Source organism: Phyllobates terribilis, unplaced genomic scaffold (assembly GCF_046119375.1).
Source record: "Phyllobates terribilis strain yellow unplaced genomic scaffold, ASM4611937v1 Scaffold_4__5_contigs__length_816908805, whole genome shotgun sequence".
Lineage (NCBI taxonomy): Eukaryota > Metazoa > Chordata > Amphibia > Anura > Dendrobatidae > Phyllobates > Phyllobates terribilis.
The window spans coordinates 180,344,604-180,488,782 of NW_027362764.1; positions in this window are offsets into that span (position 1 = coordinate 180,344,604).

Consider the following 144,179-nt stretch of genomic DNA (forward strand, 5'->3'; position numbering starts at 1 on the left):
TGTTGGCACTTTTCCAAAATTGTGGGTAAACAACTTTGTTTCAAGCATGAGATTCTCATTCAAACTAACCTGTGGCAAGTAATAGGTATGGGCAATCTCATCTGAAACCAGATAAAAAAGGGGAGAAAAACAGAATGAGGAGACGAGAACTGTCTGAGGAATTGAGAACTAAAATTGTTAAAAAATATCAACAATCTCAAGGTTTCAAGTCTATCTCCAGAGATCTTGATGTTCCTTTGTCCACTGTGTGCAACATAATCAAGAATTTTACAACCCATGGCACCGTAGCTAATCTTCCTGGACGTGGACAGCAGAGAAAAATTGATGAAGGTTGCAACGCAGGATAGTCCGGATGGTGGATAAGCAGCCCCAATCAAGTCCCAAAGAAATTCAAGCTGCCCTGCAGGCACAGGGTGCATCAGTGTTAGCATGAACTATCTGTCGACATTTAAATGAAATGAAATGCCATGGCAGGAGACCCAGAAGGACCCCACTGCTGACACAGAAACATAAAAAAGCTAGACTGCAGTATGCCAAAATATATGTGAGTAAGTCAAAATCTTTCTGGGAAAGCATCTTGTGGACAGATGAGACCAAGAGACAACTTTTTGGTAAAGCACATCATTCTACTGTTTTCTGAAAACAGATGATGGATAAATCTTAAAATTGCTGTTGGGAGAAGGCACCCTTCAAATATGAGAGACCTGGAGTAGTTTACAGAAGATGAGTGGTTCAAAATTCCAGTTGAGATGTGTAAGAAGCTTGTTGATGGTTCACTTCATCTTATGGATGCGTCTTTTTTGGGGCATCTTAGTGCTGAAGTTTTTGTAGTCTGGGAGGGTACCAATATCTATGGCCCCTTCCTAGGCTATTAATATCAGCCCCTAACTGTCTGCCTAGCCTTTGCTGGTTGTTCACATAGGGGGGACCCCACTTCATTTTTTTAGGTGGGTCCCCCATTTTAATAACCAGTAAAGGCTAAGAATACAGATGAGAGCTGTTATTAATAGCCTGGGAACCTCCATGGGTATTACCTCCTCCCCAGGCTAGAAAAATCTGCCCCCAGCTGTCTGCTTTACTTCTGCTGGTTAATAAAATTTAGGGGGATGGACTCCATTTTTTCAATAAAATAATTTATTTTGTACTAAAATACATGTACAGTAAGCTACACACACAAAGCACTGATTATATATCTCAATCACATATTGATATCTATCTATTTATATACATATGCACTCATTGACTTGCATTAGCGAGTCTCATCTGAGACACGGGGACAATTGCGGTATGCTGCGATTTTTTTCTCATTCCAATTTCAGCTGAGAAAAAAAACGCAGATGAGCAGAGAGAGACTCATAGATTAACATTGGTCAAAAATAAAAAATCCGATTTTTTTATTGGATTGCACTAGTCCGTTTTTCACGCAGATGAGTATGAGCCCTGAAAGGAAAAGTATAATAGAAACACGTCACCACTTCTGCATTTTTCACCCATTCCTGGTTTTGGTTTACAAATACTGATGTAAAATACTGACCAAATCCTGAACATGTGAACGTTCCCTAAGTCTCTCTCTCTGTGAGCTCTTCTGTAAGGCCACATTCACACATTCAGTATTCGATCAGTATTTTACATCAGTATTTGTAAACCAAAGCCATAAGTGTATGGTCAATACAGAAGTGTTTCTAATATACTTTTCCTCTGATTGTTCCACTCCTGATTTTTGCTTACAAATACTGATGCAAAATACTGACAAGATTCTGAACATGTGAACATGGCGTAAGAGTGTAAACTCTTATGATCAGCAGGCTCCTCTCTCTCTTTTATAGAGTGTAAGCTCTTAGGCAAGGGTCACACGAGCATATTAAAAATGGTCTGATTTTCAACCAGAAAAGTTGTACGATTTTTTTCTCACTTGTCATCCGTGTGCTGTCCGTATACTATCCGTTTTTTTAATCAGCAGCTATTAATCACTTACAGGACCATTTACAGTTTCCTACTCTACAGAATTGTAATGTGTCTGTAAAAATCGGATGCTAGACTGTGGCTCCATATGGTATCCGATTTTTTTCTCACACCCATCCGATTTTGAAGTCAGAAATCAGCTGCAGCCTTGATTTCCTCTTCATGTTCAATTTGTTTGAAGACAGGGACAGTGACGCCAGCGCTGATTTGGCGCCAGGCTCACATGTCACAACAACCGTACGAGAGCCCCGGGACCGCAAGTGCTGACACCTCTGGAATGGCGCCGGCACGTGAAGGGAGTATAAGCTTTTTTATTTTATCGGGCCAAACATTTATATCAAGAAGGGGTTGTCCTAGTAGTGGACAACCCCTTTAAATATTATCCAGGTATTGTCTCTGGCATATGGCACCACACCTAGTTTGGTTGCCCACAGCGTCCAGATAGCAGAATCCATAAACTGAAATCTATACGAGGCCTCAGTCTAAAATAGTGGTCATCAACCTCCGTCTCTACAGCTGCTGTGAAACTGCAACTCCCAGCATCACCTGACAGTATAGCATTGGTGTTATTGTACTATTTTCTTCTTTGCCTACAGAAAGTTACAAAAAATAGTTAAAAATAACTTTTCTATTGTCTTTGCCTACAAATAAATTAATATTCTATAATCATCTCCATCATTGAAGTCCCCAGGTGCTTCCTCATCATCATTCTACCAACTCTCTATTTCATTAGCTAATTATATTAACCTGTCATTAACCCGGTAAAGGTATTCTACACAACAACTACAGGGTATGAAGGCATTCAGATCATCGGTAGATAATGTATGCAATCATGTTCTGTTTATAGGGACAGAACATAACCATTATGTTTTAATGCTTTAAAGGGGATGTTTCCTTTCTATTAAGTTTCTACCCTGGCTGCAGCTTATAGAACAATAAACCATGCTCCTCTTTCCCAGGTCCACCAGCGAGTCTCTATCACTACTCCCGGTGCCCAGTTTTGGCTGCGGCACTAACATCAAGTCAACAGTGCTATTACAGCTCAATGGATGAAGTGGACTCTCCAAGCCCCAGGTCCAGGTAGGGCCCCAGGTCCAAGACACCCTCAGGATTGGATGGAGCGAGGTCAGAGGGCCGCAGGAATAGAAGCAAGTAACCCGGTATGTAAAGGAAGAGTCGAGTAATAACCTAAAGTCTTGAATGACAATCTGAAGACACAGGCGTGTGTTCTAATGGACCTTAAAAGGCCTAGAGAGGTGATGTCACATGCTGGGCAACCTGTGAAGCCCAATGTGGAGCACAGCAGAAGGCAGTGGATCAAGTTGAAGGGAGGAGAGTCCAGACCTGGGACATGTGTGTAAAAAGCATGGAAGCCATTCAACGAGCTCTTAAGGCAGAGTTTCATCTTCACTGGAAGACTCTGAGCTCACTGATTGGCTGCTATGCCATCAAGGTGATGTCAGCCCCGCAGCCATTGTCGGGCACCAGGAGTAACAGCAGAGACTTGCCAGTGGAGCAGGGGAAGGCGTGTACAATGCATTTTGTAGTTTTATAGCAAATTGCAGCCAGGGGAGAAACTTAATTGAAAATGAACAATTCTTTTAATCTACATTTGACTAGTACAATAATTTTAACTATTGTTCCACAAAGCTGCCATTCCAGTCTGAAGGAAAGGTGACTACTAGTTTTGAGAAGTCCATGAAACATATCTGCCCCCCCATATAATTACAATTTTACCTGACATATCTCAATTTCCAAGAATCTTCAGAATCTCTTTCTGAATTTGCCACAAAGAAGGGATTACTAAAGATCTAACCTCTGGGTTTCCCATCTATCCTGAGAAACTGTCTGCTAACTCCATCATGGTGTAGAAAGGGGAAATATAGTAACATCTGAGTGTTCAAGCTCATCTTTTTCTGTATCTCTAATAGGCATTAAAATTGTAGTCCAACCCTATGATCTTTTTTATAAACAGCTTATAATGGTCTAAAATAACACAATATTCCCCTTACCAATCCACTACCGACACCTCCCTGGTCCCATAAACTGATAAATCAGCAAAATGTCTTAATAGAACTTAAAACGAGAGCTCTATTTAAGAACCTATAATGGATTAAATGTTTTCATAGGGGTCAGGATATTTTGCTATGGGAAAAGATCAGGAAGGAAAATGCAGAATGTCACATTTTATACTGTAATGAGACTTTAGTCGGTCTGAGGTTTGGCTCAAGCATAAAGGGTATAATTATGTAAATGTTATCTTCATCATGAATTTTTTCTATGAGTAACAGCCATAAGTAAATCAATAAAGCATGTATGATCTGATTCACTTTAAATGTGTGAGACACTCGTGGCATTTTCTTTATAACCAGTGGCCATCTGAAAGCTGTAAATATGTGCATAATTATAGTAGTTTATGTAAATGTATAAGAGCTGTAACATATGAAAGATACAACATTATAGTCAACATTTATAGGTCCATCTGATACGGCCGGATGAATTCAGCTATATTATGTATCACAGGTTCAAAGAAAAGAATGAAAAAGTGATAGGTTTTTAGTTTTATATTTATTTTTCTGTGCCGCAAAATTTCCCTTACTCTACTTCATGACATATGTCAATATCGTGACTGATGACATGTATCATGATGGATCAGATTTAAAAGGCAAAAAAGTATTTTTTTCCTTTTTCTTTTAAATCCATTGGAACATTAAAATGGTGGCAAAGGTAGATATAGTACTATACTACAGTACTGCAGAGCTCTTCTTTTTTCATTCGTGGTTAGGCAAAGAGTGGAATATAAAGGTTAAAATATAAAGGGGTATTTCCATCTCCAAGATCCTATTCCAAAATGTAGTAGATGTAATAATAATAATAATAATATTAGGAAATACCTCCAATTAAAAATGAAGTATAGTTCTTCTGATTAGCTATGTTGCTTACCCCATATGCAGGGCATTGCAGTACCTTAGGTATCCATGGTGATGGCCACTAACAACTAACTGTCACTATATGAGTGGTTGTAACCATGGATAACTAAGCTACTGCAATGCCCTGCACATGGCTTATTAGAAGAACTATACTACATTTCTAATTGGAAATATTTGCCAATATTATTATTATTATTATTACATTGACTACATATTGAGATAGGATCTTGGAGATGGGAATACCCCTTTAAGTTCATAACCTACCATGTTGACAAAATCCCATGAGGCAGATGCGCCATATTAGAGGAACAATTCCTTCCCGACTCCACATACGGCAATCAGACTAGTTCCCTGGATCAACATCCCATCACAGAATTTAGTTCCCATATTCTGTAATCTTATATTATTCAAGCAAGGCATCCAGGGCTTCCTTGAAATTGTTTAGTGAATTAACTATTACCACATATTGTGGCAGAGAGATCCATAACCTCTCTGCTCTTACAGTAAAGAATCCTTATCTCTATAAACATAGAGGATCCTTCTTATCATTGTTACAGGCCTGTACTTTCCCTTCATAAATTTGTATATTGTAATAATATCACCCTTAAACCATTGTTTCTCCAAACTGAATAACCCCAAGTTTGGTAACCTGTGTTGATATTGCAGTCCACCTATTCCCTTAATAACCTTTGTCACCCTTATCTGCACCCGATCTAGTTCAGCTATGTCCTTCTTATATACTGGAGCCCAAAATTGCATACAGTATTCAAAGTGACTTGTATAGAGGGAAAACTATGTTCTTGTTATGAGCATCTATGTCTCTTTTAATGCATCCCATGACTTTATTTGCCTTAGCCGCAGCTGCCTGGCACTGGTCACTAAAATTCAGCTTATTATCTACCAATACACCCAAATCTCAATCCCTATTCTCTATTTCATATACCCTGACCAATTGTTGAAATGCTGTCATGAAGATCAATTTGGAATCTATATCATGTACAGTACATGACAAATATTCATGCTTTAGACTTTTTTCTTCACTAAATATGCGTTATATAACCACATTTATTTTTATTTTTAACTGATCAATTTAAAAAAAAAAATGTCTTATTGGATGTACACAGTGTGATGGAGCGGAATACCACTGTTTGCATTAAGTCACTGCCAAAGCTGCTAGCAGCTGATCATTATGGTATTGGTGTACTGGAAAACCCCTTTAAAAAAACATAAATGAAATCCATACCTCCTCACTGTGTCAAGTCATTGCTTAGTAGAGGTATCTTCCACAGCGCGGGGTTGTGTGTAAACATATATTTTCAAGTCCACAAGTATACATTCTGATTCCAATTGTCAGAGAAACTCTATTTCTGGAAATTAGAGACACATTCACACTGCAGTATTTTGCATTATATGTTGAATTGGTATTGATAAGTCATAAACAGGAGAGTGATCATATTATAAAAGAGGTACAAACACTTTTATTATACTTTTAGTCAGTGTACATTTAGCTTGTAGTATTGTTTGCACCAAATGTCTGCAAGAAATTCCCAAATCTGACCTATGGTTTTATACCATCTTGTTTACCTTCATTTTTTTTTTTATTTAAAAGTATTGACTTGGAAAATTAATCTTGTCCCAAATTCCAGTCTAAGCCAAAAATAGAAGCAAAATATAAACATTTTTGGATATACTTTTACATCTGTGTATATTCAGCTTGTAATATAAGCTTGCACCAAAAATCTGCAAGAAATTCTCAAACCTAACTTTGGTTTTATACCATCTTGTTTAGCATCTGTTTTATATTTAGATGTGTTGTCTTGGAAAATGAGTCTTCTCCCAAATCCCAGTTCTTTTGCAGACCGCAGTAGGTTTTTTCCTAGTTTTCTTATAGGACTAGAACTAGGATTTGTAATGGAAATGTCACATAAGATGCTTTTTGGTAGTTGAACTGTATATCTATACAGAATGTGAAGAATAGGGCTTAGCAACAGCACGTGTGAAAAAGACTTGGGTATACTAATAGATCACAGACTGCACATGAGTCAACAGTGTGATGCAGGAGTAAAAAAAGCAAACACAGTTCTGGGATATATTAAGAGAAGCATAGAGTCTAGATCAAGTGAAGTAATTATCCCCCTCTTTTCCTTGGTCAGACGTGTCTGGAATACTGTGTCCAGTTCTGGGCACCACATTTTAAAAAAGTCATTGAAAAATGAGCAAGTTCAGAGAAGAGCTACCTGGATGGTGAGCGCACTGCAAACTATGTACTACGAGGAACGGTTAAAGGATCTGGGAATGTTTAGCTTGCAAAAAAGAAGGCTAACAGGAGACTTAATAGCTGTCTACGAATATCTGAAGGGATGTCACACTATAGAGGAATAATTCTTATTCTCATTTGCATATGGAAACAGGAGAAGCAATGGAATGAAACTGAAAGGGAGAAGATACAGATTAGCAATTAAAAAAACTTTTTGACAGTGATGGTGATCAACGAGTGGAACGGGCAGCCACGAGAGGTGGTGAGTTCTCCTTCAATGGAAGTCTTCAAACAGAGGCTGGACAGACATTTGTCTGAGATGGTTTAGTGAATCCTACATTGAGCAGGGGGTTGGACACGATGACCTTGGAGGTCCCCTCCAACTCTAACATTCTATGATTCTATGAATCTATGATCTTGTAGTACTCTTGATCTTGACTTTTTTTAAATTAGATGTAAATCAATCACAATTTTCATTTGACTACCCATTGACTATGAAAAGAACTGGATTGGGAAGAAAGTAGCCAAAACAATTTCAACATACCCACTTAGCCGCAAAATTGTCTTTTTTTAATGCTTGATAGATTGTAAGTAACTCACAGCATAACAAGCCTGTAGCACAACCAATTAGTTTTTACTTTTCCCCCATGTTTGTAAAGTCTTTGCTGTGAACTGAGAATATCTGCACTGATTTACATAATCTGGAAACAGAATGTCATTGCAAATATTAAAGGCACAAGTAATAAAACTTGACTTAAATCCTGTAAGTAAAATTGGAGAATATCCCCAACATGTGCAATGGCTTGTAGCAATACTGAACTGGATGAATAAATGCATTTAAAGCATTATTAACTTTTCCAGACACTGAAACCAAAGTGAGACAACAGTGATAAAAGAGAAAGGATTGCATTATCACCTCCCTTGATATTTATGCTTTCAACTCCTGTTAGTTTATTTATGTAGCCATTCATCGTCTTCATAATGATGTTGGATTTTGTTATGTTTGCATGAAATTTTATTGTGTTTTGTATTTATGCATTGTGATAGCTTGTCATCCCTCATAATTCAAGATGTCTATGCCCAATGAATTTTTAATAAGATCATTAAAAAAATTATCAAAAACTATTTTCTTCTTCTACGCTGTTAATATTATGATTAAACAGTCATACCATGATGTAATGTGACAGTAATAATTTTACTCAGCTACTGTATAAATAGGTAGATGCAGTCACCCATCCAAAAATGTGTTTATTGCTTAATCACAAAACAGAAATCTAGTAGCTATAAGCTGCAGACGAAACCAAGGCCCTATGACTCCTTACATTGATTTTTTTTATAGTTATTTATTGGAATGCAATAATAAAATGACAATTATTTAGCCATGCAGGACATAAGTAAAGACTACAAATCATAAACCAATATGCGGGGCTTATTAGGTGCTAACCACAGCTCCATGTAACATCTCTGAGTTTACAATGAAATAGGCTAAACAGATATAGATTAAATGTGTAGCTTTTTCTACACATAGAATAATGGAAAAACCAATAAAGACAATTTTTAAAGAGAATTATGTGCTGAATAATTTCCTAATATGCTGAATTTTTATAGTGGTCAGTGAATTTTTCAGACACATATCTCTTTACCCCCTCCTTAGCCTTAAAGGGCAGACAGATGGCCATATGTCTCGTGTGAGGATCGCATCGCAGTGCACGGACTGGCCTGGCACCTCTCCTGACTTGAGCGTGACAGCACGATGTATTGCTATGCAGCTGTCACGCTCAGGTCAGGAGAGCCGAAGATCAGTCTGTGGATTGCAATGCGATCCTCGCACGAGAAATATGGCTGTTTGTCTGCCCCCTAAGAGTAAAAGTAAGTATATAATCAGAGAATTAGAAATTATTTAAATCAGGTTTTCATTATAAACATATTTTTATGTGAAAAACTGTTGTAGTTTTCACACTGTCCACTAGAGCAGACATAGTACACTGATGCCTAATAAGTTTTACAACTAGCTTTGGTATATAGACTGGTGCAGGACGACCAGAGTTATAACATATCATTAGTGGATGGACATATTAGTGGTGCCTGTATTGTACTGTTGTAAGTTTAAAAAATTGCTGAGTAGTGTTGAGCGAGTATGTTCTGTCCGAGTATGATCGGGACAAGCATCGAGTATTTATAGCTGCTCGGTGATATGGTTGAATCGCTCCCGTGTGCATGATTTGCGACTGTTTGACAGTTTTATTACATGTGAGGAATGTCTATTTCTTACACATTCCTCACATGTAATAAAGCTGTCAAACAGTTGCAAATCATGCACACGGGAGCGATTCAAACATATCACCGAGCAGCTATAAATACTCGGAGCTCGGCCCGAGCATACTCGGACAGAACATACTCGCTCAACCCTATTGCTGAGTTAACATTAGTAATCCAAATACTAGTTATCTCTCTACCAGAATCAACTGTAATATCGTTCACAGTTATATTTGTTGCATTCTGTTTATTGTGTTTCTAGTCAGGGTTGACAACTTGACTTTTAATTTTTTCTGGACAGCTTACCAAAAAAATCACAGACAGACAATATTTTTTACAAATAAGAAAGCTTTTGTGCTCTTTGATCAAAGCAAACTAAATATCTTACATTTTTAGCATTTAAAACAATATTGGAGTTCATGTATTCATTAATCGCAGTGTATTATGCATTGTGTATGTAAATATTGATGATAATAAATCATTATGATTATAAGTGATACATACCTACATATCAGCTGCATTGACTGTAAACTGTAAATTGATGATTATTACAGTCAAAATAATCTGTAGAAGTTTCTTCAGCTTCAAATAATCATGGACGCCTTAAATATTTTTTACAGACAGGGCAAAAAAGTGCCCTATTTTTAAGGATTGTCCTGGAATTTCTGGACGTTTGGCAACCTTGCTTTTAGTGGTGATTGTTATATTTAGTTATGTCATCTGCAGCTGTAATTAAAGTAATGTCTTTCTTCCTGTTACTGCTCCTATTTTATGAGCTCATTTCCTGTTTCCTACAGTACCATCTTGTTTTTTGTAAGATATGCATCTCAGAGATAGAGAGAGGATTTTCAATTGACCTTTATCCTGTCATTTATCAATGTACATTCAATAAATTGCCAAAAAGTTTATCTATACCCATAAAATTTTCCTCACTGAGCTGTCTATATGCAACTGATTTAGCTCGAGAAGTGAATATAGCAAGTTCTTTATCTTTCATTGATTGTACAATAAATTGTTACTCACATCTCTCAGAGATCTCTGTCATTCATATTGGTAGCATAATAGTAGGGGAGCTATAGTATACATACAGACGTAGCTTTGTATGAACCTACCATTGACTCACCTTCAATTCAATTCACTGCAGCTGCCTTAAAGTGCACAAATTGCTGCACCATTTATACAGACTGTAGCGCCCTCGTCTCTGCATGTTCCCTCCCTCCCCCGGCAGAGACGCCCGCTTACTCACCGCCGTGACCTCCATCCTGCTCCTCCTCCTCTTGCTGCTGCTGCCTGGGGTCTGCGATCAGCTTGCAGATCCCCGGGAACTGTGCTTAGGGTGCATGCATGCTCTTTCTCTCTTAAAAGGGACAGCGCGCACCGTCCTAATGTGTCCCCAGCCAATGGCTGGTAGACACTTACTATTTAAGGCACCTCCACCTATTGGGTGGTGCCTGAGCAATGTTGTTAGTCGGCTTGCTAGTTGTCAGGTCCCCAGTTCGTTAGTACCTGCCACTACCTGCTTGTTCTTGTCTCGTTCCTATCTGTCCTTGCTTGTGCCTTCCAGTCATATCCACCTGTACCTGCCTGTGCCCACCTGTATACCAACCACACCTGCCTGTGCCCGCCTGTATAGCAGCCGTACCCACCTGTACCTGCCTGTGCCCACCTGTATGCCAGCCAAACCAGTCTGCATCAGTCAGTACCTGCTTTTCTACCAGCCATGTCCCCCAGCACCTGACACTCCTGGGTTCCTGCCATGCCTGCCTGTACCATCTCAACTTAACCTTCTTGGCCGTTTCAGCTGTCTGTCCTTTGGAGATCAGCTGCCATGCATTCAAGGTCAGTCTTGGTGTAGAACTTAGTCACTCCCCTCCAGGCTCTCCTCGGATCATGGCACAGTGGTTCCACGACACCCATTACATAGACTATACCGGAAGGAAGTGTGTGGCCATTTCCAGAAAACTTTTGTAAATAATAAATACACAATTGTACTAAATAGGTAAGGATGATATTTGAATGAATGACACTGAAATTCCTTAGTTCTGATGTGTGCTTCCATGCCTTTCCTCTTGGTTTGACATATCTTGGCATGTGTGTCGCTGGAATCTTGCAGTACTCTGTTGAAGATGTTTATTCTATGTGTGTCTGTACATGGTCACCCAGTGGCCATGGTGTAAATTGCAGCCTGTCAATGCTTTTTCTAGCCTGTACCAACAATGTATTGAATTTGTAAACTGTGAAATTAGAGCCCTTATCACAAATTTGTTGCTTGATGTATGGGACAATAAAAATGGAGAACAAAAAATGTGACTATTTTTTCAGAAGGCCAGCCTGCAGCGTGCCATGGCCATGACATGACTATTTCTTTTTCCTACCTTTCTTATCTCCACCTTCACTCTTTTCCAAATTTTACATGTTGTTTAAATATCATTGACCCCTTAATGAACTAGGTTTTTCCCTTCCAATTAAAGCCAGCTCATATATTATGTGTTTTCTAACTCTTGAACGTAATAAACCACTTAATACAAACATACATATAGTAGTTCTTAATGCAGAAACACGTAACTTATTGAATAAAATTGAGCACTCCACCCTTGATGACGCTATTACAGTTTTTGTAAGAAACACCTTAGGATGCATCTCAACAATGTTGATGAAAATGATACAATCGATTTATAAAAATAAATATGACCAATTTTGATCTTTATTTAAAACTGTAAATATTTATTTCCTTTTAGTATAAAAATCTGGCACGTCACAGAGCTGGTGTGTCACTTCCATAAGGAGAAACGCTACCCCTTAGACCTCAGTCCAGAGCCTCTCACCTAGCCAAATCAGCTCCCATACTTTGCACTGACGAGGGCCAACAGCCCGAAACACCGTGTCTGCAAATTGAGATTCTGATTTGGCTTTAATCCTAAGTCATATTGCACAACTCGTTAAAGTGTTGATTGTGACTTGTAGGATTGCTACTTCCAATAGGTGGCACTATAGAGTACAAGTCCTCTTTTTCTCTGAAGAGGCAATTTGCATATGAAAATGAGAAAATCTGTTGATCTGTTCATAAACTGGCAGGCGTACTACAGTATTAGAAAAGCACAAGTGACGCACCCCCTGGGCCATATTCTTTAGGGGGAATATCCGGAGCCGGATCAGATGGGAGTTGTAGTCTTCCGAGTGGCTGTGACCCGGTCCGTGCCCAGGGTGTCAAGCTCAGTGTATGTGGCAGTCCTACAGATGTTATAAAGTTCTTAATGTCGACTACGCCACCCGTTGTATTGCGGTCACTATGGCCGCCGCTGCAGCAGGGTCCGCTGAGGCTGATGGTGTTGGTGCAGCTTTTGATAGTATAACCCCCAACGGGTGGGGTATAGCCTCAGGGGGTCAGGTGCAGAGGATGGGGGTTGTGGTGGTGCAGCATAGATGTTAAGTGAAGACAGAGTCGGGTTGTGCAGTTTAGGGTATTTACTCACTGCTGATGTTCCGGTCACTCCAGCTTCAAGTGACCACCCGAGCCGTGCTGCGTCCACCAGGTCCTGGATTCAGCAAACCCCCAAACAAGTCCGGAGCGTGACCCTGAGCTCTCCTTCTGTCCTTTCCTCTGGCCGTCCCCACTAGTGATCCACCTAGGTCCAGCTCCCTCGGGCCTTCTGTTGGGAGACCCTTGGCCTTGGGTTCCCTGACCCTCCACGTGGGTTTGCCTTCGGGGTGGATGTGGTGGGTGGCCGTGGCAGACGCTGCCCACGGCCTCCGGTCTCTGGCTAGGGTGTGCTTTTGCCCCCACCAGTTTGGGATCCGGTACCCTATTGCCGACTCTTCACCCGGGGATTGAATTTGGGTTCTCAGAGTCCTTGCTTTTTTCCTCTCTGGGTCTTTCCTTCTCTGCTCCACTCTCTCTCTGCAGGCTCATCTGGACCTCTGCTTCTTACTGACTCTGACAGACTGACCCTGATCTTTGATGGTGCCCACCTTATATACTCCCTCTATGTGTGAGCTCAGGTGACCAGCACCCAATGAGCTCCTAACTTTACCCAGGCTGCTCCCCCTATCTGCCCCTACACTACTTGGGATGTACCACCCCCCTCCCACTCCAGCCAGGAACAGACTCGGTCGTACCTGCACATTTCTAAGTGGGAGTACCGTCGGCCTGCCCCTCGGAAATGGGATGTGTGTAGTGCATGCAGCCTACCGAGCTCAGGTCCACACTCCATCCTTACCCGGGAGTGGAATATCACACCTCTGGGTTGAGGTGCAATACCCCTGTAGCAGCCGAATCCTCAGGGTGCTACATTCCCCCCTGGTAAATCACAGCACGTCCTCGGGCTGTAAGAACAAAACACCACAAAACATACAAATTTTTTTTTCATATAAACAACATAGTAAAAACATATAAAATATCATATATATATCAGAAAACTTTTCATATAAATAACATTCTCGTCGCCTCTGGCTCCTCCTCCGGTCACTGTGCAACGTGTGACCGGGTAAAGTGCGACAGTTTTTTCTTGAAAAACTCGTGGCTTTCCTGTAAAACCAGTAGGGAGCGCTTTAGGACGCGCAACTATATACAGGGATATGGCCGCTCTCAGTCCTCGGCCAGGTATAAGGGAGGAATGACCGCTCTCAGTCCTCGGTCAGTGGGATTTAAGGGATAAACGGGTAAACAGTTCACACATGCTGGTCCCAACGGGGACTATATTATCAGCAACAGTTTCTTTGGTACCCCGACAGGTAACTATGTACAGCCTCTACTCTGCCGTACTTAACGACGACGTCCTCCTGCTCTTTCTTTGTGGTTACCTTTAGCTTCAGACCCGTCCGGGTCCTCTTGTTCTTCCTCCTCACACCGCAGCTCTTCCTCCGTCAGGCGATGCACATGGAGGGCGTAGGGTCCTTTGGCACACTTGTGCCGGGTAAAGGTGACCTCGTCCCCGATGTAAAGGTCACGACCTCTGTGTCCCTCCGGTAGGTGGGATTCAACGTCTCTCCTGGTTACGAAGACGTCGCCTGGGGTGCGGTGGTCTCGGATGAAGCCCCACCCATGCTGCATGTTAAACTTGATCACAGTCCCGGTGGTGCGGGGACTATGCGCTGCATGGGGGTCTCTCCTGGCCCGGCTCTTCTGCTCCGCGCTCCTTATCTGGGCTTGCTGTTCCCGGACCCGCCTCTCTCTCCGCTCCCTCTCAAAGACCTTGAGTTGTTGGCGGCAGCACTCAGCACGCTCCGCTGCAGCTGCCCGAGTCTCCTGAGTGAACCCCATGAGGTCTTCTCCGGTGGGGTCCCACTCAAACTGCGCTTCTGCTAGCGGGGGCGAGATCCTCTTTACGGGCTTTGGAGCCGGGATCAGGGGTGCACACATGGCCCCAGCCTTCCTCTGCCGTTCCAGTTCATGATATTCCTGGGGCCAGATGAAAGGCTGCCCATCCGGGCACGTGTGTTGGGTAAACAGGTCCTCTCCCAGATGCGGCACTCTTGGTCTTATGGGCGCAGTGGTGTTAGCGCCCGGGTTGCCCGGGCCTTGCGGCCAGGCCTGGGGTATCTGGAAGGTGAAGGGCACCGTAAGGACGGCGGCACCCTGGGCTACTTGGCCCTGCGACCAGGCCGGGGGCTCCGCGGAGGTAGGGGGCGCTGTTGGTATTGCGGCGCCCGGGGGTACTAGGCCTTGCGACCAGGCTGGTGGTACTTCCTGCTTGGTCACGCTCAGGGTCGAGGCGTGTGACGTCACAGGGGTCGCGGCTCCCGTTTGAGGCCTAGTCTGCGGCGGTGACGTTGCAGCGACGGGCACGGCAGGGGATACTTCGGGCTCTGCGACGGGGAGCTGGGGCAGGTACGCGGTTTCCCGGCTTGGGGTAGAGACGTCCCCTTTACCTGCCTCCTTTCGTTCGGCTCCCTTCTCGGCGCCGTCTCCGGCCTTCAGTCCTCCCGCGCCATCCTCAGAGGCGGTCTGTCTCCTCGTCTTGGGTGGCGTGCTCCGCTGACAGGTCTCGGTCTGCTGGGCCATCTCACGGCTCCACTCCGCCAACGTCTCTCGCTGCACCCGGGCCATCCTCCTTGCGAGGCCCTCCAGAGCGGTCTGTGCACACTCCCGGTCTCGGGGGAGCTGTGCTAGGACCTCCACTAGGCCTAGTGGGGTCGTTGCTTCCAGCAGGCTCCTGACCAACGGGTCGGTGCTGCTCTGCTCTCCTTCTGTTGTCTCCAGCAGGCTCCTGGCCAGCGGGCCGGTGCTGCTCTGCTCTCCCTCCTCTGTTTCTAGCAGGCTCCTGGCCAACGGGCCGGTGCTGCTCTGCTTTCTCGCCATCTCCGGGTAAGCTCCTCCGATACTCTTCTCCAGGCTTCTTGCCTCCGGGTGCGCTCGCTCCAGACCGCTCCAAGCGACACCCATCTTTGTTCTCTCCTTTCGTCTCCTCCAACCTCGAGGGCGGTCCCGGGGCCACTTGGTGATTGTCAGCTCCAGGGGCTGTTCTTTCACGCTGACAGACACCTCTAGCATCACAGTCTCTGTTGGTGGGGGCGGTTTCCACTTTTGGCGCCATTTTCGGTCCTGGCCCACGATGGGAGGTGGCCTCTTACCACCCTCTGGCACGCCCATAATGGCGTCCGCTCTTCCAAGGCGGGAAACCTTCGGAAATGGCGGGAATCGTCTCCCAGTGGCGGGAAACTCTGCAGATGGCGGGAAAACGCTGTTAATGGCGGACAACCGGCTGGAATCGACCTGTGATGGGGTCCGATGGCGGGGACCCTCCGGAACCGGCAGGAGACTTCTTTTTGAGGTAAACTTGTTCTTTTCTTCAGTCACGCAGTACCCGGGTGTTGCGGGCACGTAATCCTGCCGACTACGCCAAAGTTGACGCGCCCCCTGGGCCATATTCTTTAGGGGGAATATCCGGAGCCGGATCAGATGGGAGTTGTAGTCTTCCGAGTGGCTGTGACCCGGTCCGTGCCCAGGGTGTCAAGCTCAGTGTATGTGGCAGTCCTACAGATGTTATAAAGTTCTTAATGTCGACTACGCCACCCGTTGTATTGCGGTCACTATGGCCGCCGCTGCAGCAGGGTCCGCTGAGGCTGATGGTGTTGGTGCAGCTTTTGGTAGTATAACCCCCAACGGGTGGGGTATAGCCTCAGGGGGTCAGGTGCAGAGGATGGGGGTTGTGGTGGTGCAGCATAGATGTTAAGTGAAGACAGAGTCGGGTTGTGCAGTTTAGGGTATTTACTCACTGCTGATGTTCCGGTCACTCCAGCTTCAAGTGACCACCCGAGCCGTGCTGCGTCCACCAGGTCCTGGATTCAGCAAACCCCCAAACAAGTCCGGAGCGTGACCCTGAGCTCTCCTTCTGTCCTTTCCTCTGGCCGTCCCCACTAGTGATCCACCTAGGTCCAGCTCCCTCGGGCCTTCTGTTGGGAGACCCTTGGCCTTGGGTTCCCTGACCCTCCACGTGGGTTTGCCTTCGGGGTGGATGTGGTGGGTGGCCGTGGCAGACGCTGCCCACGGCCTCCGGTCTCTGGCTAGGGTGTGCTTTTGCCCCCACCAGTTTGGGATCCGGTACCCTATTGCCGACTCTTCACCCGGGGATTGAATTTGGGTTCTCAGAGTCCTTGCTTTTTCCCTCTCTGGGTCTTTCCTTCTCTGCTCCACTCTCTCTCTGCAGGCTCATCTGGACCTCTGCTTCTTACTGACTCTGACAGACTGACCCTGATCTTTGATGGTGCCCACCTTATATACTCCCTCTATGTGTGAGCTCAGGTGACCAGCACCCAATGAGCTCCTAACTTTACCCAGGCTGCTCCCCCTATCTGCCCCTACACTACTTGGGATGTACCACCCCCCTCCCACTCCAGCCAGGAACAGACTCGGTCGTACCTGCACATTTCTAAGTGGGAGTACCGTCGGCCTGCCCCTCGGAAATGGGATGTGTGTAGTGCATGCAGCCTACCGAGCTCAGGTCCACACTCCATCCTTACCCGGGAGTGGAATATCACACCTCTGGGTTGAGGTGCAATACCCCTGTAGCAGCCGAATCCTCAGGGTGCTACACAAGTAAACCACTTTATCATCAATTATCAATATCATCAATAAAATATAAATCATTGGAGGATTCTTAGATCAGACTTCTCTCTCCTCTCTATTTGAATTCTCTTTTGAAGTACTGTCCTTTCAGATGACAAACGCTGCGTTATGCTGCTTGTTATTAGAAAGTATTACACAGATATTGTCAGTTGAAGGTACGGCACTTCAAAGCATCAGCAGATTCAGTCGGCAACATGCATGACTGAGCTCACATCAAGCTTCACTCTCCTCTGCCTGAATGCTGCTTTGAAGTGCCATGCCTTCTGCTGACAAGCTCTTTGATATACTTTCTAATGATCAGCACATGGCAGGGCTTGTCAGCTGAACAGACGGCACTTCAAAGCAGCATCCAAGCAGAGCGGAGAATGAAGTCTGATCTGAGCATGCGTGCTTAGACTGCTGTCACTCACCGAGACGTAGCCCCACCCCCACCAGTGACATACCCTGCTCTGTTCATCCGTTTCCGGTCCCCAGATTGGAAGTAACAGAGCCAGAATAAAAACTGAAGTATTTATGACCCACAGAAAGAGATGACCTTACAGGAGCAGGGCAAGTAATAAAAGTATATTAGAAAAGTGTTAGGAAGAGTTAGGACAAAAGAAAGAGGGAAACTTCTTTAACATATACCAGACAAGAGTTAGAGCAAACTAGTTTCTTTACAACGTTTAATAAAGTATTAAAAAAAAAAATATGATGTAAACTTTTATTCAATAAGTATATTGTGGCCAAGACCAAGATTTCAACATAATCATTTCCAGATTCAAGTTTCTGCAACTACAATGAGTGCATTTTAAGAGCTATTATAGAATTCCTGAAAAGTAAACAATGCAAAAAAAAACTGACCTGTCAAGTCATGGACTCTACAAGACCTCTGAATTTCTTCTATAGTATCTTGCAATAAGAATATTGTAGCAGATTCTTTAAGTCTTTTAAGTTGTAAGATGGAGTCTCTTTAAACCATTCCAGAACAATTTTTGCAGAGTGATAAGGCGAATTATCCTCCTATAAGAGGCCACTAAAAGGAAATACTGTTGTCATGGCCATAATTGGTGCTTTCAGCAAAGGAAAGGGGTCTGACTGGGTACACTATGTAACATACCTGGCGGCGTCCTTGCGTGGTCGTCCGTCTCCCACTGTGCGGGAGCGCGCGCTTGGTCTCCGGTCCGGACTGCCACTCTGGCTTCTTTCCATGTTGTCTGCTTTGCTTTGCTCTTGCTGTTTAGGGCGACACCCGCTGAACTTCCTGTTTCTTGTAGCTGCTGCTGACACTCCCCTGATGCGTCCTCAGCCTATTGCTGTCTGTCACCTGGTATTTAACCCAGCTCCCCCTTGGAATCCTTGCCTGAGCATCTTGTTCTGTCAGTTGGCTTCTTGTCACTGATGTGCCAGGTCCTGTCTATGTTTCCTGCATTGCGGTATCAGTTCCTGTGTCTGAACTGTGTTCTGTCTGTGTACTCTAGCCAGCTGTCTGTCTGCCTTCCTGAGGCTGTATTTCCAGGCCTGTCTGAACACGCTCCTAGCCTGTTCGTCTCGCCCTCTGGGGGCCGCATACCCAGACTCCCTCCTGTATTTGTTGCAGTACAGTTCCTGTCTGAACTGTCTCCTAGCTTCATACCTGTTTTGTCTTTATGTCCGTTTGTTCCCTTTTTCTGCAGTGTCTGAACCAGCACTTGGCTTTACCTAGGCTCGTTCCTGCATTTTGTTGCAGTAACTGTTCTTGTCTGAACTGTCTCCTAGCTTCTTACCTGTTTTGTCTTTATGTCCGTTTGTTCCCTTTTTCTGCAGTGTCTGAACCAGCACTTGGCTTTACCTAGGCTCGTTCCTGCATTTTGTTGCAGTAACTGTTCTTGTCTGAACTGTCTCCTAGCTTCTTACCTGTTTTGTCTTTATGTCCGTTTGCTCCCTTTTTCTGTAGAGTCTGAACCTGCACCTAACTTCTACTCGTTGTCATTGTACTTCCGTTTGTGAGTTGGAGTCCTTTCACTACTTCTTTGCAAGTACCTTGTGTGTATCTGGTTCTGCCTTTCTTTTCCAGTCTGTTCCGTGTGAACAGAGCTCTGTCCCCTTTGCTTTGTCTTTGTTTACCTCTTCGGCGATTTATCTCAGCCCTGTCCACCGCGTCTGCGGTTTCGCTCTGCTCAGCTTTGTCTACCGCGTCTGCGGTTTCGCTCTGCTCAGCCTTGTCTACCGCATCTGCGGCTCTGAACTCGTCTCCCAGTCTGTACTGGACCCTACTCAGCCTGCGCTCTAGCCTGCCTATTCCTGTATTCCCCGGTGTGGGTCAACAGCCGTGTCCGGGGTCTGACCTGGAGTAGACCCTGGTCCCTCTGCTCGGTTCCTCCCTGGTGCACTGGCGTCGTATGCCGTTGTGCGACCTTGGTCGAATCGAGCAGATACTTAGTTACGCCCCTCCAGGCACTCTCCGGTTCATGGCACAGTGGAACCACTTAACACGCACATGCCAGTCAGTCCGGGCGTGTGCATTACACACTAACTGGTCTGGGGGTAAAGAAGTCTTATTTGCAGCTTTGCTGCAATGCATTGTATTTTCCAACGCATTTCTACCATATTAGCACTAACTTTTTCAACAAATTTTTACTATAGTAGCACTTCTGTGGGGTATACAGAATATACAGCTCTGGCAAAAATTAAGAGACCACTGCACAGTTTTTTTAAAAATCCCCATCTCTACATGTCTGACAGCCATTTCATTCCAGTGTCAGTTGCATTCCAACCAAAGTACACCTCATTCTACTTAATGTGCTTCTGATTAGGTGATCACATGAACCAAATCTTATGTAATGAGGGAAAGTTTAAAAAACACTGCTGTGGTCTTCACAATCCTCTTGCAATAGGACAAGCTGGATGGCAAAACAAGTGCTAGGAATAGCCCAAAAGTAATTTGAATGAAAAACTAACTTTTAACCATGCCAAAGGAGTTGAAAAGAAAAGTCTTGAGTGAGGAAAAGAAGGGTTCAATTCTGGCTTTACTAGCAGAGGGATACAGTGAGCAGCATGTTGCCTCCATCCTTAAAATTTTGAAGACGGCAGTCCATTACAACAAGGTCAAGCAGCAGACATTGGGGACAGCTAAGCTACAGACTGGCAGAGGGCGAAAGTGACTCTCCACTGACCGGGATGACTGTCATCTTATTCGGATTTCACTCAGCAACCGCAAGATGACATCAAGTGACCTACAAAAGGAATGGCAAATGGCAGCTGTGGTGAAGTGCACGGCAAGAACAGTTCGTAACAGGCTCCTAGAGGCAAGCCTCAATTCATGTAAAGCTAGAAAAAAATCTTTCATCAATGAGAAGCAAAGGATAGCCTGGCTGAAGTTTGCCAAAGACCATAAGGATTGGACCATAAAGGACTAGAGTAAGGTAATCTTCTCTGATGAGTCTAATTTTCAGCTTTGCCCAACACCTGGTCGCCTAATGGTTAGACGGAGACCTGGAGAGGCATACAAGCCACAGTGCCTTGCACCCACTGTGAAATTTGGTGGAGGATTGGTGATGATCTGGGGATGCTTCAGCAAGGCTGGAATTGAGCAGGTTAATCTTTGCGAAGGACGTATGAATCAAGCCGCATACAAGGTTATCCTTGAAAAACACTTGCTTCCTTCTGCTCAGGCAATGTTCCTCAACTCTGAGCACTGTTTTTTTCCAGCAGGACAATGCCCAATGCTACACAGCTAGGTCAATCAATGTGTGGATGAAGGAGCACCACATCAAGAACCTGTCATGGCCAACCCAATCTCCAGACCTGAACCCCATTGAAAACCTCTGGAATGTAATCAAGAGGAAGATGGATAGTCACAAGCCATCAAACAAAGAAGAACTGCTTACATTTGTGTTCCAGGAGTTACATAAGGTCACCCAAAAGCAGTGTGAAAGACTGGTGGAAAGCATGCCAAGACGCATGAAAGCTGTGATTAAAAATCATGGTTATTCCACCAAATATTGATTTCCGATCTCTTCCTGACTTAAAACATGAGTATTGTTGTTTCGAAATGAATAAGAACTGTTTTTTTTGCATTATTTGAGGTCTGAAATCACTGTTTCTTTTTTATTATTTTGACGATTTTTCATTTGCTGCAAATAAATACAAAATTTTTAGCTTTGAATTTCGGAGACATGTTGTCAGTAGTTTATAGAATAAAACAACAATGTACATTTTACTCAAAAATATACCTATAAAGAGAAAAAACAGAGAAAATGAAAATTTTGCAGTGGTCTCTTAATTTTTGCCAGAGCTGTATATATACAGTTAGGTCCAGAAATATTTGGACAGCGACCGAATCTTCATGATTTGGGGTCTGCATCACACTATTTTTGATTTCTCTACAAGGCCTTCTCATTCCAGTGGCTCAAAAGTAATTGGACAAATTAACTTTACCATAAATAAAATGTTCATTTTTAATAATTTGTAGAGAAACCTTTGCCGGCAATGACTGCCTGAAGTTTGGAAGCCATTGACGACACCAAACACTGAATTTCCTCCTTTGTAATGCTTTGCCAGGCCTTTACTGCAGTTAAATTCAGTTGTTGCTTGTCTGTGAGTCTTTCTGCCTCAAGTTTTGTCTTAAACATGTGCAATTTATGCTCGATGGGGTTGAGATCTGGTGACTGACTTGACCATTGCAGAATATTCCACTTCTTTACCATAAAAACCTCCTGGGTTTCTTCGCAGTATGTTTTGGGTCATTGTTCATCTGTACTGTAAAGCGCCATCCAATCAACCTTGCTGCATTTGGTTCAATCTGAGCTGAGAGCATAGCCCTGTACACTTCAGAATTCATCTGGCAGCTTCTGTCTTCAGTAACGTCATCAATAAACACTAGTGACCTAGTACCATTGGAAGCCATGCATGCCCATACTAACATACTTCTTCCATCATATTTTACAGAGGATGTGGTTTTCTTTGGATTTTGAGCCACTCCAAGCCTTCTACATACGCTCTTCTCCCATCATCCTGATACAGGTTGATCTTAGCGTCATCTGTCCAAAGAATGGTTTTCCAGAACTGGGCTGGCCTTTTTAATTTTTAAGACTGATTAATGGTTTTCACCTTGCGAAATCTTCTCTTTATGGTAGATTTAGTACTGAAATACCTACTTCCTGGAGAGTGTTCTTCACTGGGGTGCATGTTGTGAAGGGGTTTTAGTTCAACCTGGAAAGGATTTTGTGATCATCCACCACTGTTGTTGTCTTCCGTGGATGTCCAGGCCTTTTTGAGTTCCCAACCTCACTAGTGCATTCTTTATTTTTGCAAAATGTATCAAACTGTTTATTTAGCCACTTTCTACTATTTCTGATGGATTTCTTCTTTTTTTCAGCCTAATGATGGTCTGTTTCTCTTCCATTGAGAGCTCCTTTGACCGCATGTTGTGGCTTCACAGCAACAGCTTCCAAATGCAAATGCCACACCTGGAATCAGCTCCAGATCTGTTTCCTGCTTAATTAATGATGGATTAACAAGGGAATAGCCCATGCAGCCCATTAAAAAGCTTTTGAGATAATTGTCCAACCTTTGGTCCGTTTAAAAAGAGGCAGCTACATATTGAAGAGCTGTAATTCCTAAACCCTTTCTCCAATTAGGATGTGAATATCGTCAAATAAAAGAGTCTGCACTTTAAGCCCATATTGACTATATAACTGTATCTTGAATATGTTTTGATAAACAGCTAAAATGCCAAAACTTGTGTCACTTGCCAAAACTTTCTGGACCTAACTGTATATCATAAACACATTATCAGCATTTACTGTGAACTGTTATAGGGGTTGTCTGGTTAAAGAAAATAATTTGATATGTGCCTTTGGTGTCACTGCATGGTAATTGGATTCATTCCTGTGTTAGTTTAACAACCTTGTTATATATATGCCTACTCCATATGTATTCTTACAGTGCTTTGCTATGTACAGACATGCTGGCCTTCACACCATTCTAATAGGGTGGTTTACTTTGCATTTTTCACTTTCTCTCCCTTGTGAGATATTATTATTCATATCCTTATTGAATGGGTGTGCAGGCCTCTTGCATATTATTTTCAGAACTTTTGGCTATTTACCATATTTTTCGGACTATAAGACTTACCGGACCATAAGACGCACCTAGGTTTTAGAGGAGGAAAATAAAAAAATAAAAACTTAAGCAAAAAATGTGGTCATGATGCACTTTTAAGAGGGAGGGGGTCTTTTTCTGACACTGGTATTGGGGTAATGTCCCCCAATTCTGACAATATCCCCCATCCTGGTATATATGCCGCCCCCTTCCTTTTATACGTGGTCCCCATCTCCATCCTGGTATGTCTGGCATCCCTCCATCCTGGTATGCATAGCACCCCTCATCCTTATCCTGGTATGCATGGCACCCCTCATACCTATCCTGATATGCATGGCACCCCTCATCCCTGTCCTGGTATGCATGGTACCCCTCATCCCTGTCCTGGTATGCATGGCACCCCTAATCCCTAACCTGGTATGCATGGCACCCCTCTTCCCTGTCCTGGTATGCATGGCACCCCTCATCCCTGTCCTGGTATGCATGGCACCCCTCATCCCTGTCCTGGTATGCATGGCACCCCTAATCCCTATCCTGGTATGCATGGCACCCCTAATCCCTGTCCTGGTATGCATGGCACCACTCATCCCTGTCCTGGTATGCATGGCACCCCTAATCCCTATCCTGGTATGCATGGCACCCATCATCCATATCCTGATATGCGTAGCACCTCTCATCCCTGTCCTGGTATGCATGGCACCCCTAATCCCTATCCTGGTATGCATGGCACCCCTAATCCCTGTCCTAGAATGCATGGTCTCCCTAATCCCCATCTTGCTGCTCATAAAAAAAAAATAAACACTCCTACTCACCTTTCTTCTCTCCTCTAGCGCTGCGTCCTATCTGCCTGCACTGATCTCTCCATGTGAGCCGCGCATGACATCACTGCCATGCACGGCTCACAAGGAGAGATCAGCAGCCGGAAGTCATTGCTCCCCACGCCGGGTCTGTGTGCGCGGGGAGCAGTGACTTCACTCTCCTTCATAGCCGGCACACAGCGGAGCCGCGCTGTGGCTGCTGCTGCCTGCTATCTGCTGTGCCCGCCCATTAAAGAGCATGAATATTCACCCCCTCCCCACGCTCATGGGCGTGGAGAGAGGTTGAATATTCATGCCCTTTAACAGAGGGCACAGTAGATAGCCGGCAGCAGCAGCAGCCGCAGCGCGGCTACACTGTATACCGCTATTAAGGAGCATGAATATTCAGTGCTCCCCACGCCCCATGCAATGTAGGCTGCAGTAGGCGGCTGCTGCCTCCTGTGCCCCGCTCCTCCACCGCTACCGCTCCCCCCACACCCTACATATATATACACCCCACCCCCAACATTCGGACTATAAGACACACCCCCCATTTTCCTCCAAAATTTTGGAGGAAAAAAGTGCGTCTTATAGTCCGAAAAATACTTTACACTGCACTAACATAGTGTTTGACCTACATTGCATATGTGTATATTATGATATTATGCTGGTCTGCACACCACTCTGATTAAGAAATGTACTTTGCATTTGTACTTTCTCCATCATGTGAGATAATATCATTTATAATCATATTTTATCGGTGTGTGAATTCAATTGCACATTATCAAAAAAGCTTTTTACAATTTACATTGCACAGATATATCATTTGAATTACCTGGCATATATTAAGATTATGCCATTGCAGCACACCTTTTTATCTTGTCTCCATATTATGTAAATTACTCACCCCTTTTTTACATGTCTTCATAGATTGATATATTGTTCATGAGATGAATTAATAAATATTTTATTATTTAAGCAAGTATTTTAGTCTGGGAGCACAAATATTCATTTTTCCTATAATTTCCTAATCTAACCTTAACTACAGCAAAATCCTGATATTAAAAATGCCAAGGTAATGCTAAAATTTCTAGAAGACTAAATTCCATATTGGGATTGTACTATATAATTGCTCCTAGGTTCATAGAGTAACTAAGATAGCAGTGATTAGCAGAGATAAGTGAAAATACTAAAACATTGATTTTATTTCTCTACTTAACACTGCATATCAAATCAATTACAATGCAACCGTTCAAAACACATCAGTCACAGAAATGTTACATTTTAACATTGTCAAGGAGTTCCAGGTTGAATCGCAGCTTAGAAAAAAACATTGTTATCATTCCTAATATTGATTTTCCCCCCCTAAAGGTCAGAAGCACAAATGAGTTGATCTATGATCTTACGCTGCTACATGACAAACCATAGATCATTCTGTTCTTGTAATGTTGCTCAGGATTCCGTATGTGCATAAAATAGTCTTCTTTTTCCCGTAAGACCAAAAAATCTTATCTATGCATTATTCAGATTCCTACCAAAGAACCGAATACTATTCATTACTTTATGGAGCCAATACTGTGAGGAAAACAATTGTATTATCATATTTTATCATGCCCAAGTAACAGTTAGCTAGTATGAAGACTGAAGATTAGTATAACACCTTAAAATTCCGTTTTCCAAAATCTTTGGTGTAACTTTGAAGCAATACCACTGAGTAAACACAAAAAAAATATTGCTGATTGGACATGTACATGTTGATATATAAATATGGACATACTACAGGTATTTAAAATTTCCATTCAACTTTTATTCCACATGTACAAGTACGCTAATTAGTAGTGGCATCGCTCCCAAACGTGTTATAAATTCTGTTTTCTTATGAGAAAACGAGCTGAATAGAGTTACAATTAGTTGCATAGTATGATGCTCCCACAGCTTCCCACACACAATATGATGGTTCCGATAGCTACCCATAAAGGGCATAATACTCTCACAGCTCCCTACACACAATATGATGGCCCCCACTGCCAGCCATCCTCACACAGTACAAGTTTCCAACAAATCCACCATCAGGTATGATGGATGGCCCCAACAACTACCCACATAAAATATGATAGACTCATAGCTTGCTATGAGTAAGGATCTACTTATCCAAAATGTGTAAGCCTCTGTATGCTTTTATTTGCACTATGGTCTCATATTTTTAATTTTTTCAAAATAAAGGCTACTTTTTAAGTCAATTTCACGAGTTGCCAGATAACCACCCTTTCAACACTGTAAGAATTTAGAAGTCTGTAGTAACTGCATACTTTCATTCCAAGCCTGACAACCCCTTTAAAGCGCATCAGCCAGCAGGAATGTGCTCAGTAAACTACATGCACTGTCAGGTGGGTGCCGTTACCAGGGCCGGCTCCAGGTTTTCGTGGGCCCCGGGCGAAAGAGTCTCAGTGGACCCCCTTAACACATACATTCATGATGCACAGATAATGCGGAGAAATATAGGTATATAACACAGGGCCCAGACTGTCCCCTCATCCTTCACACAGGCAGACATGCATGCACACACACAGTAGTCATACATGCACACAGTACACAGACATGCATGCACAAACAGTACGCAGACATGCACACACACACAGTATGCAGACATGCACACACACAGTACGCAGACATGCACATGCACACATAGTATGCAGACATACACACAGTACGCAGACATGCACGCATGCACAGTAGGCAGACATGCACACAATATGCAGACATGCATGCTCACACATTACACAGACATGCACATACACACAGTACGCAGACATGCACGAAGACACGCACACACAGTAAGCATACATACACACAATACGCAGACATCACACAGTACGCAGACATCACACAGTACGCAGACATGCACGCACACACAGTACGCAGACATGCACGCACACACAGTACGCAGACATGCACGCACACACAGTACGCAGACATGCACACACACATGCACACACAGTACGCAGACATGCACACACACGCGGTGCGCAGAAATGCACACACATGCACATATGCACATGGTACATAGATATGCACACATACAATATGCAGACACGCACATACACAGATACGTACACATGCAGACATACATACATATTTGAACACAAATTCTTACAAAAATATATAAAACAGACATAAATATATATATACATATATACACAGTCATACACAGACATTTACATCATACATGCACACACACACACACAGACATATTAGAAATATTTTTAATGTAGGGATTGGGGAAGCAGGCAACAAACCTCGCTCACCTGCCCCCGGTCATGTCTCCAATTCAGCTCTTCTGCCATGTGGCTGTGCAGGGCCTCCAGTGTGTCACAGACATGGGGCTCTGGAACATCAGAGGGGCCCACTTGCCGTTGGGGCCCTGGCCGCTCCCCCCGCATCTGTGCAGGGCCTCTGTTGGTGTTTGATTGCCGGAACTTCACAAGACATAGCTGTGCACAGTGCGCTGTGCGGCTGTGTCTACTAGCAATGACACATCAGGGGCAACATACAAGCAAAATCAAAGGTGCAGTGTCGCCCCTGCTGTGTCATTACTACCAGACACAGCCACACAGCGCACTGCATGCAGCTATATCTGGTGAAGTGCTGGCAGTCAAACACCGCCAGAGGTCCTGGCTGCACAGATGCCGGGGAAGCGGCCCGGGCCCCAACAGTGAGTGGGCCCTCTGCTGGTCCAGGGCTCCAGCACTTGCCTGAGTGTGCCGGGTGCTGACGCTGGCTCTGGCCATTACACTGATTAATATAATACCTTGGTGGATGAAATTCATGCTGTGGTTCTTGTGTAATCTTTACTTTCAGTTTGGAGATAATGATATGCTCGTGTTTCAAGGCGGCCTGTGGGGTGGGCTCTATCTGGTGCTCTGCTTACATATTCATCTGTATTGTCTTATGACAGGTCACTGTGCCTTCACTGACCTGCCTCCTATTTTACATAATGCATCTAGTAGTGCGGGGCTAGGTAAAATAGGAGGCAGGTCAGTGAAGGCACAGTGAGCTGTCATAAGAGCATACAGATGAATATGTAAGCAGAGCACCAGATAGAGCCCACTCCACAGTCTCGCCCTGGAGCACGATATCATTATCTCCAAACTGAAAGTAAAGATTACACAAGAACCACAGGACAGATTTAATCAACCAAGGTATCATTTTAATCAGTGTAATGTCGCCCACCTGACCGTCTATGTAGTTTACTGAGCACAATCCTGCTGACAGGTGCTCTTTAAGGGCCACATATACATTAGATAGCTGTCAGCTAAACGATTGTTCACCGATACACAGGAATTCTCAGCCGAGCGATCCTACTTTTCTGTATTTGAGAGCTGCTATTATAGATTATTATGATCTTCACCAAAATGTATAACTGGCAATTTATATTTTCATTTACGGACAACATGAAGTGATCATAAAAATTAACCTAAAGTGTATCCGAAAGTTCTACAATTTTTTATTAAACTTTGAACAAGTTTTATTCACCTAAAGCAAAACCCTTTTAATATTTAACCCATGAACACATAGTTGTAAAATCAATACACCGGCCTTAATAGAAAAATCTGTACAACATAGTCTTGAGAAATAACAGGAATTCACTCGACATACAGACTTTAAAGGTAAACTAAATTATTGTAACCCTGAGGTGAAAGAGATTTTGCATCTAACAAAGTAATTGCACATCCACTCAATGGGCTTGGGAGTTTTTGCAAAAAACAACTGTAATTTAATATCACATTAATTCTTTAAAGTTTTGAAAAAGCCAATAAATTCTGTTTGCACTCAGCTGTACATTAGATGTAGTAAGCAGTTAGTGTAAACAGTTAGAAGCAGTTGCATGGGCATCAAATACCTTAGAATTATACCAGAGGCTCGAAACCTGTTGTGACCAGTAATTAGATAATGGGCTGTCTGCCTGGTGTCACAAGCACACTGCCATCTAAGGTGGGTATTCCGGAAATAATAGTTAGAAATTCCAAATCTGCAAAGTGGTAGAGACAGAAAATTCTGTTGTATTACTACATACAAATTTTTGCAGCTTGCTGACACCAGGTTTTCTATGCAGGACCCTCCCCGATTCCACAGTAGTGGTGACAGTACAGTCATGGCCAAAAGTATTGAGAATGAGACAAATAGTAATTTTTCCAAAATTTACTGCTTGATTTTTTGTAATCGCAATTTGCATATACTCCTGAATGTCAAAGAGTGATCAGCTTAACAGCAATTACTGTACTTGCAAAGTCAATATTTGCCAGAAATTGAACTTTAACCCCCAAAACACATTTCAACATCATTGCAGTCCTGCCTTAAAAGGAGCAGCTAACATCGTTTTAGTGATTGATCCATTAACACAGGTCATGATTAAGTAAAAATGACATCACTGGACACTTTAAAAGGAGGCTGGTTCTTGGTATCATTGTTTCTCTTCAGTTAACCATGGTTATCTCTAAAGAAACACGTGCAGCCATCATTGCACTGCACAAAAATGGCCTAACAGGGAAGAGTATCGCAGCTACAAAGATTGCACCTCAGTCAACAATCTATCGCATCATCAAGAACTTCAAGGAGAGAGCTTCCATTGTTGTCAAAAAGGCTCCAGGGCACACAAGAAAGACCAGCAAGCGCCAGGACCGTATCTTAAAACTGTTTCAGCTGCGGGATCGGACTACCAGCAGTGCTGAGCTTGCTCAGGAATGGCAGCAGGCTGGTGTGAGTGCTTCTGCACGCACTGTGAGGCGGTGACTCTTTGAGCAAGGGCTGGTCCTCCAAGAGCAACTTCTCCCAACCGTCCAAGAGCAGTTTGGCGCCCAAAAATGCCTTTTCCAGCATGATGGAGCACCTTGCCATAAAGCAAAGGTGATAGCAAAATGGCTCATGGAACAAAACATAGAGATTTTGGGTCCATGACCTGGAAACTCCCCAGATCTTAATCCCATTGAGAACTTGTGGTCAATCATCAAGAGATGGGTGGACAAACTAAAACCAGCAAATTCTGGCAAAATGCAAGCATTGATTATGCAAGAATGGACTGCTATCAGTCAGGATTTGGTCCAAAAGTTGATTGAGAGCATGCCAGGGAGAATTACAGAGGTCTTGAAGAAGAAGGGGCAACACTGCAAATATTGACTTGCTGCATTAACTCATTCTAACTGTCAATATAACCTATTGGTACTCATAATATGATTGCAATTATATTTCTGTATGTGATATAAACATCAGACAAACACTAATAAAAACCAGAGGCCAGCAGATCATATGAAAATATAATTTTGGTGTCATTCTCAAAACTTTTGGCCATGACTGTAGGACTTTTTCAGAAGATTTTATTTACTGTAACTTGACCCGCAGGTGTGCTCTCGCCGTAACTCTCATATGAATTTACTAATATATGGAGTTCCGTTAGGGAAAAAAGGAGAGAAAGTAGTGCTTTATGAGTGTAGTAAATTAAAACTATTAAACCAAAATGAAGAGATCATTCTTAACTGGCAAAGTTGTGCTAGAGGCACAACTCCAAAATACCCTTTAGTGAAATTCAGTGGGTGCAGCACAACTGATATACTGTAGGAATTTCCTCCATAGGGAGTTCCAGAAGATCTTGATGGGGTAGAAAAACCAGATGAAATGCTCCCATGTTGGTAAAGGAGGGTAAATTGAACCAGTTGAAAATGAAAAATATAAAATATATGTAAAAATACTTTTTATTAAAAACACAACGCGTTTTGGCTGCATCCAGCCTTCTTCAGGTAGCTATCGTATATTTGATCAACACCTGAGGAAGGCTAGATGCAGCTGAATCACATTGTGTGTTTTAATTAAAAGTATTTTTATATATATTTTTCATTTTTAATTTCCAACTGGTTCACTTTACCCTCCTTTACCAACACAGTAGCAACTTTCATCTGGTTTTTCTACCCCATCCACCTCTCAAATGAATATGGATATGAATACTGAGGAGTATTGAAAAGTTATCTATCAAAAGCTTTCCTAAATTGGCCTTAGACCCATCAATTTATCTAACTTGATGCAAGTCTTTTTTTTTATAATCATGTTATTTTAGATTAAAAAAATGTGAGCTGATCATTTTTTTAATATAACCTCTGTGTGTATGTAGCTCTGTTTGTCTAATACCGAGCTCCACATTATTTGCATATACATAGATTCACAATAATGTCTACTTTAAAGGAGGGGACCACATAGTAGATGAATACTACTTGAAAGATTGCAAGCATCTACAGGATCAACGCAAATCCTTAAAAAATATAGGCCTACATAGATTCAAAAGGTGCTATTTTAAAACCTACTGTAGGCAGCAAAACACCAATAGGCTGATTTTAATGGATGCTGAATCCTATTCTGGTAACAAATGGTATTGTGGGTATAGGAAAGCCAGGTAGGGTAGGATAAATTAAAAAAATCCTTTATTGCTTCCTAGATATGCCATAATAACGTGGTTGTGATTTTATATACAAATGATTTTACATACAATTTTTTTTTGCTTGTTTATTTTTTCTTCTTGATCACGTGATAGGTTTTCTTGATTTGTTCACCAAATTATTTAAGGCTGATGGGTAATTTCTAAGATAAGCTTTGACAAAGATCGTTGCAATACATTTGAAACATGTCGCTCTCTGTCCCATTACTTTGGATGTCATTTTTATTATTAATATGGAAAAAAAGTGATTTTGTTTGACCAGAGGCTTGGTTAAATTCTATCACTATAGTTCCTGATTAAGTACACCTGGATAGCTCTAACTAAAACCAGGCATGTGTTCACCGTTCAGTCAGCTGGGGAAGCTGAGCAGATTGGGTTGTGTTGGACCTTGAGAGAGACAAGCCAGAATAACTGAGAAGAGACTGCTCAAGCCATGTGCACCAAACTGCAAGTATCATTGGTTGCTATGGACAATAGTTGTTTTGCATGACCAAGCTGGGTCTAGCTCAGGCATGTCTAGTACTATACAACCAGTGGAAATAAACACTATTATGTGGGAGATATAAAAACCCTGTGGCTTTGTGTTCCAAGCAGCTACCTGAGAGAGGGAACCCCTACAATTAGTGTTTGAATGTAGGCAGTAAGTCCCAAAGAGCACAGGTGATTACAGCATAAAGACTGAATGTAGTGGGTAAAGGCAGCTACAGTGTTATGCACACGCCCGGGCTGAGCGGCGTGTGCGTGTGATTGTAGTGATTCCACTGGACCGTGCCGGAGAGTGAATGCCTGGAGGGGCGTAACTAGGTATTCACCCGATCCGACCAGGGTCGCACGACGGCATACGACGCCAGTGCACCAAGGAGGAACCGAGCAGAGGGACCAGGTGCTACTCCAGGACAGACCCCGGACACGGCTGTTGACCCACACAGGGGAATACAGGAACAGACTGGTAGGCTGGCACACAGACTGGTGGGTATAGGCAGGCACGACTGGTATGCAGGCAGGTGGGTATGCAGGCCGGGGGGTACAGGCAAGCACAGCTAGAGTGCAGACAGGGAGGCACTAGCAGGTAGGAACACAGGCGGGATAGGACCCAGTACACACTGGGACTCAGGAACAGGCAGGTTAGGCTGGCACAGACTGGTGGATATAAGCAAACACGGCAGGTATGCAGATGGGTGGATACAGGCGAGTATGCAGGCAGGGAGGTACTGGCCGAAAGGACGGGCTGGAGCACAGAAAGGTTAAGACCCAGTACAGACTGGGTCACAGAACCGCAGATGCGGTAGACAACCACAGCAGAGAGGGAACGCCCGAAGCGGTGGGCAAGAACAGAGCAGGACGGGGCTGCAGGAGCAGCGAGCACAAGCAGGGCAGGACAGGACTGCCGGAGCAGCGGGCAGAAGCAGGGCAGGACAGGACTGCCGGAGCAGCGGGCAGAAGCAGGGCAGGACAGGACTGCCGGAGCAGCGGGCAGAAGCAGGGCAGGACAGGACTGCCGGAGCAGCGGGCAGAAGCAGGGTAGGACAGGACTGCCGGAGCAGCGGGCAGAAGCAGGGCAGGACAGGACTGCCGGAGCAGCGGGCAGAAGCAGGGCAGGACAGGACTGCCGGAGCAGCGGGCAGAAGCAGGGCAGGACAGGACTGCCGGAGCAGCGGGCAGAAGCAGGGCAGGACAGGACTGCCGGAGCAGCGGGCAGAAGCAGGGCAGGACAGGACTGCCGGAGCAGTGAGCAAGGAGTCAGAGCAGGCTAGAACCGCCGGAGCGGTAAGCAAAGGAGTCAGAGCAGACTAGAACCGCCGGAGCGGTGAGCAAAGGAGTCAGAGCAGGCTAGAACCGCCGGAGCGGTGAGCAAAGGAGTCAGAGCAGGCTAGAACCGCCGGAGCGGTGAGCAAAGGAGTCAGAGCAGGCTAGGCTGAGTAGGGGGGACAGGGCTCTGTTCACACGGAACAGACAGGAAGGGAAAGGCAGAGCCAGACACCCACAGGGTACTTGCAGTGAAGTAGCGAGTGGACCACAAACTCACAAACGGGAGTACAGAGACAACAAGCAGGAGTTAGGTACGAGTTCAGACTCTGCAGAAAAAGGAAGGGAACAGACATAGAGGCAAAACAGGTAAAGGATAGGAGAGAGTTCAGACTGGAACTGAGTGTACGGAGGAGACCGACACTGCAGCGGAATACAGGAGCGGGTCTGGGAATACGGCCCCCAGAGAGGCAGGACGAACAGGCAAGGAGCGTGTTCAGACAGGACAGACAAGATACAGGAGCGGGTCTAGGTAATCAGCCCCTAGAAGGCGAGAGGAACAGGCTAGGAGCGTGTTCAGACAGGTCAGACAAGATACAGGAACAGGTCTAGGTAATCGGCCCCTAGAAGACAGGAGGAACAGGCTAGGAGCGTGTTCAGACAGGCCTGGAAATACAGCCTCCAGGATAGGCAGACAAGAGAACACAGAACGGGACCTGGCACCTTCAGAGTGCAAGCACACACTGAAAGAAACACTATGCTCAGGCAGGGATAGATGGGCGCAGCTGAGCTATATACCAGGTGACAGACAGCAATAGGCTGAGGACGCACAAGGGGTGTGACCCACAGCAGGTACAAAAAGCAGGAAGTGATCGGGCGCCGCCCTTAAGCAGCAGAAACAGACACAAACAGACAGCATGGAGGGAAGCCAGAGAGACATTCTGGACAGGAGATCAAGTGCGCGCTCTTGCACAGTGGGAGATGGACCACTATGCAAGGACGCCGCCAGGTATGTTACAGTACCCCCCCCCTTACGCCCCCTCTTCTTCAGGCCTGCCAGAATCTTCCGCAGGGAATTCGAGGGCCAATTCTTCACTTCGAAGAGATCACTTCCACTGTCCACCGGAAAAACTGGTCTCCTCTGGGTAGCTAGGATGCTACCTCCCATCCAGCCACCCTTAGCAACAGACGAAACGGGTGGAGTACCAGGAACAGCACACAAGGAAGTCTCTCTCCACATATTTTCAGGTGGCACCCCAGAGGGTACAGGAGACAACTGGAAGTCCTCCACCGGGTTGGAGGGGGACAGAGACTTGGGGGTAATCTCTGCTTCGAGGTACATCTTGTCAAGCTCACAGGAAGAAATAGACGGGTTATCAGGTACATAATGAGGAAAAGTCACTGTCTCTTTGTTTTCTGGTGGTACCCCGGAGGATTCAGGAAACAACTGGAGGTCCTCCGCCGGGTCAGAAGAGTGCAGAGGCTCAGAGAAAACATCTGCTTCAGAGTACACTAGGTCGGACTCACTGGACGAAGCAGGCGAGGTATCGGGTACCGAGTATAGGAAAGTCTCTGTCCATTCTCCACCAGGTGGCACCCCGAAGGGTTCTGGAGACAACTGGCGGTCCTCCGCCTGGTCAGAGGGGTGTAGAGACTCACGGGTAACCTCTGCTTCAGAGTACACTAGGTCGGACTCACTGGACGAAGCAAGCGAGGTATCAGATCCAGGATATAGGAAAGTCTCTGTCCATTTACCACCAGGTGGCACCCCGAAGGGTTCTGGAGACAACTGGAGGTCCTCCGCCTGGTCAGAGGAGAGTAGAGACTCGGGAGTAACCACTGCTTCAGAGTACACTAGGTTGGACTCACTGGACGAAGCGAGCGAGGTATCAGGTACAGAGTATAGGAGAGTCTCTGTCATTTCGCTACCAGGTAGCACCCCGAAGGGTTCAGGAGACAACTGGAGGTCCTCCGCCTGGTCGGAGGGGTGTAGAGACTCGGGAGTAACCTCTGCTTCGGAGTACACTAGGTTGGACTCACTGGACGAAGCGAGCGAGGTATCAGGTACAGAGTATAGGAGAGTCTCTGTCCTTTCGCTACCAGGTAGCACCCCGAAGGGTTCAGGAGACAACTGGAGGTCCTCCGCCTGGTCGGAGGGGTGTAGAGACTCGGGGGTAACTACCACTTTGGGGTACCCATTGTCAGGCTCACAGGACGAAGCGGACAAAGTATCGAGTACCGGGTGTAGAGAATTCTCTCTCCATTTGTCATCGAGTGGTATCCCGGAGGATTCAGGAGGCAACAGGGGGTCCTCCGCCAGGTAGTAGAGGTGCACAGACTCTGAGGTAACCACAGCTTTGGAGCATCCTTGGACATGCACACCGGTTAAAGTGGGTGAAGCATCTGATGCCGGGTGCAGGAAGTTCTCCTGTGTGGAGTCTGGATGGGCAGAAGTCTCTTCGGGCAGGAGAACTGGTGCACTACCCACGCACATTACCCGTTGGGGCTTCTCCGGGATACAGGGAGATGAAGCTTCAGTAGGGACTTCAAGGTTGGGGTCAGGAGGTCTCAGGGAGGACAGACCCTGGCGTGACGGCTTGCCTCTACGTCTAGCACGTCTGGACTGCCTCTTGAGGTTGGGAGAAGTATTCCGGAAAGCGTAGTCACCCTGTGAGGATTCTGGGTGGGCAGTAGTCTCATTGGGCTGGAGGACTATTGCGCTACCCACACACATTACCCATTGGGGCTGCTCCGGGATATTGGGAAGTGAAGCTTCAGCAGGAGCCTTCGGGTTAGGATCATCGAAGACCATTAGAAAGGCCACCAGGAAGGCCATTAGGTCCAGGAGGATCGGATCCTGTGTTTCATATAGGGGGTTGATCCATTCCAAGGCATCACCCGCCAGGTAAGACATAATGAATGCCACCTTAACCCGATCGGTGGGAAAACATAGAGGGTAGAACTTGAAGTGTAGCATGCATTGCTCCACAAATGCACGACTTTGTCTAGGATCCCCATAATAACGTAGCGGATCCGCGGGAACGAGAGCAGATAGATCCATCTGGACGGGTGCGTAATTCGCCTGGAACTCAGCTAAAGGAAAAAAAAAATATTTATTTATTTATTTTAATGCATGTATTCGCTGGAAAACTTCTCAGAGAGCGAAGGCCGTGGGGCTCAACGGGAACCATGGCCTGAGCATGCTGTTATGAACACGCCCGGGCTGAGCGGCGTGTGCGTGTGATTGTAGTGATTCCACTGGACCGTGCCGGAGAGTGAATGCCTGGAGGGGCGTAACTAGGTATTCACCCGATCCGACCAGGGTCGCACGACGGCATACGACGCCAGTGCACCAAGGAGGAACCGAGCAGAGGGACCAGGTGCTACTCCAGGACAGACCCCGGACACGGCTGTTGACCCACACAGGGGAATACAGGAACAGACTGGTAGGCTGGCACACAGACTGGTGGGTATAGGCAGGCACGACTGGTATGCAGGCAGGTGGGTATGCAGGCCGGGGGGTACAGGCAAGCACAGCTAGAGTGCAGACAGGGAGGCACTAGCAGGTAGGAACACAGGCGGGATAGGACCCAGTACACACTGGGACTCAGGAACAGGCAGGTTAGGCTGGCACAGACTGGTGGATATAAGAAAACACGGCAGGTATGCAGATGGGTGGATACAGGCGAGTATGCAGGCAGGGAGGTACTGGCCGAAAGGACGGGCTGGAGCACAGAAAGGTTAAGACCCAGTACAGACTGGGTCACAGAACCGCAGATGCGGTAGACAACCACAGCAGAGAGGGAACGCCCGAAGCGGTGGGCAAGAACAGAGCAGGACGGGGCTGCAGGAGCAGCGAGCACAAGCAGGGCAGGACAGGACTGCCGGAGCAGCGGGCAGAAGCAGGGCAGGACAGGACTGCCGGAGCAGCGGGCAGAAGCAGGGCAGGACAGGACTGCCGGAGCAGCGGGCAGAAGCAGGGCAGGACAGGACTGCCGGAGCAGCGGGCAGAAGCAGGGTAGGACAGGACTGCCGGAGCAGCGGGCAGAAGCAGGGCAGGACAGGACTGCCGGAGCAGCGGGCAGAAGCAGGGCAGGACAGGACTGCCGGAGCAGCGGGCAGAAGCAGGGCAGGACAGGACTGCCGGAGCAGCGGGCAGAAGCAGGGCAGGACAGGACTGCCGGAGCAGCGGGCAGGAGCAGGGCAGGACAGGACTGCCGGAGCAGTGAGCAAGGAGTCAGAGCAGGCTAGAACCACCGGAGCGGTAAGCAAAGGAGTCAGAGCAGACTAGAACCGCCGGAGCGGTGAGCAAAGGAGTCAGAGCAGGCTAGAACCGCCGGAGCGGTGAGCAAAGGAGTCAGAGCAGGCTAGAACCGCCGGAGCGGTGAGCAAAGGAGTCAGAGCAGGCTAGGCTGAGTAGGGGGGACAGGGCTCTGTTCACACGGAACAGACAGGAAGGGAAAGGCAGAGCCAGACACCCACAGGGTACTTGCAGTGAAGTAGCGAGTGGACCACAAACTCACAAACGGGAGTACAGAGACAACAAGCAGGAGTTAGGTACGAGTTCAGACTCTGCAGAAAAAGGAAGGGAACAGACATAGAGGCAAAACAGGTAAAGGATAGGAGAGAGTTCAGACTGGAACTGAGTGTACGGAGGAGACCGACACTGCAGCGGAATACAGGAGCGGGTCTGGGAATACGGCCCCCAGAGAGGCAGGACGAACAGGCAAGGAGCGTGTTCAGACAGGACAGACAAGATACAGGAGCGGGTCTAGGTAATCAGCCCCTAGAAGGCGAGAGGAACAGGCTAGGAGCGTGTTCAGACAGGTCAGACAAGATACAGGAACAGGTCTAGGTAATCGGCCCCTAGAAGACAGGAGGAACAGGCTAGGAGCGTGTTCAGACAGGCCTGGAAATACAGCCTCCAGGATAGGCAGACAAGAGAACACAGAACGGGACCTGGCACCTTCAGAGTGCAAGCACACACTGAAAGAAACACTATGCTCAGGCAGGGATAGATGGGCGCAGCTGAGCTATATACCAGGTGACAGACAGCAATAGGCTGAGGACGCACAAGGGGTGTGACCCACAGCAGGTACAAAAAGCAGGAAGTGATCGGGCGCCGCCCTTAAGCAGCAGAAACAGACACAAACAGACAGCATGGAGGGAAGCCAGAGAGACATTCTGGACAGGAGATCAAGTGCGCGCTCTTGCACAGTGGGAGATGGACCACTATGCAAGGACGCCGCCAGGTATGTTACATTCAGCATTGCAAACATGGTCTGAAAGAATGGAGGAGCTTGTTAAGTAACTGTTCTAGGCCACTCTGAAGTTGCAGCAGCAGTAGACTCAACAGGAAATTTCAGATTCAGAAGTTTCAGTCACAACAACAGCAGCATCAGCAGCAGATGGCTCTCTTGGCAGAAACTATCCGTGTCAGGGAGACGGCACCTTCCGCTAGCCATAGTAACGGTATCCGTGTAAGGCAAACTGTTCAGGAGGCTTTGCAGAAAATTACTCTGGAGGATGACTTCAAGGCTTTCCTGACTTTATGCAGAGAGAGAGAAATTCAGAGATAGAGAAATTGCCCCCAGAAAAATGGTCAGAGGTCCCAGCTCCGCACTTTACTGGGGAACCACAGAAATTGTTCTACGACCTTGCCCTAGAAGATGCCAAGGAGTACGACAAGCTAAAGGTGGAGATTCTGCCACATTTAGGCGTAACCCTGGCAGTCAGGGTGCAATGGGTGCACATCTAGCACTACCACAGGGAAAATCCTCCTCGGTCCCAGATCATTGACATGTTACACCTGGTGCTAAAATGGCTGCCGTCTGAGACATGCTCTCCGGCAAAGAAGGTGGAAAGAATGGTAGTGGATCATTTTATCCACTTACTACCTAAATACATGCAATGCTGGGTTGCCCAAGGAAATCGCCAGAATGCAGATGACCTTGTGAGCATCGTGGAAAGATACTTGGCTGTGGAAAACTCCCTGAGCAATCAAGGAAGCCTGAGGTCACCTTTCTGTGATATGTAAAAAAAGGGGTCCGAGAACACTTCTGAGGGGCGTCAAAAAATCCAGGAGAGATCAGAGCCCGGTTCAAGGGGTACATTTCGAACCATTGTCTTTTGGAGGTGACTTGCCCAATGTCTGTTGGTCTCAGAACCAATGGACTGCTCCGTAGGCCAACACTTATAATTTTTTGCACATCTTGAATGCAGTGTCATACCTCACCCTAGTGAGAGATCTCAGCTGTGCCAAGTAATGGTGAACGGTGTGACCGTGACTGGACTGCTGAACTCAGGAAGTTTGGTGACCCTAGTAAGGATCACACTTCTGAATGTGCTATTCCCTGGGAAGGGGATGGGGATGAGGTGCATCCATGGAGACACCAAAAACTATCCCATGGCCTGGGTCAACATACCAACAGACTGTGGTTCCACGTCACACAAAGTAGGAGTGGTCAAAGACTTATTGCATGCTATAATTGCCTGATATGATTTTCCGTTGTTCTGCGATTTGCAGGCTAATTCGGTAGCACATAGTAGTCCAGTAAGCTACCAGGAGTTGGTTATGGTAACAAAGTCACATGATGTAAACAGTGAATTGCCTTTCTCTGTATTGGTTAGAAAGGAGGATGAGGAAGCATCCCCTGAAGCCAATATACCTGGAATGGAGTAAAAGGACAACTTTGGGACTGCCCAGCTCAGGGACTTAACATTAAAAGATACTTTGGAAAATGGAAGTGTGTTAAATGGGAGCCGGGATTCGCTAATTGTTTTCCACTATTGACCTGGCATAATGATCTGTTGTGTTGAGGGACCAAAGTGATTGGTCAAGTAAAAGTGCACCTCCTTAAGGCCAAAAGGCAAAATCCAGGGGGTATAATCAGTCAGCCTGAGTGAGACAATTTACTCCTGGGGATCAGGTACTTATTTTAGTGTACACAGTGGAAAGTCAATTCCTTACCAAGTATGAGGTGGTGGAAAAGGTGGGAGAGGTCAATTATAAAGTACACCAATCAGGGAAAAAGAAGCCTTTTCTTATATATTATGGAAACCTGCTAAAACCAACGAAGGATGGGACCTACTTGAAACCCCTTCTTTATTGGCCCAGTCAGAAGCCACATTGCAGATACCACAGGGGCAGAAAATTGTTATGTTTCCAAAAGCAGCACGCCCATAAAATGGTATCCAAAAATAGCAGCAGGTTCTTGGACTGACTAGCTTACCATTGTGTTATTAAGCATGGGCTTCGCTTGACTTAATTTAAAGCTCTGTAAAATTCCTGAGGCCAACCGGGGATAGTCTCAGAAGAGGCAACACAAAACTGGCTCCCTTAGACACTGTGGGTTGGCAGACGGTGCTGAGCCTCCCGGCTTTGGGTGGAGGGGTACGTTGGAAATCCAGGTAACCTAGGGTTAAATACTAGGTCCTGATTAGGTTTACCAGGATAGCTATGACTAAAACCAGGCTATGTGTTCACTGGCCAGTCAGTTGGGGAAGCTGAACAGAGTGGTTTGTGTTGGAGCTGGAGAAAGACAAGCCAGAATCTCTCTGAGAAGATACTGCAAAGCCAAGTGCACCAAACTGGAAGTGTGAAGAATATTCAAGACCAACACATGTCAATCACTGTGACCTGTTTGTCAGGTTCTAGAGAGATCTTCAATGCAGAGTGTAATCTGACTCTTTTGAATACACTGCAGCTTGCAAAGGAGGGGGCTGAGAAACAAAGAGTGAGATCCCTCACAGCAGCTGCACAGGATTTGTCCCTCCCTCCCCCGACGCCATGTGCTTGTTTGTTCAAGAAACATAATTCAACTGTGAGTTATGGGAAAACGATTAATCTCAGTGATGCACAAAATAGATTGTGGGAAACCAGAGGGGATGGAGAATGTTACCCTAGTTTTAAACATAGTCCAGCACGTAAGGAAAAGGAGATACCCAGCACAACCTTGAAGGAGCCCATAGGGTCCCGGTGTTTGGTATCCACGCATAGCAGGGGCCCGGCTGGATTCAATGACACCAGAACTGGCTCCCTAGGATGGTTCAGTAAGGACGTATGGCCCATTTTAGTTTTGGGAGCTCTTAGCTGGGAAAGAACAGGGTTGGAGACTTGGACTCGACCAGGGGGCAGTAGAGGGAGTGACCCAGAGAGTTTGAAGGTCTCTGTAGCTAGAGCCTATTGTCTTTCCTTGGGGAGGTCGGAACGTCAAGTCATATGAGGAAAGTCCTGCAACAACAAAGAAGGCCCACAAACCTCCCATGTGGCAGCCCTTTCCCCGAAAGCCAGATCATCCATCTAAACTGGTAACTGACTTGTAATAACTGCTTTATATCTTTTGTACCCATGCTTTTGTGTGTACAACTCTGACCACTGTGTATGGATAACCCTTATATATATAGTGTACTGTTTAGTGTGCCCTTATGGCGATTAAATATACTGTATAAGTTAACCTTGGGCTGTTCTTTTATCTTAATCCACGAACCTTACGCCTGTTGCTCGGTACCACGAACAAGCTACTGGGCTGGATTCTCGCCCAATATAGTCCGTTATATCAAATAGAAACTGGTGGCAGCTTTCCCAGGCCGACTAGGCTCTGCTTCACTGAAGCTAGTGAACGGAGCCTCTCAGCCTGTCAGTGTTGTGGGTGAGTGTGGTGCCACATCAGTGACTGAGTGGACCTCCTCTCCTCACTCCCTGCTGCCTTCCTGTACCTGTGTGGACAGGGGCAGTCAGTGCATAACATACCAACCTGACCTTACGCGTCCCTCAGGGAGGTGCGGAACATCACGTAGGTGCAGAGGGCAGGTCCGTACCACGTGCTCCGTCTGATGTAACTGTGATGTCAGGTGGTAAGAGGGGTGTGGATCCATCACAAGAGGTGGCAACAGTGAGATTCTGCGGGGTCTCCCCATTGCCATTTCTTTACAGCAAGTATCACTAGTAGTGTTGAGCCACCCCCGTAGTGTTCGGGTTCGGTTCAGTTCGTCGAACACCGGGATGTTCGAGGAAATGTTCGTCGAACTGTTCGTCGAACACCTTAGAACACCGTCGAACACCGTTAAAACCAATGGCAGGCAAACAAAAACACATAGAAACACATAGAAAACACCTTCAAAGGTGTCCAAAAGCTGACAAACTGCTCAGAAGACGCTTTCTTTAAAAAAGCCGGCCGGCAATTCAGCAGCGGCATACACCGGTACCCGACAATTTAGACAAGAAGGAAGAGAGTCTCACACATAGATTAGATAGATAGAAACATGTCAGTCACATATATATGAAGTACAGTGACAGTGTTGCTTACTGTACTTGTCATTTAGTGTAAAGGATTTATTAAAAAATATAATAGTGTTTTCATGCACTGTCTCTTTAAAAAAGCCGGCCGGCAATTCAGCATCTGTACCCGACAATTTATAACAGACAGAATAGAGCTTCACACATAGATTAGATAGATAGAAACATGTCAGTCACATATATATGAAGTACAGTGACAGTGTTGCTTACTGTACTTGTCATTTAGTGTAAAGGATTTATTAAAAAAAATAATAGTGTTTTCATGCACCGTCTCTTTAAAAAAGCCGGCCGGCAATTCAGCATCTGTACCCGACAATTTATAACAGACAGAATAGAGCTTCACACATAGATTAGATAGATAGAAACATGTCAGTCACATATATATGAAGTACAGTGATAGTGTTGGTTACTGTACTTGTCATTTAGTATTAAAATAAAGGATTTATTATTAAAAAAAATTGGCGTGGGGTTCCCCTTAATTTTAGTCTCTAGCGGAGGTTAAGCAGACAGCTGGGGCAGATGTTTGAAGCCTGGGAAGGGGGTAATACCCACGGAGCTTCCCAGGCTACTAATATCAGCCCCCAGCTGAATACATAGCCTTTACTAGCTATTAAAATGGGGGACCCCCCAAAAAAAATGACGTGGGGTCCCCCCTAATTTAATAGCTAGCAAAGGCTAGGCAGACAGCTGGGGGCTGATATTAATAGCCCAGGAAGGGAGCCATGAATATTGGCCCCCTCCCAGGCTAGAAACACCAGCCGTCAGCCGCCCCAGAAATGGCGCATTCATAGGATGCGCCAATTCTGGCACTTAGCCTCGCTCTTCCACGCTGCCCTGTAGCGGTGGCAGGGGGTAATAGGGCTGGGGTTGATGTCAGCTTATAATGCCAGCTGACATCAAGCCCAGGTTAGTAATGGAGAGGCGTCTATAAGACACCCCCATTACTAACCCCATAGTCAAAGTTAAAAGAAAACACAAACACCCAGAATAAAGTCCTTTAATTGAAATAAAGACACAATCCTTTATTGTTCTAAATTAAACCATACTTACCATCACGCCCATTCCAGCTGAAGCCAACGATCTCCTGCAATAAAAGAAAAATAATAAAGCAACCTCATCCTTACCTTTCCATGGTTCCCACGACAGCTTCAGCTCTGCTACATCGAGATGACAGGCTGGACCGCAGCAGAACGCTGCCATCCAGCCTGTCATCCCGCAGACACTGAGAAGCGCAGGCATGCTTGCGCTCTGCAGTGTCTGGCTGTGACGGCATAAAGATGAGACGAGTTCATGTCCAATGAACTCGGCGCACCTCATGCACGTCACTGACAGCGTGGGAAAATTCTCACGCTGAAGCGCTGAGTGCAGGAGAATTCTCCCACGCTGTCAGTGACGTGCATAAGGTGAGCTCATGTCCAATGAACTCAGCTAACCTCCTGCACGTCACTGACAGCGTGGGAGAATTCTCCTGCACTCAGCGCTTCAGCGTGAGAATTCTCTCACGCTGAAGTGCTGAGTGCAGGAGAATTTTCCCACGCTGTCAGTGACGTGCATAAGGTGAGCTCATGTCCAATGAACTCAGCTCACCTCCTGCACGTCACTGACAGCGTGGGAGAATTCTCCTGCACTCAGCGCTTCAGTGTGAGAATTCTCCCACGCTGAAGCGCTGAGTGCAGGAGAATTTTCCCACGCTGTCAGTGACGTGCATGAGGTGAGCCGAGTTCATTGGACATTAACTCGGCTCATCTGGATGCCCTCACAGAGAGACACTGTGGAGCGCAAGCAAGCCTGCGCTTCTCAGTGTCTGCGGGATGACAGGCTGGATGGCAGCGTTCTGCTGCGGTCCAGCCTGTCATCTCGATGTAGCAGAGCTGAAGCTGTCATGGGAACCATGGAAAGGTAAGGATGATGTTGCTTTATTATTTTTCTTTTATTTCAGGAGATCGTTGGCTTCAGCTGGAATGGGCGTGACGGTAAGTATGGTTTAATTTAGAACAATAAAGAATTGTGTGTTTATTTCAATTAAAGGACTTTTTTCTGGGTGTTGTGTTTTTTTTAAATACTTTACTAGAAATTCATGGTGGTCATGTCTAATATTGGCGTGACCCCATGAATTTTGGGCTTAGGGTCAGCTGATAATGTCAAGCTGGCCCTAACCCCTTTATTACCCAGTGAGCCACCGCATCAGGGCCCTGGATGAGTTGGGTACAGCGTCAGAAGATGGCGCTTCTATGAACGTGCCATTTTCCGGGGTGGCTGCGGACTGCAATTTGCAGCGGGGGTGGCCCAGAAAGCTTGGGCCTCCCTGCGCTGCGGATTCCAGCCCCCAGCTGCCTAGTTGTACCTGGCTGGACACAAAAACAGGGCGAAGCCCCACGTCAATTTTCTTTAAATTATTTCATGAAATAATTAAGAAAAAAAGGGCTTCCCTATATTGTTGTGTCCGGCCAGGTACAAATAGGCAGCTGGTGGTTGGGGGCAGCCCGTTCCTGCCTGCTGTACCTGGCTGGACACAAATATAGTGCGAAGCCCCACGTCAATTTTTTTTTAATTATTTCATGAATTTCCTGAAATAATTTAAAAAAATTGAAGTGGGGCTTCGCACTATATTTGTGTCCAGCCAGGTACAGCAGGCAGGAACGGGCTGCCCCCAACCACCAGCTGCCTATTTGTACCTGGCCGGACACAACAATATAGGGAAGGCCTTTTTTTCATAATTATTTCATGAATTTCATGAAATAATTAAAAAAAATTGAAGTGGGGCTTCGCACTATATTTGTGTCCAGCCAGGTACAGCAGGCAGGAACGGGCTGCCCCCAACCACCAGCTGACTATTTGTATCTGGCCGGACACAACAATATAGGGAAGGCCTTTTTTTCTTAATTATTTCATGAATTTCATGAAATAATTAAAAAAAAAATACGTGGGGCTTCGCCCTATTTTTGTGTCCAGCCAGGTACAACTAGGCAGCTGGGGGCTGGAATCTGCAGCGCAGGGAGGCCCAAGCTTTCTGGGCCCCCCCCGCTGCAAATTGCAGTCCGCAGCCACCCCGGAAAATGGCGCGTTCATAGAAGCGCCATCTTCTGGCGCTGTACCCAACTCATCCAGGGCCCTGGTGCGGTGGCTCACTGGGTAATAAAGGGGTTAGGGCCAGCTTGGTATTATCAGCTGGCCCCAAGCCCAAAATTCATGGGGTCACGCCAGTATTAGACATGACCGCTATGAATTTCTAGTAAAGTATTTAAAAAAAACACAACACCCAGAATAAAGTCCTTTAATTGAAATAAAGACACAATTCTTTATTGTTCTAAATTAAACTATACTTACCATCACGCCCATTCCAGCTGAAGCCAACGATCTCCTGCAATAAAAGAAAAATATTAAACCAACCTCATCCTTACCTTTCCATGGTTCCCACGACAGCTTCAGCTCTGCTACATCGAGATGACAGGCTGGACCGCAGCAGAACGCTGCCATCCAGCCTGTCATCCCGCAGACACTGAGAAGAGCAGGCATGCTTGCGCTCCTCAGTGTCTCGCTGTGACGGCATCCAGATGAGCCGAGGTCATGTCCAATGAACTCGGCTCACCTCATGCACGTCACTGACAGCGTGGGAAAATTCTCACGCTGAAGTGCTGAGTGCAGGAGAATTTTCCCACGCTGTCAGTGACGTGCATGAGGTGAGCCGAGTTCATTATACATGAACTCGTCTCATCTTTATGCCGTCACAGTCAGACACTGAGGAGCGCAAGCATGCCTGCGCTTCTCAGTGTCTGCGGGATGACAGGCTGGATGGCAGCTTTCTGCTGCGGTCCAGCCTGTCATCTCGATGTAGCAGAGCTGAAGCTGTCGTGGGAACCATGGAAAGGTAAGGATGAGGTTGCTTTATTATTTTATTTTTATTACAGGAGATCGTTGGCTTCAGCTGGAATGGGCGTGATGGTAAGTATGGTTTAATTTAGAACAATAAAGGATTGTGTCTTTATTTCAATTAAAGGACTTTATTCTGGGTGTTTGTGTTTTTTTTAACTTTGATTATGGGGTTAGTAATGGGGGTGTCTTATAGACGCCTCTCCATTACTAACCTGGGCTTGATGTCAGCTGGCATTATAAGCTGACATCAACCCCAGCCCTATTACCCCCTGCCACCGCACCAGGGCAGCGTGGAAGAGCGAGGCTAAGTGCCAGAATTGGCGCATCCTATGAATGCGCCATTTCTGGGGCGGCTGACGGCTGGTGTTTCTAGCCTGGGAGGGGGCCAATATTCATGGCTCCCTTCCTGGGCTATTAATATCAGCCCCCAGCTGTCTGCCTAGCCTTTGCTAGCTATTAAATTAGGGGGGACCCCACGTCATTTTTTTGGGGGGGTCCCCCATTTTAATAGCTAGTAAAGGCTATGTATTCAGCTGGGGGCTGATATTAGTAGCCTGGGAAGCTCCGTGGGTATTACCCCCTTCCCAGGCTTCAAACATCTGCCCCAGCTGTCTGCTTAACCTCCGCTAGAGCCTAAAATTAAGGGGAACCCCACGCCAATTTTTTTAATAATAAATCCTTTATTTTAATACTAAATGACAAGTACAGTAACCAACACTATCACTGTACTTCATATATATGTGACTGACATGTTTCTATCTATCTAATCTATGTGTGAAGCTCTATTCTGTCTGTTATAAATTGTCGGGTACCGCTGCTGAATTGCCGGCCGGCTTTCTTAAAGAGACGGTGCATGAAAACACTATTATTTTTTTTAATAAATCCTTTACACTAAATGACAAGTACAGTAAGCAACACTGTCACTGTACTTCATATATATGTGACTGACATGTTTCTATCTATCTAATCTATGTGTGATTCTCTATTCCTTCTATTCTAAATTGTCGGGTACCGCTGCTGAATTGCCGGCCGGCTTTCTTAAAGAGACGGTGCATGAAAACACTATTATTTTTTTTAATAAATCCTTTACACTAAATGGCAAGTACAGTAATCAACACCGTCACTGTACTTCTTATATATGTGACTGACATGTTTCTATCTATCTAATCTATATGTGATTCTCTATTCCTTCTATTCTAAATTGTCGGGTACCGCTGCTGAATTGCTGGCCGGCTTTTTTAAAGAGACGGTGCATGAAAACACTAATATTTTTTTTTTATAAATCCTTCACACTAAATGACAAGTACAGTAATCAACACTGTCACTGTACTTCTTATATATGTGACTGACATGTTTCTATCTATCTAATCTATGTGTGAAGCTCTATTCTTTCGGTTCTAAATTGTCGGGTACCGGTGTATGCCGCTGCTGAATTGCCAGCTTTTCATGTTTCACTGTTGGCACTGTTCCCATCGATTTGGGCAATCACTGTAATGCCACAACCACCATGGCTGTGGCATTACAGTGAGTGGCAGACAATCCCTGCATGATTGGTGCTCTAAATAGCGCCAGACATGCAGGACACGCTTTTGGTGCACGAACAGTTATCGAACATAACCTCGAACAGCCGAATTTTTTGCAAATCGTTCGGGTTCGTCGAACAACTCGAACACCGCCCAAAACAGCTCGAATTTGAGATTGGCGAACAGTTCTAGTCGAACACCGCTCATCTCTAATCACTAGTTGCTGTGGACTATAGTTGTTTTGTTTGATCAAGAGCTGAGCTAGCTCAGCAGTGTCTGAATAGCCAGGGTCTACATTGTTTAGTTAGTGCCTGGACAAGGCTAGGGTTTTATGTTTATGGTTTTGTTTTCAGTACTGTACAACCAGTGGAAATAAGCACTATTCCGTGCGTGATATAAAAAACCCTGTGGCTTTGTGTTCCAAGTGGCTACCTGAGAGAGTGAAACCCTACATGGGTTAACATAAGTTTGTGATAGGTAATTGATTGATAAAAGGTAGAAATTGAGACATCGAGTTCTTATTCAACATACATGTAACATGCTGGCTGTGTACTATCACCAATAGAAGGAGCATTCACTTGAATGGAGATGCCCTTAATTTTTTCTGGGGTGCCAATGTGCAGTGAGAGACTGTCTAGAACTGTAGCACTGAATCAGCTGTGTGGCCTCTATATTATCTGGATTGTTGGGATCCCATAAGTTGGACTCCCACCAATCATAAAGAGATGTCATATACTAATAATACATCATCGCTATATGCAATGGAAATATTCCCTTTTAAAGTGTTTTTTTCTTTTTTGAAATGTAGAAAACTTTTTAATCAGTTTGTGATCTGTCGGGAAGACAAACATGGGTTAAATAAATATATTCAGTCACAGACATCTTAATGATATGGTTTTTCTCTGAAACTCTAAACCAAATGTAAGCTAGCACTAGAAAGAGCAGGGCTTAAAAACAAAATCTACCAGAAGTATAACAAAGCTCTTTTCAATATATACTCCAGGGTGATCTGCAGAGAACTCTTTTGTCAGGTCTCCGATCCTGTCTTATTTCAAGAATGACTGACACCTTAAAAATGGTTCTTTGTTTCCCAGCTTATTCCCAAGGCACCTTTCAACAGAAAATCACAAGCAGACAGACAGATAAAGTGTTAAATAAATAAACAACAGTATTCCAGCTGCAGACATGGGAGAAAGTTTTATTTTTAGAAATGTTCACTTTTTCATGTTAACAATGTGAAAAAATGTCAATTTGTCACACTGTGCACTGGTTTCTAGTATTAAAATACTGTCACTATAAACCCGAAAACTTTCCAGCTGTTGGTCATGCCAAGACATCACAATGACCTTATCAACGTTGCTAAATAAATAAATGTGCTCCAATTAAGACAATATTTTTACCTTAATAAAATAAAAACAACTATGACTGAATGTAAGCTATCACTTTTGCCATTTGTTTTTTTCATTTTATTACAAATTAATTAACTTATTTATTTCCTGTTGTTTATATAGTGGCCAACACTTTTCATCCAAAACAATCAGTCCCATTGAGTTTCACATTAGATCATACTTGCCTACTCTCCCTGATTGTCAGGAGAGTAAGGCTATGTGCCCACATAGCAGATTTGATGCAGAGCATTTTTGCCTCTCTCTTGCAGAAAAAAACGCATGCAGATTTACATGCGTTTTTTCTGCCAGAGAGAAGCGTTTTTTTCAGCGTTTTTACATGCGTTTTTTCAAGCAGTTTTCCAAGCGATTTTGAGCATCACTTGGAAAAGTGCTTGACAAGTTGGTCACACTATATAAATCCATGCAACCGGCATGGATTTATAATGTGTGAACAACTGATGCTTTAAATGCTGCATCTATAGTAAAAAAAAGAATTAAAACGTTAAAAATAAAAAAAAAACCTGTATACTCACCTCTCCGGTCTCCTCCAGTCTGCTCCCGGCCGCGTCCTCTCTCCTTGGCGTCCCGTGATGTACTGTCAGGACCTGCGGTGACGTCATTTAGTCAGCTGATGGTCACGCGACCATCACCTGACCGCCGACGTCAGCGGTCGCGTGACCATCAGGTGACTAAATGACGTCACCACAGGTCCTGACAGTACATCGCGGGACGCCAAGGAGAGAGGACGTGGCCAGGAGGAGACCAGGGGCCCCCGGAGAGGTGAATATACAGATTTTGTTTATTTTTAACTTTTTTATTTCTTTATTTTCACCGCGTGGTAGTCTCCTCTTCATTCCGGGTACCACACGAACCGCGATTACGCTGCAAATTCGCGGCCATTGAATTAAATTGAAACGCAGCAAATCCACATATACTTGCGGGTTTGCTGCGTTTCAATGTTCCTCAATGGCCGCGAATTTGCAGTGTAATTGCGGTAGAAATGGTCATGCTGCATTTTGCAATGCAATGCGAATTCAGCACGCAAATTAGCGCATCATGTACACAGCACATCCGAATTCACATTGCTTTGCATGGCAGACTGTTTTACAAGCATTTTCGCAGCCGTAAAAATGCCGCAAAAATGCTACAAAAACGCTACGTGGGCACTTAACCTAAGAAGGCTCAATGCAGCAGCCACAAACAGAAGCCATCCAAATAAACGTATTAAATTACTGTCCTAATCACCGCTGTCTCAGAAGTCTGTATTGTTGACCTATAAGCATTGTAACACCCTGTATTACAGCCAGAGATGTACATAGAAATCATGTGGCCCAATGGAAAAATTTCTAATTGGGCTCCAACTCTCTCCGAAAAAAAATATTTAGCTCAGTAGGTTGGGTTAGATCTTCAAACTTTTATAAACATAGAGAGGGACATGCCATTGTGGCACATATTTAACATCTTTAGTGTTCTCACTTATGAACCCCTTCCCTTTCATGGCCATTATAGAGTATGATGCTAGCAAAAATGTCCCCCTGTGCACCATACACACAGAGTATGATATTCCCCCTTCATAATTTCACCCTAATGCCCTCCTCACAATTACAGTATGATAGCTCCCCAGTGCCTCTAGCAAAGTATAACACTCCCACTGTGCCTGCAACACAGTTTAATACCCCCAAAGCATGATGCCCTTAAAGTGGCCCCCAACATTATGATGTCCCCATAGTTCCCCCACTCACAGTATCATGGCCTCCACATAGTATGCTGGCCTGTCAGTGTGATGGCCCCCACTTAGTATGTTGCCCCACAGGCCTCACTCAGTATGATGGCCCCCATTCAGTATGCTACCCTCACAGCCCCCCACTTAGTATTATGGCCTCCACAGCACCCACATAGTATGATGTTTCCTCAGTATGAGGTTCCCACAGCCCCTACTCAGTAGACCACTAAGTACGATGGCCCCCACAGTCCCGCTATCAATATAGTGGCCACCAAAGTTCCCAGTATGATATCCCTCCAGTCCTCCACTCAGCATACTGTCCCACCCAGTCACACACTCAGTATGATAGCCTCCAAAGTCCCTCACTTAGTATGATGGCCCCCACAGTCCTCCACTCAGTACTATACCCCCCACAGCCCCTCAATCTGTATGATGGCCCCCACAGTCCTTCAGTATGATGGCTTCCACAGTCCCTACTTAATACAATAAACCCATAGTCCCTCACTTAGTATAATGGAACCCCAGAGTCCCCCTCTTAGTATTATGCCCAAAATAAGCACTCACATTTTAAAATAAACACTATTTACTTACCCTTGTTCCCCAGTCATGCTACTGGGGTCTGTGTAGTGAAAGGACTGAATGCCCCGTCACACATAACGAGATCGCTAGCGAAATCGTTGATACGTCACGGGTTTTGTGACGCAATAGCAATTTCGCTAGTGATCTCGTTACGTCTGACAGGTAGCAATGATCAGGCCTCTGCTGTGAGATCGTTGATCGTTACAAAGCTTCCTGGACCATTCCTGGGTCGTTGCGCTCCCGCTGGGTAGTGGCATCGCTGTATTTGACACCTAACCAACGACCTCGTTAGCGATTCAGAACTGAGGCATGTAGGCGTGCATAAATTGGACTTTTCCGTGCCCCTCGTCCCCGATTGGTGGTCGCTACAGCGGTCTCATTTCCCGCCGTGGAGAACGCTACTAGAATCCGAAAATCAGGACGCTGACAGGGCCTTAACAAAGCCGAGATGAACGAATACAGCCCGGTGAACGCTGCTACGATCTGAAACCAGAGCGCAGATAGGAACAAAGGTACGAAATTGTTACAACGTGGCTTTATTTTAAACCTGCCGCCCAATCATAACACATAATCATAACGCAGTAGCGTCCACCGATCAGAGATGAGGGGGCGCGGAAAAGTAATTTTATGCACGCCTTTGTGACACAGTACAGTCCCTATCAAGGTGTGGATCGTTGAAATAGCTGCTGTGTGAAAGCGCCCCAATGACCAACGAGATCGTTAGTTAGATCGCTGGGGTGGCCGAAATCGTTGGAAAGTTCTGCATGTTTGACAGCTACCCAACGATCACGATACAACTCTCCAGCGATCTCAAAACCGTGACGTAATAACGATCTCGCTAGCGATCTCGTTATGTGTGACAGGGCCTTAAGGCTCCATACAGCAGGTGTGAAGCAGTGATGTCATCGCGCCTGCAGTGTGCTGAGTCTCAGATTCATAGGCGCAGACTCAGTGTGAGAAATTAGCTCCCTGATCCACCATTCTATTCCACGGTATAAATACATGTGCAGCTAGTCTTATGAAAGTGACAAACCTGATCCATTCTATGCAAGATGCAATGGTGGCAAGAGAGAGACTTCTGAGAATAAGACATGTATAGAAAGAGCATCTGTTTGATTTGTTGCGGAAGGAATCTTGGACTTCTGTCCCTGTCAGGGGTGGATTAAGAGTAGCCAGGGCCAGTTTAGAAGGTGTGGGCCCCCCAGGTACCTGATGTATCACATGACATGTCACATGATCCCCTTTGATAGATCATGTGAAAGGTCATGTAACACACAGGTGCTCTGGTGCACATATGTAGATAGAAAATTACAGAGATAGTGGCGTGCATAGCGCACCGTGCAAATTTTTCCTTTGTGTACAGCACTATACATAACACAGCACTATATATAATAGAGCTGGGGTGGGAGATTAATTTTCTCAAACGGCCACATGAGAAACTGTGACTGTTGTGGAGGCCGAGCCAATAGGTTGAAATTAATTTTGCTCAATTTTAAATTATAATGATTTTTTATATTAATTGTATGACTTAATATTGAGCACAATTAAGTATGCTGACATCCCCGTATATACAGTATGAGCCCCCACATAGCCACCTCAATCAACAACCAAAGCAATCAACCTATGGGGCCCTTATTCTTGTTAACCATAACAAAAAATACCCTTAAAAAATTATTTAATTAATTAGTTAATTTAAAACCCCAATACATAAAGACAGAAATGCATACACATTTGCACAGAAAAACAGTGATTTAAAAAAAGAGCAGAAATGAGGGGAGATAGAGACGAGTTTTGCCCTTGACAATTCCCTTCCTGACAGTGGAGGCTGGCACCCTAGGTTCGGCATGGTGCCCCCGCTCCTCGTCGACCGCCCCTATGTAGACTGACCACTACTCTAACTGAACAGGCATCCTCTATAGGTGATTAGATAATATGTAATGAACTATATATATATATATATATATATATATATATATATATATATGTACATATAAAATCAATATTTTTCAACAGTCTGACCAGAAAAAAATGGCCAGTCATGTGGCAGTGCAAATAACTCCACAAAGAAGCAAGTGGTGTCCTGTCACTTGCTGCAGTACTTCTGCTGATTGGTCACATGGATTACAGCGGGGGAAACTTAGAACAGGTTAGTATAAGGATTTTTTATTTTATTCTTATTTTTACAGGTGGACACTGCGGAAGCAGACACTACTACTTTCATCATTGTCCCTGCTGGTGCTGATCACAGGCATGATGAGGGCAGCGTTCAACACTGGCGCTTGGGAACAGCGCTAACTGTATCGCTGATTCCCAAGCGTCAGTACGTGTCACACGGATGTCATCTGTGTGCAATACGTGTCTACACGGACCCATTGACTTGAAAGGGCCCATGTGATCTGCGCTGCCAGCCAAAAACGGACATGTCAGCGTGTGGAGCACATGGTCCGTGGAAACACACTGACATGTACACAGACCCATTCATGTGAATGGGTCTGTGTGCGTCAGTATCTATGGTACGTGTGGAAATTGTCACCACACGTACCGGACACACTGATGTCTTTAAGAGGCCTAAAATGGGGTTGTTTGAGTAGTGGAAAACCCCTTTAAGGAGTTAACAGCAACTGGTGGAGCTCAGTTCCACCCACGACTGCGAGAGACAGATTCTGGCTGTAACTCAGCCTCGGCACTGACAGCCGCTCAGCATTAGGGCTCTTTCACACGTCAGAATATTACCAGTATTGTAAAAAACAGTACTGGAGATATCCGAGTCAGTGTGTACCTGTGTGGAATATGTGTGGCAACTGTTTGCTGCCTGTGTGCCACATCAGGATCACACGTATCGGCGCCTGGGAATCAGTGTACAGTTCGCGCTGTTCCCAAGCACGAGGTCCTGAAGGCATCACTCATCATTGTCCCCTACTTGCGCTTCAATCAGCACCAGCAGAGGACAATGATGAGAGTTGTATTGTGCCACCACTGTGTCCAGCAAGTGTTAAAATAATAAAATAAAAAAATCCTTATACTCACCTGTTCCGCGCTGTAATCCATCTGACCGACAGGCGACCGTATACGCCGAGGAGCAGAGCAGAATGACTCACTGCAGCGAGCGGTCCTGTCACTCAGTGAGCTCAAGGCAGGTCAGAGTCCCGCTCACTGCAGCGAGTCATTCTGCTCTGCTCCTTGGTGTGTGCGGTCGCCTGCCAGTCAGATGGATTACAGCGTTGGACACTGGATTTTTCCAACTTCGGATAAGTGAGTATAAGGATTTTTTTTTAATTTTATTCTTACTTTTACACTTGGGGCTAAATACAACTGTCGTTATCCCCTGCTCATGCTGATCGCAGCGCCAGCAGGAAGCCATGATGATGGCAGTGTTCAGCACCCAGCGCTTGGGAACAGCGCTAACTGTACACTGATTCTCAGGTGCCGGTGCGTGTCACACGGATGACACTCAGATGTTATCAGTGTAGGATGTTTTGTGGCCCGTGCGGAGTGCAAAGAATGAACATGTCAGCATGTTTTACACACGGACACACGGTCCGTGGGAACACACTGAGATGTGCACAGACCCATACATATGAATGTGTCTGCGTGTGTCAGTGTCTCTGGTACCTGTGGAAACTGTCACCACTCGCACCGGAGATACTGACGTGTGAAAGAGCCCTTAAAGCCGGTTTTCCGTCAGTGCAGGGGCGCAGTTACAGTGTACATGTACAGTAATACTGTCACCTGATTCCCCAATGTACAGTAATAATGGCCCATGAGTCCCCAGCATCACTTATGTGATCGGCCAGTCATGTGACCATGTTTGCTATTTGCATGTGCTGACTACACTCTTTCTGCTTGTCTCAATTCTCTTCTATTGAGAGAAGCCAAACATATCTAGTCGACACATGCAAATAGCAAACATGTGGTCGCATGACTGGCTGATCACATAAGTGATGCTGGGGACTCATGACAGCAGTTGCACCCCATCCTGTCATGATTTACCAGTTTACCATCTACAGTCACATAGAGTGACTGCAGACTTTTATCCCAAGCCAACACAACCCCTTTAATAACTTTATACAAATATTAAGCTACTCATTATGAAACAATTAAAGGGTTTGTCTGGTCTTAAGCTACAAGTCTGCAGTGACTATGTGACCGCAAACTTGTGAATTCTCACATTGTGCGCACAGCACACTGTCAGGAATCTCCAGTGTGGGGAGCTGGTTGTCATGTGACCTCTTGTATGCGATTTGCAACTAGATAATTCCCAGTGTCTCTCAATACACTTGTACTGAATGTGGCCAAGCGCATGTAAATTGCATACTCACCGATACGAGCAATGGTGAATCCTCACAGTGTGTACAATGTGAAGATTCACAAGTCTGCAGCCACAAAGAGTCATGGCAGACTTGAAGACAACCCCTTTAGACACAGTGCAGTTCATGCCATGATTACTGTATGAGGGCTTATTATACTATCAGGCAGGGGTTTATTATAAGACTTAAACTGTAAATATAATAAGCCCCTACTCTTCATCTCCACCATCCCCAGACAGCAGCTGTGACATGATATTGCACATAATCTCAGTACACAAGGCCCCCAGCGCCACTCCCACAACCCCAATTCAGCTCCCTCTCTTCCCCTCACATTCACCCACTCCCACAGTAACATTATATGCTGCAATTCATTAAAAAAACACTAAATTGGCTCTAGCAGTACTTACATATGAGCCTGATGATGATTGGTCCGGGCCAGGCACAATCTCTGCTGCAGCAGCTCAATATGACTCAGGGTCCAGTGTGAACCAATCAGGGCACTCATGGGGTGGAGCTAATTGCAGCACTGCCAGCCTGTAGAAGATCAGGACAGGTCAGCTTTCTCAGCCTACTCAGCTCAGGCAAGGGAGCGAGGGAGGTGGAGAGGCTCCTCTTCGGCAGACTACAGGCGCGTGAGGCACAGTTTTGAACAGACGTGTCTGCGTTGTGTACGCTGGGTCCTGCTCTGCGTGACGTCATGTGACAGGGTGGGACCAGAATTATTTAAACAGCCTGTGGCACGGGCCCGCGGTGGTGACAAAACACAAGCGATTCTGAATTATAATGGGGGAAATTCATGGGACCCCCCTGGAGCCCTGGGCCCCAGGTGGTAGCCCAGATTGCCCTCATTATCTCATTATAATCTGCCTATGGTCCCGTTAGATGAGTGAAACATCACAGAAAAAACAGCCTTATTTACCAATGTGTTGTAAAATTACTAGTGCACTATAGAATGCAGCAGACCCTCTTCATAAAAGACAGAGGTACCACAGGTGAAAACTACTGGTGAACAACTACTTACATGCCTAAAATCCACGTGGGGTGGTTGTTTAGTATTACAAATGCATATGATTAAGCCTTGTATAGGGTGCAAGTCACACAAATGCATGTAGTGCACCATGCCAGCTTAGAGCATATTGATAACAACCAGTTTTTGTTTTTACTTTTATTTCAAACCAATGTAATTTCATACAAACCAAGTTCTATAGTATATATGAAAATAGTCATTTTTTGAACAACCAAATTTGTACACCAGTAGCAGGCCAATTTTTGTTTTTATTTCGACTCTATGGATGACTAATTGAATCCAGAGAAAATTTTGAATGCTTTTTTGGAGTGTTATATGCCTCCGAAATTTATCAGAAAGCACGTAATACTCTATGCATGACTAATTGAATCCAGAAAAATTTGTTTATTGGCTGTGTAACAGGCGCCAAACATGCGGGGTGGGGATTCGAACACATCCGAGCACCCAGATACTCAAGTGATATCGGAGTATCACTGAGCACGTTCGCTCATCCCTATTTATTATCTTTGCATAATTAAAAAAACCTTGTTTGTAAAAAAATATATATACCGTATTTTTCGAACTATAAGACGCACCGGACCATAAGATTTTATCCTATCTTCCTCCCCAAATTTAGGGGAGAAAGATAGGATAAAAAAAAGAATTTTTAATGTGAAAATGGTGGTCCATCTTATAGTCCCAATTTAGCTTACCATGGGGGTGGTGGCGGTGGAGCAGGATCACAGGAGGCAGGAGCAGGGTTGCTGCTGCAGGAAGCCATGGCGGCATAAGTGGGGCAATGCTGCGGGCTCGGGGATGGGTGGAGGGGGTGTCTCGGCGGTGCATGGCAGGAGCTATGATTTTGGCTTTTCATTGAGTCGAGATCTAAATGTGCACATGCGCGGACACCTGTGCCATTTTGCTGTAGCCCACCACCGGGAGATCAATGGTTCCTGCCTTGCACCTTCGGGACACCCCCCTTCTCCCAGCCCAGAGCCCACAGCATCGCCCCACTCCAGCCGGCTTCCTGCAGCGACGACTCTGACTCCTGTGACCCCACCCCATCGCCGCCACCCCCCCCCCCCCGGTAAGCTACATTGGAACTGTAAGACAGACAACACTATTTTCCTCACAAATCCAAATTTTGAGTAAAAAATGTGCGTCTTATAGTCTGAAAAACACGGTATATTTCTTTTTGTGACATCATATTTTTAGAGTCATAATTTTTTATTTTTTTCAACACAGCAGTGTGAGGGCTTGTTTTTGCAGGATGAATTCATGTTTTAGTTGGTACCATTTGAAGTTAATGATAATGAAGCATTTAATTAGCTTTTATTTCATTTTTGGGGTGTTGTCATGAGCAATGTAGTTTATTACAAATTAGGAAATTGCAAATTGATATATTTTTTAAGTTTTTCTATTTTTGATCAATTAACATTTTCATCTTGTTTGTTTACTCTTAATAATTTAGACACTGCAGTCACTTTTGATCATGGCATCTAAGGGTTATTCCTTGAATAGAGCTTGTGAAAACAGTCAACTTTCCAAATTACTATTTGTTAAAATTTTAAGCCCCTTGCCTGACAATTAGGCCACGTTCACATGTTCAGTATTTCATCAGTATTTTATAGTGGCGACCAAAATTTTTGCATTTTTTTTAAAAGTGTAATTACTTCTGTCTGGTTGTTGTGATGCCATTTTCCTGCTAATTTTAGTAAACCGGAAGCAAATGATTATCAGCTATAAGGATGAAAATTGTGTTTGACATTGTTTTATCCTTTTATGTGTTAGTTCTCAGCATTTTCTGGGCCAAATGTTTTGCATATTTTGTCATGCCACAGAGCAGGAGGGTGCAGTAGTCGAGGTGGGAGATGCTCCCTCATGTTCCCTCTTCGACCACTTACAATCTGGCTTCCGACCGCATCACTCCACTAAAACTGCCTTGACTAAAGTCACCAACGACCTACTATTTGCCAAATCCAAGCGACACTACTCCGTTCTCCTCCTCCTGGACCTGTCATCTGCTTTCGACACAGTCGACCATTCCCTCTTACTACAGACTCTCTCATCTCTGACATCACAGACTTGGCCCTATCTTGGATCTCCTCATACCTAACAGACTGGACATTCAGCGTCTCCCACTCACATACCACCTCCTCCCCTCACCCCCTTTCTGTCAGCGTCCCCCAAGGCTCAGTCCTAGGACCCCTGCTCTTTTCCATCTACACCTTTGGCCTTGGACAGCTCATAGAGTCTCATGGCTTTCAATACCATCTCTATGCTGATGACACACAGATCTACCTCTCTGGACCCGATATCAACTCTTTACTAACCAGAATCCCACAATGTCTGTCCACTATTTAATCCTTCTTCTCTGATAGATTTCTAAAACTTAACATGGAAAAAACTGAATGCATCATCTTTCCCCCACCTCACTCAACCCCCCCATCTGACCTATCCATTAAAGTTAATGGCTGCCCGCTCTCCCCAGTCCCACAAGCTCGCTGCCTCGGGGTAACCCTGGACTCTGATCTCTCCTTCAAACCACATATGCAAGCCCTTTCCACTTCCTGCCGACTCCAACTCAAAAATATCTCCGCACATTCCTAAGCAAAGACTCTGCAAGAACACTAGTGCATGCCCTCATCATTTCCCACCTCGACTACTGCAACTTCCTGCTCTGTGGCCTCCCTTCTAACACTCTCGCCCCCCTCCAGTCTATCCTAAACTCTGCTGCTCGACTAATCCACCTGTCTCCCTGCTATTCCCAGGCCTCTCCCCTCTGTCAATCCTTTCACTGGCTCCCCATTTCCCAGAGACTCCAGTTCAAAACTCTAACCCTGGCATACAAAGCCATTCACAACCTTTTTCCCGCATACATCTGTGACCTAGTCTCCCGGTACTTACCTGCACGCAACCTCACAAGATCTCCTTCTCTACTCCCCACGTATCTCATCTTCCCACAATCGCATACAAGATTTCTCCCGTGCACCCCCGTACTCTGTAACTCTCTACCTCAACATATCAGACTCTCACCTACTGTGGAAACCTTCAAAAGAAACCTGTAGACCCACCTGTTCCGACAAGACTACAACCTGCAGTAACCACGGCTCCACCACATCGCTGCACGACCAGCTCTACCCTCAGCTACTGTATCCTCACCCATCCCTTGTAGACTGTGAGCCCTCATGGGCAGGGTCCTCTCTCCTCCAGTAAAAGTCGCTGACTCGTTCTGTTAAGATTATTGGAAGTGTTTTATGCTATGTATACCCCTTTTTTCACATGTAAAGTGCCATGGCATAAATGGTGCTATAATAATTATAATAAATAATAATAATAATAATAATGGGTAGTCGAATTTTGCCTGAATTTTTTTTTCTTATGTGTGTGTTTTAGGTTAAAACATGGCAAAGACAAAGCCAAATTTATAACCAGATTTCAGGAAGCTTATTATTCTGAGAGTGAAGTCAGGCAAAAGCCAAAAAGAGGTAACTATGGAATTCAACTGTTCTCAGAGTCAAGTGTCACGCATATTAAAAAAAGAAAAAGAAGGTTATGGAACAGCTGACAAACCTAGAAGTGGATGACCACGGAAAACTTCCTCCAGAGTTGATCACATTATTAAGAAAAAGTCAGTATCTGTGTTGTGGTCGGATGAATCCAAGTTCAATCTGTTTGGTACTGATGGCAAGCACTATATATACTGCACAATTTGAAAACGTAATGAGGGTGGTGGCAATGTCATGGTTTAGGGCTGCTTTTCTGCATCTGCCGTTGGCCCTCTGCATAGAATTGCATGTAAATATGAATGCTACCATGTACAAAGATATACTGGAGAATGTAATGCTGCCACATGGTAAAACCAAAGTAGGCAGGGGATGGAAATTCCAGCAAGACAATGATCCTAAGCACACATCCAATTTAGTCAAAAATTGGTTAGCAAAGATAAATGTTCACCTGTTGCAATGGCCAAGTCAATCACCTGATTTAAACTCCATAGATCACCTTTGGAATGAGTTAGGGCGACGAGTTGGGGCCCGTACCCATAGCAATAAAGATGAATTTCTTGCAGATTTCCAAATGGAATGGAGCCCTCAAGATGTCTTGAATACCCTGGTGGTTTCAATGTGAGCGGGCCCCTGAACTGTGCTGACCTCACTGAGTGACAGGACACCGCTCACTGAGCTCAGCGCAGTTCATGGGCCCGCTCACTGCAGCGAGTCATTCTCCTCTGCTCCTCAGAGTGTGCGGTCGCCTCAAGCCAAATAAGTATAATGATTTTTGTATTTTATTCTTATTTTTACAGTTTTGGAGGCAGCATCAGCAGAATACTACTCTCAACATTGTCCCTTGTTCGCGCTGATCACAGTGCCAGCAGGGGATAATGATGAGAGATTCCTTTGGGACCCGGCGCTTGGGAACAGCGCTAACTGTACCACTGATTTCCAGGCACTGATACATCTCACTGATGACACACGAATGTCATTCGTGTGTCATCAGTGTGCACGTGTGTTGGACGTTTTGTGGTCCGTGTGGCGTGCAAAAAACGAACACGTGAGCGTGTTTTGCCTATGGACACACAGTCCATGGTAACACACTGACATGGGAGCAGACCCATAATTTGAATGAGTCTACGTGTGTACAGTTGTGCTCAAAAGTTTACATACCCCGGCAGAATTTTTCCTTTCTTGGCCTTCTTTCAGAGAATATGAATGATAACAAAAAAACTTTTTCTCCACTCATGGTTATTGGTTGGTTGAAGCCATTTATTGTCAAACTACTGTGTTTTCTCTTTTTAAATCTTAATGACAACCAAAAACATCCAAATGACCCTAATCAAAAGTTCACATACCCCAGCTCTTAATACCGTGTATTGCCCCCTGTAACATCAATGATGGCTTGAAGTCTTTTGTGGTAGTTAACTAAGTTAACTAAGTACCTCACATTTTTTAAGTGTACAACAATAGTGGTATTCAAGTATGCATTAATAGCAGTGTGCTGATGCACAACGTATGTGTTTATGCCAGCAAATTCTGTGTTTAAATTGAACCAATTTAGTTATACAATACCTGGTGAATTGTATGGTGAACACTGTAAAACACAGTAAAAAAACAAATCCCGAATATATCAATACAGGAGGGTGCATAGCATCCTGTGTCCAGCAGGGGAGGCAAAACAGCAGGATGTAGTGTCATTCTAAATGCTGGTTCCAGAACTGGATATTGGAGCCTCAAAGAAAGAGCAGGTCGTTTTGACAACAAGTGCATAAATATGACCAGCGAGCAGCACAAAATGCAGCCATTACTCTTGTATTATAATCATTTCACGTAAAAAGAAATATTTTCAGCTCACCCACCAGTATGAAAAAACAGAGGACTCCATATATCATCGATGGTGCACAGATGAGAATTCTATGTCAGAAAAGTATTCAGCAGTGCAATAGAAAGATGATATCCAGCATCCTGTCAGAAACAGAAAAAGCTAAAACCATTTTATTTAATGTGATTTAAACCACATAAGTCATTCTCCTACTATATTTTTAATCATATGAGATAAAATAATTTTTCTCTTTTTTCTATTCCTGACGACATGCTGGATATCATCTTTTTATTGCATTCTAATCATTTAACTGTACAGATGGGCTACACTTCACAAAGTTATTCCCATATTAAAAGTTATCGCCTGTTGAAAAAATAGTTGATAACTTAAGGTTAATGGGGTCTAGAGATGAGTAAACCCGAAACTAAAAGTTTGGGATTCATACCGGACAGTTAGTGTATGGCGCTAAACGCCGAAAATGGACTTCTCCCAAAGCCTGTAGTTCCGGGGAAGTCCCTGAGAGAGCTATTTTTTTTTCCAGATCCAAAGTTCGAGTTGCCACTGTTTTCAGTGGGGTTCGGGTTCTGGTTCAAGTTCGAGTACAGTTACGGACTTTGGACTACAGTTTGGGTTGGGTACCAGAACCTGAACTTCCACAGGTCTGTTCATCCCTAGTGGGGTCCAATCCCTGAGAAATCAGGGCTCTGAAATGTCCCATTGGATTCGAGCGGTGACCATGCATGTCCAGCACCTCTCCTTCCTGTACTTGGAAGGAGGGGTGCTGTACTTGGGTATCTTAGGCAGTCCCATTGAGATTTTCTTTCTTGGGATCAGTAGGGATCCTAGTCTTATCACATATTCTTTGTAAAAGTGATAGCTTTTAGGCCTTGATTCATCATTGCCTTTGCTATGTTTTTTTCGTCTAGCTTTGCGCTTTTTTTTGGTTTGCATTCAATTCATTTTTCTATTTGTGCCTTTTTTGAAGTCTATTTTATAGGAGCTTGCCTGTTTTTTTCTGCTTTGTTTGTGGAGTCTAACAATTCCAGATGTTTTTGCAGGATTCATCAATTGCGACCTTTTAAAAAGTCACAAAAGTTTGGTGCATTTTTCAGTTAGCACATTTTTGGCCGTTTTTGGCACCAGCGTGCCACTTTTGACATGAAAAAAGTTCAAGATCGGAAGAAAGCCCATTTTTCTTTATTATTCGCCAAATTCATAAATCACGTCGCCATTTTGATGAATTTGGAGCCAAATCAGCAACTAATACCAAAGACAATAAAGGAAAGTTACTAGAGATGAGTGAACCCGAACTTTAAAGTTCAGAGTTCGTACTGAACAGCTAGTGTCCGGTATTGAACGCCAAACACAGACTTCTCCAGGAAGTCCGTTTTAATGTTCAGAGTTACGGGAAAGTCCGGGATGAGAGAAATATATTTAGGTCCCCATACATTTCAATGGGGTTCGGGTTCAGGTTCTAGTTTGGGAAAAGTTTGGGTACCAGAACTCGAACTTCCACTGCTCCTCTAATCCCTAAAAGTGTCTTGAAAAAATGTTGAAAGAATGAATTGGGGTCTTCAAGTTTGAAAAAAACCTTTATGGACCAAACTATGCTGCGTAAAGTTGCTTGCTAGTTAGGCAGAAATTTTAGAAGACATTTTTTAACAGAAATATTATTGTCATATTCTGAAACCCTTGATTTCAGACTTAACCAAGGAATGATTAGAGGTAGGAAGCACAAAAATAAAGCTGTGGTGATATTGCCTTGGTGCATTTCTGTTTCCTGATTGCTTATACAGAAGAGGCACACTGGAAAAAATGGGATGCCATTATACTTGCAAAATAATTTGTTCCTCGCTTTGCTGTACAACATTGGATATGACATTCTCAGGGACAAGTGACAGCATATTTGGATCTGGAGATGGGGCAATTTTACAGTTTAAAATGACTACAGCTTGCCCTTTATAGAAGCTTTATTGTATCGTTCTGACTTCAAGCACTTTGGCTATTGGCAGCTAATTCTGGAGACGAGACGCAGTTTATGATTAACTTTGAAAAGTGTCACTATAATGAACTGAGTATCTGAAGGGCAGCAGCCCTTAAACACGTGAACGTGATACAGATTAATGCAGCTTTTCATCCTAAAAGTGATGTCTCCATGTGCATAAGATAAAAAGCACAATCTCTTACTCAGATGATTAAGCCATGCTAATGTGTGAGATATAAAACTATCAGTTTGCTCCAGATACTGCTGGAATATGTATTGTCGTGAGACGGTAAAGCAGATTTTAATAGCCTTGTCTATACAGTTTGTATTAGCATGACCTTTGCTGTAGATGTGCAATGATTTTTCTTGTTTGTGTTTGCTTTGGGCTGTTTTTGAGCTAATTTTAATAGACATATTTTGGCATTGCTGATTAGTTGTTCAGAATGTAATTTATGGCTTATTAACACAGGCATAGAATGGAATTTATGATAAAAATAATAACATAAAAATGGCCATTAGCAATGTCTAGTGACCTACGCATAATGCACGAAGGAGACGCTAACCTCTGGTAGCTAACTGCCTATAATTCATCTTCATCACTGTTAATATTACTGAACATATTGATGCAGTTTTAATTAAGAGCTATTAAAGGAAACCTGTAATGTAAAATAATGTTATTAACCTGTGGTTAATATGCAGGTTAATAGCGTTCTAAAGCCGTGCGGGGCTACCGCACTGAGAGCCTCGCTGCCAGGAGAAAATGAACTATATTCCCCCGACAGGCTCGGAATTTCAGTCATAGGGGTGTCAAAGGCGTGGCTGCAGTCACCCCTCAGTGCACAGTGAGCAGCGGCTGTAACCAACTGTCAGTCAGTGTCAGGGACGCGGTTACAGCCATCGCTCACTGTGTACTGAGCGGGGACAGAAGCCACGTCGGCCCACCATTATGACTGAAAGACCAAACCTGTCGGGGGAATAATGTTCATTTCATCCTGGCAGCAGGGCTTTCAGTGCATGCGCCAATAGCTTCAGAGTGCTATTAACGTGCAGATTAACCCCATGTCTGCAGGTTAATAGTGTTTTTTTTACATGACAGGTTCTCTTTAAGGCTAAAGAGGAGAAGATTTTTCACTTTCACGCAATAGAAGTGGATTATGCTGTATTCCTCGGTGTTTAAAGGGAATAGGGTAAATTCCGAGTCTTAGTGTTTCCCACCTGTCTCTACTTCCAGATCAAGTCTTGTCATACAGAAATTGCCCACTCACCAAATCATTGGCCCCAGCAGTGACTCACTTCAGACAGTGATTGGATGAGAGAGATTTCTTAGCATTTCATGTGTTTCAGCCAGGAACAAGAATTAGAGACCGACGATGGACCCTGGCAGTATTGGAATGGGAGCGGCGGGGGAACAGTTCTAAACAACTCTATGACATTAGCCAAAAAATTGTTGGCTGGATAGCTCCATTAATAATTAAAAGTAAATTCACTTGGAATATAACAGTGATAAAACATTAGCAAATCTTAGAGTCTATCAACAACAGGAACAAAGGGGCATGCATATTCCATAAAAGCAAGCCATATAACTGCTATAAAACCCTTAATGAAAGACCCCTTCTCTGCTTGGTCCATCCTCCTTCGCTATTCAGTGATCAAAACAAATATAGAGATATCGTCTCCAGAAGAACTGCATTATTAGCAAATATAATAATTGGATAATTGAACCAATAGTCATGAAAATACTGGAGTGGGGAAATAAACACCAGGCCCATCTATCCTAAATGGCAAAATCTAACAACATATTGGGGTATTGGGGACCTAATCTGTTTTTTTTTTGTTTTCTGTATTACTGTCTCTTTTCTATGAGCTGCACTGTACTTAAAAGTTGAAGAGAACAGAAGAAGTGGAGCAGTATGTTATATGGCTACAATATTATCAAAATGTATATTGTCAAATTGTGGTGCAGAACTCAGCTCAGAAGTATCAAACTCACAATTTTCACATTTTCCTTCAACAATTTTGATTGATAGGATTAATGGCAATAGAATGACAGTTCTGTACATATAATTAGTATTACAATTACAATGCAGGTGCGCCTTTGGTAATAGCTCCATTTCTAACTGCTGATTGACAAAAAAGTGATAAATATTGTAGCATGTATTAGTTGTGAATCATGTCATGCACCTCTATAAGATGAAAATAGAGGAAAAGAAGTCCTCTGTGGTATTGAATTAAATGTTGCAATATTTTCTGTTATAACAGTTTATATATACAACTCTATGGAGTGGTTCCCCATTTAAGGGCAGTTCAAGGAATACAGGCATAGATTATGGTGGAGGAACAAACTCGGCTGTATGCAGAGGTAAACACAGGATACAGTCTCTTTAAACTTTGGGGTTAGTTTATTCAGCAGGCATAAACTACCCTGGAGTCCATAAAGAAAACACAGCCCATTTGGCTAGAGACAAAACTAAATACAAAACTTGCAGCATAGTCTGTATCTCAGGCCATGGTCTGGCCACTCATAACTAAGTACACAAGGGTGTCAACCGCCCACTTCACGGCCAGGCACTCCTTTTCTACAATTGCATAATTCTTTTTGCAGGCTGAGAGTTTTCTGCTCAGGTACAGAATGGGGTGTTCCTCCCCATTTACATCCTGCGATAAGACGGCTCCTATGCCGATATCTGAGGCGTCCTTCTGGAGCACAAACTCTTTACGGAAGTCAGGTGCTATCAAGACCGGCTGGTTACATAGGGCGCGTTTAAACTCTTACAAGCCTATCTCTGCCTCAGAAGACCATTTAGCCATTGCTGTCTTCGTACCTTTAAGTAGGTCGGTCAGGGGTGCCGCTATTGTGGCGAAATTCAGGATAAACCACAGATAATACCCCACGAGTCCCAGAAAGGCCTGTACCTGTTTCTTGGAGGCCGGTTGCGGGCAATTCTGGATTGCCTCGATCTTGTTCATTTGCTATTTCGCCCCTTCCAACCATGTAGACAAAGTATTTCACCTCTTCCTTTCCTATGGTGCATTTTCTTGGGTTTATGGTAAACCCGGCATTTCTCAATGCATCCAGTACTGCCTGGACCTTCTGCAGGTGGGTTCTCCAATCTGGGCTGAAAATCACGATGTCATCCAGGTAAGCAGCAGCAAATTTTTTATGTGAGCCCACAATCCGGTCCATGGCCCTCTGGAAGGTAGCTGGTTCTCCCTGTAGTCCAAACGACATCCTGGTGTACTGAAAACCCCCATCGGGGGTTTTTCTCCTTGGCATCTGGGACTAGGCGAATTTGCTAGTACCCTTTCGTTATGTCAAGGTAAGTGATGTTCCTGGCTGGCCCCAGCCTCTCAATAAGCTCATCAACCCGGGGTATCGGGTAGGCGTCAAACTTGGACATGTCTTTTAGCTTCCTGTAATCTTTACAGCAATGCCATTCTCCATCTGGCTAGGGCACAAGAACAATCAGGCTGGACCAGCCACTCTTAGACTCCTCGATAACCCCCGGGTTCAACATTCTCCTCACCCCCTTGGAGATCACCTTGCGGAGGGCTTCAGGAATTCAATACGGCCTTTGGTTCACCCGTATGTGTGGCTCCGTCAGAATCTCATGATCCACAACTTCCGTACATTTGGGGAATTCTCAGTTTCTCTGCAAGAGTTCTCAGCACTGTTGTTTTTGGGCCGGTGACAGTGTCTCTGCTACTGTGACGTCCTCGACAGTGGTTTCAGGATTGGCCCCTAGCGACGGAGCTCCCTGTCTCGCCACAGCTTCAGTAAGTTGATGTGGTAGATCTGGTACGGCTTCCTTCTACCCAGTTGGTGGATTTTGTAGTTGACTTCACTCAATTTCTCAACCACTTCGTATGGACCTTGCCACTTAGCCAGGAACTTACTCTCGACAGTGGGCACCAAAATCAATACCTGATCTCCCGGGCTGGATTGTCTCAGCCTTGCGGCCTGATTGTAGATCCTCGCCTGGGTTTCTTGTGCTGTAGAAGGCTCTCCTTCATGATTGGCATTACCATTTCAATCTGGTCCTGCATTTGGGCCACATGATCGATGACACACTGGTGGGGTGTAACCTCTGCTTCCCAGGTCTCATTTGCTATGTACAGAAGTCCCCGAGGGTGTCGTCCGTATAGCAGTTCAAATGGTGAGAACCCTGTAGAGCTCTGGGGAACTTCCCTAATGGAGAACAGCAGGTACGGCAACAGGCAATCCCAGTTTCGCCCATCCTTCTCCACAACTTTCTTCAACACCAACTTCAAAGTCTTGTTGAAACGTTCTACCAGACCATCCGTCTGCTGGTTGTATACAGACGTTCGGAGTTGTGTAATTTGGAGGGCCTTACACAACTCCCTCATCATCTTCAACATTCCCTGGTCCGTCCGGATCTCCTTTGGCAGGCCCGTCTGGGAGAAAATATGTACCAGTTCTCTGGTGATACTTCTGGCAGAGGAATTCCTTAATGGTACCTCTTCCTGATACCGAGTTGCATAGTCCAATACCACCAGAATGTGTTGGTGCCCCCGTGCGGATTTCACCAGGGGCCCGACAAGGTCCATGGCAATCTGGTCAAATGGGACCTCTATGATAGGTAATGGCACTAGTGGGCTGCGGAAATGGGACACGGGAGCCATCAGTTGACAGGTGGGACAGGATCGGCAGTAGTTCACAATCTCCCGGTGACACCCAGGCCAGTAGAACCTGTGTAGGACCCGCTCCTGAGTCTTGTCTACCCCTAGATGCCCACCCAAGATGTGAGAATGGGCTAGGCCTAACACTCTACGCCTATAGAGTCCGGGCACTATCAACTACTCTATTACTTCCCCTTTTGGGTTAGTGACCCTATAAATAAGCTCCCCATTAAGTGAAAAATGTGACCCTGGTGTCAGCCCCGGCTCTTGAGCAACCCCATTGATCACAGATACATTATCAAAGGCAAACTTTAAAGTAAGATCCTGCATCTTCACAGTACCAAAGTTCCCCCCAGACGCCCCCAAGTCTGGAACCTCGTCCTCCGGGGTCACCACCTTGTCTTCGTCCCCCACAAGGACACACAGGAGGAAGTCCTCTGCCTCAGACTGCAACGGTGATGCATCATGGTGTAACCGGCTCCTGGTTGAGACACTTGGCACCTCTGCTTTCCACCACAAGTCCCAGAGCAGACTGAAGTCCCGCCCAATTATCACCAGGTGGAGCAGATCCCTAACCATCCCCAACTCTTGGGACTCAGCTCGACAGTCAGTGTGTATTGTCACTCTGGCAATAGGGTAAACCTTTGCATCCCCGTGTATGCACCGCACACCCACGTTTTTCCCGGGGATCAACTGGTGTGGGAGCGTGGCCCTTATGAGAGTCACCAAACTCCCTGAGTCCAGGAGTCCTGCCACCAGTACCCCATTAACAATCACCGGACACAACTGTGCCCCTCACTGGTCTGATAGTCCACACTGCAGGCGGGGTAGGCATAGTAGGAATAGCGATGTCCCAGGCTACAGTCCATTTGTTCAGAGGTCAGATGGTACATAGCTTGGGCCGTGACACCGCCAACAAATAATTTCTCCCAAGGGGAACTTGGGCGCCACCTCCCCTGCCCCTTTGGACCTTGGACGTGCCCCATCCTTTTTGGCCTCTGCCCCCGACTGGGACCCCCAATATGGAGTGGGCTGTTTTCCCATGGAACCCTCGACCCCCTGGTATCTCTCAAACAGTCCGACCAGTTCATTAGCAATCCGGGAATCACCCTGGGTAACCCAAGTCTGTATTGGCCTTGGTAAAGAGTGCATGAACCAATCCATCACTACTCGCTGTATGATCTGCGCCGGGGTAGAAGATTCTGGTTGCAGCCAGGTGCAACAGGTCAAACATTTGGGAGCACGGTCATTTCTAGCGGTGATATGCCCAGCTGTGGACATGCATGCTGTGCCCTGACAGTCATTGTTACCCCCAAGCGTGCCAAAATTTCAGTCTTTAATTTGGCATACTCCTTGGCATCCTGTAAGGCTAAGTCATAATACGCCCTCTGGGGTTCCCCCGCTAGGTATGGCGCCAACACCTCTGCCCATTACTCTGGCAGAAGCCTCTCCCTCTCGGCAACCCTCTCAAATAATATCAAAAAAGCTTCTACATCATCGCCCGGAGTCATTTTCTGCAGTGCTCCCCTTACCGCCTTTCGGACTGCAAAGTCGTCCACTGACCTTATCGTCAGAGCTGTGGCCGAGCCAAGGATCGCCTCTGCGAGCAAATCGATCTGCTGCTGCTGTTGTCGGCACTGGTCCTGTTGGGCCTGCTGCTGGAGCTGGAGCTGCTTTATATGCAACTTGGTGGTCTCTTGTTGCGCCATCTACTGTTGCTGTAGCATCTGCTGGTGCTGCGCTTGCTGCTGTTCATGCTGCGCTTGATGAGCCTGCATCATATGCTTAAGAAGGTCCTCCATTTTGTCCAGCGTCACTTGCTGGCTTATGGCTGACTTCACCCAGGACATGCAGCCCTTCCTGTAACAGTCACACATGTTCGCTGGGAGTTTTGCCCGCAATTCTAACACCACCTGTGGTACAGCGACAAGCTCGGCTGTATGCAGAGGTAAACATAGGATACTGTCTCTTTAAATTTTGGGGTTAGTTTATTCAGCAGGCATAAACTACTCTGGAGTCCATAAAGAAAACACAGCCCATTCGGCTAAAGAAACAAAACAAAATACAAAACTTGCAGCACAGTCCGTATCTCGGGCCAAGTTCTTGTCACTCATAATTAAGCACACACTGTTCAGCACATCACGTGTGTGCTCCTCTAAGCAGCAAGATTTCCCCAGGTACTGAATACACCTGAGTGTCAGGGCTGGCTATTTAAAGCCGAGACTCTCCCTGGATTAGAGATAGGGTGGATAACGTCCCGCCCTGCACTTCGTTATCCACTAAAAACATTCCCTTGTAAACGTGGTCCTGTTAAATCTCCCTGCACCTAATGTGCAGTAGAAACTTCCATGTTTTCACATCACTGAGGCTAAGAGTCTCAGTGACACATATCTCCTTTCCGACACGCTATCAGTGACTTTGTTACAGTGGTTACAGGTTCTCACATGGAGCAACAGCTTCACATGAACAGCATAAACAAAAGTAAACTGACATTTGTGACACAGCCTTGCACAGTTTCAGTGTCAACACACAATTGTGTGCAGTTTCTCTCTTGGTCACCTCACTCTTGAAAGCAATGCTCTGCTATACCTTTTTCTTGAAACTCATGCATCCCTGTGTACAACTCTCACAATTATCATTTAATGGCAAATCACACTCAGGCATCAGGTCCCTCACCAGTTTCGTGATGGCAAACCTCTTAACTTACAAACAGATGTACTTTTAACACACAAGAATAATCCTTTTCTGTTCCCCACTGCACTCCCTGGTTTTACTCTATAGTGGATAGCAGATCGGCTGGTTTCTTACACTAAAAACAAACGACATCCTCATCATTAACCCCTTTACCCCCCAGGGTGGTTTGCAAGTTAATGACCAGGCCAATTTTTTCAATTCTGACCACTGTCACTTTATGAGGTAATTACTCTGAAACACTTCAACGGATCCCACTGATTCTGAGAATATTTTTTCGTGACATATTGTACTTCATGATAGTGGTAAAATTTCTTTGATATCACTTGCGTTTATTTGTGAAAAAATTGGAAATTTGGCGAAAATTTTGAAAATTTCACAATTTTCAAAATTTGAATTTTTATTCCGTTAAATCAGAGAGATATGTTACACAAAATAGTTGATAAATAACATTTCCCACATGTCTACTTTACATCAGCACAATTTTGGAACCCAAATTTTTTTTTATTAGTGCGCTATAAGGGTTAAAAGTTGATCAGCGATTTCTCATTTTTCCAACAAAATTTACAAAACCATTTTTTTAGGGACCACATCACATTTGAAGTGACTTTGAGGGGCCTTTATGACAGAAAATACCCCAAAATGACACCATTCTAAAAACTGCACCTCAAGGTGCTCAAAACCACATTCAAGAAGTTTATTAACCCTTCACATGCTTCACAGGAATTTTTGGAATGGGGAAGAAAAAAATGAACATTTAACTTTTTTCACAAAAATGTTACTTTAGACCCCAATTTTTTTATTTTTGCAGGGGTAACAGGAAAAAATGGACCCCAAAATTTGTTGTGCAATTTGCCCTGAGTACGCAGATACCTAATACGTGGGGAAAAAACACTGTTTGGGCACACAGCCTGGCTCAGAAGGGAAGGAGCGCCATTTGACTTTTTGAATGTAAAATTTGCTTGAATAATTAGCGGATGTGCCCATGATGTGTCTAAACAGTAGAAAACCCCCACAAGTGACACCATTTTGGAAACTAGACCCCTGAGGGAACTTATCTAGATGTATGATGAGCACCCTTAACCCCCAGGTGCTTCACAGAAATTTAGAACATGAAACCGTTAAAATAAAAAAATCTAACTTTTTCCACAAAAATTATCTTTTTGCCCCATTTTTTTAGATTCACAAGGGTAAGAGGTGAAAATGGAACCTAAAAACTGTTGTGCAATTTCTTCTGAGTACGCCAATACCCCATATGTGGGGAAAATACACTGTTTGGGCGCACGTCAGGGTTCAGAAGGGAAGGAGCACTGTGTGACTTTTTGAACGCAAAATTGCCTGGAATCAAGAGCGGATGCCATGTCGAATATCGGGAGCCCCTGATGTGTCAAAATAGTGAAAACCCCCCACAAGTGACCCCATTTTGGAAACTAGACCCCTCAAGAATTTTATCAAGGGGTATAGTGTACATTTTGAACCCAAAGGTACAGCAGAATTTGATAACATTAGGTCAACATATTGAATAAGTTGTCATTAGTCTTGAGCGCAAGTGCTCGCTACTTGAGTTTGCATAGAGTACTCGGGTATGCACCAAGTATCGCGGGTGCTCGAATGACATGCTCGAGTCCCCGCCCCACATGTTTCACGGTTGTTAGACACCCAAAAAAAAACATGCGGGGATCGCTCGTGCATGGCAAGCGATCCCAGCAAGGTTTTTTTTGCCCGCGAAGCATATAGGGCAGAGACTCGAGCATGTCACTCGAGCACCCGCGATACTCAGTGCATACCCGAGTACTTGATGCAAACTCAAGTAGCGAGCACTTGTGCTCAACACTGGTCGCCATATTGTCATCATTTTTTTCTTTACTTTTGAAAAACTCCATCCCTAGCCCCAACCCTAATACAACCCCAACCCTAACCCTAGCCCAACCCTAACCCTAGCACAACCGTAACCCTATAGTTTTTTTTTTTACACCATTCCTCACGTGGTATAAGTGATTAGACTACTTTATTCTTCGGGTCAGTGTGATTACAGCAATACCAGATTCATATCGGGTTTTTATGACTGACAGACTAAAAGACGCTTTTTTTGCAAAGACTAGTGTTTGCATCACCATATTTTGAAAGCTATAATTTTTTCATATTTTGTCTGACAGAGTCATGTGATGGCTTGTTTTTTGCGGGACAAGTTGATGTTTTTATTGGTACCATTTTCGGGCACGTGACATTTTTTTATCGCTTTCTATTCTGATTTTTGGGAGGCAGAATAAACAAAAACCAACAATTCAGGAATTGTTTTTTGCGTTTTTCTTTCATGCCGTTCCGCGTGTGGTAAAATTGATAATGCAGCGTTATTCTTCGGGTCAGTGCATTTACAGCGGTACTGCATTTATATAGTATTTTTATGTTTTGCTGCTTTTACACAATAAAAACGATTTTCTAGAAAAAATAATTTTTTTGTATCGCTTTATTCTGAGAGCTATAACTTTTTTTTTTCGGACAATGAAGCTATGTGGTTTGTTTTTTGCGGGACAAGATGATGTTTTTAGCGGTACCATTTTTATTTACATTCGTCTTTTTGATTGCGTGTTATTCCATTTTTTGTTTGGCGGTATGATGATAAAGCATTGTTTTTTGCTTCTTTTTTTTTTTTTACCGTGTTCACTAAAGGGGTTAACTAGTGGGACAGTTTTATAGGTCTGGTCGTTCCGGACGCGGCGATACCAAATATGTGTACTTTTACTGCGCATGACCAAAGGAACGTCCTGCCTCCTGGTGACCCGGATGTTGTCATGACGACATCGGGTCGTCATGGCAACATCCGGAAGCCGCCGCAGACATCGCTGGACGCCGGAAGGAGAGGTGAGTATACCGATCACCTCCCCCCTTGACACCGCAATGCTGCGATTGACTTCGATCGCAGCATCAGCGAGATGTACCGTCCCTGCCCACTAGCACTTATCCACGTGTCCGTGGTTAGGTGGACTTTCCCATTAACTGCATTGTTGATGGCATGGCAAATGTTTTGGGACACATGCTTGTGTAATGCGGGGACGGCACACCAGGAGAAACAGTGGCGGCTGGGGACCGAGTACCGACTGACGGCCGCCTCCTTCATGTTGCGAAAAACATCTGTCTCCACGAGCCTAAAAGGCAATATTTCGAGCAGAAGCATTCGCGAAATGTGTGAATTTAGTAGTGTGGCCTGTGGGGTGTTAGCTGCGTATTTATGCTTGTGTTCCAAGGACTGGGGTATGGACAACTGAACGCTGCGCTGGGACAAGGACATGGACGTGCTTGCTGATGGTGCTAGTTGAGAGTGTTCAACGAGAGGTGCAGGGCGGGAGACATTTTTTCATGCACCATGGACAGGGGATTGGCGTGCACGCAGAACAGCGGAACAAGCAGTGGTGTCACCCGCAGACACTGTTGTTAGACCCCATGCTTCGACCCACTTAGTCGGGTGCTTTGATCCCATGTGCCTGATCATGCTGGTGGTGGTCAGGCTGGTAGTTTTGCTACCCCTGCTGATGCTGGCCTGGCAGGTTGTGCAAATGGCCTTTTGTATTGGCAGAATATTTAAAAAACAACCAGACTCGGGAAGACCTAACAGTTGTACTGGCAACTTCCGTCGTGTTGATGTTACAGGGAACGTTTGCCCGTCTTCTGTCTGTAGCCACCACACTTCTTGTTCTTGCCTGTTGTGGTGATATGCCTCCCTCCCCCTGTGTGCTGCTGTCATCGCTCTGCATGTCACCTTGCCAGGTTGGGTCAGTGACTTCATCATCCACCACCTCATCTTCCACTTCCGCACTCTGGTCCTCCTTCTGACTTTCTGGCAATTGTGCCTCATCATCATCCATCTCTTGTGAAGTTTCCCACCATTGCCTTCGTGTGATCGTGGCTACTCACATATTTGGACATCACTACATGCGAATTCCTCTTGCCCCGCTTCAAGTGGAGTGGGCGAGAGGCCCGAATCTATAAATGAAAAAGTGAACAGCTCTTCGGAGTGTCCAAGTGTGGGATCAGTTGTCTCCAGGCACTCGGCATGGTGGGAGGAAGGATGATCAGGGTGAGGAATATGCAGTCCAGACTTACGGCTACTGAGACTTGACCGTGTGGAAGACAGGGTGGTGGTGGTGGTGGCTAAGTGACTGGAAGCATTATCTACTATCCAACCAATAACCTTTTGACACTGCTCTGTGTTCAATAGTGGTGTTCTGCGGCCCCCTATTAATTGGGACGGGAAGGTCGAGCGACAAAATGTGGGTGTTTGTTGTGGCACAATTTCAGCTTACCCACGGCCTCAGTCTCGTCCTCTGCATGCACCATCACCATCACGTCCAAATCCCCGTCCCTTGCCACATGCCTTGCCCATTTTAAATGGAGGACAATATTTTCCACGTTCACTACAAATGGCTGGATTTAAACCGCAGTGATGTGTGATACGTGTAACGGAAAACCACAGTTTTAAATAGCTGGCCAGTAGTTTACTATTTTTCACAGCGACCTCGTGTCAATAACTTCACTGACACACTACAACAAAATTTAAATGGAGACCAGAAATGGCTGATTTTGGAGCACACTTATATGTGATACGTGTGACGGAAAACCATAGTTTAAAAAAACTGGCCTGTAGGTTACTGTTTTTCACAGCGACCTCGTGTCAATAATTTCACTGACACACTGCAACAAAATTTAAATGGAGGCCAATATTTTCCATGTTCACTACAAATTTCTGGATTTTTATCGCTGTAATATGGAAAGGGTCTGGCTGTATTCTGCAGTGCCAGCAAGCAAATGGAGCAGAAAAATGGTGTACTCTGAATTGCTTTTTAAGCAAATAACCAGGATTAAGATCAAAATTTTTTTTCCCTGGCCCCTGATTTCTGGGGCTATTGTTACAAATATCTGTAAGAACAGCAGCAGCAGGAACGTTCAATGGACCCTCTTGCACTATATGCACTGCAGTCCGCCACATACGCTGCCTGCTTAATTCCTGCTATCACCACTAAATATATGCAGCTGGATTAGTCCTTAGTAGAGATGAGCGGTGTTCGACTAGAACTGTTCGCCAATCTCAAATTCGAGCTGTTTTGGGCGGTGTTCGAGTTGTTCGACGAACCCGAACGATTTGCAAAAAATTCGGCTGTTTGAGGTTATGTTCGATAACTGTTCGTGCACCAAAAGCGTGTCCTGCATGTCTGGTGCTATTTAGAGCACCAATCATGCAGGGATTGTCTGCCACTCACTGTAATGCCACAGCCATGGTGGTTGTGGCATTACAGTGATTGCCCAAATCGATGGGAACAGTGCTCACAGTGAAACATGAAAAGCCGGCAATTCAGCAGCGGCATACACCGGTACCCAACAATTTAGAACAGAAAGAATAGAGAATCACACATAGATTAGATAGATAGAAACATGTCAGTCACACATATAAGAAGCACAGTGACAGTGTTGCTTACTGTACTTGTCATTTAGTGTAAAGGATTTATCAAAAAAAATAATAGTGTTTTCATGCACCGTCTCTTTAAAAAAGCCGGCTGGCAATTCAGCATCTGTACCCGACAATTTAGAATAGAAGGAATAGAGAATCACACATAGATTAGATAGATAGAAACATGTCAGCCACATATATACGAAGTACAGTGACAGTGTTGCTTACTGTACTTGTCATTTAGTGTAAAGGATTTATTAAAAAATATAATAGTGTTTTCGTGCACCGTCTCTTTAAAAAAGCCGGCCGGCAATTCAGCAGCGGTACCCGACAATTTATAACAGACAGAATAGAGCTTCACACATAGATTAGATAGATAGAAACATGTCAGTCACATATATATGAAGTACTGTGACAGTGTTGCTTGCTGTACTTGTCATTTACTGCAAAGGATTTATTAAAAAAAATAATAGTGTTTTCATGCACCGTCTCTTTAAAACAGCCGGCCGGCAATTCAGCATCTGTACCCGACAATTTATAACAGACAGAATAGAGCTTCACACATAGATTAGATAGATAGAAACATGTCAGTCACATATATAATAAGTACAGTGACAGTGTTGGTTACTGTACTTGTCATTTAGTATTAAAATAAAGGATTTATTATTAAAAAAAATTGGCGTGGGGTTCCCCGTAATTTTAGTCTCTAGCGGAGGTTAAGCAGACAGCTGGGGCAGATGTTTGAAGCCTGGGAAGGGGGTAATACCCACGGAGCTTCCCAGACTACTAATATCAGCCCCCAGCTGAATACCTAGCCTTTACTAGCTATTAAAATGGGGGACCCCCCAAAAAAATGACGTGGGGTCCCCCCTAATTTAATAGCTAGCAAAGGCTAGGCAGCCAGCTGGGGGCTGATATTAATAGCCCAGGAAGGGAACCATGAATATTGGCCCCCTCCCAGGCTAGAAACACCAGCCGTCAGCCGCCCCAGAAATGGCGCATCCATAGGATGCGCCAATTCTGGCACTTAGCCTCGCTCTTCCACGCTGCCCTGGTGCGGTGGCAGGGGGTAATAGGGTTGGGGTTGATGTCAGCTTATAATGCCAGCTGACATCAAGCCCAGGTTAGTAATGGAGAGGCGTCTATAAGACACCCCCATTACTAACCCCATAGTCAAAGTTAAAAGAAAACACAAACACCCAGAATAAAGTCCTTTAATTGAAATAAAGACACATTCCTTTATTGTTCTAAATTAAACCATACTTACCGTCACGCCCATTCCAGCTGAAGCCAACGATCTCCTGCAATAAAAGAAAAATAATAAAGCAACCTCATCCTTACCTTTCCATGGTTCCCACGACAGCTTCAGCTCTGCTGCATCGAGATAACAGGCTGGACCGCAGCAGAACGCTGCCATCCAGCCTGTCATCCCGCAGACACTGAGAAGCGCAGGCATGCTTGCGCTCTGCAGTGTCTGGCTGTGACGGCATAAAGATGAGACGAGTTCATGTCCAATGAACTCGGCGCACCTCATGCACGTCACTGACAGCGTGGGAGAATTCTCCTGCACTCAGCACTTCAGCGTGAGAATTCTCCCACGCTGTCAGTGACGTGCATGAGGTCAGCTGAGTTCATTGGACATGAATGAGCTCACCTCATGCACGTCACTGACAGCGTGGGAGAATTCTCACGCTGTAGTGCTGAGTGCAGGAGAATTTTCCCACGCTGTCAGTGACGTGCATGAGGTGAGCTGAGATCATTGGACATGAATGAGCTCACCTCATGCACGTCACTGACAGCGTGGGAAAATTCTCCTGCACTCAGCGCTTCAGCGTGAGAATTTTCCCACGCTGTCAGTGACGTGCATGAGGTGAGCTCATTCATGTCCAATGAACTCAGCTGACCTCATGTACGTCACTGACAGCGTGGGAGAATTTTCACGCTGAAGTGCTGAGTGCAGGAGAATTCTCCCACGCTGTCAGTGACGTGCATGAGGTGCGCCGAGTTCATTGGACATGAGCTTGTCTCATCTTTATGCCGTCACAGCGAGACACTGAGGAGCGCAAGCATGCCTGCGCTTCTGAGTGTCCGCGGGATGACAGGCTGGATGGCAGCGTTCTGCTGCGGTCCAGCCTGTCATCTCGATGTAGCAGAGCTGAAGCTGTCGTGGGAACCATGGAAAGGTAAGGATGAGGTTGCTTTATTATTTTACTTTTATTGCAGAAGACATTGGCTTCAGCTGGAATGGGCGTGACGGTAAGTATGGTTTAATTTAGAACAATAAAGAATTGTGTGTTTATTTCAATTAAAGGACTTTATTCTGGGTGTTGTGTTTTTTTAAATACTTTACCAGAAATTCATGGTGGTCATGTCTAATATTGGCGTGACCCCATGAATTTCGGGCTTAGGGCCAGCTGATAATGCCAAGCTGGCCTTAACCCCTTTATTACCCAGTGAGCCACCGCACCAGGGCCCTGGATGAGTTGGGTACAGCGCCAGAAGATGGCGCTTCTATGAACGCCCCATTTTCCGGGGCGGCTGCGGACTGCAATATGCAGCGGGTGGGGTCCAGAAAGCTTGGGCCTCCCTGCGCTGCAGATTCCAGCCCCCAGCTGCATAGTTGTACCTGGCTGGGCACAAAAATAGGGCGAAGCCCCACGCATTTTTTTTTTAAATTATTTCATGAAATTCATGGAATAATTAAGAAAAAAAGGGCTTCCCTATATTGTTGTGTCCAACCAGGTACAAATAGGCAGCTGGTGGTTGGGGGCAGCCCGTCCCTGCCTGCTGTACCTGGCTGGACACAAATATAGTGCGAAGCCCCACGTCAATTTTTTTTAAATTATTTCATGAAATAATTTTTTTAAAAAAGGGCTTCCCTATATTGTTGTGTCTGGCCAGGTACAAATAGGCAGCTGGTGGTTGGGGGCAGCCCGTTCCTGCCTGCTGTACCTGACTGGACACAAATATAGGGCGAAGCCCCACGTCAATTTTTTTTAAATTATTTCAGGAAATTCATGAAATAATGAAAAAAAAATTGATGTGGGGCTTCGCCCTATATTTGTGTCCAGTCAGGTACAGCAGGCAGGAAAGGGCTGCTCCCAACCACCAGCTGCCTATTTGTACCTAGCCGGACACAACAATATAGGGAAGCCCTTTTTTTCTTAATTATTCCATGAATTTCATGAATTTAAAAAAAAAATACGTGGAGCTTCGCCCTATTTTTGTGTCCAGCCAGGTACAACTAGGCAGCTGGGGGCTGGAATCTGCAGCGCAGGGAGGCCCAAGCTTTCTGGGCCTCACCCACTGCAAATTGCAGTCCGCAGCCGCCCCGGAAAATGGCGCGTTCATAGAAGCGCCTTCTTCTGGCGCTGTACCCAACTCATCCAGGGCCCTGGTGCGGTGGCTCACTGGGTAATAAAGGGGTTAAGGCCAGCTTGGCATTATCAGCTGGCCCTAAGCCCGAAATTCATGGGGTCACACCAATATTAGACATGACCACCATGAATTTCTAGTAAAGTATTTAAAAAAAACACAAACACCCAGAAAAAAAGTCCTTTAATTGAAATAAACACACAATTCTTTATTGTTCTAAATTAAACCATACTTACCGCCACGCCCATTCCAGCTGAAGCCAATGATCTCCTGGAATAAAAGTAAAATAATAAAGCAACATCATCCTTACCTTTCCATGGCTCCCACGACAGCTTCAGCTCTGCTACATCGAGATGACAGGCTGGACCGCAGCAGAACGCTGCCATTCAGCCTGTCATCCCGCAGACACTGAGAAGCGCAGGCATGCTTGCGCTACTCAGTGTCTGGCTGTGACGGCATCCAGATGAGCCGAGGTCATGTCCAATGAACTCGGCTCACCTCATGCACGTCACTGACAGCGTGGGAAAATTCTCACGCTGAAGCGCTGAGTGCAGGAGAATTTTCCCACGCTGTCAGTGACGTACATGAGGTGAGCCGAGTTCATTGTCGGCTCATCTGGATGCCGTCACAGTCAGACACTGAGGAGCGCAAGCATGCCTGCGCTTCTCAGTGTGTGCGGCATGGCAAGCTGGATGGCAGCGTTCTGCTGCGGTCCAGCCTGTCATCTCGATGTAGCAGAGCTGGAGCTGTCCTGGGAACCATGGAAAGGTAAGGATGAGGTTGCTTTATTATTTTTCTTTTATTGCAGGAGATCGTTGGCTTCAGCTGGAATGGGCGTGATGGTAAGTATGGTTTAATTTAGAACAATAAAGAATTGTGTCTTTATTTCAATTAAAGGACTTTATTCTGGGTGTTTGTGTTTTTTTTTAACTTTGACTATGGGGTTAGTAATGGGGGTGTCTTATAGACGCCTCTCCATTACTAACCTGGGCTTGATGTCAGCTGGCATTATAAGCTGACATCAACCCCAACCCTATTACCCCCTGCCACCGCACCAGGGCAGCGTGGAAGAGCGAGGCTAAGTGCCAGAATTGGCGCATCCTATGGATGCGCCATTTCTGGGGCGGCTGAGGGCTGGTGTTTCTAGCCTGGGAGGGGGCCAATATTCATGGCTCCCTTCCTGGGCTATTAATATCAGCCCCCAGCTGTCTGCCTAGCCTTTGCTAGCTATTAAATTAGGGGGGACCCCACGTCATTTTTTTGGGGGGGTCCTCCATTTTAATAGCTAGTAAAGGCTAGGTATTCAGCTGGGGGCTGATATTAGTAGCCTGGGAAGCTCCGTGGGTATTACCCCCTTCCCAGGCTTCAAACATCTGCCCCAGCTGTCTGCTTAACCTCCGCTAGAGACTAAAATTACGGGGAACCCCACGCCAATTTTTTTTAATAATAAATCCTTTATTTTAATACTAAATGACAAGTACAGTAACCAACACTGTCACTGTACTTATTATATATGTGACTGACATGTTTCTATCTATCTAATCTATGTGTGAAGCTCTATTCTGTCTGTTATAAATTGTCGGGTACAGATGCTGAATTGCCGGCCGGCTTTTTTAAAGAGACGGTGCATGAAAACACTATTATTTTTTTTAATAAATCCTTTGCAGTAAATGACAAGTACAGTAAGCAACACTGTCACAGTACTTCATATATATGTGACTGACATATTTCTATCTATCTAATCTATGTGTGAAGCTCTATTCTGTCTGTTATAAATTGTCGGGTACCGCTGCAGAATTGCCGGCCGGCTTTTTTAAAGAGACGGTGCACGAAAACACTATTATATTTTTTAATAAATCCTTTACACTAAATGACAAGTACAGTAAGCAACACTGTCACTGTACTTCGTATATATGTGGCTGACATGTTTCTATCTATCTAATCTATGTGTGATTCTCTATTCCTTCTATTCTAAATTGTCGGGTACCGCTGCTGAATTGCCGGCCGGCTTTTTTAAAGAGACGGTGCACGAAAACACTATTATATTTTTTAATAAATCCTTTACACTAAATGACAAGTACAGTAACCAACACTGTCACTGTACTTCATATATATGTGACTGACATGTTTCTATCTATCTAATCTATGTGTGATTCTCTATTCCTTCTATTCTAAATTGTCGGGTACAGATGCTGAATTGCCGGCCGGCTTTTTTAAAGAGACGGTGCATGAAAACACTATTATTTTTTAAATAAATTCTTTGCAGTAAATGACAAGTACAGTAACCAACACTGTCACTGTACTTATTATATATGTGACTGACATGTTTCTATCTATCTAATCTATGTGTGAAGCTCTATTCTGTCTGTTATAAATTGTCGGGTACCGCTGCTGAATTGCCGGCCGGCTTTTTTAAAGAGACGGTGCACGAAAACACTATTATATTTTTTAATAAATCCTTTACACTAAATGACAAGTACAGTAAGCAACACTGTCACTGTGCTTCATATATATGTGACTGACATGTTTCTATCTATCTAATCTATGTGTGATGCTCTATTCCTTCATGTCTAAATTGTCGGGTACCGGTGTATGCCGCTGCTGAATTGCCGGCCGGCTTTTTTAAAGAAAACGTCTTCTGAGCAGTTTGTCAGCTTTTGGACACCTTTGAAGGTGTTTTCTATGTGTTCCTATGTGTTTTTGTTTGCCTGCCATTGGTTTTAACGGTGTTCGACGGTGTTCTAAGGTGTTCGACGAACAGTTCGACGAACAGTTCCTCGAACATCCCGGTGTTCGACGAACCGAACCGAACCCGAACACTACGGGGGTGGCTCAACACTAGTCCTTAGAAGGACTGTTAGTTCAGATGGATATATATATGTTGTGGAATACCTATACTTACAGGATTTTCAATGGACCCTCTTGCACTATATGTACTACAGTCCGCCACATACACTGCCTGCTTAATTCCTGCTATCACCACTGAATATATGCAGCTGGATTAGTCCTCAGAAGGATTGTTAGTTGAGATGGATATAAATATATGTTGTGGAATACCTATACTAAATATGAAGAATCAAATCTTTCCCTGACTCAGTAGCAACTCTCCCTACTCTGCCTGATTCCAGGGTAGACTGTGACGAGCATGGCGGCGCCCGGTCTTATATATGTGTCACCCTGGCCTGGATGCCACAAATGTTTAATAAAGCTGTGTCTGAGAGCAAGGGGGAGGTTCCCTAGTTAGGGACCATTAGCATGCAGCACCTCCTGTCCCAGGCCAGTAGGGGGAGCAGGCTGCCCCTATAAAAGCTGGCACTGGGGGCAGGGTTAGAGAGAGCTGGACGACCTGTCTCTGAAGTGAGAGACGTCCCAGAGAAGGGAGAGTCAGTTCAGCTGTAGCTGAGGAGATCGTGTGGCAGTAGAGGAGCCACGAGCCAGGGACGGAAGGCGAGGTGAGCCTGTCCTGGCTGAGAGAGAAACTGATCTACCGGACTTTGGTGTCCAAGGCTGTTAGGATTCCAAGTCCTACAGCAAATAACCAGCCCGCAGGGGATTGTATGTCCCTTGGCCTAAGAAGCCCGGAGGTTTCGCCACAGCAGAAGGGACCAGCAAAGTTGCACCAGGCCAAGAGTAGAAAGGGACCCAAGTTGCAAGCCATACGGGCGAGAAGACACGGCGAGCTCAGGAACGTGGGCTGTTACACCACGAGGAGGGAATTAGCCAGAAAGAGCGCAGAGAGCACGGTAGGCCTTCACCCTCACCCTGACCAGGAGGGCTTCCCACTTGTTCTCAGACATCCAGGCCCCCTCCTAGCCGGGACTGTTTTGGGGTCATCTCACCTGTTCCAATAAAGACCCTGAACTGTTCAAGAGGCCTCCGTTTCCTGGCTATTGCAATCGGAATCATCCCCTCCATCATCCATTTACACTGCCCTGGGGCTACACTCCTCCCGTGGGAAGTTATACTACTCAGTGCTGCACACTTACATCTGCCCCAGCGGTCTGCACCGCAGCGGTGGTTATCCCTGACCGCAATCCACGGGTGGCGTAGTCGGAACTTCCCATACATATAACAAAAGATGGTTCCCCTTTAAGCCTGACACCCTGAGCACGGGACCGGGTCGCCACTACTACTCCCCATCCACATCCAGAGGCCCGGCCCTGAGTATCCCACGGCCCAAGGGGCGAGTCAGCTTTCTGGCGTAGTCGGCAGGATTGTGACCAACCCGCCACAAACGGGTATTGCGTGCCTGGAAAAGACTTCATACTTACTTGAAAAAGAGGTTTCCCGCCATCCGGAGGCGTTTCCCGCCATCTTCAGCCGTTTCCCGCCATCCTCAGCCGTGTTCCCGCCATCGGACGCCATCTTCAGGAAGCTGCGCGGGAAGAAGAGGGGCGTGGACGTCCAAACCGCGCGAGACCCGAAGCCCCGCCCTATGCACCGACGCTGCGCAAGGTCCTGGAAGGAGTGAGAGCGACGCTGACGTCACAAGGACGCGACGCAAGGTCCTCGCCCGGAGCAGCAGCGGAGCCGCGGCCTACGGAAGAGGATCAACAGAAGGTAGGCTACGCTTAACTAGGGGGGAGGAAGATGACAGACGCAGAGGGACCTTCTACCACCAGCGTGGCTGCAGCAGCGGTGATGCCGTTCTCCATGCCCTACATCCCCGGAGCAGCCTGGCTGCCCCAATACTCAGGGGAATCCCATACCTTAACTGACTTTAAAGAAAGACTACACAGTCTATTTAAAGTTTATCCCCTGCCAGAAGAACAGAAAGTGAGCATTCTGAGGGGGCAGTTAACCGGCGCAGCCCAGCAGGAAGTGAAATCATGGTCAGATGAGGACAAAAGAACTGTAAGGGACATTCTGACCCGGCTGCGGAGTACCTTTGACACCCGCACCTCAGCAGAGATCAAAATGCGGTTCTATGGCTGTAAACAGCGGGCACAGGACAGCATCAGAGACTATGCCCTAAATTTGCAGGAAGCCTTGAGAGCCATCAAACAAGCTGACCCTGGCAGCGTGCAGGATACAGATAAGCTACTAACAGAACAATTCATAGAAGGTCTGCTGTCTAGCGCCCACAGAACCCAGCTGTGCCTCATGTTCTTTCAAAACCCTGGTCTAACCTTTGCCCAATTCAAGGACAGGGCCATAAGGGTGCTCCGTGAACCTGCACCAAGTGGCGCTCTAAACCCCCGGCGCCTTGCTCTCACCTACCACCAAGAGGCGGCGCCCTCTTCTATGGACTCTGTGGGGGCCGATGCACAGGCCCTGAACCAAGCCCCGTCGAAAGATCTGCACCACCAAGTCCAGGAGCTGACCAGGAGCGTCGCGACATTGACCAGGACCGTCCAGGCGTTACAAGTGGACCCGTCAAGACCCATCGAGTTGGCTTCAAGTCCAGAGGATGTACTGTGGCGTCAACAGAGGAGGACCCCGTCGTTCCGAGGGAGGCCCACAGACCGCTACGCAGAGGATGGACAGCCCATTTGCTGTCGATGCAGCCAGCCCGGACACATTTCCAGGTACTGTAATTTAAATGGGTCCAACCTGGCACAGAGGGCCAACCCCCAGGTAAGTACATCGGGGGGTGCCCGGTTTTACCCGTGGTGCTGGACGGTATCCCCATGAGTGCCTTGCTGGATACCGGGTCGCAAGTAACTACTATCCCTTATGTACTTTTTAAGCAGTTTTGGACTGATGCTGATATAACACGGTATCCAGACAATGACTTGAGCATCATCGCCAGTAATGGCTTGCCCGTGCCGCAGATGGGGTTCAAAGAGATGACCATTAAGATTGGTAAAGTTGAGCTGTCGGCACAGGGGGTGATTATTGTGGACATTGACCGTCGTGAAAGTCACCCTAAAATAACTGTGGGTACTAACGTGATTGAAAATTGTCTTTCAGAGATAATTGTAATTTTACAGCAGGTGGCGGTGAATGCTAGTTCCAGCCAATAGAGAGTCCTCAACAAAGAGATAAAGGCTCTGATGAGACGGCAGCAGGTAGAACTGTCTGGTGGTGAGATCGGTAGCGTAAGAATGAGTGACCCATTCCCCATTTCCATGCCTCCCAAAAATGAAATGATGATCTGATGTCGGACTGCAATCAGGTTGAGAGGCAGAGACTACCAAGCCATGGTAGAACCCGTGTACTCAGACAGCAGGCCCACCATTTTGACAGTCCGGAGGGTGGTTGATGTCCGTCATGGGAGGGTGCCCGTTCGCATCCTCAACATTGGGGAGAGGGAGGTACACTTACCCAGGTACACTACACTTGCCAAACTGTTTGCTGTTGAGCAAAAAGCTATCAGGGCCGTGGAACTGTTGCCCCCATCTCCACAGGTGGAGGGTAATGGCTCCCAGAAACAAAAGGAGGACTGGTGCCAGAAACTCCACGTGGGTGCTGACTCCACTCCCCTGCACCAAAAACTAGGAGTCTAACGGGTGGTTCAGGAGTACGAGAGAATTTTTAGTAAGCACCTGCTAGACTTCGGAAGAGTAAAGGGAGTGGAACACCATATCCCCACGGGGAGCCACCCACCAATAAAAGAGAAACACAGACCTGTACCCCCTGCACATTATCAGGACGCAAAGGGCATGCTGAGAGAAATGAAAGAAGCTGGGGTCATTAGAGATAGCTGTAGCCCCTGGGCAGCCCTCTTGGTTCTGGTAAAAAAGAAAGACGGTACCATGAGAATGTGCGTGGACTATAGACAAATCAATCGTATCACCCATAAAGACGCGTACCCGTTACCAAGGATAGAGGAGTCCTTGGCATCCCTAAAATCAGCTAACTTCTTCTCTACTTTGGACCTTACTAGCGGGTACTGGCAGGTTCCTGTGGCAGAGGCTGACAAGGAGAAGACCGCCTTCACCACCCCGATGGGATTGAGCGAATTCAACTGTATGTCCTTCGGGCTCTGCAATGCACCAGGGACTTTCCAGAGGCTGATGGAATGCTGTCTAGGGCACCAAAACTTCGAGACGGTCCTACTTTACCTGGATGACGTGATCGTCTATTCGAAGACCTATGAGGACCATCTAAAACACCTGGCAGAGGTGTTCGAAGCCCTGGCAGGCTATGGCCTGAAGGTGAAACCATCAAAGTGTCACCTGTTGAAACCGAAGGTCCAGTACTTAGGGCACGTGGTGAGTGCAGAAGGAGTAGCCCCCGACCCTGACAAGGTCACAGTAATCAAGAGCTGGCCAAGCCCCTCAAACATCAAAGAAGTGAGGCAGTTCCTCGGGTTGGTAGGCTACTACTGAAGGTTCATCCCCAGGTTTACTAAGATGGCAGCTCGAATGCAGGACCTCCTGATAGGTCAATCCAAATCCAGAAGTCAAAAGCCACAATTCAAGTGGGACAAGCCGGAAGAGGAGTCCTTCCGCCATTTGAAGATGGCCCTCACGGGGGATGAGATCCTGGCCTACTCCGATTATGGCCAGCCTTTTATCCTCCACACAGACGCCAGTAATGTGAGGCTGGGAGCCGTACTGTCACAAAACCAACAGGGCAGAGAAAGGGTGATCGCATATGCCAGCCGGAAGCTGAGGCCCACTGAAAGAAACCCGGAGAATTACAGCTGTTAGAACTCTCCTGTTAGTTTTTTTTTAGTTTGCTGGTCACATGACCATTTTTGCCTATTTAATCCGGCTCCGCCCTCCTGGTCTTGCTGGACTTCATTGTATTTACTACTCTTGAGCTAGCTTGGTGCTCTGTTGCCGTTCTCTGTTAGTTTTGCTAGGTCTTCTGACCTCTATGCTTTTTGTTGTGTGTTTGTCTTTGACTGCTACTATTTCTGCTAGGAGGTGTCCAACTTATCCCAGTCCCTAGTTCTTGTAGGGATCCCTCCCTCACATCTATAGATCTTCGTTCAGACTAGCCGAGGACTTTAGCGGGTCTGATCGCAGGATCAGGTTCCCCGTTACATCGTAGGGATCTAGTTTAGTTCTATTGTAGGGACAGTTCTCCTGTCTTTCCTTAGTCCCTGTAGCAGATCATAACAGTAAGTCCAGCCCTAAAAGAAAAAAAAAAAAAAAAAAATTTTCTAAGGAAAGACCTCCAGTTTTCCATCATGGTCTCGGTTCAAGATTTGGCTCAACGCTTGCAGGGACTCTCTCTGGAGGTGGCCAAGCTCCAACAACATGTGAGTAGCTGTTCTGGAGCACATTTTGTGGAACCAAAGGTACGTCTTCCTGATTTATTTTTTGGCGAACAGTAAGATTTTTTTTCTTTTAAAAATGCTTGTTTATTGTATTTTCGTTTGAGACCTGGATCCTCTGGTGATGAATCACAGCGCATAGGGTTCATAATGTCACTTTTGCGCAAAGATCCTCAGGGATGGGCCTTCTCTCTCCAACCTAGTGATCCGTGCTTTAGATCAGTGGTTAGTTTTTTTTCTGCTTTGGGTTTGTTGTATGATGATCCTGATCGTGTCTCATCTGCTGAGTCTGAATTGAGTCGTTTGAGGCAGGGATCAGGTAATGTGGAAAAATATTGTTCTCACTTCCGTCGGTGGTCTGCCCAGGTGGGGTGGAACGATTCAGCTTTGAAAAGCTTGTTTCTTGCAGGGCTAGGTGAAAGGGTTAAGGATTTACTGATTGCTTATCCCACACCTGGAAACTTGCAGGAGGCTATGCAATTAGCTATATGGGTGGACAGGAGACTGCGTGCAAGGGTTAATGAGAGCAAATCCTCTGCTATGTCAGCTCCGAGTCTTGAGAGGGTCTGTGCTGACAATGGAGAGCCGATGGAGATTGGGGCGATGGCACCCCGCTCTCAGGAAAAAGATCGCTGGCTTTCTGAAGGCTTGTGCTTCTATTGCGGAAATTCTGGTCATTTTATTAAGAATTGTGTGCTTCGTATGAAGAAAGAAAAAAAAATGGTCAGTTATGCCCGTATTGCCTGTTTAAATTCTAAGGGAGTATTCCTATCTGCCACTACTGCTGCTCAGGATTAATTAATTGAATTTCGGGTATTTGTGGATTGTGGTTCTACTCTGAATGTGATTGATTGGGGATTCTTGGAAAAACTTAGATTAGAACCTAAAACTTTGTCATCCCCTATTGCTGTGGTTTCTGTTGATGGCTCTCCCTTGAAGAGTGTTACTCATAAGGTCTGTGAATTTCCCCTCACTATTAATGGTATTCACCAAGAAAATTTGGATTTGGTGGTATTGGATAATTTGCCTTCTCCAGTAATATTGGGGTAAACCTGTTTAAAATTGCACAATCCTCTACTGGATTGGTCTACCAATGAAATTAAGTCCTGGAGCCCTAAGTGTTATGACAAGTGTTGTAACGGACGTATTGCTGCTGTGGATAAAGGGGAATTGCCTGTACCTATTCAGGATTTTTGGAGAGTTTTTTCTGAGGAGGAGTCACAAATTTTGCCTCCCCATAGAGACTATGATTGTACCATTGAATTTGTCCCTGGAGCGACTCTTCCTAAAAGTCGTTTATTTAATCTTACTATTCCTGAGAGAAAGGCTTTGGAGGAATACATACAGACAAGCTTGGCCGCCGGTCACATTAGGCCTTCCAAGTCTCCTGTGGCTGTTGGATTTTTTTTTGTAAAAAAAAAAGATGGCGGTTTACGTCCTTGTCTGGACTTTCGTGAGATTAATAAAATTACTGTACGCAATCCTTACCCACTGCCATTGATTCCTGATTTATTTAACCAGTTAGTGGGGGCCAAGTGGTTCTCTAAAATTGATCTCCGGGGGGCATACAATTTGTTGCGCATGAAGGAGGGTGATGAATGGAAGACTGCTTTTAACACTCCTGTGGGTCATTTTGAGAATCTGGTTATGCCTTTTGGTCTTACCAATGGTCCAGCATTTTTTCAGAATCTTATTAATGACATCCTTAGACCTTTAATCGGCAAAAATGTGGTTGTGTATTTGGATGACATTCTGATTTATTCGCCTGATCTGGAGTCTCATTGGCGGAGCGTACGTGAGGTATTACAGTTATTAATGGACAATTCGCTTTTTGCTAAGCTGGAGAAATGTGAGTTCGCTGTACAGAGAATTAGTTTTTTGGGCTACATTATCTCCAGTGAAGGTTTTGAGATGGACCCGGTTAAAGTTCAAGCTGTGCAGGAATGGCCTAGGCCTATTGGTTTGAAATCGATACAGAGGATTTGGGTTTCGCCAATTATTACAGAAAATTCATAAAAAATGTTTCTATTATTGTCAAACCGCTGACCGATCTCACCAGGAAAGGTGCTAATGCGGTTCAGTGGACTTCTGAGGCCATTGAAGCTTTTGTGTTTCTAAAGGAGAGGTTCACCTCTGCTCCCATCCTTATGCAGCCTGATGTGACTAAGCCGTTTTTGGTTGAGGTTGATGCTTCTTCGGTGGGGGTCGGTGTGGTGTTGTCTCAGGAAAACAAGGATGGAGTACATCCCTGTGCCTTTTTTTCAAAAAAATTTTCTGAGACTGAACTTAATTACGATATTGGTAATCGGGAATTGCTGGCGATTAAACTCGCATTTGAACACTGGCGTCACCTCTTGGAAGGTGCTGAATTTCCCATTCAGGTTTTCACTGATCATAAAAATCTGATCTATCTTGATGCTGCCAAGCGCTTGAATGCCCGTCAGGCTAGGTGGGCACTTTTTTCTCGCGGTTTAATTTTTCCGTTACTTACATCCCGGGTACCAAGAATGTTAAAGCGGATGCTTTGTCTCGCAGCTTTTCTCCCATGTGTTGAGGAGGAAGAGGAGAGCATTTTACAAGAAGGTGTTGTGATTGCTGCTTTGGACTCCGTTTTGGAGGATGAGATTCTTAAAGCTCAGGAGAATGTCCCATCTAACACTCCCCATGGGAGGTTGTTTGTGCCTAGGACCTTTAGGAGAGATTTGTTTGTTGAGTGTCATGAGTCTCGGTTGGCAGGTCATCCAGGAATTTCTGAGACCAAGAGACTTGTGGGTCGCAGTTTTTGGTGGCCTGGATGGCCGAAGGAAGTCATTAAGTGGGTGCGCCAATGTACTGTGTGTGCTAGATCCAAGTCTTCGCATGCTCCTGCTGCGGGGTTGCTTTGCCCTCTGGAGGTTCCTAGTGCACCTTGGACACATCTGGCTATGGACTTTATTACTGACCTTCCCCCCTCTGAAGGTTTCACGGTCATCTGGGTGGTCGTGGACCGTTTTAGCAAGATGTGTCACTTGGTTCCCTTCATCAAACTGCCTTGCGCTAAGACACTCGCTAAGGCCTTTGTCAAGGAAATTGTCAGACTACATGGTATTCCTACTGACATTGTTTCTGATAGGGGACCTCAGTTCGTGGCTCGTTTTTGGCGTGCCTTTTGTGACAGGTTGGGAGTTCATTTGTCGTTTTCATCTGGATATCATCCTGAGTCTAATGGCCAGACAGAAAGGAAGAACCAGGATGTTGAGCAGTTCTTGCATTGTTTTGTGGCAGACAATCAAGAGGGGTGGTCTGAGTTTCTGCCACTTGCTGAATTTGCTCTTAACAACCATACATCCTCTTCTGCTGGGTGTTCGCCTTTTTTTTGTTGTTCTGGGAGACATCCGTCTTTTGGGTCATTCCCCAAATTGGTTTCGGCTGTGCCTGAGGAGGAGAGTTTTTCCGGTGATTTGGAGAGAGTTTGGACGGATGTGCGTGGTAATCTTCAGGAGGCTAACAAAAAATCTAAGAGGTACTTTGATAGGAAATGGCAAGAGGTTTTGTTTGCTGTTGGTGACATGGTTTGGTTGTCCTCTAAGAATCTACGATTGAGGATTCCTTCTAAAAAATTGGGTCCCAAGTTCGTAGGGCCCTTTAAGGTGCTTCAGATAGTTAACCAATCTGCTGTTAGGTTGGAGGTTCCTACGTCCTGGAAGATTAACCCGGTGTTTCATGTTTCTCTGTTGAAAAAAGCTGATGTGTCTGATTGTGACGCCTCTGCCACTGTTCCTCCGGTGGTGGAGGACGGGGAATATGAAATTTCCCGCATCCTAAATTCTAGACGGTATAGAGGGAGTTTGCAGTATCTCGTCGCTTGGAAGGGTTTCAGACCTGAGGATAACTCGTGGGTGAGGGCGGATGATGTTTCTGCTTCCAGACTTGTCAGAGCGTTTCACAGGAGGTTTCCTGGTAAGCCTGGGCCTAGGGGATCCGGAGGATCCTCTTAGAAGAGGGGGTACTGTTAGAACTCTCCTGTTAGGTTTTTTTTAGTTTGCTGGTCACATGGCCATTTTTGCCTATTTAATCCGGCTCCGCCCTCCTGGTCTTGCTGGACTTCATTGTATTTACTACTCTTGAGCTAGCTTGGTGCTCTGTTGCCGTTCTCTGTTAGTTTTGCTAGGTCTTCTGACCTCTATGCTTTTTGTTGTGTGTTTGTCTTTGACTGCTACTATTTCTGCTAGGAGGTGTCCAACTTATCCCAGTCCCTAGTTCTTGTAGGGATCCCTCCCTCACATCTATAGGTCTTCGTTCAGACTAGCCGAGGACTTTAGCGGGTCTGATCGCAGGATCAGGTTCCCCGTTACATTGTAGGGATCTAGTTTAGTTCTATTGTAGGGACAGTTCTCCTGTCTTTCCTTAGTCCCTGTAGCAGATCATAACAACAGCTCCTTCAAGCTAGAATTCATGGCAGTGGTGTGGGCCGTCACAGAATGGTTTAAGCATTACCTGGCCTCCGCAAAGTTCACCGTGTACATGGACAACAACCCGTTGACATGCCTGGACAATGCAAGACTAGGTGCCCTAGAGCAGCGGTGGATGGCGCGACTCTCGAATTATGACTTCACGATCAAGTACCGGGCAGGCAGAACCAATGCCAACGCTGACGCCCTATCAAGAATGCTTCACTTACCAAGAATGCCTCACTTACCTGACGGAGGCGAAGACCCAGAAGAGCTGGAGGAGGTAGAACTACCTGCGTTTCACCGGTATGGAGCCATTCAATACTCCCACCGCGTGAAGGAGGAAGACTTAACAACCATCATGATCAATCCCCTTCCTCACCACAACTGGGCCGAGACCCAAGATAGTGACCCTGCAATCCGCATGGTGAAAGACCTGCTGACCCGGGAAGATGCTCGTCTAGATCCGGATGCTCCAGAGGAAGCCAAGCAGCTATGGAAAGAGAAGAGCAGGCTGTTCCTCTATGAAGGTAAGCTGTGCAGGAGACTCGTCAGTTGTCAACCACTGGACGCACGAGCTGACCTGGCAAGTCGTGGTCCTAAGGCGAGATGCAGCTAAGGTCCAGGAGGCTTACCATGACAGAGCGGGGCACTTCGGCTGGAACAAACTGGAGTTCCTGCTAAGAGGACGGTTCTTCTGGATCAGCATGAGAGGGGCTGTAGAGAAGTGGTGCAGAGACTGTGGCCCTTGTAATCTAAGGAGGAAGAACCACACCAGCCAGAAGACACCCTTGAGGCCCATCGTCACCAAGCAGCCTCTTGAGCTGGTAGCTCTGGACCACGTCAAATTGGCTCCAAGCCGGTCAGGATACTTTTATGCCCTGACAATCGTGGACCACTATTCCCGATTTCTAGCGGTGGTCCCTGTAAAAGACTTGACAGCTCAAACGGCGGCCAGAGCCTTCCAGCAATACTTCTGCCGCCCACACGGGTATCCGGAACAGGTCCTGACAGACCAGGGTCCAGCGTTCGAGGCTGAAATCTTCCAAGAGTTCTGCAACCTCTATGGCTGTAAGAAGATTCGGACAACGCCTTACCACCCACAAACCAACGGGATGTGTGAGAAAATGAACAATATAGTCATTGATCTCCTGAAGACGTTGCCCCTGGAGGAACGCAGCCTGTGGCCAGAAAAACTGCCTGACCTGATAGACTTATACAACCATATCCCGGTTAATGCTACAAACTGCACCCCGGCTTGCCTGATGCGAGCCAGACCAGGTAAGCTGCCCATAGACCTGGAGATGGGAGTCCTAACACCCGCGGACACCTCCCCAGATGCGGACTGGGATACGGAAAGACGACTGCAGTACAAGAAGGTACAGGAGAGTGTGGAGAAGAGCCTGGCCCAGGTGAGAGAAAGGCAAGAGAGACTCTTCAACCAACATGCCCCTGCTGGTCCCCTAGAACCTGGTGAGCAGGTCCTGAAGCGAAAGAGAAGGCTACACAAGCTGGACGACCAGTGGGAAAGGGAACCCTACACAGTACTGCAGTCTGATCACGACAACCCGAAGGTGTGCGTGATCACCAAGGATGGAGGAGAAACCACTAGTACCGTCTCCAGAGACCACCTAAAAAGGTGCCCCGAGCAATTACAAAGTGCAGAAGAGGATCAAAGTGACCTTGAACCCTCAGAAGACAAGGAAGAGATGATCAGCACAGTTCTTGGGGAGTTCCCTCAGTCCTGGACTCGAATAAACGATGCCATAGTGGTACCCGTCCTGCATTTCCTGCAACCAATTCAGCAACAACCTACACTAGAGCAGGAAGGTGAAGAAGAACAAGCAGCCCCAGAGGCAGAAGAGCCTGTACCAGCAACCCAGGAGAGTCAACCCTCTGCTGACAGTGAGCCTGCCATGCCTGCGGTAAGCCAAAGGACCCGCAGACAGCTGCCTGCCCTGCCTGTAAATCTAGCTAGTGACTGCACCCCGAGCGCTAGTGAGAAAAGCCAGGTTGGACCACCACCAGACAGTGGGTTGCGTAGGTCAACCCGGAGCACTAAGGGGCAAATACCAGCTCGCTGGAGAGTGTAGGGTGTGATAGCAAATGTAAATAGCCTGCAAAATGTTGAATTGTTTAAAATGTAATTGCATGACCAGTAACTATACGTTTTCTCAGTTTCTTTCAGTTAATACTTGCACTAACAGGTTATGAACTGTGAGTAACCGAGACTTTCCTGTAAATATGTTTGGAGCTAACCAACGGAAGGAACAAGGACTGTCAAAGACTTGGGGCTACGGCAGACCCCCCACCTGGTTAAAGCTCCCCGTTGTTGTTGGTGAAATGGACACCCGGTCACAGACCACACTGTGACCTTAAGAACTCAACCTGTGCGTCGTTTGCTTCTACCTGCCTTATAATGTTTTAATGGTCATGCACATTACTCTTGTTTTAAGCTTAGTCCCGGAGTACTAAGTTTTACTAGGGGGGAATGTGTCACCCTGGCCTGGGTGCCACAAATGTTTAATAAAGCTGTGTCTGAGAGCAAGGGGGAGGTTCCCTAGTTAGGGACCATTAGCATGCAGCACCTCCTATCCCAGGCCAGTAGGGGGAGCAGGCTGCCCCTATAAAAGCTGGAACTGGGGGCAGGGTTAGAGAGAGCTGGACGACCTGTCTCTGATGTGAGAGGCGTCCCAGAGAAGGGAGAGTCAGTTCAACTGTAGCTGAGGAGGTCGTGTGGCAGTAGAGGAGCCACGAGCCAGGGACGAAGGCGAGGTGAGCCTGTCCTGGCTGAGAGAGAAACTGATCTACCGGACTTTGGTGTCCGAGGCTGTTAGGATTCCAAGTCCTACAGCAAATAACCAGCCCACAGGGGATTGTATGTCCCTTGGCCTAAGAAGCCCGGAGGTTCTGCCACAGCAGAAGGGACCAGCAAAGTTGTACCAGGCCAAGAGTAGAAAGGGACCCAAGTTGCAAGCCATACGGGCGAGAAGACACGGCGAGCTCAGGAACGTGGGCTGTTACACCACGAGGAGGGAAATAGCCAGAAAGAGCACAGAGAGCACGGTAGGCCTTCACCCTCACCCTGACCAGGAGGGCTTCCCACTTGTTCTCAGACATCCAGGCCCCCTCCTAGCCGGGACTGTTTTGGGGTCATCTCACCTGTTCCAATAAAGACCCTGAACTGTTCAAGAGGCCTCCTTTTCCTGGCTATTGCGATCGAAATCATCCCCTCCATCATCCACTTACACTGCCCTGGGGCTACACTCCTCCCGTGGGAAGTTATACTACTCAGTGCTGCACACTTACATCTGCCCCAGCGGTCTGCACTGCAGTGGCGGTTATCCCTGACCCCAATCCACGGGTGGCGTAGTCGGAACTTCCCATACATATAACAAAAGATGGTTCCCCTTTAAGCCTGACACCCTGAGCACGGGACCGGGTCGCCACTACTACTCCCCATCCGCATCCAGAGGCCCGGCCCTGAGTATCCCACGGCCCAGGGGGCGCGAGTCATATACACCTGATGATGCTGTGCGGCCAGCTAATCACTGTAATGCCCACAACCAACATGGCTACGGCATTGCAGTGCATGGCAGGCAATCCCTGCATGTTCATTGGCTCTCTAAAGAGCGCCAAACATGCAGGGAGGGGACCCGAGCTTCCGCCCGAGCAACCCGGAAATACTCGACAAGTGCCGAGCATCTCAAGCAGTGACATGCTCGGGCGAGTACTGAGCAGCGGCGAGCACGTTCGCTCATCACTAGTGTGGACACAATTATGACATTGACCCCACACTACCTACACAAAAAATCATAAATGGATTACAGTATCAGCCACTTGGATGAGATTTTAACAATTAGGCCATGTTCAAGCTAGGCTTTTTTTCAGCGTTTTTTGATGCTTTTTTTATGCAAATTTTCAGCTGCGTTTTACAGTACCAGCAAAGTCTGAGATTTCAGAAATCTCATGCACACACAAAGGTTTTTGTGTCATCAGTATTTTGTGCTTTGCATGTTTTTTTGCACAATAGAGCATGTCACTTCTTTCAGCATTTTTTCTGCATTTTTTTCAGCGTTTTTCACCCATTGAAAGTAATGGGTAGTGAAAAAACGCTGAAAAAACTCCAAGTGTGAACCTACCCTTATAATCCATGTTTTGTAGATTTTTTTCAGCACAATAACTTACCTGTGTTGCAGGTTTTGAAATCTACAGCATGTCATATCCATAATGAATTAGTGTAAATCTGCATGTAATACTTGTATTCACAGATTTGTATGTGTGGGCCTACCCTTAGTCTGCATAGATTGTTTTATGTTGTATTATTCATAGCAGCAACTCCAACTTGATTTTTTTTTTTTTTTTTTTTTAGCTTTGAGTCACATTGAAAGATACAGGTGCTATTGAGCCATATTGGGTTACCTGTTCATTACAGTTGTCACCTGCATTACAAATGTATTCAATAGAGCTGAATGAGTCTTTTGAATTTTAAATTCACCAATTTCATCAAACTTTTTTCCCAAAAAGTTGAATAGCAGCAACACTATTCCCTGCACATCGCAATACTGTAAAATCTGCTATTGCCCCTGAAATGACATGTGTAACACTCTAAGGTCTCCTAGAACTGTATTGAACCCCTTTTGAGCTCAATAATGCAAACACAGCTTCAGTACTTTTCAAGTGATCTTAACATATACTGTATGGCTATAGGTGTACTCTGTGAATGGAAACAGGTGTTAACAAACAACCTGTTTAATAACATGCAGCATTAACAGACTGTATACATTTTTAACTCCTTTACCATTGAAGGCTATTTGAATGTTAATGACCAGGCCAATTTTTACAATTCTGACCAGTGTCACTTTATGAGTTAATAACTCTGGAATGCTTCAACGGATCCCACTGATTCTGAGATTGTTTTTTTGTGACATATTGTACTTCATGATAGTGGTAAAATTGACTTGATATGACTGGTGTTTATCTGTGAAAAAATTGGAAATTTGGCAAAAATGTAGAAAATTTCACAATTTTCAAACTTTGAATTTTAATACCCTTAGATCAGAGAGATATGTCACACAAAATAGTTAATAAATAACATTTCCCACATGTCTACTTTACTTCAGCACAATTTTGGAACCAATTTTTTTTTTGCTAGGAAGTTATAAGGGTTAAAAGTTGACCAGCGATTTCTAATTTACAAAACCATTTTTTTAGGGACCACATCACATTTGAAGTGACTTAGGGGGCCTTTATGACAGAAAGACCCAAAATACCCAAAAGTGTCACCATTCTAAAAACTGCAGCATGCAAGGTGCTCAAAACCACATTCAAGAAGTTTATTAACCCTTCAGGTGCTTCACAGGACTTTTTGGAATGAGGAAGAAAACAATGAACATTTAACTTTTTTTCACCAAAATTTTAATTCAGACCCAAATTTTTTTTATTTTCGCAATGGTAACAGGAAAAAATGGACTCCAAAATTTGTTGTGCAATTTCTCCTGAGCACACCGATACCCCATTTGTGGGGGAAAGCCACTGTTTGGACTCGTAAGGGTAGGAGAGCTATTTGACTTTTTGAATGTAACATTTTCTTAAATAATTAGCAGACACCATGCCACATTTGGAGAGCCCCAGATGTGCCCAAACAGTGGAAATCCCCCACACATCACACCATTTTGGAAACTAGACCCCTCAGGGAACTTATCTAGATGTGTAGTGAGCACCTTGAACCCCCAGGTGCTTCACAGAAGTTTATAACATTGATCCGTAAAAATAAAATTTTCACATTTTTCCCACAAAAATGTTTTTCAGCCCCAAATTTTCATAAGGGTAACAGGAGAAATTGCACCAAACCATTTGTTGTGCAATTTCTCCTGAGTAAGCCGATACCCCATATGTGGGGAAAAACCACTGTTTGGGTGCACAGCAGGGCTCGGAAGGGAAGGAGCACAATTTGACTTTTTGAATGTAAAATTTGCTTGAATAATTAGCGGATGCCATTTCTCGTTTGGGGAGCCACTGATATGCCTAAACAGTGGAAACTGCAAAAGTGACACCATTTTGGAAACTAGGCCCCTCAAGGAACTTATCTAGATGTGTGGGGAACACCTTGACCCCCCAGGTGCTTCACAGAAGTTTATAACATTGAGCCATAAAAAAATGTTTTCCCACAAAAATGTTTTTCAGCCCCAAATTTAGCATTTTCATAAGGGTAACAGGAGAAATTGCACCAAAAAATTTGTTGTGCAATTTCTCCTGAGCAAGCTGATACCCCATATGTGGGGGAAAACCACTGTTTAGGCACACGGCAGGGCTCGGAAGGGAAGGAGCTGCATTTGACTTTTAAATGTAAAATTTGCTTGAATAATTAGTGAACACCATGTCACGTTTAGGGAGCCCCTGATGTGCCTAAGCAGTGGAAACCCCCCACAAGTGACACCATTTTGGAAATTAGACCCCTCAAGGAACTTATTTAGATGTGCAGTGAGCACCTTGAACCCCCAGGTACTTCACAGAAGTTTATAACATGGAGTCGTGAAAATAAAAAATTCCCATTTTCCCACAAAAATATTTTTAGTCCCAAATTTTTTATTTTCAAAGGGTTAACAGAAGAGAATTGACCCCAAAATTTACATAGTTACATAGTTACATAGTTAGTAAAGCCGAATAAAGACTTGCGTCCATCAAGTTCGACCTGTTAGTTCTGTAATTGCTAAAGTTGATCCAGAGGAGGGCAAAAACCCCAAATGATTTAGCCAATCTTCACCTGAGGAAAAATTCCCTCCCGACTCTGAAACCAGCAGTCAGAATAAATCCCTGTATCAACCTACTATTTTATTCTATTTTTAAGTATATGCAGAAATCTGCCTGGTATCTAGAAAAGCATCCAGTCCCCGCTTGAACTGGTTTAGTGAATCCGACATTACCGTCTCCTCACTCAGTGAATTCCATATTCTCACTGCTCTTACCGTAAAGAACCCCTTCCTATGCTGGTGCTGAAACCTTTTCTCTTCCAGTCTTAGTGAATGCCCTCTTGTTACCGTAATATCCCTCCTTTTGAACAAATCCCGGGCAAGGTCTCTATACTGTCCCCTAACATATTTGTACACATTTATTATGTCCCCCCTCAACCTTCTCTTTTCCAGGCTGAATAGTCCTAGTTTTGCCAACCTCTCTGGGTATTGCAGTCCCTCCATTCCCCTTATTAATTTTGTTGCCCTCCTTTGTACCTTTTCAAGCTCATTTATATCCTTTCTATATATTGGGGCCCATAACTGAGCACAGTATTCCAAGTGTGGTCTGACCAGTGCTTTGTACAGTGGAAGAACAATGTTCTCATCCTTTGCAGCTATACCTCTTCTGATACATCCCACTACCCTGTTTGCCCTTACAGCAGCGGCCTGACTTTGGGCACTCCAATTTAGTTTGCTATCAATCAAGATGCCCAAGTCCTTCTCCATCTCTGAATTCCCCAATGATTTCCCATTCAGTGAGTACTGGTGACTTCCATTTTTCCTTCCCATATGTATGACCTTACATTTCTCCTCGTTAAACCTCATTTGCCATTTAATGCTCCACCTACCCAGCTTATCCAAATCCCTCTGTAGGTCTTCACTATCCTCTTTTGTATTAATTGTTTTACATAACTTTGTGTCATCTGCAAATATTGATATTTTACTATTTATCCCGTTGACTATGTCGTTAATAAAGATATTAAATAACATTGGGCCTAGTACAGACCCCTGTGGTACCCCACTAGTGACGCTTACCCAATCTGAGTATATTCCATTTATAACCACCCTCTGCCTTCTATCCTTTAGCCAGTTAGCTATCCACTTGCAGACATTTTCCCCCAGCCCCATCATTCTCATTTTGTATACCAACCTATTATGTGGCACGCTATCGAACGCTTTTGAGAAGTCGAGATACACGACATCCACTGGTTCCCCCTGATCTACTCGAGAGCTAACCTCCTCGTAGAAGTCAATCAGGTTTGTTTGGCAGGAGCGATTCCTCATGAATCCATGTTGGTTCGGGGTTAATAGATTATTAGCGTCAAGATGCTCCATGATTGCCTCTTTAATAAAGCCTTCAAAAATTTTGCCCACAACGGACGTCAGACTCACCGGCCGATAGTTTCCGGTGTTACTTTTTGCTCCCTTTTTGAATATTGGCACTACATTCGCCTGTCGCCAATCAAGTGGTACAGACCCAGTCTCAACACAGTCCTTAAATATAAGATATAACGGTCTGTCTATCACATTACTTAGTTCCCTTAGTACCCGTGGGTGTATGCCATCAGGTCCTGGTGATTTGTTTATTTTAATGTTACTGAGGCGTTTCTGTACCCCAGCTTGGGTTAGATTTGTCATACTTAGTGGAGGATTAAGCTTGTCACTTCTCATTTCGCCTGTTAGTTCTTTTTCCTTTGTGAAAGTTGACGAAAAAAATTTATTTAATAGATTAGCTTTATCCTCATCTTTCTCTATGATTTTGCCTTCATCACTTTTTATCGGTCCAATATTATTCGATTTAATCCTTTTACTATTTATATACGTAAAGAACAGTTTGGGATTTGATCTACTTTCCCTAGCAATACGTCTCTCTGTTTCCTCCTTTGCTATTTTTATTTGTTTTTTGCAGGTTCTCGTTTTTTCCTTGTAACACATTAGTGCCTCCTTGCTGTTTTCCTGTTTTAATCTCTTGAATGCCTCTTTTTTGCTATTTAACGCCCCTTTTACGTTCTTATTCAACCATATTGGTTTCCTCTTATTTCTGGCCCTTTTATTCCCATACGGTATATACCTCTCGCACTGAGTATTCAGAATTCTTTTGAAGGTTTCCCATTTACTATTCGTATTTCCTTGATTAAGAACTTTGTCCCAGTCTATAAGATGAAGGTTTTCTTTCAGCTGATCAAACTTCGCCCTCCTAAAGTTTAATGTTTTAGTTGTTCCCTTATTGATAACCCTACTGAAGGGCATTTTGAAATTGATAATATTATGATCGCTATTACCTAGGTGCCCCCCTATCTGTACCTCAGTTATTCTATCAGGCCTATTAGTCAATATTAAGTCCAACACTGCCTTCCCTCTCGTTGGTTCCTGCACTAGTTGGGAGAGATAATTATCCTTGATATTTGTCAAGAACCTTTTTCCTTTCTGCGATCTACAGGTTTCTGTTTCCCAGTCAATATCCGGGTAGTTGAAGTCCCCCATTACAATCACCTCATTATGTTTTGCTACTTTGTCTATTTGTCCTAATAGCAGTTTCTCATTCTCCTCTGTTATATTGGGTGGCTTATAGCAGACCCCCAGTAATATTTTATTATTATTTTTTGCCCCCTCTATCTCTACCAACATGGAGTCGACCCCCTCTTCTCCCTCTCCTATATCTTCCCTTAGTCTGGGCTTTAGACGTGACTTTACATATAAGCAGACTCCTCCGCCCTTCCCCTGTTTCCGGTCCCTTCTAAATAAACTATAATCTGTTAAATTTACCGCCCAGTCGTAGCTATCGTCTAGCCAAGTCTCTGTTATACCTAAGATGTCATACCTCTCCTCCGATATAAGCGCCCGCAGCTCATCCGCCTTATTGGTCAGGCTTCTTGCGTTGGTCAGCATGCAAGATAAAACTTTGGGGTTATTTAGCATCCTATTCTTCTCTAACGATCTAACTGTACTATCCCCACCCCCCTCTCCACCCTCATTATATTCACTTCTCCCCTTCCCCCTTGCTTGCCTCACATCCCACCTATTTCCTTGGTTTCCCCCCCCGTCTCTAGTTTAAAAACTCCTCCAACCTATTAGCCATCTTCTTCCCCAGCACCGCTGCACCCTCCCCATTGAGGAGCAGCCCGTCCCTACGGTAGAGCCTGTAGCCGACAGCGAAGTCGGCCCAGTTCTCCATGAACCCAAACCCTTCTGCCTTGCACCAACTCTTTAGCCACTTATTCACCTCCCTAACCTCCCGTTGGCGCTCCTGTGTGGCTCGCGGGATTGGTAGTATTTCTGAGAAAACTACCTTGGAGGTCCTTGCCCTAAGCTTCCTACCTAGATCCCTGAAATCATTTTTAAGGACCCTCCATCTACCACTCACTTTGTCATTGGTGCCAATGTGGACCATGACCACTGGGTCTTCGCCAGCCCCACCCAGTAACCTGTCAACCCGATCCGCGATGTGCCGGACTCGAGCGCCAGGGAGGCAGCACACCGTTCGGCGATCCCGGTCTTTGTGACAGATTGCCCTGTCTGTCCCCCTAATAATAGAGTCACCCACTACCAGGACCTGTCTAGCCTGCCCTACACTTCCCCCCTCCCCCTCATTACTGGAGCATACACTCCCCCGGCGGTCAGAGGATCTGTCGTGCTCCAATAATGCCGGTTCTGAACCAGCCTTCCTATACTTCTTCCCTCTATCCCTTCTAACTGTTACCTAGCTCCCTGCCTGTTCAGCCTGCGCTTCCCCACTAAGCTCCACCCCCAGTGTTGACCCATTGAGTGTCTGCTCGGTGAGCAGCAAACTCCGTTCCATGTTGTCGATGCTCCTCAGTACCGCTATCTGAGCACTTAGATCCAGGATTTGGGCTTCCAAGTGCACGATATGCTCACATCTCTCGCAGCAGTATGGATCCCTGAGCGGTAGCTCAGGGAATGCATGCATTGCGCAAGATGTACACTGCACGGCTCCGGCCAACATGGACGTCATTCTAAATATGGGGATACAGTCAGTATATATGTACAAGTACAAAACACAATTATTTATATATAGGTGTATGGACGGGGATCAATTAGGGATGTGCAAGTGTATCGATTAGATATCGGCGCGGGATAAGTTAAGTATGGATGGGGGATCAATTAAGTATCAATTAAGTATGGACGGGGGATCAGCTGAGTGGGTCAGGTGGATTAATTAAGTATGGACGGTGTGTCAATTAACTATGGACTGGGATCAATAAGTATGGACTGGGGAAATAATTAATTGTGGACTAGGGAATCAATCAATTAATTATGGACAGGGGGTTTAATTAAATAGGATGGGGTGTAAAGCAAATAAATAGGTATGGACGGTGGGTCAATTAACTAAGGACTGGGGATCAATAAGTATCAATAATATCAATAAATATGGACTGGGGAAATAATTAATTGTGGTCTGGGGAATCAATCAATTAATTATGGACAGGGGTTAATTAAATATGGTGGGGGATAAGGAAAATAGATAGGGACTGGGGATGAGTAAAAGTGGACAAGGGGAATCTATTAAATAGGACAAGGGGGATCAATCAATTATGGGCTGGGGGGTCAATCATTTAAATGTGGTCAGGGGGATCACTTTAATATGGACGGGGGTGGTCGGGGATCAATTAAATGAGGACGGGGGGTCAATTTAATGTGGTCAGAGGGATCAGTTAAATATGGACGGGGGTGTTCAGGGGAATCAATTTAAATATGGATGGGGGTGATCAATTAAATATGGACAGGGGGGTAATCAATTAAATATGGACTAGGGAATACAATACAATTACAATACAGATACAAATAAAATACAGTACAATACACACTTGGGTTCAGTAGGGCCGCTTATCGCGGCCTCCTGCCCCTCACTCACCTCCTCTAGGGACGCTGCACGCTATCACAGCACGCTTGTCCCTCCGGTCGCCTCTTACCGGTCCTCCTGATCACCTCCTGGTCACCACCACCTGGCACCCTCCGCTGGCCGGCACTGCACGCTGCCACAGCGCTCTCTTGCGCTTGTCCCTCCGGTCGCCTCCTACTGGTCCTCCCGGTCCGCTCGGTCACCTCCGCCTGGCTCTCCTCCCTTCCCAGGAGCTCTCTCCACACACAGCACAACTATTGCACATTTGTTGTGCAATTTCTTCTGAGCTCACAGATACCCCATATGTGAGGGAAAACTATTCTTTGGGTGCACGGCAGGGCTCAGAAAGGAAGGAACATAGACTTTGATGGAATGGACTGCGGGTGTCCGATCGCATTTTGAGAGCCCCTGATGTGCCTAAACAGTGGAAAACCCCCACAAGTGACCCCATTTTGGAAACTAGATCACTCATTTAGATGTATGGTGAGCACCTTGAATCCACAAATGCTTCATAGACTTTTACAACTTGGATCTGTAAAAATGAAAAAAATAAATATTTCCCACAAAAATGTTGTTTTAGCCCCCAATATTTTCATTTTCACAAGGATAGCAGGAGAAAATTGACCCCAAAATTTGTTTTGCAATTTCTCCTGAGTAAGCCGATACCCCATATGTGATCGAAAAACTACTTTTGAGGCACAGTGCAAAGCTCAGAAGGGAAGAAGTGCCATACTGGAGTATACATATTTTGCTAGGCTGGTTTGACAGTGCCATGTCACATTGTCAGAGTCCCCAAGGTTCCAGAACAGAAAAACCCCATAAGAGACCCCATTTTACAAACTACACCTCTCAATGAATTCATCTAGGGGTGCAGTGAGCATGTTGACACCACATGTGCCTCACACAATTTTACACGATTGGGCAGTGAAGAAAGAATAATTATATTTTTACCACCAAAGTTTTGTTTAGCCCCAGATTTTACATTTTCACACTTGGAAATGGGTAAAAATAGCACCAAAATTTGTCACACAATTTTTGCTGAATGTAGAAATACCCCATATGTGGCTGTACAGTACTGCTTATCCACATGGCGAGACTCAGGAGGGATGGAGCGCTATTTGCCTCCTGGATCGCAGATTTTCCTAGAATAGTATGCAAACTCCAAATACAGCGACCCTAAGTGCTAGAAGAACAGAATCCCCCCTCAAGTGACCCCGTTTTGGAAATTATACCCCTTTGGGAATTTATCTACAGGTGTGGTGAGGATTTTAACTATATAGATGTTTTCCAGAAACATGCAGCAGTGGATGTTGCTGAGTGAAAATTGCAAACTGCCATTGTAGTGACCAGTATATTGGAGTGACCGGTACGTTATGCCCAGCTCGTGCTTCTGGAGATATGTAGGCTGGCTCTCATTGCTACAGAAATGGCAAACATCGAAAGACGAGTAAAATTGGCATTAAGAAAGATTGCTTTTATTATTCAAATATAAATATATAAATAGTAATACAGAAGAGATACATACAATAATAATGGGTGATTATTGGATAGGAAAAAATTCCGCTACATCTTGAGACTCCTCATAGATATATGTTCATATATACAATGGATACAAACAGTGTCCAAAAGAAGTCAAAACAAAAAAGATGGAGAAAATGAAGAAAAAACAAGAGGCCGCGGAAAAATTAAGAACACAGGGAGAGTACGAAATGTCAATCCAACCAGGGTGAGATACCCATTCTCTCAAGTAAGAAACTGTAATAGTCAATAATTTAGGGTACTCACCCAGACAGTTGGTACAGTCTCTATGATATGGGGGGCACAGGGGGGCAGATAGTTGTCATCCACGGGAGGCCTCAAAACGCGCGTCGAGGTCTCCCGTGGATGACAACTATCTGCCCCCCTGTGCCCCCCATATCATAGAGACTGTACCAACTGTCTGGGTGAGTACCCTAAATTATTGACTATTACAGTTTCCTACTTGAGAGAATGGGTATCTCAACCTGGTTGGATTGACATTTCGGACTCTCCCTGTGTTCTTATTTTTTCCGCGGCCTCTTGTTTTTTCTTCATTTTCTCCATCTTTTTTATTTTGACTTCTTTTGGACACTGTTTGTATCCATTGTATATATGAACATATATCTATGAGGGGTCTCAAGATGTAGCGGAATTTTTTCCTATCCAATAATCACCCATTATTATTGTATGTATCTCTTCTGTATTACTATTTATATATTTATATTTGAATAATAAAAGCAATCTTTCTTAATGCCAATTTTACTCGTCTTTCGCTGTTTCTACCTTGTTTCCCGAGTAGGCATGATGTCTTGCGGTTACGGGTGGTGAGCAGGAGCCTCGTGTCACCACCCTCCCGTGAGTTAGTAGTATGCTGGCCATAGTGTTTTTCAGAAATGCCAAACATGTGGATGCTAACTGTGGGGCTCAAAAGGGTGGTAAGCTTTTATTATTTGGGAGCTGAATTTATTTAGGGGGGCAAGGGCCATTTCGCTTTTCCAGAGTCTTTGTGCTACTAGTAACGTGGAAGTGCCCTATTTTTCCGTTAACAGATGACGGACCTGAGTGGGGACTTGCTCGCTGAGCACTGATATCAGGGTTTCCATTTAAATCTCCTAGTGACGTAATTCAGATAAAACATCCGAGGGATCCATTCACTATAGTGAGGCAACAGAGGTACTCTGGACTCTGTCTTGCCTCTGTTTCGTGGTGTCTTTTTTTTCAGAGGTTCACAAAACTGTGACCGATGGCACTTTTATGCACGCCTAATAAAAAGACGGACACCATGGGATCACAGGTCAGACAGCGTCCACGGTGCCTCCATTTGCCTCATTACAGGGATTCTTCTGCCAGGGGTTCCATCTGAATCACGTATTTCAGAGATTTACACAGAAACCCTGGTATAAGCGCTCAATGCAGAGCGCAGGATAAATGTGCGCCAAACCTTACTGCGATCTTTGAGAGGCAGAATTAACAAATCAGCAGCAGGTGAAGAATTGGTTTCATTTATGTTTTATGCCGTTCCTCATGTGGTATAAGTGATTAGACTACTTCATTCTTCGTTTCGGTGAGATTACAGCGATACCAGATTTATATCAGGTTATTATGTTTGGCTGCTGTCACACACTAAAAAACGTTTTTTTTTTTCAAAAACTATTTTTTCACCTCCATATTTTGAGAGCTATAATTTTTCCATATTTTGGCCGACAGTCATGTAAGGGCATGTTTTTTGTGGGACAAGTTGAAATTTTTATTGGTACCATTTTTGGGCAAGTGACATTTTTTGATCAATTTATATTCCAATTTTTGTGAGGCAGAATAAACAAAAATCAAAAATTCAGTAATTATTTTTTGGGGGTGTTTTTCATGCCGTTCTGCGTGTGGTAAAATTGATAACACCAAATATGTGTACTTTTATTTTTTTTTATTTTTTATAATAATAATTATTTATGGGTACAATATACATACAGCTCTGGCAAAAATGAAGAGATCATTGCACAGTTTTCTAAAAATCACCATCTCTACATGTCTGACAGCCATTCCATTCCAGTGTCAGTTGAATTTCAACCAAAGTCCACCTCATTCTACTTAATGTGCTTCTGATTAGGTGATCACCTGAACCAAATGTTATGTCACGAGGGAAAGTATAAAATACATTGTTGTGGTTTTCACAATAATCTTGCAATAGGACAAGCTGAATGGCAAAACAAGTGCTAGGAATAGCCCAAAAGTAATTTGAATGAAACAATAATGTTTAACCATGCCAAAGGAGTTGAAAAGAAAAGTCTTGAGTGAGGAAAAGAAGGGCTCACTAGCAGAGGGATACAGTGAGTGTCATGTTGCCTCCATCCTTAAAATTTCGAAGACGGCAGTCCATTACAACAAGGTCAAGCAGCAGACATTGGGGACAACAAAGCTACAGACCGGCAGAGGGCGAAAGCGACTCTCCACTGACCGGGATGACTGTCATCTTATTAGAATGTCAATCAGCAACCACAGGAATGACATCAAGTGACCTACAAAAGGAATGGCAAATGGCAGCTGGGGTGAAGTTCACGGCTAGAACAGTTGATAAAAGGCTCCTAGATGCAGGCCTCAAGTCATGGAAAGCTAGAAAAAAGCCTTTCATCAATGAGAAGCAAAGGAGAGCCAGGCTGAAGTTTGCCAAAGACCATAAGGGTTGGACCATAGAGGACTGGAGTAAGATAATCTTCTCTGATGAGTCTAATTGTCAGCTTTGCCCAACACCTGGTCGTCTAATGGTTAGACGGAGACCTGGAGAGGCATACAAGCCACAGTGTCTTGCACCCACTGTGAAATTTGGTGGAGGATCAGTGATGATCTGGGGATGCTTCAGCAAGGCTGGAATTGGGCAGGTTAATCTTTGCGAAGGACGTATGAATCAAGCCGCATACAAGGTTATCCTTGAAAAACACTTGCTTCCTTCTGCTCAGGCAATGTTCCCCAACTCTGAGGAATGTTTTTCCAGCAGGACAATGCCCAATGCCACACAGCTAGATAAAATCAATGTGTGGATGAAGGAGCATCACATCAAGACCCTGTCATGACCAGCCCAATCTCCAGACCTGAACCCCATTGAAAACCTCTGGAATGTAATCAAGAGGAAGATAGATAGTCACAAGCCATCAAACAAATAAGAACTGCTTAAATTTTTGTGCCAGTAGTGGCATAAGGTCACCCAAAAGCAGTGTGAAAGACTGGTGGAAAGCATGCCAAGACGCATGAAAGCTGTGATTAAAAATCATGGTTATTCATCCAAATATTGATTTCTGAACTCTTCCTGAGTTAAAACATGAGTATTGTTGTTTCTAAATGAATAAGAACTTGTTTTCTTTGCATTATTTGAGGTCTGAAAGCACGGTTTCTTTCTTATTATTTTGACGATTTCTCATTTGCTGCCAATAAATACAAAATTTTTAGCTTTGAATTTCGGAGACATGTTGTCAGTAGTTTATAGAATAAAACAATAATGTACATTTTACTCAAAAATATACCTATAAAGAGAAAAATCTGAGAAAATGAAAATTTTGCAGTGGTCTCTTAATTTTTGCCGGAGCTGTATATATATATATATATTTTATTATTTTGTGATTTTTAAAAAAATATTTTTACACCTTTTTATTTTTTAACTTTTTTATTAGTCCCACTATGGGACTTTCACTTTCTGCAGTCTGATTGCTGCTATAAGGCATACCACTGCAGGAGCTGTCAGCCTTGCAGACACAAGCCCTGCATGCACTGCGCATGATCTAACTACCTTGCTAGTGCCTTTTGACCCGGATGTCGTCAGGTCACCATGGCAATGATCGGGACCCCGCGATGATGTTGTGGGGTCTCCGATCCAAGAGCAGAGGGGCTTTTGTCCCTCTGCTCGCTAGCTAAATGCTGCAATCGCAGCATTTATGGGGTTAAAGTGCTGGGAGCGATGCTGGCACCTCTCCTGGCACTGAGTGCCGGGTGTCAGCTGTCAGAATCAACTGACATCCGGCCTCTGTGCGCTCGCGATCCGTGGGACGTATCATTCATTACGTTCCTGGTCATTAAGTCTCAGGCCACAGGGATGTATAGATACATCTCACGTCAGAAAGGGGTTAAAAATGTAAAAAATGTCTGAAAATTATCTAGTTTTCCTAACAGAAGCCTACCTTGCTGATATTTATACACAGGCTGTGTACATGGAAGAAGCTATGTTTTTTTTTGCAAACGGTGGTCAAAAATTATACCTGTTTGGCATAGCAGCAGGTTTGCGGTTTGTAAAATGAAGTAGCTATAACTTTTTAACAAGGCTTTGAAAAATCTTTCAGAAGCCAGAAAAAATTGCTATGTTTTGCTCTCATAGTAAGATTCTAAAAGCAGGGCTATCCAACTGTCATCCCTTATCTTGATGCTAACAATATGTTAGTAATAAACAGGCAATCGAGCATAATGCTTGTCATGTGCAGCAGCACGGCCAAGGGCATATTGGTTCACTTTCTGTTCCCCACTGTGACAATTGGCCATCATGCAGCGTCGTTATCGTATTCATCAATTTCACAGAGACTATATATTTACTATATAATATTCATATGTAACTATAATATTTATCTCTGAGGAAGCTGCATTGAGTCTTTTGGTCCTCCCCACTCTTACATAAGTATATTGTTTACACATTACGTTTTTTCATTGTAGCCTTATGCTCATTTGCAGCTAATGTTTGTCATAATAATGTGATAAGAGATGGTCAAATTTATTTGAGTGGAATTGAAGTTGATTAGAATTTTACAAAACTTAGATTTTTTTGTAATTCAATGTGCATGAATTCAGCAAAATGGTGGCTGGCTGGTTAAACCCACCACTAAAAGCAGTATTAATCACACCGCCCACTTCTCCTGACACCATCGCTGCTCATTCTCCCAAGTATGATCATATGGCCCTTTTCTTGCCCCCATAACACTCTGAAACCCTGGGCATCTTTGTAACGGGTCTGGGAGGCGGAACCTCTGAGCAACTTATACAAGGGGGCGGTCCTTGTAAGGAAGCGGGTGTCGACCAGGGAAGACAGGCAGGTAGTCACAGCAGGTGACCGGGACAGTCTCTGGGTAAACGGGCAGGAGGTCACAGCAAGTGACCGGGGCAGTCTCTGGGTGAATGGGCAGGAGGTCACGGCAAGTGACCGGGACAGTCTCTGGGTAAAGGGTAGGTACGACCTGTGACGGCTGAGCCTCCAGGTAGGCTAGCAGGCAGATGGCAGATGTGTGCTCCCAGGTGAGCAGGCGAGAGTCTCTGGATAAGCAGGTGGTCACAGCATGTGATGGCGGAGCCTCCAGGTAGGCTAGCAGACAGGTAGCAGATGAGCGCTCCCAGGTGAGCGGGCAAGAGTCTCTGGACTGGCAGGTGGTCACAGCACGTGACGGCGGAGCCTCCAGGTAGGCTAGCAGACAGGTAGCAGATGAGCGCTCCCAGGTGAGCGGGCAAGAGTCTCCGGACTGGCAGGTGGTCACAGCACGTGACGGCGGAACCTCCAGGTAGGCTAGCAGGCGGGTAGCAGGTGGGCGCTCCCAGGTGAGCGGACAAGCTGGTCCATAGACAGACTGACAGGTGTCGGAAGGCAGACCGTCGGACCTCAGGCTAGCAAGCAGGTAAGCGGATAACAGGCAAGAATCAGACAGCAATCTGGCAGGAAACTGGAAACGGGACCTGAGGGCTGAAGCAGAGTAGTAAACAGTGCAACAACATTGCTCGGGCACCTCCATTTTGGAGGAGGTGCCTATATATGGTGAAGTCCTCCGGCCATTGGCCGGGGACTCCTTAGGACGGCGCGCGTGGCCCCTTTAAGAGGGGGGGAGCGCGCGCGCGCCCTAAGCACCGTGGCCGGGAAGGAGCGCGCACTGCCAGCAGAGCGGGAGGAGGACGCCGGGCTCGGAGCGGAGAGGTGAGGGGAACAGCGTCCCTGCCTAGCAGAGGGCAGGGACGCCGACGCTACAGTACCCCCCCCCTTTAGGCCCCCCCTTTTTTAGGCCAGACAGAAATTTAGCAAGGATGAAAGGGGCATGGATGTTCTCCCGGGGCTCCCACGTTCTCTCCTCGGGACCAAACCCCTTCCAATCTACTAGAAAAAAGGTCTTTCCTCTTACCCTTTTTGTGGCCAGAATGTTCTCTACCTCAAACTCGTTTTCAGCGGAAACCGGAGCAGGAGGCGTACCTGTAGACTTGGAAAAATAGTTAAGTACCACGGGTTTGAGGAGAGATACATGGAAGGAGTTAGGGATCCGCAAGTTGGCCGGGAGTTTCAATTTATAGGCCACCGGGTTGATCTGACTGATGACCTCCAGAGGACCGATGAACCGAGGCCCTAACTTATAGGAAGGAATCTTGAGCCGGACATACTTGGACGAGAGCCAGACCTTATCCCCTGGACGGAATTGAGGAGGATCCAGACGTTTTTTGTCAGCATGTCTTTTCATACGCTCGGACGACTGAAGAAGTGCGGACCGGGTACTCTCCCACAAGGAGGAAAATTTGTTAACAAGAGATTCCGCAGCCGGATTATCCACCGAGGTGGAGACGGGAAATGGGATCCGAGGATGCTGACCGAAGACTACAAAAAATGGGGATTTGGAGGAAGATTCGCTCTCGTGATTGTTGTAAGAGAATTCGGCCCATGGCAGGAGATCCACCCAGTCAGAATGGTGGGCATTAACGAAGTGCCGGAGGTAACTGGTCAGGATCTGATTGATCCGCTCCACTTGACCATTAGACTGTGGGTGGTAAGAGGAGGAGAAGTCCAGGGTGATGTCTAGCAATTTACAAGTGTCTCTCCAGAAACGTGAGGTGAACTGTACCCCATGATCCGACACGATATGGAGGGGCAGGCCATGAAGACGGAAGATGTGGCGGATAAAGTCTTTAGCCAGCTCGGGTGCAGATGGGAGGCCTGGCAGGGGAATAAAGTGAGCCATCTTGGAAAAGCGGTCAGCGACCACCCAAATGACCGTACAACCGGCAGAGACGGGGAGATCAGTTATGAAGTCCATAGCAATATGCTGCCAGGGGGCAGCAGGCACAGGAAGTGGAAGGAGGCGACCGGCTGGCAGGTGTCTCGGGACTTTGTTGCGGGCGCAGGACACACAGGCAGAAACAAAGTCTATTACGTCCTTGTGCAGGGTAGGCCACCAGTAGTGCTGGGTAATAAGCTGGAGGGTCTTTTTCTGACCGGCGTGGCCAGCTAGTTTAGACGAATGGCCCCAGTGTAGGATCTTCTCCCGATCAGGTACTGAAACGAATGTCTTACCGGGAGGGAGACGATTTAGACTCACGGGAGCCACTTGCATTACTCTGACGGGATCGATGATATGTTTGGGTTCTTCCTCGAGATCGGACACCAGAAAGGATCGGGACAAGGCGTCTGCTTTGTTTTTGTCAGCCGGGCGAAAATGAAGAACAAAATCAAAGCGAGCAAAAAACAAGGACCACCGGGCTTGGCGCGGGTTAAGTCTCTGGGCATGCTGGAGGTAAGCCAAGTTCTTGTGGTCAGTGTAGATTATTACCGGGTGAAGAGCCCCCTCGAGTAGGTAACGCCACTCCTCCAATGCCAGCTTGATAGCCAATAACTCTCGGTCTCCTATGGAATAGTTGCGCTCAGAAGAGGAGAAGAGTTTGGAGAAGAAGCCACAAGTTACCATTCTCCCGGAAGACGATTTTTGGGTAAGTACCGCTCCGGCTCCAGAGGAGGAGGCGTCAACTTCCAGGAAGAACTGCTTGTTGCCGTCCGGGCGATGCAGCACCGGGGCGGAAGAGAAGGCCTGTTTTAAGGAAAGAAAGGCCTCCTCTGCTTCGGGCGGCCACACTCTGGGATTAGTGCCCTTACGGGTGAGCGCGGAAATTGGGGCAGTCCGGGAAGAGAAGTGCGGTATGAAGAGGCGGTAGTAGTTGGCGAAGCCCAGGAACCGCTGAATAGCCTTCAACCCCTCCGGTCGAGGCCATTTCTCGATGGCAGACAGTTTCTCTGGATCCATTCGGAGGCCGGTCTGAGAAATAATGTAGCCCAAAAACGGAAGCGAGGTCTGCTCAAAGAGGCACTTCTCATATTTAGCGAAGAGGTGATTCTGCCTGAGCCTGAGCAGGACCTGACGAACATCCCTCCGGTGAGTCTGGAGATCCGGAGAGAAGACCAAGATGTCGTCCAGGTACACCACTACGCAGGAGTAGAGAAGGTCCCGGAAGATGTCATTGACCAACTCTTGAAAGACGGCAGGAGCATTACAGAGACCAAAGGGCATTACCAGATATTCATATTGGCCGTCCCGGGTGTTGAATGCAGTCTTCCATTCATCCCCCTGACGGATACGGACCAGGTTGTACGCCCCACGGAGGTCCAGTTTGGTGAAGATTCTAGCCCCCCTCAGACGATCAAATAACTCTGGAATGAGCGGAAGGGGGTACTTATTCTTCACCGTGATCTGGTTAAGGCCTCTATAGTCTATACAGGGACAGAGAGAGCCGTCCTTCTTTTTAACGAAAAAGAAGCCTGCTCCCGCCTGGGAGGTAGATTTCCGGATGAATCCCCGGGCCAGATTCTCCTCAATATATTCGGACATCGACCGGGTCTCAGCAGCGGACAATGGGTAAATACGCCCACGGGGAGGCGTAGTACCGGGTAACAGGTCGATAGGACAGTCGTATGGTCTATGAGGGGGTAAAGTCTCTGCCTCCTTTTTATTAAAGACATCAGCAAATGACCAATAAGGAATCGGAAGTCCAGGTAGATTAGTTGGGGTAGGAGAAGGACGGACGGGATGAACGGGAACCAAACAAGTCTTATGGCAGTCCTGTCCCCAACGAAGGACTTCTCCGGTCTTCCAGTCAAGCACGGGTGCATGTCTCTGGAGCCAAGGTAGGCCTAGTAAGAGGGCGTGAGAGAGTCCAGGCAGAACATGAAAAGAGATGCTCTCAGAATGCAGCATTCCCACCTGCAGAGTAATGGATTCGGTGATGAGTTGGATGGGACGTGGTAAGAGGCCCCCATCCATGGCAGCGACAGATAAGGGTACAGCCAGAGGTTTGGTGGGAATGCGGTGTTTTTCTACCAGGGACTGTGAAATAAGATTCCCGGCTGTTCCAGAGTCAAGTTGGGCTAGTTCGAAAAAACGGTTCTCCCCGCAGATAATTGAGACTGACAGCAGCAGAGATGGAGAGGATTTATTCTTGTCTAGGTCAACCTCTCTGAGCGAACCTAGACACAGGCGTTTCCCGACCTCTCCGGGCAGGTACGGATCCGGTGCTCTTTGCTGCCACAGTAGAAGCAGCTCCCCTCGGCACGGCGTAAGTCCTGACGGGTTTTGACCATCTTGGTCTGGTCAACCTGCATAAGCTCAGGAGAGTGTACCTGGGGAGAAACGGAGGGAGTGACGGGTTTCTGGAAGGTAGGAGCTAGACGTGGAAACCTCCTCTCACGGGTGACCTCTTTGGCACGCTCCGTAGGTCAATCCGGGTGGCAAGAGTTATTAAGTCATCGAGAGTGGTAGGAATGTCCCGACCGGCGAGTTCATCTTTAATACGGCCGGACAGACCCTCCCAGAAGACAGACACCAGAGCGTCGTTATCCCAGGCCAGCTCCGAGGCAAGGGTACGGAACCGTATGGCATATTGGCCCACGGTGAGACTTCCCTGACGGAGGCGTAGCAGAGACGATGCGGATGAGGTCTTCCGTCCGGGTTCGTCGAAGACTTTCCGGAAAGCCGTGAGAAAGGCAGGCAAGTCGGACACCAGGGGGTCTCCTCTCTCCCATAGAGGATTTAGCCAAGCCAGTGCCTCCCCCGTGAGATGGGAGATGATGAAGGCTACTTTGGCCCGGTCAGAGTTAAACTGGTGGGACAGGAGTTCAAAGTGCAGGGTGCACTGGTTTATGAAGCCCCGAGCCAGAGCGGAGTCGCCTCCGAAGCGAGGAGTTGCAGAAAGCCGGGGTCCGGAGCAGGATACCATGGTATTGGTGGGCAGCGGAGCTGCCGGGTTGCGAGTCAAGACACTAGCGGTGGTTGCTGGTGGAGCAGTCAGAGTGTCCAGGCGAGAATTGACATTCCGCAGGTGACTCAGGATGGACTCCTGTTGGGACCTCTGACTGGACAGTTCATGACAAAGGTCCGAGAGCGAGGGAGCTTGGGTGCCACCGGGTTCCATGGCCCGAGCAAACTGTAACGGGTCTGGGAGGCGGAACCTCTGAGCAACTTATAGAAGGGGGCGGTCCTTGTAAGGAAGCGGGTGGCGACCAGGGAAGACAGGCAGGTAGTCACAGCAGGTGACCGGGACAGTCTCTGGGTAAATGGGCAGGAGGTCACAGCAAGTGACCGGGGCAGTCTCTGGGTGAACGGGCAGGAGGTCACGGCAAGTGACCGGGACAGTCTCTGGGTAAAGGGTAGGTACGACCTGTGACGGCTGAGCCTCCAGGTAGGCTAGCAGGCAGATGGCAGATGTGTGCTCCCAGGTGAGCAGGCGAGAGTCTCTGGATAAGCAGGTGGTCACAGCATGTGACGGCGGAGCCTCCAGGTAGGCTAGCAGACAGGTAGCAGATGAGCGCTCCCAGGTGAGCGGGCAAGAGTCTCTGGACTGGCAGGTGGTCATAGCACGTGACGGCGGAGCCTCCAGGTAGGCTAGCAGACAGGTAGCAGATGAGCGCTCCCAGGTGAGCGGGCAAGAGTCTCTGGACTAGCAGGTGGTCACAGCACGTGACGGCGGAACCTCCAGGTAGGCTAGCAGGCGGGTAGCAGGTGGGCGCTCCCAGGTGAGCGGGCAAGCTGGTCCATAGACAGACTGACAGGTGTCGGAAGGCAGACCGTCGGACCTCAGGCTAGCAAGCAGGTAAGCGGATAACAGGCAGGAATCAGACAGCAATCTGTCAGGAAACTGGAAACGGGACCTGAGGGCTGAAGCAGAGTAGTGAACAGTGCAACAACATTGCTCGGGCACCTCCATTTTGGAGGAGGTGCCTATATATGGTGAAGTCCTCCGGCCATTGGCCGGGGACTCCTTAGGACGGCGCGCGTGGGCCCTTTAAGAGGGGGGGAGCGCGCGCGCGCCCTAAGCACCGTGTCCGGGAAGGAGCGCGCGCTGCCAGCAGAGTGGGAGGAGGACGCCGGGCTCGGAGCGGAGAGGTGAGGGGAACAGCGTCCCTGCCTAGCAGAGGGCAGGGACGCCGACGCTATAATCTTCACTTTAGTCTGGGACTTCTGGCCGCTATATCTCTGCACATGTCTGTCCCATTCCTAGATAGTGTCCTAATATCATGCTGCATGTTGCTACATCTCAACGTTTTTGTGACCTTACAATAGACATATGCAGAGATGTCCAGGGCCTAGTTGTGACCTGAGTGAACACATCCACTCTTTAGCCCTGTGTCTAACCCTCTGTCTGTGCTCCATTCTGTTGTTGTGGCTTTGTATTACACTCTGTGTATAGTTGAGGGTGCAGTTAAGGACACTCAGGGTCAGCCAACATTGAGTAGGGGCACCATTGTGTAATTTTAGGGTGCCAATCTCCGCTGTCAGACTGGGACAAATCAAGGTCAGGTTAGGGATTTGGGTAGTCTGTATACGAACCTGTGGTGTGCAGGTTTTACATCCCTCCCAGTTTGTTCCCGTGTCAGTGTTAGGGCTCAGTCATAACATAAACGAAATGTCCAGCTCAAAGAAAAAGGAGGTCACACCCTTATTTGCACAGAGTACAAAAACCAGAAGCATTGTGTGATAGCAAAATCGGCACCAAAACTTGACTTGTCATAGAAAACCTTGTGACAATCTTCCAAGCAGCAGGGATCTCAGGTGCTAGTGAAAACAAACAAATATTGTGGAATGTGAGAGAAGAAAAAACTGGCACTCACCATCTCTTAAAATCTTCCTTTATTCATGAAGTTTAAAACATGGCAGCAGGCTGAGAATGCAACTCAGTGAGGATCCTCAGCCTGCAACCTGCTTCCACAAAAAAACAGAAAGAACAATCTAAAGCAGGGCTCTCAAACTCAGCTCGGCATATGGGCCGCACACGGAAAAACATTTAATTTGGGGGGCCGCATTATTTGTATGACAAAGTGACATTTTTAGTGATACCATTTTATTTTCTATACACCTTTTGAACTGGTCCTCATCTTGCAGACATGGTCTCCCCTCCAGGTCCCCCATACTGCAGACATGGTCTCCCATCCAGGTCCCCCATACTGCAGACATGGTCTCCCATCCAGTTCCCCCATACTGCAGACATGGTCTCCCATCCAGGTCCCCCATACTGCAGACATGGCCTCCCATCCAGGTCCCCCATACTGCAGACATGGTCTCCCATCCAGGTCCTCCATACTGCAGACATGGTCTCCCATCCAGGTCGCCCATACTGCCGACATGGTCTCCCATCCAGGTCCCCCATACTGCAGATATGGTCTCCCATCCAGGTCCCCCATACTGCAGACATGGTCTCCCATCCAGGTCCCCCATACTGCAGACATGGTCTCCCATCCAGTTTCCCCATACTGCAGACATGGTCTCCCATCCAGGTCCCCCATATTGCAGACATGGTCTCCCATCCAGGTCCCCCATATTGCAGACATGGTCTCCCATCCAGGTCCCCCATATTGCAGACATGGTCTCCCATCCAGGTCCCCCATATTGCAGACATGGTCTCCCATCCAGGTCCCCCATATTGCAGACAGGGTCTCCCATCCAGGTCCCCCATATTGCAGACATGGTCTCCCATCCAGGTCCACCATATTGCAGACATGGTCTCCCATCCAGGTCCCCTATATTGCAGACATGGTCTTTCATCCAGGTCCCCCATATTGCAGACATGGTCTCTCATCCAGGTTCCCCATAATGCAGACAAGGTCTCCCATCCAGGTCCCCCATATTGCAGACATGGTCCCCCATCCAGGTCCCCCATATTGCAGACATGGTCCCCCATATTACAAACATGGTCCCCCATATTACAGACATTGTCCCCCATCCAGGTCCCCCATATTGCAGACATGGTCCCCCATCCAGGTCCCCTATATTGCAGACATGGTCCCCCATCCCGGTCCCCCATATTGCAGACATGGTCCCCCATTCAGGTCCCCCATATTGCAGACATGGTCCCCCATATTACAAACATGGTCCCCCATATTACAGACATTGTCCCCCATCCAGGTCCCCCATATTTCAGACATGGTCCCCCATCCAGGTCCCCTATATTGCAGACATGGTCCTCCATATTGCAAACATGGTCCCCCATATTGCAGACATGGTCCCACATATTGCAGACATGGTCCCCCATCCAGGTCCCCCATATTGCAGACATGGTCCCCCATCCAGGTCCCCCATATTGCAGACATGGTGCCCCATATTGCAAACATGGTCCTCCATCCAGGTCCCCCATCCAGGTCCCCCATATTACAGACATTGTCCCCCATCCAGGTCCCCCATATTGCAGACATGGTCCCCCATCCAGGTCCCCTATATTGCAGACATGGTCCCCCATCTAGGTCCCCCATATTGCAAACATGGTCCCCCATATTGCAGACATGGTCCCACATATTGCAGACATGGTCTCCCATCCAGGTCCCCCATATTGCAGACATGGTCCCCCATCCAGGTCCCCCATATTGCAGACATGGTCCCCCATTCAGGTCCCCCATATTGCAGACATGGTCCCCCATATTACAAACATGGTCCCCTTTATTACAGACATTGTTCCCAATCCAGGTCCCCCATATTGCAGACATGGTCCCCCATCCAGGTCCCCTATATTGCAGACATGGTCCCCCATCCAGGTCCCCCATATTGCAAACATTGTCCCCCATATTGCAGACATGGTCCCACATATTGCAGACATGGTCCCCCATCCAGGTCCCCCATATTGCAGACATGGTCCCCCATCCAGGTCCCCCATATTTTTGACATGGTGCCCCATATTGCAGACATGGTCCTCCATCCAGGTCCCCCATCCAGGTCCCCCATATTACAGACATGGTCCCCCATCCAGGTCCCCCATATTACAGACATGGTCCCCCATCCAGGTCCCCCATATTACAGACATGGTCCCCCATATTACAGACATGGTCCCGTATCCAGGTTCCCCCATACTGCGGTCAGGTTCCCCATCCCCCCATACTGCGGTCAGGATCCCCGTCCCCCCATACTGCGGTCAGGGTCCCCGTCCCCCCATACTGCGGTCAGGTTCCCCGTCCCCCCATACTGCGGTCAGTGCCCCCCTGTGCTGTATTTCACATGACAGAGGAAAAAAATAAAAATAAAAAAAAATATAAGAAAAGAGATTCTCACCTGTCCTCCGTTCCCTCTGCGTCCTTTCTGCACCTGTGGCCCGCAGGCACAGACCCCGTAACGATCGCGGCTCTCTCCAGCAGCCGCCGACATCAGCGCTGTAGTCCAGTGTATTGCCGCGCAGAGACCGGCTCTCTGCACAGCAATACCAGTGTCAGCCGCCGCCTATTAGAGGTCTCTGCGCGGCAATACACTGGACTACAGCGCTGATGTCGGCGGCGTCTGGAGAGAGCCGCAATCGTTACGGGGTCTGTGCCTGGGGGCCGCAAGAAGCTGCCGGAGGGGATGCATGTGGCCCGCGGGCCGCGTGTTTGAGACCCCTGATCTAAAAAGATTAACTGGAATATAAGTGGGTATGCATGCATTGTGTAGGTGCATGTTCACAATGGCTACTAAACAGACAAAATCTAAGATATAAATAAAATGATCTAATGCCCTGCGGTAAATAATAGAGATGAGCGTTGTTCTACTCGAACTGTTCGCCAATCTCAAATTCGAGCTGTTTTGGGCGGTGTTCGAGCCGTTCGGCGAACACGAACGATTTGAGAAAAATTCGGCTGTTCGAGGTTATGTTCGATAACTGTTCGTGCACCAAAATCATAACTGGACTTTTTCTCAGTAATGATGAAAATTAATGTTAATACGCAGTTTGAGTGTACAGCGGGTTGGGGGGAGGGGCAGGGGATGGATCTCTGCAGGAATAATGAAGATCTCCATTTTTTTTTCTCTTTCCCGCATTTGCAGTGGGGAGGTGCAGTCTGTCAGCCTATCAGCAGCGCACACACGGAGCGAACTGCTGTTTTTCACACAAGCAAGGGCATGTGTCATTGGCATTGTATGTTACATGTCCTTGCCCTATAAGACCAAGCCATTTTCCCCGTCGCCACCATTTTCTCACTGCTGCAGCTGCGTGTTAGACGGCACCGCTGTTGCTGTGTGCGCTATACCTTGTTAATTTCAAGCCAATTTTCGCACAAATCTACAGATAGCTTGGGAGTAGGGAATAGTTGTGATTGCAGTCCTTTTAAGGACTAGGTTACAGCATTTCCTACGACTTTTATCAGGCAGGTCTGTGCTCTTAAATAGATAGATTGTGGGAGTAAAGACTAATTGTAATTGCAGTCCTTTTCAGGACTAGGTTACATCAGTTCTTATCAGTTTTTGCCAGGCAGGTCTGTGCCAGTGCTGTGCAAGTTTTTTTCACAGCATTTGGCTGAATCTAGCAAAGCTAATCCTTTTTGGCCTATTGCAGAGTGTGTTAGTCAGTGGAGTAGCCTATCTGTGTTGCAAGATATACCACCTGTGTATAGAATACCAATTTTTTTACTGCACCTAGTAAAGTAAAATCTTTTGGGCATAGCATCATTCTATTAGTCCATCTATACTGACCTCCATCAGGTTGCAAATTGAATATAATTTTTTTCTGCATCTAGCTCTGAAAAAATATTTGGGCTTCTAGCAGTGTGTGGGACTTGTTCTATTAGTCCATCTATACTGACCTCCATCAGGTTGCAAACTGAATATAATTTTTTTCTGCATCTAGCTCTGAAAAAATAGTTGGCCTTCTAGCAGTGTGTGGGACTTTCTCTATTAGTCCATCTATACTGACCTCCATCAGGTTGCAAATTAAAAATAATTTTTATCTGCATCTAGATCTGAAAAAATATTTGGCCTTCTAGCAGTGTGTGGGACTTTCTCTATTAGTCCATCTATACTGACCTCCACCAGGTTGCAAATTAAAAATAATTTTTATCTGCATCTAACTCTGAAAAAATATTTGGGCTTCTAGCTGCGTGTGGGACTTGTTCTATTAGTCCATCTATACTGACCTCCATCAGGTTGCAAACTGAATATAATTTTTTTCTGCATCTAGCTCTGAAAAAATATTTGGCCTTCTGTAAGGGGTCTGGGAGGCGGAACCTCTGAGCTACTATACAAGGGGGCGGTCCTTGTAAGGGAGCGGGTGGCGACCAGGGAAGACGGGCAGGCAGTCACAGCAGGTGACCGGAACAGTCTCTGGGTGTACGGGCAGGAGGTCACGGCAAGTGACCGGGGGCTGTCTCTGGATGAACGGGCTGGAGGTCACGGCAATTGACCGGGGCAGTCTCTGGATGAACGGGCTGGAGGTCACGGCAAGTGACCGGGGCAGTCTCTGGATGAACGGGCTGGAGGTCACGGCAAGTGACCGGGGCAGTCTCTGGATGAACGGGCTGGAGGTCACGGCAAGTGACCGGGGCAGTCTCTGGGTAAAGGGTAGGTACGACCTGTGATGGCTGAACCTCCAGGTAGGCTAGCAGGCAGATGGAAGATGTGTGCTCCCAGGTGAGCAAGCGAGAGTCTCTGGATGAACGGGTGGTCACAGCATGTGACGGCGGATCCTCCAGGTAGGCAAACAGGCAGGTAGCGGAGGAGCGCTCCCAGGTGAGCGGGCAAGAGTCTCTGGAATAGCAGGTGGTCACAGCACGTGACGGCAGAGCCTCAAGGTAGGCAAGCAGGCAGGTAGCGGAGGAGCGCTCCCAGGTGAGCGGGCAAGAGTCTCTGGAATAGCAGGTGGTCACAGCACGTGACGGCGGAGCCTCCAGGTAGGCAAGCAGGCAGGTAGCGGAGGAGCGCTCCCAGGTGAGCGGGCAAGCTGGTCCATAGACAGACTGACAGGAGTAGGAAGGCAGACCGTCGGACCTCAGGCTAGCAAGCAGGTAGCAGGAATATCAGGCAGGAAACAGACAGCAAACTGGCAGGACTCTGGCAGGAATCAGGCAGGTAACTGGCAGGTAACTGGCAACGGGACCTGAGGGCTGAAGCAGAGTAGTGAACAGTGCAACAACTTTGCTCGGGCACCTCCATTTTGGAGGAGGTGCCTTATATATGGTGAAGTCCTCCGGCCATTGGCCGGGGATTCCTTAGGACGGCGCGCGCGGCCCCTTTAAGAGGGAGGGAGCGCGCGTGCCCTAAGCACAGTGGCCGGGAAGGAGCATGCGCTGCCAGCAGAGTGGGGGGAGGACGCCGGGCTCGGAGCAGAGAGGTGAGGGGAACAGCGTCCCTGCCTAGCAGAGGGCAGGGACGCCGACGCTACAGTACCCCCCCCTTTAGGCCCCCCCTTTTTTAGGCCAGACAGAAATTTAGCAAGGATGAGAGGGGCATGGATGTTCTCCCGGGGCTCCCACGTTCTCTCTTCAGGACCAAACCCTTTCCAATCTACTAGAAAAAAGGTCTTCCCTCTTACCCTTTTGGTGGCCAGAATGTTCTCTACCTCAAATTCGTTTTCAGCGGAAACCGGAGCAGGAGGCGTGCCTGTAGACTTGGAAAAAGAGTTAAGTACCACGGGTTTGAGGAGAGATACATGGAAGGAGTTAGGGATCCGCAAGTTGGCCGGGAGTTTCAATTTATAGGCCACCGGGTTGATCTGACTGATGACCTCCAGAGGACCGATGAACCGAGGCCCTAACTTATAGGAAGGAATCTTGAGCCGGACATACTTGGACGAGAGCCAGACCTTATCCCCAGGACGGAATTGAGGAGGATCCAGACGTTTTTTGTCAGCATGTCTTTTCATACGCTCGGATGACAGAAGGAGTGCGGACCGGGTACTCTCCAATATGGAGGAAAATTTGTTAACAAGAGATTCCGCAGCCGGATTGTCCACCGAGGTGGAGACGGGAAACGGGATCCGAGGATGCTGACCGAAGACTACAAAAAACGGGGATTTGGAGGAAGATTCGCTCTCGTGATTGTTGTACGAGAATTCGGCCCATGGCAGGAGATCCACCCAGTCAGAATGGTGGGCATTAACGAAGTGCCGGAGGTAACTGGTCAGGATCTGATTGATCCGCTCCACTTGACCATTAGACTGTGGGTGGTAAGCGGAGGAGAAGTCCAGGGTGACGTCTAGCAATTTACAAGTGGCTCTCCAGAAACGAGAAGTGAACTGTACCCCACGATCCGACACGATGTGACGGGGCAGGCCATGAAGACGGAAGATGTGGCGGATAAAGTCTTTAGCCAGCTCGGGTGCAGACGGGAAGCCTGGCAGGGGAATGAAGTGAGCCATCTTGGAAAAGCGGTCAGCGACCACCCAAATGACCGTACAACCGGCAGAGACGGGAAGATCAGTTATGAAGTCCATCGCTATATGCTACCAGGGGGCAGCAGGTACTGGCAGAGGAAGGAGGCGACCGGCTGGCAGGTGTCTCGGAACTTTGTTGCGGGCGCAGGACACACAGGCAGAAACAAAGTCTACTACATCCTTGTGCAGGTTAGGCCACCAGTAGTGCCGGGTAATAAGCTGGAGGGTCTTTTTCTGACCGGCGTGGCCAGCTAGTTTAGACGAATGACCCCAGTGTAGGATCTTCTCACGATCAGGTACCAATACGAACGTCTTACCGGGAGGGAGACGATTTAGACTCACGGGAGCCACCTGCATTACTCTGGCGGGATCGATGATATGTTTAGGTTCTTCCTCGAGGTCAGATACCAGAAAGGATCGGGACAAGGCGTCCGCTTTGATGTTTTTGTCAGCCGGGCGAAAATGTAGAACAAAATCAAAGCGAGCAAAAAACAAGGACCACCGGGCTTGGCGCGGGTTAAGTCTCTGGGCATGCTGGAGATAAGCCAAGTTCTTGTGGTCAGTGTAAATTATTACCGGATGAAGAGCCCCCTCGAGTAGGTAACGCCACTCCTCCAATGCCAGCTTGATGGCCAATAACTCTCGGTCTCCTATGGAATAATTGCGCTCAGAAGAGGAGAAGAGTTTGGAGAAGAAGCCGCAAGTTACCATCCTCCCGGAAGATGATTTTTGAGTAAGTACAGCTCCGGCTCCAGAGGAGGAGGCGTCAACCTCCAGGAAGAACTGCTTGTTGCCATCCGGACGATGCAGCACCGGGGCGGAAGAGAAGGCCTGTTTTAAGGAAAGAAAGGCCTCCTCTGCTTCGGACGGCCACTCCTTGGGATTAGTACCCTTACGGGTGAGCGCGGAAATTGGGGCAGTCCGGGAAGAGAAGTGCGGTATGAAGAGGCGGCAGTAGTTGGCGAAACCCAGGAACCGCTGAATGGCCTTCAACCCCTCCGGTCGGGGCCATTTCTCGATGGCAGACAGTTTCTCTGGATCCATTCGTAGGCCGGTCTGAGAAATAATGTAGCCCAAAAACGGAAGCGAGGTCTGCTCAAAGAGGCAGTTCTCATATCTAGCGAAGAGGTGATTCTGCCTGAGCCTGAGCAGGACCTGACGAACGTCCCTCCGGTGAGTCTGGAGTTCCGGAGAGAAGACCAAGATGTCGTCCAGGTACACCACAACGCAGGAGTAGAGAAGGTCCCGGAAGATGTCATTGACCAACTCTTGAAAGACGGCAGGAGCGTTACAGAGACCAAAGGGCATTACCAGATATTCATAGTGGCCGTCCCGGGTGTTGAATGCAGTCTTCCATTCATCCCCTTGACGGATACGGACCAGGTTGTACGCCCCACGGAGGTCCAGTTTGGTGAAGACTCTAGCCCCCCTCAGGCGATCAAATAATTCTGGAATGAGCGGAGGGGGGTACTTATTCTTCACCGTGATCTGGTTAAGGCCTCTATAGTCTATACAGGGACGGAGAGAGCCGTCCTTCTTTTTTACGAAGAAGAAGCCTGCTCCCGCCGGGGAGGTAGATTTCCGGATGAATCCCCTGGCCAAATTCTCCTCAATATATTCGGACATCGACCGGGTCTCTGCAGCAGACAATGGGTAAATACGCCCACGGGGAGGAGTAGTACCGGGTAACAGGTCGATAGGACAGTCGTATGGTCTATGAGGGGGTAATGTCTCTGCCTCCTTTTTATTAAAGACATCAGCAAATGACCAATAGGGAATCGGAAGTCCAGGTAGATTAGTTGGGGTAGGAGAAGGACGGACGGGATGAACAGGAACCAAACAAGTCTTATGACAGTCCTGTCCCCAGCGAAGGACTTCTCCGGTCTGCCAGTCAAGCACGGGTGCATGTCTCTGGAGCCAAGGTAGACCTAGTAAGAGGGCGTGAGAGAGTCCAGGCAGAACATGAAAAGAGATGCTCTCAGAATGCAGCATTCCCACCTGCAGAGTTATGGATTCGGTGATGAGTTGGATGGGACGTGGTAAGAGGCCCCCATCCACAGCAGCGACAGATAATGGTACAGCCAGAGGTTTGGTGGGAATGCGGTATTTTTCTACCAGGGACTGTGAAATAAGATTCCCGGCCGCTCCAGAGTCAAGTTGGGCTAGTTCGCAATAATGATTCTCCCCGCAGATAATAGAGACTGACAGTAGCAGAGATGGAGAGGATTTATTCTTGTCTAGGTCGACCTCTCTGAGCGAACCTAGACACAGGCGTTTCCCGACCTCTCCGGGCAGGTACGGATCCGGTGCTCCTTACTGCCACAGTAGAAGCAGCTCCCTTCGGCACGGCGTAAGTCCTGACGGGTTTTGACCATCTTGGTCTGGTCGACCTGCATAGGCTCAGGAGAGTGTACCTGGGGAGAAACGGAGGGAGTGACAGGTTTCTGAAAAGTAGGAGCTAGACGTGGAAACCTCCTCTCACGGGTGACTTCTTTGGCACGCTCCTGGAACCGTAGGTCAATCCGGGTGGCAAGAGTTATTAAGTCATCGAGAGTGGTAGGAATGTCCCGACCGGCGAGTTCATCTTTAATACGGCCGGACAGACCCTCCCAGAAGACAGATACCAGAGCGTCGTTATCCCAAGCCAGCTCCGAGGCAAGGGTACGGAACCGTATGGGATATTGGCCCACGGTGAGACTTCCCTGACGGAGGCGTAGCAGAGATGATGCAGATAAGGTCTTCCGTCCGGGTTCGTCGAAGACTTTCCGGAAAGCCGTGAGAAAGGCAGGCAAGTCGGACACCAGGGGGTCTCCTCTCTCCCATAGAGGATTTAGCCAGGCCAGGGCCTCCCCGGTGAGATGGGACATGATGAAGGCAATTTTGGCCCGGTCGGAGTTAAACTGGTGGGACAGGAGTTCAAAGTGCAGGGTGCACTGATTTATGAAGCCCCGAGCCTGAGCGGAGTCGCCTCCGAAGCGAGGAGGTGCAGAAAGCCGGGGTCCGGGGTAGGATACCATGGTATTGGTGGGCAGCGAGTCATGGCACTGGCGGTGGTTGCTGGTGGAGCAGTCATAGTGTCCAGGCGAGAATTGACATTCCGCAGGTGACCCAGGATGGACTCCTGTTGGGACCTCTGACGGGACAGTTCATGACAGAGGTCCGAGAGCGAGGGAGCTTGGGTGCCACCGGGTTCCATGGCCCGAGCAAACTGTAACGGGTCTGGGAGGCGGAACCTCTGAGCTACTATACAAGGGGGCGGTCCTTGTAAGGGAGCGGGTGGCGACCAGGGAAGACGGGCAGGCAGTCACAGCAGGTGACCGGAACAGTCTCTGGGTGTACGGGCAGGAGGTCACGGCAAGTGACCGGGGCAGTCTCTGGATGAACGGGCTGGAGGTCACGGCAAGTGACCGGGACAGTCTCTGGATGAACGGGCTGGAGGTCACGGCAAGTGACCGGGGCAGTCTCTGGATGAACGGGCTGGAGGTCACGGCAAGTGACCGGGGCAGTCTCTGGATGAACGGGCTGGAGGTCACGGCAAGTGACCGGGGCAGTCTCTGGGTAAAGGGTAGGTACGACCTGTGATCACTGAACCTCCAGGTAGGCTAGCAGGCAGATGGAAGATGTGTGCTCCCAGGTGAGCAAGCGAGAGTCTCTGGATGAACGGGTGGTCACAGCATGTGACGGCGGATCCTCCAGGTAGGCAAACAGGCAGGTAGCGGAGGAGCGCTCCCAGGTGAGCGGGCAAGAGTCTCTGGAATAGCAGGTGGTCACAGCACGTGACGGCAGAGCCTCAAGGTAGGCAAGCAGGCAGGTAGCGGAGGAGCGCTCCCAGGTGAGCGGGCAAGAGTCTCTGGAATAGCAGGTGGTCACAGCACGTGACGGCGGAGCCTCCAGGTAGGCAAGCAGGCAGGTAGCGGAGGAGCGCTCCCAGGTGAGCGGGCAAGCTGGTCCATAGACAGACTGACAGGAGTAGGAAGGCAGACCGTCGGACCTCAGGCTAGCAAGCAGGTAGCAGGAATATCAGGCAGGAAACAGACAGCAAACTGGCAGGACTCTGGCAGGAATCAGGCAGGTAACTGGCAGGTAACTGGCAACGGGACCTGAGGGCTGAAGCAGAGTAGTGAACAGTGCAACAACATTGCTCGGGCACCTCCATTTTGGAGGAGGTGCCTTATATATGGTGAAGTCCTCCTGCCATTGGCCGGGGACTCCTTAGGACGGCGCGCGCGGCCCCTTTAAGAGGGAGGGAGCGTGCGCGCGCCCTAAGCACAGTGGCCGGGAAGGAGCGCGCGCTGCCAGCAGAGCGGGGGGAGGACGCCGGGCTCGGAGCAGAGAGGTGAGGGGAACAGCGTCCCTGCCTAGCAGAGGGCAGGGACGCCGACGCTACACCTTCTAGCAGTGTGTGGGACTTTCTCTATTAGTCCATCTATACTGACCTCCATCAGGTTGCAAACTGAATATATTTTTTTTCTGCATCTACATCTGAAAAAATATTGGGCTTCTAGCTGTGTGTGGGACTTGTTCTATTAATCCATCTATACAGACCTCCATCAGGTTGCAAACTGAATATAATTTTTTTCTGCATCTAGCTCTGAATAAATAGTTGGCCTTCTAGCAGTGTGTGGGACTTTCTCTATTAGTCCATCTATACTGACCTCCATCAGGTTGCAAATTAAAAATAATTTTTATCTGCATCTAGCTCTGAAAAAATATTTGGCCTTCTAGCAGTGTGTGGGACTTTCTCTATTAGTCCATCTATACTGACCTCCATCAGGTTGCAAATTAAAAATAATTTTTATCTGCATCTACCTCTGAAAAAATATTTGGGCTTCTAGCTGTGTGTGGGACTTGTTCTATTAGTCCATCTATACTGACCTCCATCAGGTTGCAAACTGAATATAATTTTTTTCTGCATCTAGCTCTGAAAAAATATTTGGCCTTCTAGTAGTGTGTGGGACTTTCTCTATTAGTCCATCTATACTGACCTCCATCAGGTTGCAAATTAAAAATAATTTTTATCTGCATCTAGCTCTGAAAAAATATTTGGCCTTCTAGCAGTGTGTGGGACTTTCTCTATTAGTCCATCTATACTGACCTCCATCAGGTTGCAAATTAAAAATAATTTTTATCTGCATCTAGCTCTGAAAAAATATTTGGCCTTCTAGCAGTGTGTGGGACTTTCTCTATTAGTCTATCTATACTGACCTCCATCAGGTTGCAAATTAAAAATATTTTTTATCTGCATCTAGCTCTGAAAAAATATTTGGCCTTCTAGCAGTGTGTGGGACTTTCTCTATTAGTCCATCTATACTGACCTCCATCAGGTTGCAAATTAAAAATAATTTTTATCTGCATCTCCCTCTGAAAAAATATTTGGGCTTCTAGCTGTGTGTGGGACTTGTTCTATTAGTCCATCTATACTGACCTCCATCAGGTTGCAAACTGAATATAATTTTTTCTGCATCTAGCTCTGAAAAAATATTTGGCCTTCTAGCAGTGTGTGGGACTTGTTCTATTAGTCCATCTATACTGACCTCCATCAGGTTGCAAATTAAAAATAATTTTTTTTCTGCATCTACCTCTGAAAAAATATTGGGCTTCTAGCTGTGTGTGGGACTTGTTCTATTAGTCCATCTATACAGACCTCCATCAGGTTGCAAACTGAATATAATTTTTTTCTGCATCTACCTCTGAAAAAATATTTGGGCTTCTAGCTGTGTGTGGGACTTGTTCTATTAGTCCATCTATACTGACCTTCCTCAGGTTGCAAACTGAATATAATTTTTTTCTGCATCTAGCTCTGAAAAAATATTTGGCCTTCTAGCAGTGTGTGGGACTTGTTCTATTAGTCCACCTATACTGACCTCCATCAGGTTGCAAATTCAAAATAATTTTTTGTCTGCATCTAGCTCTGAAAAAATATTTGGCCTTCTAGCAGTGTGTGGGACTTTCTCTATTAGTCCATCTATACTGACCTCCATCAGGTTGCAAACTGAAAATATTTTTTTTCTGCATCTACCTCTGAAAAAATATTTGGGCTTCTAGCTGTGTGTGGGACTTGTTCTATTAATCCATCTATACTGACCTCCATCAGGTTGCAAATCGAATATAATTTTTTTCTCCATCTAACCCAGCCAATAGTTTTGGCCTAATACCACAGTTTGGCCACTGAGCTCTGCTCGGTTCCCATCCATTGTTTTTTTGTGCAAACAACTCCAGAGTTGTGAATTAGTTAACCACCAAAATGAGTGCAAAAAGGCCTGCTGCTGGTGGAAAGGGGAATAGGCGTGTTGAGAAGGGGAAAAAAGGTTGTGTCCGTGGGGTAGGTGTTAAAGCAACAGTAACATCTGCAGAAGAAAGACCATCTTCCAGCCAAACTAAATTGTCTACTGCTTTTAGCGGACAATGTGATAAGATCCCTTTCTTACGGCCACGCCAATCGCTACAAATTCCAGATGAGGCACAAAAACAGCAGGTGCTTCAACGGATATCAAGTGCTTCTTTAAGTGGGCTCTCCTCCACATCAACTTCAGCATCACAAATACTCCAGTCCTCAAAGGTGTCACCCCAATCACACTTGCTTCCTCACAGCTCCCAAATCTCCAGCTGCCCGTCTGAGTATGAGGTAGAACAGATGGTTGAGTCTGCAGAGCTGTTTACTCATACTATAGCCTGGGAATCAGAGGTCGACTCCAGCGCTTCTGTGAATCCAGACGAGGAAATGATCTGCACTGATGCCCAGAATCTTTATGAGTCGGATCCAGGACCAGACGCAGAAGGTTCTGACCATAATGTAGACCCTCATTCCCAAACTGTAACTCCTGTTGGTGGAGACAATGAGGAAGACGATGATGAGACTCAAATACCTGATTGGAGCAACAACTTTAGTTTTTTGTCAGGGCAGGAACAGGTTGGCTCTGAGGACGACGGGTGTGATAACGCACAGGGTGATGATGATGAGGTTGGAGATCCCACTTACTGTCAACCCACAGTCAGCCAAGAGATGAGGTCAGCAGAGGAGGTGGAGGAAGATGCTAGTGACGACGAGGTCAGGTTGCGCCTTCCTGGACAGAGACGTAGTACTGGAAGCACGTCAACAACTGCATCCTCAAACACAACTCTGCCTCTCACCACAAGTCGTGGTGGCTCTTCAGGTCGCATGGGTGCTAAGCCTTGCATAGCCTGGGCATTTTTTCAGATCGATAAAGATGACCCAACTCATGTTATCTGTAACATTTGTCAGCAAAAGCTAAGTAGAGGCCAAAAAATACATAGTTTGAGTACTTCATGCATGAACCGGCACATGGACATGAAGCATAAGTTGCAGTGGGAAGCTCAGTGTGCTACAATGCGGCCTAGCCGGCCGGGCCAACCACCGTCTGCCATATCTTGTGCATCCGCGGCCTCTTCATCCTCTGTGACTGGGGGGACAGCAGTCACACCTGTTTTGGGGCGCAGACCTGCCACCTCTTTACCCGCAACAGCCAGCGTGATTGGCAGGTCATCATTTTCTTTGGAGGTGGTAACACCAGCTGGTGTTGAGCGCTGTCCGACATCGATAGCACCACCTTTGGATCAAGGCAACCTAACATGTCCGCCTGCATCTTCCTCACAGACCGGCAGTTTGCCGGGGACACCCTTATCAACCCCGTCTAAGCACAATAGCCAGCCCTCGGTCCCTCAGATGTGGACAAGTAAAAGACCATTTCCTCCTAGCCATGAGAAAGCTAAGAGGTTGAATTTCACCATCTGCAAGCTCTTGGCTACAGAAATTCTGCCTTTCCGCCTGGTGGACACAGAGGATTTTCGAGACCTTATGTCCGTCGCAGTGCCCCAGTACCAGATGCCCAGTCGGCACTACTTCTCAAAGAAAGGTGTGCCTGCGCTCCACCAGCATGTCGCACACAGCATCACCGCTTCTTTGAGAAACTCTGTGTGTGACAGGGTGCATTTCACCACAGACACTTGGACGAGTAGGCATGGACAGGGGCGTTACATGTCGCTGACTGGGCACTGGGTAACTATGGTGACAGCAGGACAAGGGGCTGCTGTCCAAGTCTTGCCGTCCCCACGAGTTGTGCGTCAATCCTCTTTATGTCAAAGTTCCTCCACTGCTTCTGCCTCCTCAACCTCCTCTCGGTCTTCCACCTGCACCCAAAGCCTGTCTGGTCATGCCACAAGCTTTCTAACTGCGCAGAAGGGATCCTGCACACCTCCTTACTATGCTGGCAGTAGGACTCAACATCATCAGGCGGTTTTTACTTTGAAATGTCTGGGAAATGTGAGTCACACAGCTGAGGAGTTGTGGTCAGCTCTGGAGAACCAATTTCATGAATGGTTGTCTCCACTGGACCTGAAACCAGGGAAGGCCGTGTGCGACAATGCTGCAAACCTGGGTGCGGCCCTTCGCCGGGGCAATGTCACACACGTGCCTTGTATGGCTCACGTGTTGAACCTGGTTGTCCAGCAATTTTTAGCCCACTATCCCAGACTAGATGGCCTTCTGCAGAGGGCACGGTCGCTGTGTGCTCACTTCCGCCGTTCGCATCCCGCGAAGTCGTTGGGCCTGCCACTTCACCAGCTAAAATGCGATGTGCCTACCCGGTGGAATTCAACTCTGCACATGTTGCAGCGACTGTGGCAGCACCGACAAGCCCTGGTGCAATACGTTCTGACGTATAGCCTGGGCCAACGAGATCCAGAGGTGGGGCAAATCACGCTGGAGGAGTGGTCTCAGATCAGGGACCTATGCACCCTTCTGCACAGTTTTGAAATGGCGACGAAGATGTTTAGTGCTGACGATGCCATTATCAGCATGACTATTCCGGTGATTTACATGCTGGAGCACATGTTAAACAGAATTCGGAGTCAGGTGGTGGCACAAGAGGAGGTGGAGGAAGTAGAGGAGGAGGAGTTGTATGCGGAAGGGCTAACATCTGCAAGGTCCAGACGGTCGGCAGCACCAAGGCGTCAGGCATGTGATGGTAGGGGAGATGGTTTTACCAGGGCGCATGGTAGCAGCCAAACTAGTGAGGAAGGTGCAGGAGCCCAGGAAGAAGTGGAGGACGAACTGATGGAAGACTCATCAGATGAGGGAGACCTTGATCACATTTCTGTTGTGCGAGGTTGGGGGGAGAGGACAGAGGAAGGAAGCATGATTGTTACCTCGCCACCAACACAACAGGGACTTGGTGCTCCTGGATGCGCAACACACATGAGTGCCTTCTTGCTGCACTACCTGCAACATGACCCTCGAATTGTGAGAATTAGAAATAATCCTGACTACTGCGTTGCCACACTGTTAGATCCCCGGTACAAAAGTAAATTTGCCGAAATTATTCCTGCCATAGAAAGGGATGCACGCATGCAGGAGTATCAGCAGAGACTGTTGCAGAATCTTACATGTGCTTTTCCACAAAACACCAGTGGTGCACGTAGTGAATCTCACAGTTCCAACTTGCCAACCGTGGGACCGTCAAGTGTTCAGCACTCAAACCGTAACAGAACCACAGTATCTGCTGGTAACATCAATTTTGCGGAATCATTTCACCACTTTTTTAGCCCATCCTTTGAAGGCCACAGGAGGCAAGAAGTCTGACACATAGTCAACGCCTAGAGACGATGGTACAGGAGTATCTCCAAGTAAACATTGAAGCCATGACTGTGTCATTGGACCCTTGCTCTTTTTGGGCTTCCAATCTGGATAAATGGCCGGAGCTAGCCACTTACGCCTTGGAGATCTTGTCATGCCCCGCAGCCAGCGTTCTGTCTGAACGTGTGTTCAGCGCTGCTGGTGGTGTGCTGACAGATAAGCGCACGCGGCTCTCCACTGATAATGTAGACAGACTCACGTTCATAAAGATGAACAAATCATGGATCCGAAACAACTTTTCTACCCCTGTGTCATCCTGGGGAGAGTAAAAGCTTGATGATTGGTTAAAATCACCCTACCAACCATTTTAAGCTTTCAAATTACTAATCATGTTTATCTGTATCTTGGCTGGAAAATAATTTGGGCTTTGTAGCAGTGTGCAGCACTGATTCTATTAGGCCATCTATAATAAGCTCCACCAGATTTAAAATTACTAATCATGTTTATCTGTATCTTGGCTGGAAAATAATTTGGGCTTTGTAGCAGTGTGCAGCACTGATCCTATTTGGCCATCTATACTAAGCTCCACCAGATTTAAAATTAATAATAATTTTTAGCTGCATCTAGCCCGGAAAATAATTTTGGGGCTCCGAGATGCGCAAGACACATAAGTGCCTTCTTGCTGCACTACCTGCAACATGACCCTCATATTGTCAGAATTCTAAGTAATCCTGACTACTGGGTTGCCACACTCTTAGATCCCCCAAACTTTTCGATCAACCTTTTCATTTTAATAAAGACCAAAAAAATGGTCATTTTTGAAATTATAAGCATTAGCAGGTTATTAGAAACTGAAATCAAACAGTTTTCAACTCAAAACTTTATTCTAGGTGATGTTACATTTTGATATAGGACCCCTTGTTCGAAAGGAGCTTCTGAACTCTCTCATCCATTGAATTTGTCAGGTTTTGGATGGTTTCTGCTTCAATTGTTTTGCATGAGGACAGAATACCCTCCCAGAGGTGTTGCTTAGATGTGAACTGCCTCCCGCCATCATAGACACTCCTTTTGATGATGCTCCAGAGGTTCTGAATGGGGTAGAGGTCAGGGGAGCATGGGGTCACACCATAAGTTTGTCCCCTTTTATGCCCATATCAGCCAGAGATGCAGATGTTTTATGTGCAGCATGAGATGGTGCATTATCATGCAAAAAAATGATCTTGCTGTGAAATACACGGTTCTTCTTCTTGAACCATGGCAGGAAGTGCTGTTTGAGAAAATCCACATACATTATGGAGTTCATCTTTAGCGCCTTCAGGGATCCTAAAGGGGCCGACAATCTCTCTCCTCATGATTCTAGCCCAAAACATTACTCCACCTCCTCCTTGTTGGTGCTGTATCCGTGTTTGCGTGGGGTGTCCATCAACCAGCCATCCTCCACTCCATCCATCTGGACCATCGAGCGCTGCACGGCACTCATCCGTGAACAAAACAGTTTTGAAATCAGTCTTCATGTAATGTTTAGCCCACTGGAGCCGTTTCTGCTTGTGTGAAGTGGATAGAGGAGGTCGACAGGATGGCGTATGCACAGCTGCAAACCTCTGAAGGACCCTGCATCTTGTTGTTCGGGGGACGTTGGAGGCACCAGCAGCTTCAAAAACTTGTCTGCTGCTATGACAAGGCTTTTTTGCCGCTGCTCTTTTAACCTGACGTAATTGCCTGTAGGAAAGAGTCCTCAATTTGCCCTTATCAGCACGCACACGTGTGTACTGTGAATCAGCTACATACTTCTTGATTGCCAAGACACTTCATCCTGATCATCGCACAATGTTGATTGTAGTCATGCCTTGACCTAAACACTCCACAATTTGTTGCTTCTCAGCAGCCGACACATCCTTTTTCTTTCCCATTTTGGCAGAAAATGTAGGCTGCTTAATAATGTGAGACAGCCTTCTTAAGTAGTCTTGCCTTTCATTGGACACACCTGCCAAACTAATTAGCACAGGTGTCTGCAATTGCTTACAGTGATATAAAGAGCCCTGACACACATCACCATCAATGAGTTTAACTGACAAACAAACAAATTCTTCCCTTATCACTCCTAAACACTTTTTGCATAATAATTTGGAACACAGTGTACATGTGCTTTTCCACAAAACACCAGTGGTTCACGTAGTGAATCTTACAGTTCTAACTTGCCAACCGTGGTCTGTATGGAGTTGTTCAATAAAGGGCCCAAAATTAAGATAACATAGATGGGAGAGGTCTCTATGAATAGGAATTCCTAAGTATTTGATACCCTGTGAGGGCCAGGCAAAGGGAAAGTTGGACTGGATGGAATCCTATATGAATTTGGGGAGGGAGACATCGAGGGCCTCAGACTTCGCTGCATTGATTTTAAAATTTGACCATGTAACAAAGTGATCTATTTCAGCCATAACAGCATGGATGGATATATGTGATTGAGTGATATATACTAGGACATCATCAGCAAATAGAGAGCACTTGTACTCGGTGCCTCCCACCTCAATCCACCTAATATTGGGGTTATGGCGAATTGATGAGAGCAGGTGCTCCGTCACTAGGATGTATAAGAGAGGGGACAGAGGACATCCCTGCCTTGTCCCATTGGTGATTGTGAAAGGTGATGAAAATGTTCTGATGCACCCTCTGGGCCTTGGGACACCCGGAGCCGGACCCTTTTTGGTGGATGCTGGTGGTTGTAGTCTTCGTGGCGGCGACCCGGTTCCGTGGCTCAGGGTGGTCAAACCAGTGGCGGAACTATTTATGTGGTTTTGATGTTTAAATGTCCGACTACGCCACCCGTGGATTGTGGTCAGAGTGAACCGTCGCTGCAGGGCAGACCGCTGAGGCTGGTGTTGTGGGTGCAGCAGAGCGTAGCATAACTCCCCACGGGAGGAGTATAGCCTCAGGGCAGTGTATGCGGAGGATGGGGGTGATGGTGCAGGGCAGCAGCAGTAACGACACGGAGTCAGTGATGCAGTCCAGGGCCTTTACTCACAGTTCTTATTATCCAGACCACGTCTGCAGGTAACGGCTGCCCACGTCGTACTGTGCTCACCAGGTGAGGGGCTCAGACAACTCCCAGATAACTTTGGAGCGCTTCACAGGACCCCCTTTGTGTGTCCTTTGTCTGGCCTTTCTTACCAACCCTTCTGTCCGGCTGCCTCGGGCCTCCTCTTGGTAAACTTGGCGCCAGTTTCCCTGACCCTATGTGGTGCCTTCCTAGCGGGTGTAGCGAGGGGCTGCGCCACATAAAATGTCAGAGCCTCCGGTTTCTAGCTGAGGGTCGTTTCCTGCCTCCACTAGTTTCGAGGACCGGTCTCCCCCTTTGGCCTGACCCCTCCACGCAGGTGGATTCGGGCGTGCGGTGGCGACTCGCCCGTCCGCACCCCTGGGATCCCTTCATTCCTCATTCCTGGAGCCTTCTCCGCTCCTCTTCCTTCCTTCTCCCTCTTCCAGGCCTGGGCCTCTGTTACTAGGCCCGCCTCCTAAGCAGAGCTAATGCAGAGCCCCTGCTCCCTGCCACTTCTGCTCAGACTTCTCTGCACTGAACTAAGATGGTGCCCACCTTTTATACTCCGTTCTCAATGCACCCAGGAACTGCTTCCTCCCTGCTCCTGCACTACAGTGTTCCCCTTCCTCAGTGTTCCCTCCCCCCACTCCAGCCAGGGACAGGGACTGTCGTGCCCATCTCAGAGGCATATTGGTCGCCCTGCCCCACGGCAATGTGGTGTAATGCATGCAGGTGTCGGGTCCTGATCCACACTCCATCCTTACCTGAGAGTGAGATATCACACCTCTGGGTGAGGTGCAATACCTCTGTAGCAACCGAGCCCTCAGGGTGCTACAGTTCCATTTATCTTCAGCCTAGGTGACGTATTGTGATACAGGGCCGTGATTTTGGCTATAAAAGGGTCCCCTAGACCCCTACCCCAAGCTTTTTAAGAGAATCATATATGGCGTGCCAGGAGACTCTATGGAATGCTTTCTCAGCATCCAACGAGAGTATCTAATTACAAATTTTTAACTGCATCTAGCCCAGGAAATACTTTGTGCCTAGTAGCAGTGTCTGCTAGTCAGCGGATTATCCCGGCTGTTAAGCAAGCTACACCACCTGTAGTTTGGACACTTCATTTTTTCAAAGGAAATGCTTCGGGACCACGGGATACTCAGTGAAGAGCATCAGGAGGCACCCCAAGGCATAGGGGCTGGGACTGGCAGTAGGATGCCTTGCGGTGGACAGCCGAGCTCGATCCTTATAAAAGCTTTTTAACTGCAGCAGCTTTAGTGGACGCTAATGGAGCTGGAATTACGCGGCTGCTGGCATGAGACTTGCCCTCCAATAGATCCTTGTAAATGGATTTAAAGTGTATTCATTCAAATTAGAGAGACAATTTAAATTAAAAAGCTTAGAGCTGCCTCCACCACAGGGGGGCTCGCTCGACCCACCAGCAGACAGGCACCAGTATTGGGAGAGGGGGGCTGGCCGTCAGGGTTCACCGTGGCTCTGGCACAAACCCGGCGACACGGAGGTGGCACGGGCAGGAGCAGACTGAACGTGTCGGCTTCTCACTTTTTGGATTTTAGAAGGGCATGACATGCCTATATTTGTGTCTCCCCCTCCTTTTACTCCTCCACCTCTTTTCTTTTCGCATGACTATATGTACTTGTCACTTTTCCATGTGTTAGTTGTGTCTTCTGAGCAGTTTGTCAGCTTTTGGACACCTTTGAAGGTGTTTTCTATGTGTTTCTATGTGTTTTTGTTTGCCTGCCATTGGTTTTAACGGTGTTCGAAGGTGTTCGACGAACAGTTCGACGAACAGTTCGGCGAACACACGGGTGTTCGACGAACCGAACTCGAACACTACGGGGTGGCTCAACACTAGTTAGGACCATCTCGAATAGGGTCACCTTGATGCGGTGGGATGGCTTTTAGGTTCTTTTGATCAAAATTATGTTAACTAAGTACCCTATGTGATTTTTAAGCACTATTGGTATTTATTTACTACAGGGTATTTGATCATTTTGTTTTCATCTTAGGTTATGTGTATTCAGTGACCAGTGTGATTCCAGTTCAGCTCTTTAGTTTTTTATTTAAATTCTACATAAGTTCAATTAGCATCTATGCAATTCAATCATCTCTAGTATCCAGACTTTCTGTTGACCATAATCACTATAATCCCCAAGCCAGCTCTTGTTACAAAATGTATAACCTCCAGATTACCTTCAGAATAAACAGTATTCAACCCAGGTTGGTATATAAAAATAAAGTTGTGTTAATTTCAAGAAAAAAGCCCTCCAAAACATCAGAAAGATCATTTATTATCAACTGTGCCAACAACAAGAATGTGCATTATATAATGTTAGCGTTATGTTAGGGATCGTTCTAACTAAAATACTTGAAAAGATAGGATTGGGGATCCTTGCTACGCTCTGTTTTCTGTAGTGAGACATCATCGCATACTTAACCCCTTTCCGACATATGATGTATTGGTATGTCATTCATATGTCAGGTAGAATGTATTGTGCAGGCTTAGGAGCCAAAATCGCTCCATATCTGTGGTACATAACCATCATCTTACTGTAATAGCAGCAGTCAAAGCTAGATCTAATTGCTGCTGTTTAACAATTTAAATGTTACTGTTAGTCATTGACAGTGGTATTCAAATAGCGTGATCGCCATTATGCACATGCAACAGCTCCCATCGGCACCCAGCAACACAACTGCAGTGGGGCTGATGGGTTGTAACAGCAGCTGGGGATCCTCTGAAGGCCCCCATGGCTGCTATTTTTTAATCTAAATATAAAAAGGGCAAATATAAGAAACTTTGTAATGTATCTTATCAGTGCAATCTGCTTCCTTCCCCACTTACCAGCCCTTTTTCATCTCCTCCCTGCCATTCGTCAACTCTGAAAAAATAGCTCAAATTTGTCCTGCTCAGACATGATGGACTTCAGTCTCACTGTGGTGTTATGTTTCACAGCCCATTATACTTTGTGGAGTTGGAAAGGGGCAGGAAGATTGAGGAGCAGAGTGAGGGAACAGGGAGAGGAAGACACTTATAGATCATACTAGTGTTATTCCTCGTGTAAACACACAGAACAGCTTATTTTGAAAAGTTACTTGAAAATACAGTTATCCTTTAAATCTGACTTCTTTTTTTAAGATACAAAAACATAGCCAAAAAATGTATAGAATATAGTTAATTACACTGGCGAACACAGACGGAAGAGAGTGCTGTGCAAGAACATTATACAGGGCCTTTGCAGTCATCATAATGCACTGTTCCACCTGCTTCGGAGGTGGAAGTGGACTCCCTAACCTCCTGGACCCCTGTGCGGCTGCGCAGGTTGAACCAATGATATTTCCAATCCACCCCTTGTGCTTTATATAAGAATACTTTAGAGTTATTTGTGTATCCACCATCGCTTGTGCTCTCTTGGTTCAGTGCATTGTGAAAGTATTTGGCCCCCTTGAACTTTTCTACCTTTTGCCACATTTCTGGCTTCAAACATACAGATATAAAATTCTATTTTTTTGGGGAAGAATCAACAACAAGTGGGACATAATCGTGAAGTGGAACGAAATTTATTGGATATTTTAATTTTTTTTAACAAATTCAAAACTGAAAAGTGGGGCGTGCAATGTTATTCGGCCCCTTTACTTTCAGTGCAGCAAACTCACTTCAGAAGTTCAGTGAGGATCTCTGAATGATCCAATGTTGTCCTAAATGACTGGTAATGATAAATAGAATCCACCTGTGTGTAATCAAGTCTCCGTATAAATGCACCTGCTCTGGGTTCTGTTTCAAGTGCAGAGAGCATCATGAACACCAAGGAACACACCAGGCAGGTCCTAGATACTGTTGTGGCGAAGTTTAAAGTCTGATTTGGATACAAAAAGATTTCCCAAGTTTTAAACATCTCAAGAAGCACTGTGCAAGTGATCATATTGAAATGGAAGGCGTATCAGACCACTGCAAATCTACCAAGACCCGGCCGTCCCTCTAAACTTTCATCTCGAACAAGGAGAAGACTGATCAGAGATGCAGCCAAAAGGCCCATGATCACTCTGGATGAACTGAAGAGATCTACAGCTGAGGTGGGAGAGTCTGTCCACAGGACAACAATCAGTTGTACACTGCACAAATCTGGCCTTTATGAAAGAGTGACAAGAAGAAAGCCATTTCTGAAAGATATCCATAAAAAGTTTTGTTTGAAATTTGCCACAAGCCACCTGGGAGGTACACTTAACATGTGCAATAAGGTGCTGTGGTCAGATGAAACCAAAATGGAAATTTTTGGCCACAATGCAAAATGATATGTTTGGCGTAAAAGCAACACAGCTCATCACCCTGAAAACACCATCCCCACTGTCAAACATGGTGGTGGCAGCATTAGGGTTTGGGCCTGCTTTTCTTCAGAAGGGACAGCGAAGATGGTTAAAATTGATGGGAAGATGGACGGAGCCAAATACAGGACCATTCTGGAAGAAAACCCGTTGGCGTCTGCAAAAGACCTGAGACTGGGACGTAGATTTATCTTCCAACAAGACAATGATCCCAAACATAAAGCAAAATGTACAATTGAGTGGTTCAAAAATAAATGTATCCAGGTTTTAGAATGGCCAAGTCAAAGTCCAGACCTGAATCCAATCGAGAATCTGTGCAAAGAGCTGAAAACTGCTGTTCACAAACGCTCTCCATCCAACCTCACTGAGCTCGAGCTGTTTTGCAAGGAAGAATGGGCAAGAATTTCAGCCTCTCAATGTGCAAAACTGATAGAGACATACTCCAAGCGACTTGCAGCTGTAATCGCAGCAAAAGGTGGCGCTACAAAGTATTAACTCAAGGGAGCTGAATAATATTGCACGCCCCACTTTTCAGTTTTGAATTTGTTAAAAAAGCATCCAATAAATTTTGTTCCACTTCACAATCGTGTCCCACTTGTTGTTGATTCTTCCCCAAAAAATTAGAATTTTATATCTTTATGTTTGAAGCCAGAAATGTGGCAAAAGGTAGAAAAGTTCAAGGGGGCCAAATACTTTCACAATGCACTGTACCATCTCGCCCTTACTTTCTAACCTGAAAACATGCTCTATAATAACTCACTCTTCTTTTCAACTGTGTCACAGTATTTATCCACACTCTACAATATACTGTATATTTTTTTCATATTGCAATAAACATATATACTTGTTTTCAACCTTTTTTTCCAGTTAGCGGTGCAAAGCAGTAAATTAGATCTCTGACTTCTTGGAATAGTAGTAAAGTAAATAATAATCAACCAATAGAAAAAGCTATATTTTCAGCTGTATGACTAGAAGGACTGGAGGCAACTTAGTCATGAAGGACTCTTGGTGCTAGAGGCCTCTTGGTGCTAGAGGATCTCATTGATCCTTTTGTCCTCCCTATAATTAGACCATGGTTTCTTTAAAAAAGCAAAAAGGACTTTGAGGCTCTTAAATATACTGCATGTTTTTCAGCTGACTTTATCTGATAGCACTGGAATACATTATTTTTGTTAAAACTAAATACAAGCGATCATAACAAAAATACCTAGAATATAATTTTATTATTTATACTCAGCTGTTATCGTCAACAAACCTTGCCACATTTCAAAGTATAATTTCTGGATGGACATTTTATTTGTATATGACATTAAATAAAAGTGATCAAAAACATATGTTTGCAGTCTGAAAGCTTTTTAGTTTTTGCTTTTAGAGACGGAGAATAATAATTGCATTTTATTTAGTTATTTTTTTAAAAAATCTGATCTCATAATCCTATAAATGGAGACTTTCTTAGCATGTAAATATGTCAATCTGTAGAACACGCTGTGACAGAGAAAAACAGTCTTTTGTTCATTTTACCATGCCATAAAGAAACATAGAAAAAAAATAACATTAAGACTGTAAAAACATTTAAAACTCTGTGGGCAAAAAAGAATTTTGACTTTTATTGCTATAACGTCAAATACCGGTGTATTTTTATGTATAGATCTTCTGGGAATTAATTCTCAATATGTTAAGAAGAATCAACTTTGTAAAGTGATTTTCTTTATAATTTTCAAATTCATCTACTTATTCTGGGACCACTTAGCAGCACTTAAGGGAATAATTTCTGATGTACACAAAATATGATGGATAGAGCTATCTGATTTTCACCTCACACTTTTTTACACGATTTAAAGTCTGATAACCAAATAATATTCTGCCACAATGGTGTAAAATAAAGGAATGAAAAATTATTTTGCTTTGAATATTTTTTGGATGATAAAAATCCTTTTGTGTAACGAACAAGTCTTAACCAACAGTCATTTTAATGAAGAGTATAAAACATAGCACAAACTATAAGCTTTTTCACTTTTCTCCTATTTTGCTTTAGAGCAGTTTATTGTTGAAATACTTTTTCAATTAAGTAGCTTTTAGGTTTGATTTCTTCTGACAGAAACATAACTAAGCTTTTCTTTGCAAGGTTCAAAGAGTGGTTCTCACTTCGGTGGACAGAACATAACCATGTTCAACACAACTTTGTGTTTATTTAAATGAAAGCCATATACAGTGCTTGGCATAAATAAGTACACCCCCTTTGAAAAGTAAGATTTTAATCAATATCTCACTGAACACAAGAACATTTTCCAAAATTTTGACAAGACTGAGTTTCATAGAACATTTTTAAGCTATAATATGAAAGGAATGCTGATAATATAAATTTCATTCTGAAATGTATAGTTTTAATTGATGCAAAAACTAATATACGCCATATCAAAAACTACTACATCTAGTATT